At 43.8% G+C, this 118,578-nt stretch overlaps 2 protein-coding genes across 3 annotated transcripts; both read right to left on the reverse strand.

The window, feature by feature from the left end:
- Positions 1-10,794: 10,794 nt before the first annotated feature.
- Positions 10,795-34,796, reverse strand: LOC132394471 (uncharacterized). The gene is made up of 3 exons (XM_059970670.1): positions 34,760-34,796; positions 21,525-21,652; positions 10,795-15,450 (listed from the first exon to the last, which is right to left on the reverse strand). Exons 2-3 carry the CDS (start codon positions 21,613-21,615, stop codon positions 11,759-11,761), a joined length of 3,783 nt encoding a protein of 1,260 aa, XP_059826653.1. The 5' UTR covers positions 21,616-21,652; positions 34,760-34,796; the 3' UTR covers positions 10,795-11,758.
- A 25,284-nt stretch (positions 34,797-60,080) lies between these two features.
- Positions 60,081-96,781, reverse strand: LOC132394470 (uncharacterized). 2 transcript variants are annotated; one of them, XM_059970668.1, is made up of 4 exons: positions 95,742-96,781; positions 89,652-92,969; positions 72,429-72,556; positions 60,081-66,815 (listed from the first exon to the last, which is right to left on the reverse strand). In XM_059970668.1, the coding sequence occupies exons 3-4, from the start codon at positions 72,514-72,516 to the stop codon at positions 63,049-63,051; spliced, it is 3,855 nt and encodes a 1,284-aa protein (XP_059826651.1). In that variant the 5' UTR covers positions 72,517-72,556; positions 89,652-92,969; positions 95,742-96,781; the 3' UTR covers positions 60,081-63,048. The 2 variants fall into 2 exon arrangements, with proteins under 2 accessions (XP_059826651.1, XP_059826652.1); XM_059970669.1 differs by lacking the exon at positions 95,742-96,781 and having other exon boundaries at positions 89,652-93,133.
- Positions 96,782-118,578: the final 21,797 nt, after the last annotated feature.

Consider the following 118,578-nt stretch of genomic DNA (forward strand, 5'->3'; position numbering starts at 1 on the left):
AAGTGGGTGGCAACGGAAGATCCTGTCTGTTATGGAGGACGAAGCAGAGGTGCTCGATGAAGCGATTCCCCAATCTGTGTCAGGTCTTGCCGATGTAGAGGAGGCCGCACCGGGAGCACTGGATGCAATAGATGACCCCAACAGACTCACAAGTGAAGTGTTGCCTCACTTGGAAGTACTGTTTGGGGGCCTGAATGGTGGTAAGAGAGGAGATGTAGGGACAGGTGTAGCTCTTACGCTTCCTAATAAAATGGCAGCCTGAATTAATTCTTTTTTATTAGAATATGGCCTGGTCGATATCTGGAGATATAAACACCCCAATGATAAAGATTTCTCTTTTCTCTCGCTCGTTCATCATAAGTATTCTCGAATTGATTATTTTTTTTTAGATACACATTTGATAGACTCCGTTGTTGAGTGTGCATATGACATCATTGAGCTTTCAGATCACGCACCTTTAAAGTTAACCCTGAAGCTTTCGGATAACTTTTTGAAAATGTCACGGTGGAGACTGAATCCCAAACTATTACATAATCCAGCTTTTGTTAGTTTTATGAAGGAGAACATTTCTATATTTTTTGAATTTAATGCAACTGAAGGAATGTCAGATCTGGTTATATGGGACATGTTGAAATAATTTCTTACGGGACAGATAATCTCATATTCAGCAGCTTTGAGAAAGAAAACTAAAGCAGAATTGTCAGTGCTTATTAATAAAATTAAAGAGATAGATAAAGCTTATTAGGTTAAACCTACTGAGGACCTTTATAAAGAAAGGGTCAAACTTCAGTCACAGTATGATTTGCTTCTGACCGTTCCCACTGAACAGCAAATTTATAAATCCAAAAGTTTATTTTATATACATGGGGAAAAATCTGCTAAGCTTTTGGCAGGTCAGTTAAAGGCTGGGATGGTCAGAAAACAGATTTTAAAAATTCATAGACCAGATGAAATTGAAACTTTACATCCTTATGAAATTAATAAGATATTTATGGACTTTTATTCTAATCTTTATAAATCTGAATCCTCAGTACTATTATTATGAATAGATTTTTGCAAAGGTTAAATATACCTCAAATTTTGACTCAAGATGTTGCACCTATTAAACAAGAGGAGATAGCCAAGGCTATATCCTCTATGCAATTAGGGAAAGCTCCAGGACCTGATGGTTACACAGTAGAATTTTACAAGACTTTTCATGAAATGCTTACACCACATCTTCATCAAACATTTACTGATTCTATATCTTCCAGGGACCTCCCAGAAACTTTTTATGAGGCCTTAATTTCATTGATTCTTAAAAAGGGAAAAGATCCACTTGCGTGTGCATCTTTTAGACCTATTTCCTTATTGAATGCAGATTTTAAAATTCTCTCCAAGATTCGAGCTAATAGACTTGAAAATATTTTGCCTAATGTTATCTCAAATGACCAAACAGGATTTATTAAAAATAGGTACTCACATTTTAATATTCAGAGACTGTTAAATATCATTTACTCCCCTTCAGTCAAAGAATCTGAATGTATTTTATCTCTGGATGCAGAGAAAGCCTTTGATAGGGTGGAGTGGCCTTATTTATTTCAGGTTTTGAAGAGGTTTAATTTTGGTCTGGGATTTATTTCCTGGATTAAATTGATTTACCATACCCCGGTGGCTGCGGTTATAACTAATAATTTAAAATCTCCCTATTTTAGATTATATACAGGAACCCATCGGGGATGTCCTCTTAGTACTATATTATTTAATTTGGTTTTAGAACCACTTGCTATTGACCTTAGGGATTCTAATTCTGTGCAGGGATAATTTACATAAGGGTTTGTTGTATGCGGATGATTTATTAGTTTACATTTCAAACCCTAGGAAATCTATTCCTTTTATGCTATCTATATTTACGGAATTTAGTAGTTTCTCTGGATATAAACTTAATTTACATAAATGTGAATTGTTTCCTATTAATAATTATTCTGATTATTATGATCAAACACCTTTTAATATTGCTAATAATTATTTCACCTACCTTGGTATCAAAATTACTAAAAATTTTAAAGACTTATATAAGTATAATTTCTCCCCTCTAATTGAATATACTCAACAAGCGCTTTCTAAATGGTTGCCTATGTCGATGTCATTGATAGGCCGAATTAATGCTATAAAAATGGTTATTTTACCAAAAGTTTTATATATATTTCAAGCAGTTCCCTTTTTTGTTCCAAAAACTTTTTTTTGATAAAATAGATTCTATGATTTTGTCTTATGTTTGGAATAATAAAAGCTCTAGAGTGAATAAACTTTTATTGCAAAAATCAAAAAAAAGATGGAGGACTGGCCCTACCAAACTTTAGATTTTTTTATTGGGCAATCAATATTTGTTATATTACCTTTTGGATTTATAATACAGATAACCAGGATTGCCCTCCATGGTTACAGTTGGAGGAAAATTTGGTAATGGGGTTTTCTTTAGCTTCTCTATTAGGAGCTCCACTTCCTTTTTCATTCTCCAGAATAGGTAGACAAGCCCTCAACCCTATTGTTAAAACAAACTTTAAATATCTGGTTTCAGTTCCATATATTTTTTGAATTAAATAATTTTTTACTTTCTAGTAATATATATTCTAATTTTTTTTAAACCATCAATTCTGGATAAGGCTTTTTTATTATGGAAAACTAAGGGAATAAAAACTTTTTTAGATCTGTTCTTACAGGATTGTTTAATGTCTTTTTCGCAGTTAATGGATAAATATGACATCTCTAACACATTTTTTTTAGATACTTACAGGTTAGGAATTTTTTACGTGATTTTTTTACCAAATTATCCTTTGGCCTATTCTTCAAGTTTGGCCTACGTTATCTTTCAGCTTAAACCATTTCAAAATGATTAATAGCTATCACTTATAAACAGTTAATGAATGCTCGCATGTCGCCTAATGATAAGGTTCAATGCACTTGGGAAACAGAACTTCAGCATTCACTTTCAGATCAATGGAATAAAATTTGTTATCTAGTTAATAATTCATCTACCTGTGCACACCATTCCTTAATTCAGTTTAAGATAGTACATAGGGCCCATATGTCTAAAGACAAATTGGCTCATATATTTCCTAATATAAGCCCTATTTCTGACAGATGTAACATAGAGGTGGCTACTCTAACACATACGTTTTGGTCCTGTGTAAGTTTAAATAATTTTTGGAGAGATGTATTTAGAACACTATCTAAAGACCTGTCAGCCTAACATCAGTAGTGGGGAAGATGCTAGAGTCCATTATTAAAGATGAAATAGTGGCATTTCTAGATAGCAGTGATAGGATTGGGCTGAGCCAACATGGATTTACCAAGGACAAATCATGCTTGACTAATCTATTGGAGTTTTTCGAGGATGTAACCAGGAAGTTAGACAAGGGAAATCCAGTGGGTGTACTGTACCTCGATTTTTCAGAAGTCATTTGATAAGGTCCCACATAGGAGATTGGTGGGTAAAATCAAAGCTCATGGCATTGGGGGGGGGGGGGAAGACATTGACATGGATAGAAAACTGGTTGGCAGATAGAAAGCAAAGGGTAACAGTGAATGGGTGTTTCTCTGAATGGCAGGTGGTGACTAGTGGGGTGCCACATGGCTTGGTATTGGGACCACAGCTGTTTACGATTTACATCAACGATTTAGATGAAGGCATTGAGAATAACATCAGCAAGTTTGCTGATGATACTAAGCTGGGTGGCAGTGTGACATGTAATGAGGATGTTAGGAGAATTCAGGGTGACTTGGATAGGCTGGGTGAGTGGACAGATACTTGGCAGATGACGTTTAATGTGAATAAGTGTTAGGTTATCCACTTTGGGAATAAGAACAGGAAGGCAGATTATTATCTGAATGGTGTAAAGTTTGGTAAGGGAGAAATACAAACTGATCTAGGTGTCCCTGTTCATCAGTCACTGAAGGTGAATGAGCAAGTGCAGCAGGTAGTGAAAAAGGCTAATGGAATGTTGGCCTTTATTACAAAGGGAATTGAGTACAAGAGTAAGGAAACCCTTTTGCATTTGTACAGGGCCCTGGTGAGACCACACCTGGAGTATTGTGTACAGTTTTGGTCTCCAGGGTAAAGGAGGGACATCCTGGCTGTACAGGAAGTGCAGCGTAGATTCACAAGGTTAATTCTTGGGATGTCTGGACTGTCTTACGCAGAGAGGTTAGAGAGACTGGGCTTGCACACACTGGAATTAAGGAGATTGAGAGGGGATCTGATTGCAACATATAAGATTATTAAGGGATTGGACAAGATAGAGACAGGAAATACGTTCCAGATGCTGGGAGAGTCCAGTACCAAAGGGCATAGTTTGAGAATAAGGGAAGGTCATTTAGGACAGAGTTAAGGAAAAATTTCTTCTCCCAGAGAGTTGTGGGGGTCTGGAATGCACTGCTTTGGAAGGCTGTGGAGGCCAATTCTCTGGATGCTTTCAAGAAGGAACTAGATAGGTATCTTATGGATGGGGGAATCAAGGGATATGGGGACAAGGCAGGAACCGGGTATTGATAATAGATTATCAGCCATGATCTCAAAATGGCAGTGCAGGCTCGAAGGGCCAAATGGTCTACTTCTGCACCTATTGTCTATTGTCTAAAGTTATAGATCTGGATGTTCAACCCAATACACTTACGGCATTTTTTGGGATTATTCCAGGGAAGTAGGTAGAGTATCTGTTTCCGCTCAACATGTGACAGCTTTCTCAACTTTACTGGCTAGGAGAGCTCTCTTGTTATACTGGAAAGATTCTAATCTGCCTACTGTTTTTTATTGGCTCTCCTCCATTATCTCATGTTTAAGCTTGGAGAAAATTAGAAGCTGGACCTTTGATACATCTTTTAATTTTGAGCATGTTTGGTGACCCTTTATTCAATATTTTCATATGATTTAACTTATTTTTATTTATTCTCTTTGAGGAAAATCCTTATTCATGAAGGCTCAGAGGTGACTGGAAGGATGTTCTTTCTTTTTCCTTTTTTCAAATTTTTTTCCTCAAATGGACTGCCCAATCTTTCTTTTCTCTTTGTTTGTTCTTATTTAGTTTAGTGGGGTTTTTTTTCTACAAATAGAATTTTCCAATTTTTTTTATGATCTGTTAAGAGGTGACTTTTTTTGATTATACTGTATATATAACAGCGTAACATTATACCTATTTGATTTTGACAATATATACTTTTCTTTATTGCTGTTTATATGTCCTTTGCATTATCTGTTTGCTGAACTTATCCTCTGATTTGTATATTTTTTACTGGAAATCAATAAAAAGATTGAAAAATGAAAATGAAACTTTCAAATGTTGAAAGACCTACACAGAGTAGATGTGGAAAAGATGTTTCCCATGGTGGGGAGTCGAGGACAAGAGGGTACAACCTCAGGATTGAGGGCTGTCTATTTAAAACAGAGATATGCAGAGATGTGTCAGGATCTGTAAAAAACAAATCTCCTCTTGGGTAAGTGGAGGCAAAATGATCTGCAAAAAATCTCAGAGAAATGAAATGAAGTGATCAATGGAACAAGCATGAGTTACACTTCAGTAGAAAACAACAACCAGATTTGAACAACTAATGACGAGGCAGTTATGGAAAAAGAATATCACCCACCCCAGAATGTTTCCTGAGCGGTCAGCAACTCATGGCATTTCAGAAGTGCTATATGGGGCACAGGCCTTCTCTGTGTTTGATTGCTTGCTCTTTTCAGCAGAGAACTTGTATGTTATCTAAGATAATATCGAGGCAAAGATTAAACATCTGTGTAAGATCACAATTCAAGGAGAAACCTTCCTAAAGATGATAGAAAAACAAAAAATCTGGTGCAGAGAAATTCAGTTGCACATGTTATAGTGATTTAGACCAGAAAACTATAAGACCGTAAGCTGTAGGAGCAGAATGAGGCCATTTGGCCCATCAAGTCTGCTGTGCCATTTCGTCATCTCTGATCCACCTTTTCCTCTGAGTCCAATTCTCCTGCTTTCACCTGTATCCCTTCTGCCTTGATCAATCAAGAATCTATCTCACTGAATTTCCTCACTGAAGAACAATCCCACCAAACTCCAAGATGCCATCAGTACCTATCCAACCTTTCAAAGCTTAATGGAACCATATGGGGAGCATTCAGTGGCTCTACCCTCTCACTAAACTTGGCTCAAATATGCTTGAGTGGTAAGGGAGAGAAAGCATGGGATTAGTTAATTGATGCCAGCATGTTCTAAATTTTCTGATGTGTCTGTTGATAAATAACTGGCAAAAATTTCAGTTGTTCGAATATGGTGGGGCGGGCAATGTTTCACCCAGCAAATAAACAAACTGCTGATTATACTTCGCTGCTATTACTCTCCTCTATCTGGCCACAGTGTTTAACTCCATGTTCTCCATCTTCAATGCTGATCTCCCTCAACCAAATAGGTGGGGAACCTGGGTTCATTCACTGTTGGAGTGCCATCTTCAATGGCTCCTAATCCCAATCCTAGCCCAAAGAACCCATCATCATCATGACCTGTTTCCCAACTGTGCTCCCTCCATTCGAGGCAAATCTGAAGCACAGTGGTGATTCCCTTGTTGCAGGGTGACCCCAATCCATGGCACGGCCTCCTTCCTCAGTCCCCACTGTACCTGTGTCCTGAAGGACAACTCATTTCTCCATCTGCATGGGATGACTGAAAACCTCATCTCAAGCTGCTGGGACTGTACAGCAGGTCAGACACCAACTAGTGAGAGAAAAACAGTTAACATTTCAGATCAGTGGCATTTATTGGAACCTTCAGAGGCACTTGTATGGAATGTCTCAACATTGGAGCAACTGTAACACAGATGGTGATTAAGATGAACTGTCTGGACCCAAGATGTTAACTGTTTCTCTCTCCATAGATGCTGCCTGACCTGAGCAGAGCTCCCAGCAACTCCCGTATTTAGATTAGTTCTCCAATCACTCACCTACATGAAGTGAGGGTTACCTCACTGCCGATAACTGTGCTTCTGTGACACCTGCCCTACCTGCAGATCCTGCCTATTGAAATGGAGGGCATTGTTTGCCTTGAGGGGCTTTCTCCCTCCCCCCCCCCCCCCCATGTAGATCACAACTCTGATTCTGCACTTACCCTCAAAACCTTACAAAGACCTACAGGTCATTAGGAAAGCTATTCTTTATCACATACAATCAACCAGTAAAGAATCAGGCTCGTCTCTATGTTCATTCTAGTCAATCTCATTAGACAACATTCAGCCTGAAGCCTTTTCTACTTTGCCCTTTGAATATTTGAAGTTCTCATCTAAAGTGTAAGATTCTCTGCCTGCAGCTCTCCCTCAGGCAGTGCGTTCCAAATTCCAATCACCCTCAGTGTTGAAATGTTCTTCCTCAGATCCTCGGGTGACCTTGTCAAAGATACAAATATCACATCAAGACATTTGTTACTGCTTTAGAACAGTCAAACTGAATCTCCTCTCAAGAGCTCTTTGACAATCTGTGAAGAATTACTGACTTTGCAAATGCAAATGAAATCTGTCCATTGCTACTTGCCCCCAGAGCTTCCCTACTACTGATATATGACTGGAATCCTTGCACTTATTTTTCTGTACCATCCTTCTTGAACAAAGCTATCAGATTTGCTGTCCTTCTGGTTCCTGACAATCTTCTTCACTTTTAAACAACCCTCAAGATCTCTTGACATTCAAGTTCCCTTTTATTTGATGTCTTTACTTCTCACCTTTCTGGGAAAACATTGTCCCTAAACTCCAGATATATGCAGTTTTGCAGGACTGCATCATGTCAGATGTTAGATTCAGCAATCTTGATGATCTGCAGTGAAAAAAGCTCAATAACCTTGGCATCCATCTCTGTGGTAGTTGCATAATTGTATTTGTTATTGTTAATGGGGAGTGAGGGGGTTGTTAACAGCCATGACAGCTCATATACAAGCTGCTAAATATACAGAGGAGCTGAGCATGAGTCGGCAGGAAACAGCAGCTCGGCCCGTTACATGTCTGTGTTAAAAGAGAATTTCACACTGTAATCTGCAAGCACTGGGATGTTGAGATGGAGGGAGTGGGAAGGTGTTGGCATAGTGACATGAACAACACAGGATTTGTCCAGTTTGGGAGACGTTCCAATCTAATCTTTGAAGAGCACACTGGAATGTGAGGGGAGATGGAATGAGGAGCTGTGACTGTTCATTAAATGAATGTGATGCCTTTATAATGCTGTATATGGTAGTGGTGCAGACACGTCTCTACCACAGGGGTTGTAACGTGCTCCTTCCCTCTACTAGACTGGCTTTCACCCTTGAGCAAGGTGTAACACATGTTTAGTCCCTCCCCCCCCATGCTGATTGGGGTCACATGAAAGTGTGTGTTCCTAAGCATTGGTCGCAAGGTGGTCCAGGGTTCGATGGTGGGGCGGTGGGGGGGGGGGGGTGGGAAAAGGTCGGGACATTGAAATGGGAAAAAGTTGCGTTAAAAAGTGAAAAAGTCACACACCTGATCACAGAAGCTTCTTGGCTTGAGGGCTGGCTTGTGGCATACAGCTCAGCAGGTTAGTGATTGGTGAGTGCTTTGTCAATGTTTCTGCTCATTGGAGAATAGTTTTAAGGTGGAGTGAGTGTTGGGACGAGAAGAGTTCCAGGTTGAAGGTATTATTTCCTTAAATCTGATCTCATTATTTATAGAATAGGCATGTCCAAGCAGGTGGTATGTTGTCCAGGCAACATAATGGAACTGCTGGAGACTGGGCCACATCAGGGATGAGATGGTGTTTGGAGAATGTGTTCTAGGAGACAGACACATCCCTCTGATTCATTTCCACAAACCTGTTTTTCTTTAACAAACTTTTGGTATACCTGGAGAAGAACTGTGACTTGAAAACCAATTATACCCATAATACTCGCGTCTTTAAACATTGGAGGTGTAACGAAAATGGTGAGATGTGTCATTGTCTGGCAGTACCAGGACAAAGGACAAAGTCAGGACCAGGACAAAGTAGGGTCAATGTGACCTTCTTAGTGGAATGTGGGCTACCATACCTCTGCAACTACTGATGGCTGTCCAGGGAAACCGGAGTTAATGTTGTTTCTGATTTGATACTCTATTTTCATCAGATTCAGTAAATTTGAGATCGGTTTAGAGCTAGACAAAACCATAGTGGGTTTAGAGAGTTGTGCTGAAAAATGTCTCGATTTGTTAACAGCTGTTGTTCATTTTTGGTTGTTAGTAGACAGGGTGTTTATAGGATGCCAGTGCTTCCTCAGATGATGGAGGAATTTCACAGTATTGAGTGTAGTTTATACGTGTATATTAAGAACTTCCATTAAGCATGAATGTGGGATGGGATCAAATGCTTTTTGGTTGTCAATATAACAACATGAAAGATTTCTGCTTTTCCACCGGGCTTAATTTAGAATTACAGAATCTATTATCAGTTGTTCCTTACATCCCTTCATCTCCTTATGGCATCCTTTCTGCTCTTCTGTAAGTATATTGTGTTTATCCAAGTGAGCGGTGATTAGTTGTGAGACACATGATGTGACAATTTTATGTTTAGTTTGTAATGAGTACTGGGATGACATTTTTATGTATCATTTGTGATTTCTCCTTTAGGCAAGAAATGTGTTTTACCTTCTGTCAAAAATATGGGCACTTTTTCTGTATTTTTAAGAAAATTGTTGAATTGTGAGCATTTTTGTAACTACTTTTCGTATATCCATTGTAACTTCAGGTATTTGCATTTCTTCAATTCTGTGACTGAGTTATTTTTCCTCTGTAATCTAGCTTGCTTCTTGATTGTCCGTCACCCTGTCTAACCAAATATCAGACCAGAAGTTCATTATTTCTCTATTTGTCCACAGCAGGTATTCATTGTTACAAGAACTTCAGCCAAGATTAGTGAGCAGGAGTCAAGGTCAGAGACTGTGCCACTCAGGGATAAGGTACAAGGGTACTGTTCCAGCAGACCACCGTACCTCTTTGATTCATTTCCTCATATATGGATGGTAGGACAAGGATAAAAGGGTGCGACAGGAGATGAGGGAGAAGGATCCAAATCGTCACCCTCAGGGGGCCTGAACACCTACTCTTGTCTGACAGATACAAGGTCCTTTCCTCAGATTTGAATGAGGGTGGGAACTTTGGGCGGGATGTGCAAACAGTCCATGACACCATCTCACAGGTGGCCATTTAATCAATGGGAGAAATGAGTAATGAAGTGGTGATAGAGGACAGCACAACGAAGGGGACAGACACTGTTTGCTGCAGCAAAGATACAGAACACCAAAGGCTATGTTGCCCACCTGATGCTAGGGTAAGGATCTTCCCTTCTGTGCTGGAGGGAAACTTGGTAATGGAAGGGAATGATCCAGCTGTTGTGGTCCAAGTGGGCACTAATCCCACCGACAGGCTGAGGTAAGGTTTGCTGAGGGAATATGAGCAATCTCAGATATAATTTAAAAGAAAAAAATATCAGTGATAATTAACGCAAGAGAAACAAAAGACTGGAGAAACTCTGCAGGGAAGGCAGCATCCATGAAAAGAGTAAACACCGAACTTTATTGGGCCAAGACCCTACATCAGGACGGGAAAGAAAGGGGATGTCAGAATAAGAATTCCCCTTTTCCATTGCTCCACCCCCCCACCCCCTCCCCACTCTTGCCAGACTCTGGACTTCTCCCGCTCCCTCTGCCGGGCCCTGTACCTGGCTGTGAGCTGTCGTTACTGGAACTTGTGACGATTGTCCTCATGTTCCATTACACTGACATAAATTTACATTCTTGTTCCTTGTATTCTTACCGAATGGAATCTCTTTCTGCTTCTTTGTATCAAACCATCCTGGTTATTATATGTCTATTTTACAAAGCCGTGTTTCTTCTGGAGATTGTAAGAAGTGGCCGCAGTTTTCACAGCTGTATTGTGTTCACTTTTAATCATTTGCATTTATGGTATGAATTCAGAGAAATAACCACATTATTAGTTTTCTCTGTGTGGAAGCAAGAACCACAGAGGTTGTACTGACGTTAGTAAACATTTTATTACGTGATTGAACAACTACAACCTAAAGTTCACACTGCAGGGGAAAATTTCACCTTGTTCCAGAAGGGATATGGAAGAAGTTGATTGACATTTTCATCATGTTTCCCATTCTCCATGTCTTCACTTCCTCTCCCCAACTCTTCAATGTATGCCACTTTCCCACATTTTCCATTACTTTGCCCTTTTCCCTGTTGCTTCTCTTCCACTCTACACCCCATCTCTTGCACTCGCTGTTCCCACTGTTCCTCTTCTTTGCTCCCTCTGATTCACCACATTCTCTTTCTCACCTTACCTGTTACACAGCTCTCTGCTCCTCCTCTCTCACCTCATCACCATTCCCATTCCCTTTTGGACACACTCACCTCATTTTGCATACCCTGATCAGTATTTGCCAGGTATGTTCAATTTCCTTGAATTTTAGTCTCTGGTGATCCAAAATATTTCTCCTGGATCGAGATGCTCTCTTCCCAGCAAATAGGTCTGAGCTTGCACAGACAGTCCATTAATCAATCTTACTACATCTACAATTTTTAATATAAGATGTGGTCTTAAACACACTGGGCAGATGGTGGAGAAGATGGAGGGTGAATTAGAATCAGCAGATTGTTTATCAGCTGGGTGAAATATTTGCTTCCCATTTGGAAATGCCTGCAATATCTTCCAGTTATTTATCGTCAGAGAGCCAAATTAAGAATGAGAAAAATGCTTTTTTTAATCCAGTTTCCAATTATTTTTTTGACTCTGTTGGATTTTGCTTCTGTTCCTCTGATGACATATTCACATTGGTAACTTTCTCTATTAACTCTGCCCGCTCCTTGACCTCCCTCCATGCCTGAATTCTGTCCAGAAACCCAGGCTTGGCCTCTTCTTTCTCAGACTGAATTAGGAGCTCAATGTCAGCTGGGGTGGATAATGGATTTGGTCTCAGAGCTATCTCTTCAAGTCTTTTAATGCTCAGTGATAATTGTTCAATACATTCCAGCACTGGATTCTGAACCACAACAAACTCTTGCTCAAGACTCTCCATGATTTTTTGCTGAGTCATCTTCTCACCATAGGCTGTCTCATATTTATTTTTCAGCTCATCGTATGTTCTCTTCTCCTTGGTTACAAACCTGTATTTCTGGTTGAAATGAACACTCCAGACACATTTTTTGGGACAGACGGTGCAGTTCCCATTCCTGTCCAGTGCTGCACACCCAGATTTTCCATCATCATTTAGAATCGGACAGGGATAGTGACAGGTGAAGTGACATTTCTGACAGTTGAGCGCAAAGTGACCAGTCCCGCTGATATCTTCCTGAACAGGAACTGTAATTTCAATCTCATTCTCAAAGTCTTTATTTGCTTCCAGCTTCCAGAGTTGGTTCAGAGCCTGTTGTGTTTTCCTGAGTTCCTCCAGTTTTGCCAGGCCTAGTTGGATCATACTTTTCAACTCCTCCACTGCAGTCTCCAACTGTTTACGTTCCTTCAAAACCTCTCTGGTCAAAGATAAACTTTTTGTTTCCATTTTGTTCAGAGCATTAAAGAATTTCTTCATACTGTTTTCTCCCATCTTCCAGAACACCTTTTCAAAATTATCATCGTGCTCTTCTTTGCTGTCATCAGAAGTACACTTATCAGCAGCTTTTCCAGAGGCCGGACACTGGGCAAATACAACTGAATTGTTAAACTTGAAATAAACTGGCATACCATTTTTATCTTTGGGACATGGTACCCCAGCTACCTTCAAAGCCTCCAGAACAGGGGAACTCTGTCCATCTGCAAATGTCACCAATATCTGAATGTTCTCTGCAATATCTTTGCCAAAAACAGAAAGAATTGAATCAAAAATATATTTCTGTGTGTGAGTCAGGTGAGCCAAAGAGGCTTGAACAACAAAACACACAGCATCAATTTGATCAACACCCTGTGGGGAGCTGAAAAACTCTCTGATGTGTTTGGTGATTAATTGATCTCGGCTTATTCCCCTGGAGTCTCCAAATCCTGGTGTATCAATGATAGTCAGAGAGTAATCAATTTTAAATCCTACTTGATGGTGGAGTTCATAGGCAGTGATGGAGGATGTCTGACTTTCAGCCTGGGATTTTCCTGTCTCTTCATGTATTAACTTGTATCTGAAGTCGTCTTCCCATTTCACGCCCAAGATGTAGTTGATCATCCCATTGATGAGGGTCGTCTTTCCTGACCCTGTTGCTCCCAGAACCATAATGGTCGTCATTTTGTGTTTTGTATTGGGTTTTCCAAAGGAGAATTTCACAAGATGTTTCGTACCATCAAATATCTTCGCCTTTAGGTTGAGCTTGTAAATGGAAGGGTTTCCTTTGGATATCAATGGAGATTCTCTCAAAAGTCTCTGGGCTATTCTGTTTGATGCATTTACTGTTTCTATTAAAAGCTCATCACTTGCTGCACTGCAACCTGATTCCCCACAGTCAGCAGACACTCGGACTCTGTATTTTTTCTTTGGTTTCAATCCCTTCAGCTGATAGTGACATTGTGTATCATTTGTCTTCACTTCCTTCCATAATCCACACTCCGTTTTGGACCCAACTGCTGTCTCTTCATTGTATTCAATTTTGTACTGAACTATTTTAACACCATCTCCAATCTGTTTTGGAATGTCCCAAGTCAGAGTGGCAATTGGTGAACAATATTGGAAGGCCAGTTGACCAGGTGAACTTGTAGGACGAGTGATGTACCGACAGCTGTCACTGGCCTTGCTGACACCTACCTTAGACACAGCTCTGTATTGGAAATGATACTCCTTGTGTGGCTGCAACCCAGATATTGTGAAGGACTGGGATTTATCAGGTGTAACCACAGATGTCCATCCCTCCTGCTGGGGGCCTTGGTACTCTACCTTGTAACCCACAATCTCACCGGCACCATATCTGGGTGGATGTAACTGCAGTGTCACACTGTCATGTGATGTTTGACGAACTATTGGTCTCTTTGGCTGTGATAGGGGTTGAAAGCATGGGTTCTCCAAAGACCCTCCCCGATACAGGTAAATAGCTGCTCCGGTTTGGCTGTCATCCTTCACAGATGCAAGAAGAAATTTTATTTTCCCATCTGCTTTGTTGGCTGTGGAAAAGTCCATAAATAATTGAGAAATTTCCTCCATTTTTCGGGAAACAGACCGATGGCAAAACCACTGCTTGCTGTGTTGTGTCGCACAGGCTCCAGTTCCAGGAGTTGGTGACTGCATTTCCTGAGCTGTGAGGGATTGGAGGTAGTTCTTTGCCTCTGACAGATAGAGATCATCCTGATGCACTGATGTAAATGTGAAGCAGACCACATAGTCTATTGTTGGATCCATCAGTTCATCATCCAACTCTCTCTTTGATTTCACCGAAGGTATATCTTCAAACATCCTGAGGTAATGTCCCACGGCCTTCATCTCCTGTTTCTTGTCATCCAACCATGTGGCCAGTGACTGCTGACTGAATGGTGACAGTTCCCTGTTCTTCAGTATATCTGCCAGTAAACCTTGCTTCTCTTTACCTCTCCGGATAGATGGCAAAACTCTTGCTAAAGTCCCCTGGAAAACCCGTTTGTATTCCAAGCACATCTCTCGGAATTGTTTTGTCCCATCTCCAATCTCGGGAAACTGAATGGAGACTCTGTCTTTCAGCATATCATTGCATCTCATCACTGCCTCACTGAGCTGTTCCAGGACACGCTGGCAGTGACTGATCAAACCCACACTTATCTCCCTCACCACCTGAGCAGCTTTTGAGTTTAGTTTACTGAGAGGATAAAGTGTGACTCTCACAGGCACTGAGTTCTCCCCACCTGATCCCAGTAAGCTTGGGAGGGTTGCATAGGTACTGATGGCATCTTGGAATGTGGTGGGATTGTTCTTCAGTGAGAAATCCCCATAAAAGGTGCAGCTAAATTTCTCAGCATTAGACTTCTGTCCCTCCGTCATTTTCAGTGAGTCTTCCCCCTGAACTGCAAACTCAGGGAGTTGTTCAATCATTGCTCCCATATTACGCTGGACATCCTGCAGTTTCTCTGCTGGAGAGACCATTTGATCAAACACAAAGAAAGCCTGGGCCCCATACAGCACTGCTGTAACCACATGGGTTGCCGACCCCTCGTCAAACACACTCGGGTCACTGATGTTCAGCTTCCCCAAGTGACTCATTGTCAGTTTTTCAAATCTGGTCGTTGTTTTGTACTGAAGGGTAACTCGTGCCTGTCGTTTTGATCCCTTTGTGTCAGTGAGATATTTTGCTGATCCTTTCACCTCCACTGCCCCACTCAGCAGACCTGCTTTCAGTGATTCCGACACATTGAGTGCGGCAGCTTTCTTCTCCATGGAGTCCGACGTGATGATGTGAAACTCAGTGCTGGGCCGATCCCGACTACTGAGGTTGTTCTGGAGTGTCTGTGAATCCCACAAGGTGATGCCTGTGGAATAAAGCAACAGGAAACAGTCAAAGTAAGTTCAAATGTGTAAATTACCATGGAGTGATTTCCTGTAAAAGCTGTATTTTGGCCATAAGACATAGGAGAACAATTAGGAAATTCATCAACTCTGCTCCTCTATTTGATCATGGCTGATTTATTATCCAAACCAACCCCATGCATTCTTTCCATAATCTTTCACAGCCTGACTAATCAAAATCCTATCAATCTCTGTTTCTAATATACCCAGCGTGGCCTCCACTGCTATCTGTGGCAATGAGTTCCACAGATTCACCAAACTGTGGCTTAAAAAAGTCCTCCTCACCATTGTTCAAAAGGAACATGCTTATATTCTGAGACTTGGCCTCTGGTCGCTGTGTCTCCCACTATTGGAAATATCCTCACCAAGTTCATTTCATCTCAGCATTAAGTGTTGTTATGAGATTGATCCTCATCCATGTAACCTCCAGCAAATAGGCATATAGCCATGAAATGCTCCTCAGACATTAACCCTTTCATTCAGAATAATTCTAGTTAAATTTCTCGGGACACTTTTCTGGTACCAGTGCATCCTTTCCCAGAAGGCAGCCAAAACTGCTCATAATATTCCAAGTACAGTTTGACTAATGCCTTCTAAACCTCAGAATTACACCCTTGCTTTTATATCGTTCTCTCGAAATGAGTTAATTTTGCATTTGCCTTCCTTACTATTGACTTCACCTGAAAGTTAACCTTTAGAGAACCGTGCAGTAGGATACCCATTTTTCTTTTTTACCTCTGATTTCTGAATTTGCCCCACAATTAGAAACCAGTCTATGCCTTTATTCCTTCCACTCAAATGCATGAACATACACTTCCTTACACTATATTGCATACGCCACTTCTTTGTTCATTGTCTTCGGCTGTCCATGTCCTGCTGCAGACTCCTGCTTTCTGAACTCCACTGATTAGCAAACTTGGCCAGAAAGTAATCAATTCCACCATCTAGATCATTGACATACAGAATAACCTGAAAAGAGATTGACCCAACACTGGTCACTGAGAGCACCACGAGTCACCGGAAACCCCTTTATTCCCATTCTTTTCCTTTTGCCTGCCAGTCAGTCTTATGTCCATGCTATTACCTTTCCAATAATACCATGGGCTCTCTCGTTATTTAACAGCCTCTTGTGCAGCAACTTATCAAGGGAGTTCTGAAATTCCAAGTAAACAACATCCACTGATTCTAATCACAAACAAAAGAAAATCTGCAGATGCTGGAGATTCAAGCTGCACACATAAAATACTGGAGAAACTCAGCAGGCCAGGCAGCATCTACTGAAAAGAGTACAGTCTACGTTCTGGGCTGAGACCCTTCAGCAGGACCTACAGTTGATATTTCGGGTCTGCTGAAGGGTCTTAGCCCGAAACGTCGACTGTACTCTTTTCCATAGCTGCTGCCTAGCTTGCTGAGTTCCTCTGGCATTTTGTGTGTGTTTCACTGACTCTCAATTGTCTACCCTTCCTGTTATTTCCTCAAATAATTCCAATGGATTTTTTGCTGTTGATGATATTCCATTAAGAAAACCATGCTGTCTTTGACTATTTTATCATGTGCCTTCAAGTTCCTTGAAACCTCATCCTTATAGATGGACTCCAACATCTTGCCAACCACGGTAGTCTGTAGTCAGTCTAACTGGCCAATAATTTTCAGTCTTTTGCTTCCCTCCCTTCTTAAAGAGTGGAGTTGTTTGCAATTTTTCAGACCTCCCAATGCATTCCAGAATCTAGTGAATCCCGGTGACTTATCTACCTTCAGACCTTTCACATTCCCAAGCACCTATTCCTTACAGTAGCGACTAAAGTCACTTCTGTCACATGACACTCTCAAATTGCTGGCAGACTGCTGGTGTCTTCCACAGTGAAGAACTGACCAAGATACTGACCAAAATTTCTCCACCATTTGTTCGTCCCCCATTACTCCCTGACCAGCATAATTTTCCAATAGTCCCATACCACTCTTGCCTCTATTTTCTGTTGATATATCTGTAAAACAACTTCTGGTGTCCTCTTTTGTATTGTTGGCTATCTTACCTTCGTATTTTATCTTCTCTCCTTATTGCTCTTTTAGGTGACTTCTATTGGTTTTTAGAAGCTTCCCACTGTATATTGTATCATCTCTTCTATGCTGTCTCTGACTTCCCTTCTCAGCCTTGCTTCTTTTTGAGGATGATCCTATCCTGCACCTTCCGAGTTACTTCAAGAAACTCGAGCAATTTCTGCTCTGGTGTCGTTTTTGCTCAAGTGCCCTTTCAATCAACTTTGACTAGCTCCTCTCCTATACCACTCTACTCCCCTTTAATATTGATATATTTGATTTTAGCTTCTCCCTCTCAAACTGAGGGTCTATTCTATCGTATTATGATCACCACCTCCTAACCTTCCCATTAAGTTCCCCAATCAAATTTGTTTCATTACACAATCTCTAATCCAGAATTATCTTTTCCCTTCTGGGCTTGGAAGCTGTCTCATATGCATTCTAAATGTCTTTCTCTTGGTCCAGCACCAACCTGATTTTCCCCATCTCTCTGCATATTGAAAATCACATTATCATCATAATGGCCTTTTTACATGTCTTTTCCAACTCCCATGGTCATTTGTTCCCCACATCCTGGCTACAGTTCAGAGGCCAGTATATAACACCCATCAGGGTCTTTTTATGCTCACAGTTTCTTTTCTCTACTCGCCAGGGTTTCCACATCTTCTGATCATTTCTTTCTCAGGATTAAATTTGATTTTTGACCAACAGAGACACTCACCACTTCTGCCCACATAGAGTGCCAATAAAAAGTATCGACCACACAACCCTTCCCACACCCTGACGGAAGTTTTCATGTTTCTTTGTTTTACAACATTGAATCAGAGTGGATTCAATTTTGCTCATTTGATACTGATCAACAGAAACAGACTCTTTCATGTCAAAGTAAAAAAGGATTTTTACAAATATAAAACCCCAAATAATTGATTGCATAGGTATTCACCCCATTCAGGTCAGTATTTAATAGATGTGCTTTCATCGATGTGGATAGGACCCTATTGAGCTTTGCGCATATGGACACTGCAACGTTTCCCCATTCTTCTTTATAAAACTGCCCAAGCTCAGTCAGATTGCATGGGGATTGTGAGTGAACAGCCTTTTTCAAGTCCAGCCACAAATTCTTAATTGGGTTGAGGTCTGGACTCTGATTTGACCACTCCAGGACATTAACGTTGTTGTTTTGAAGCCATCCCTGTGTAACTTTGGCTTTATGCTCGGGGTCATTATCTTCTTTCAAGTCGCAGTTCTCTTATAGACTGCATCAGGCTTTCCTCCAGCATTTCCCTGTATTTTGCTGCACTCATTTTACTCTGTACCTTCACAAGCCTTTCAGTGCCTCTGCAATGAAGCATCCCCACGGCACGATGCAGCCAATACCATGCTTCATGTTAGGGATGGTGTGTTTTTGATTACGTGCAGTCTTTGTCTTATGCTAAACATAGTTTCAGACTGATGTCCAAAAAGCTCAACCTTGCTTTCATCTGACCATAGAATCTTCTTCCAGCTGACTTCAGAGTCTCCCACATGCCTTCTGGCAAACTCCAGCCAATATTTCATGCGTTATTTTCAACAGAGGCTTCCTCCCCGTAAGGATGCTGCAACTGGTGTAGCACCCGTACAACAGTTGTTGTATGCACAATCTCTCCCATCTCAGCCACTGAAACTTGTAGCTCCTCCAGAGTTGTCATTGGTGTCTTGGTAGTTTCCTCTCTCATCCCCTTCTTGTGTGGTTAGTCAGTTTTTGAAGATGGCCTGCTCTAGGCAGATTTACAACTGGGCCATTTTCTTTCCATATTTTGTTGATTTCCATGGGAAATTCAGTGACTTAAAAATGTTCTTGTATCCATCTCCTGACTGGTGCTTTTCATTAACCTTTTTGCAGAGATGCGTGGCGTGTTCTTTTGTCATCATGGTTTAGTTTTTGCTAGGATACTGATTCAACAGCAGTTGGACCTTCCAGATACAGGTATATTTCTACTACAATCAATTGAAACACCTTGACTGCACAGAGGTTCATATATAGCTAGGACTCCTTAAGTAATTTTGTGATTTCCAAAACCAGTTGGCTGCCCCAGTGATGATTTGGTGTGCCATGTTAAAGGCAGTGAGTAGTTATGCAATCAATTATTTTGTGTTTTATAATTTGTAAATAATTTAGGTCACTTTGTAGAGATCTGTTTTCACTTTGACATGAAAGACTCTTTTTTTGTTGACCAGTGTCAAAAAAGCCAAATTATATCCATTGTGATTCAGTGTTGTAAAACAATAAAACATGAAAACTTCCAAGGTGGGTAAATACTTCTCATAGACACTGTATCTGTCCTTTCAATATCCCATGGATTCTCGGATGTTAAATTCCCAGCTATGATCTTCCAGCCTCGAATCAGTGATGTCTACAACATAATAACAGCCAATTTCTAATTCTGGAGACTTCTGTAACTTCCCCTGGTCTTTTCCAAGCTGTTAATTATTTATTTTACAGACCTTTCCACAGCCCGAGTTATGTGATTTGCTAGGACCCAGCATAATTTAGGTGGAGCCCAGCCCACCAGAACACCTCCTTGTTTTCCCAAGATGGGGCCAATGTTCCACAAATTCAAGCCCATTCCTCCCTTATCAATCTTTGAGCTGATCTATTTACCCTGTGTCAAATTGCATGTGGCACAGTAAACCATCCAGAGATCATTACCTTGTTGGTTCTACCTTTTAATTTCGTCACTAGCTGCTTAAATTCCTTCAACAGAACATCTTACTTTGTTTCCACAAGGACCACAACAACTGGATCTTTCCTCTTCCATTTCAAGTTCCTCTGCAGGTCAGATGAGATGTTCTGAACCAGGGCACCAGGCAGACAACACAACCTTTGAGACTCACAATCATTTTGTGACAGAGAATTGTATCCATTTAGAATGAATGTATAACATTCTGGACCAACAGAACTAGTTAATTTACTGGTTTAGATCAGTTACCTACCAGAACATCCCTAATTGCCCCTCAGCCAACTGAGACCACAACTGCTCACCAGCCTGATCCCAAACAAGATCCCCGTTACAAACCTCTGTGGTGTGAATGTCACTTATCATCGTGTTGCAAATAGAATCCAAATTGTAGAAATATTGGTGAACATTCACACTTCTGACCTCATGATGAAAGGAAGGTCATTCAAGCAGCAGTTGATAGGTCATGGGAATCTGCCCTGGAGGTTGTATCGGTGTTTGAACTTGAACTGCATGGAGCACAGGAGACAGACCCTTCCAGTGTCATATGCATCTAACAGCCACATTTGTTCATTATTTCTCACCCCATTGGAAATCTTCCCCTTCTGCGTTCCATAATTTCCCCACCTTCCCTGCTACTGAAATATTTTCTCTCTTTAATTTTTGACAAATGATCTCTAGTTGAAACATTCCCTGTTTCAAATTCCCCAGGTGTTGCCTGACCTGTCTGGACTCACACCTCACCCATGGCCAGCAAATAGTTAACAATCTCTGTCTGGATTCCAGCAATCTCCTTCCTGCCTGCCTATGGGATACCTTCCCAGACTCTGGGCATTTAGGCATACTAATAGAATAGAATAGAATTTCACCATCACAGTATCTAATATATTGGAAATATGTGCTTCTTCTTGGTGAATTCAGATGAGGAATAAATTTAAGACTATGTGCTCTGGCTTCATGGACAGACCCTAACATCCAAGATTCCTTGGACTTACCTTTCCTCCTTTGAGAACACATTGGCCCTGAGTTCTGATATTTCCCTTTAGAATGACTCCCACTTGTCTAATGGAGCCTTTGCTGCAGGTAGCTGCTCCCAATTGACCTTGCCAGGTGTTACCTTATGACATTGAGATCAGTCTTATTCCCAGAGCATCCATAGCCATTTGCATAACTACATAACTACTTTGAAACTTGCAGAGTTCTTATCATCATCTTGTGCTTTGTAAACTGGATCTACCACACTGTATTGACCATGTCTGTTTCATATGATGACCTTCCAATACCTGGGATGAGAGTGTCCGACCGGCAGTCGTACAGCGTTCCTAGCTGGAAAGGACGGCCCAGAGCAGTCATTTTCATGACTTCACACATCATTGCACTGAGAGCTGGAAACTCGGTAATCACCTGTGACCTGAAACAGAAGATGTAACAAAATTTAAAAAGCTGAATTCAGTTGACACACATAATGCAATGTATTGAATATGCTCCTGTTTACAGGTGAATTATGAGGACAATTTCAGGACCTCATACGCTAAGGAAAGGTACGTCGCATCCGGAATTTTTCCGGTTAGCAGACGACTTCCTCCCACGCCGCTCTGACATAGTGGGAAATCGCGTACGAGGCAAGTCACAGCAGTGCTTTGCCGTTACTTTCTGCCGAGAGGTCACCCAGCACAGAAAGCGTGCAGGGGAGCCGGCTGGATTCAAACTCGGGAAACTCTCGCCCCGCAGTCCAACGCTGATGCCACTACGCCACCAGCTGGGTCCTCATACGCTAAAACTCTGATACTGCTGTGTTTAAAATACAAGTTGGGTGACATCTGACTGGCTCATTACTTTGCAAAATCTTTGCTATCTACAAGGTGTCTACTTGTGAGGCTGTCCTAATTTTACTGTGGTTGCACACGGGGTACATGGGCAGACGCCAGGTCTGGAGTGTGGACCAAAAATGAGGACAGAGTGTACATTAGGAGCCCAGCCCGGAGTGTGTACCGGTGGTCCTGTGTGTGGACAGAGCTGGGATCTGGGGGTTGGAGCCACAATGCTGAAGCTAGGAACTGTAAAGTGGATGTCTTGTGGATCGTGACATTACAGTATAGGAGATGCTGAATACCTTACACGGTACGAGTTTTGAGATACAGTGCCTTGTAAAAGTATTCAGCCCCCAAAAATATTTTCCCCTTTTACTGTTTAATTTTCTCAAATTAAAATATGTTGAAGTAGGATTTTTGAGTTAATCTACAAAGCATTGTGCATCATGTCCAGGACTGAAAAGGTTACTGTATGAGGAATGTCTGGTAGCTCTTGGGCTGTATTCCTTGGAGTTCAGGAGAATGAGGGGGGATCTCATAGAAATATTGTGAATGTTAAAAAGCCTAAACAGACTAGATATGTCGAAGTTATTTGCCATGGTAGGGGAGACTAGCAGAAGAGGACACGACTTTTGGATTACAGGATTCCATTTATAGACAATAGACAATAGACAATAGGTGCAGAAGTAGACCATTCGGCCCCTCGAGTCTGCACCGCCATTCTGAGATCATGGCTGATCATTCACTATCAATACCCAGTCCCTGCCTTGTCCCCATATCCCTTGATTCCCCTATCCATCAGATATCTATCCAGCTCCTTCTTGAAAGCATCCAGAGAATTGGCCTCCACCGTCTTCCGAGGCAGTGCATTCCACTGAAGAGAGATGCTCAGAAATTACTTTAGTCAGACAGTGGTAAATCTGTGGAATTTATAGCCACGAGCAGCTGTGGAGGACAATTCATTGGGTGTATTTAGCGCAGAGATAGATAGGCTCTTGATTAGTCAGGGCATCAAAGGGAATGGGGTGAAGGCAGGGGAGAGGGGATGGCAGGAAAAATTGGAACAGCCCTTGATTGAATAGTAGAGCTGATTCGATAGGCCAAATAACCAACTTCTGCTCCTATATCTTATGGTCTTAAAAGAAACTTGTGAACAATTTACGAAGAACTAAAATCCAAAATTTTGAGGCTGAAGAAGTATTAATTCTCTTTGTACTATAATTAGTATGCTAACTTTCTTCAGGTCCAATACTGTGTATTACCTTACCAACTCAGCCAATCTGTTGATGTAAAAAATTGGAGGATGTGCTATTTTCATTAATTCATAACAGTAAATACCCTCTCTCTCTGTAAGGTCCACTCCAAAAGTAAGGTAGATTTTCGGCAGACTAAACCAAATTGATGACAAAAGAATACTCAAGACAAGTCAGGGAAATGATAATAGAGAAGCTCCAACATGGGGAATGGTACAAGTCCATCTCAAAGACACTGAACATAGTCAGAGCTCAGTGCAGTTCATTGTGGAAAAGTGGAAGAATATGAAACCATAGCCACACTGCCCAGGTCAGGCCACCCTTCTAAACCTCGTCACCAGAGAAAAATGGCACTTGTAAGAGAGGCCACCGTGATCCCAACAGTCATTCTGAGTGAGCTGCAGAAGTCAGTGGCTGCAAATGGAGATAAAGTTCATGGTTCCACTATCTCTAAGGCCTTGCACAAAAAGGGTATTTATGGAAGGGGGCAGGGAAGCAACCCTGGCTAATGCAAAAAGCATAATCTTACCCGGTAAAAATTTGTGTCACTTAGAAAGTACTGTACAGATGTGAAAGAAGGTCTTGTGGTCAGCTGAGACTAAAGTGGAAGATTTTCACCTCAACACTACATGGTATGAGTGGAGTAAATTGTGCAACATGCTATGGCCATGTTTTTCAGCAGCAGAGACTGGAAATCTGGCCAAGATTGATAGAATGCTGAATGCTGCTAAGTACACAGAGATCCTGGAATCAAAACCTGTTAGCCTCTGCAGAAAGCTTAAACCGGGGAGGAAATTTGTTTTTCAGCAGGGCAATGACCAAAAGCAAACTGCCAGAGCATCCATGGAATGGCTTTAAATAAGATAATTGATGTCCTTGAGTGGCCCAGTCAGAGTCTGGACCTTAGCCTGATTAATAATCTCTGGCAAGACCGCGAGACCACTGCACACTGCCACTGATCAACTAACCTGGCTCAGCTTCAGCAAATTGGCCAGGAGGAATGGAGAAATTTTGCTCCATTACATTTTGCAAAAAGCAAAAAGAGACTTTTCCAAACAGATTGCTGCTGTAATAGTGAATTTAAAGAGCAAACACGAGGAAATCTGCAGATGCTGGAAATTCAACACACACAAAATGCTGGTGGAACACAGCAGGCCAGGCAGCATCAATAAGGAGAAGGGTCTCGGCCCGAAACGTCGACAGTGCTTCTCCTTATAGATGCTGCCTGGCCTGCTGTGTTCCACCAGCATTTTGTGTGTGTTGTTGCTGGAACAGCTGTGAGAGGTGGTCCAACTGAGTACTGAGCAAAGGGGGATGAATACTTCTGAACTGCTGACATTTCAGTTTTTGATTTTTTGTTTTATGTGTTTAAATATTTTTCTGTTTTGGGGGCTGTACTATGAAAAAAGGAGCATGTGATCTAGAAATAAAAATTTTCAGTTAAGTTGATTAAAATCCTCATTCTTGTGAACAAAGGGTTGGGGGGTCGGGGCTGAATAATTTTACACAGGATTTCAGTTCCTTGGCCTGACCAGGTTTAGCCAGGAACACTGCAGGAGGATGATGAATATTCTGCTTATTTAACAAGAGTGGCAAAGAAAACCTTGTGAATTCTAGTCCAGAACATTGAAATCTGTGAAAGGGAATTTACTGCAGAGGATACTGAGAAATGAGACATCTGTAAAGACAGGGGATGAGTAGGCATTGTCAGCGTGGCTTAGTGCACGGGAGGTCATGTCTGACAAGTGCATTTTCCGATGATGTGACCAAGAAAGTTAATGTGAGAGGGGAAGTAGATGTTGGTTTTATGGAACTCAGTAAGTTTTTGTGGCCACGTTTGCAGACAATAAAACTATGAGTGAAGGGGCAGGTAGGGTTGAGGAAACAGAGGACTTGAGCAGATTATGTGAATGGACAAAGAACTGGCAGATGGAATACAGTACAGGGAAGTGTATGGTCAAGCAGTTTTGTAGAAGGAATGAAGGCATAGTGAACTTGAATCTGGCATTCGAGCTGTGCTTAGCCATGCAGTCATAAGTGTAAAGTAAGGGAAGCAAGGGGCTAAAACAGGTGCTCCTGTGCTGATGGAGACAGTGGAGGAGATGCTGTTGCCAACCTGAACTGACCAGGATCTGCAAATGAGGAAATCAACAATCCAATTGCACGAGGTACTATTCAGGCCAAGGTCTTGGAGCTTCTTGATTAGCTTCAAGGGGATGATGTTATTGAATGCTGAACTGTAGTTGAGAAAAAACATCATGATGTATGCATCTTTGGTGTCCAGATGTTCTAGGGATGCGTGAGGAGCCAATGAGATAGCATCTACTGTGAACCTGTTACACTGGTAGGCAAATCAGAGAACTTCTCAGGCAGGAGTTGGTATGTTTCATCACTAACCTCTCAAAACACTTCATCACCGTGGATGAAAGTGCGACTGGGTGATCATCATCCTTGCAAACTGCCACCCTTTCTCCACACTCACTTTCTTCCCTTGTCCTTGAACATGTTGCCCCATATTTGTGCACATTTCCTCCAGAAAGCAGGTCTGAACTCAGTGACCAGTTTTGTAATTTGTGACAGAAATAAAGCTTCCCAAAAACACTTTGATTTGATGTTGTGGTGATGATGTAGAACATACTGTATGACAGTATACCACAGGAACAGCACATCTGTGCTGAATATAAAACAAAGTTATAAAAATCCAATCAGTCTGCACATTGTCCACATCCCGCTGTTCCCTACACTGATGTCCTCCAGTATTTGACACTCCGGAAAAAGACTCTGACTATCTGTACCACCCATAGCACAACACACTGCTATCAGGTCACCCATCAGCCTCTGAGACTCGACACAGAGAAAAACTGAAGGGCCACAAAGGTATAGTCAAGGGAGGCAGAGAACACTGAGAGGACTGCTTTGAACCGATCGACTCAACCATATTCCCGGATTCAACTTTGGATCTGAATAACAGCCACAGCTTTCACTGACTTCATCAAGACTTGTGTGGATGAGTGTGTATTTTTGAGAACATAATGAGTCTTGCCAAACTAGAAGCCATTGATGAACCAGGAGATTCAGAGTTTACCCTGCAGCAGATCTGTGGTGTCCAAGACCGATGGGCCAGACATCATGAAGAAGTCCACACATGATGTATGGAAGGCCACCATGAGAGTGAAACGCAATTTCATGTGATTAGATACACAATCGGACACACAACAGCTGCAGCAGGGTCTGAATGCCGTTACTTCTTATAAGACAAAGCCTGTCATCACAAGTGTCAGCTTCAAACCCTGATCTGATCAAGGCCTTTTATGATTGCTTTGAAAAGGAGAATATATCTTTAACCGTGCAAATCCCCAAGCATTTGGCAAAACTATGATCTCTGATCAGAGGACAACATGGGGACATCCTTCAAGAGGATGAATCCTCAGAAGGGTGAACACAACAGTGTACCTGACAGGATACTGGAAAGCTGTGCCGACCAACTGGCTGGAGTGATCAAGAACATCTTCAACCTGTCCCTGTTGCAGTCGGATGTTCTCACTTGGCTCAAATGGCATCGATCATACTTGTGCCCAATAAGAGTCGGGTGAGCTGCCTCAAAGACTACTGCTGTAATGAAGTGCTTTGAGAGGTTGGTCATGGCTAGAATATCTCCTGCCTGAGCAAGGACCTGGACCTGCTGCGGTTTGCTACTGCCAGTATTGCTGCTCCGATTGAACTGTACTGCTGTGCAAAACAACAAATTTCACAACATGCCAGTGAAATAAACCTGATTCTGATTCTAATACAGGTCTACAGCCGATACAATCTCACTGACTCTCCACTCACATGGGAGAGGATTTATCCTGTGCCTAATACATTGATGAAATACCAGGGGCTCCACTTCACTAGGAGTTGAAGGAGATTTGGTCCATCACCAAAGACTTGCAAATTTCTACAGATGGAGGGCATTCTGCCTGGTTCCATCACCATTTGGTGTGGAGGCCCCAGTGCTCAGGATCGTGAGAGGCTATCATGGACAGAATATGCCACACCATCGAGAACATGCTGTCAACCTGAAATGTTGGTTCTTCCTTCCTCTCTGTAGATGTTCTGACTGGCACAGTTCCTCCAGAATTTTGTGTGTATTAAGTTGGTGTCTCAAGGCAGTGACATCCAACATTAAGGACCGTCAACAACGGTTTCGTACCCTCTTCTCATTGCTACTAGTGGAGAGGAAGTACAGAGCCTGAGGAACCACATTCAATGTTTCAGGAATAGATTCTTCCACTCTTCCTTCAGATTTCTGAACAATCCATCAATCCATGAACACAATCCACTATTCCTTTTTGCATTAATTAGTTACTATCATTTATTATCATTCTAATGCTGAAAAACAATGAATTTCATTACCAATGTCAGTGATAATAAAACTGATTATTGATTCATTTTGTGTGTTGCTTCAGATTCCAGCATCTGCAGTCTCTTGTCTATCCTGTAGAGGGCGACTGAATTATCAAGCAAGCGGTGGAAAACAGCAAAGACAGGGAGACTATATTCCTCCTGGTAACAAGTGATGAGGAAATGTAATACATCATGATTGGCTGTTTGGAGAGAGCGTTCTTCTTTTGTCTCTTGATTCCATTGGATATAAACAATATTCCGCTGCTTCTTGAATATATTGAATGATTTATCTTTAATTACTTTCACACAATAGAACTGAACATGTTCACTATGACCTTAGAGAAGAAATTTCTCTTAATCAACGTATATTGATTATAAAAATGATTACAATAGTGAAGACTATATAAAAAAATTAAGAATATTCTGGAGGGTATCAGGAAAGCAAAGAGAAGTTATGAAATGCATCTGGTTAGGAAGGCTGAGGAAAGTCCCAAGAAGTTCAATAGCCATAAGAATCCGTCAAAAAGCGTCGTCCATCATCAGAGATCCTCACCACCCAGGCCATGCGCTTTCCTCACTGCTGTCATCAGGCAGAAGGGACAGGTGCCTCAGGACTCACACCACCAGGTTCAACAACAGTTACTACCCCTCAACCATCGGGACCTTGAACAAAAGGGGATCACTACACTCATTTCAAGACTCTTCTAACTTGTTACTTCATGCTCATTATTTAAAATGGTGACTAGGGAGGGAGCCGCAGGTGGGAGTTTTAATATACCTCCTCATTGTTCACCGAGGAAATTGTCATGGTTTCGTAAGAGTTAAGGGAAACAATGGAGATGTATTGGAGAAAATTCATATTATCAGGAGGAGGTATTGGCAGCCCTACAGTGCTTTAAGGTGGATAAATCCCCAGAGTCTGACAAAGAGAATCTCCGATGTTGTAGGAGGCCGGATAAAGACACTGAAGGGGGCCGTATGGTAATGTTTTCTTTATCAGTAGCCATAGGTGAAGTTCCCAAAGACTGGTACTCACTGTTGTCCCATCATTTAAGTTGGCAAAGACAAGCGAGGGAACTACAGACCTGTCAGTCCGATATGAGTAGAGGGGATGTTATGGAGGGAATTCTGAAGGACAGGATCTGACAACATTTGGATTGACAGTCTCATTAGGAGGAGTCTCCCTGGCTTTGTGCATGGGAAGTTATGCTTGACTGGGGAGAAATGGTCAATTGGCTTAGAGTTAGGAAGATGGTTATTTCTCAGAATGAAGGCCTGCATCAAATTTCATGTCACAGGGGTCAGTGCTGGGGCCTTTCTAGTTTGTTTATGTATTTTTGGATGAAAGTTTACAAGTCATGGTTAATCTGTAATGAGACTAAGGTAGGTTGTGTAGAAGCCTATGTAAAATTACAAGGAATCTTGATCAGTTCAAGACTGAAGGGTTGAGGTTTGGCAAATGGATATCAATCCAGTTTAATGTGAAGTATTGTGTTTTGGGAGTGCACACCAGGAAAGGACTTACACTATGACTGATTACGCTGTTCGTAGTGGTAGTGTTATGGATCAGTGGGTCGGTGGAGTACAAGTGTATCAGTGACTGAAATCAGTGTCACAGGTCATTTGGGTGGTGAAGAATGTATTTTGCCTACTGGCCTCTGTGGTGAACTACATATACCTGTCTGGACATGCACCCCCCCCCCCCCACCGCTGACTGCTCCTGTGGCTCCTCCCACAGACCCCTGTATAAAGGCGATTGGAGGCACTGCTCCTCCCTCAGTCTCCAGGATGTCGTATGGTGATTTCTTGCTGCTGACTGCTCTTTTCCAGCGAATAAAAGCCTATATCTCACCTCACGTCTCCGAGTTATTGATGGTGCATCAGCCTCATCAGACAGGGCACCAGGTACAGGACTTGGGAAGTTATTTTGCAGTTACAGAATAATTTGCTAAGTCTGCACTGGGCTACTGTGTACAGTTTTGGTTGTCCTTCTATGGGAAAAAAGTTATTAACCTTGTAAGGGTACAGAACTGATTTAGCAGTATGTTGGCTGGACTTGGAGGTGTAAGTTACAAGGAAAACCTGTGTAGACTAGGAATTTATTGCCTGTAACTTAATAGACTGAGAGCCAATAAGACCATAAGATACAGGAGCAGCGGATTGACAGAAGCTACAGAAATTTGTAAAATTTGTCTGCTCCATCTTAGGTAATAGCTTCCATAATATCCAAGACATCTTCATGGAGTGATGCCTCAGAACGGTGGCATCCATCATTAAGGACCCCCATCACCCAGAACATGCCCACTTTTCATTGTTACCACAAGGAAGCAGGTAGAGAATCCTGAAGCACACATTCAATGATTCAGTAACAGCTTCTTTCCCTGAGCTATCTGATTCCTTAATGAACATTGAACCCACGAACAATACCTCATCTTTTCCCCCATAGTACTTCTGTTTTGCACTATTTTTACTCTAATTATTTAATATACACATATCTTACTGTAATTCATTTACATTTCTTTCTTTCCATATTATCATGTATTGCATAGTACTGCTGCTGCTGAGCTAACAAATGTAATGACACATGCTGGTGATAATAAACCTGATTCTGACTCTGATTATGATCTTCTACCTTCTCCCTGTATCCCTTTATGACCTGGACAATAGAAACACAGAAACACAGAAAACCTGCAGCACAATACAGGCCCTTTGGCCCACAAAGCTGCGCTGAACATGCCCCTACCTTACAAATTCCTAGGCTTTACCCATAGCCCTCTATTTCTCTCAGCTCCATGTAGCGATCCAGAGTCTCTTGAAAGACCGTATCGTTTCCCCCTCCACCACCATCATTGGCAGCCCATTCCTCGCACTCGCCACTCTCTGCGTAAAAAAACACCCCCGAAATCTCCTCTGTACCTACTTCCAAGCACCTTAAAACTATGCCCTCTCGTGCTAGCCATTTCAGCCCTGTGGAAAAGCCTCTGACTACTCTCACAATCAATGCCTCTCATTATCTTGTGCACCTCTATCAGGTCGCCTCTCATCCTCTGTCACTCCAAGGAGAAACGGCCTAGTTCGCTCAACCTATTCTCATAAGGCATGCTCCCCAATCCAAAATCTATCAACCTCTGCCTTCAATGTACATACAGATGGCCTCCACAGCTGCCTGTAGCAAAGAATTCCACATATTCACCACTTTCTGGCTAAAGAAATTTCTCATCTCCATTGTAAAAGGACACTGCTTAATTCTGACGCCATGTCCTCTGATCTTAGACTCTCCCTTCATAGGAAATATTCTCTCCACATCCACTCTATCAAGGCCTTTCACCATTCAATAGATTTCAATAAGTTCACCCCCCATTCTAGTAAATAAAAGCTAGTAAAATTCAATCCTGGAATCATTTTCATGAACCTTCTTTGAACCTTCTCAGGTTTCTGCACATCCTTTCTCAGATAAGGGGCCCAACACAGCTCAGAATACTTCCAGGCCTCTCAAGTGCTTTATAACGTATCAACTTTACATCCTTGCCTTTATATTCTAGTCCTCTTGAAGTGAATGGTTAACATCAGATTTGCCTTCCTCACCACAGAATCAACCTGCAGATTACCCTTTAGGGAATCCGGAACAGGGACTACCAAGTCCATTTGCAACTCAGTTTCTTTGTATTTTCTCTCCATTTAGAAAATAGTCAACCCTTTTATTTCTTCTACCAAAGTGCATGACCATACACTCTCCAGCACTGTCTTCCATCTGCCATTTCTTTGCCCATTTTCTGAGACTGCATGTCCTCCTATAGCCTCTCTACTTCCTCAAAACAACCTGCCCCTCCACCTCTCTTCATATTGTTTGTTAACTTTGCAATAGAGCCATCAATTCCATCATGCAAATCGTTGACATATAACATTAAAAGAATCAGTCCTAACACAGACCCCTGTGGAAAACCACCAGTCATTGGCAGCCAAACAGAAAAAAGCTCCCTTTATTCCCAGGCATTGCCTCCTGCAAATCAGCCTCTGCTTTACCCATGCTAGAATCTTTTGGTAATCTCATGGGCTCATATCTTGATAAGCATCCTCATGTGTGGCAGCTTGTCAAAGATCTTCTGAAAATCCAAGTACACAACATCCACTGATCCTTCTTTGTTCATCCTGCTTGTTATTTCTTCAAAGAATTCAGTCAGATATGTCCGGCAAGATTTTCCCTTAAGGAAACCATGCTGACTATTGCCTATTTTATCATGTGCCTCCAAGTCTCCTGACACCTCATTCTTAATATTTGACTCCAACATCTTCCCAACCACTGAGGTCATACTAACTGGCCGATAGTTTACTTTCATCACACAAAATGCTGGACAACTCAGCAGCCCAGGAAGCATCTACGGAAAATAGTAGTCGATGTTTTGGGCACTGATCCTTTGTCAACTGTACATTTTTCCATAAAAAGTTCCTCCAGCATTCTGTGTGTGTTGTTTGGATTTCCAGCATCTGCAGATTTTCTCTTATTTAGTTTATGTTCTCTGCCTCTCTCCTTTCTTGAAGAGTGGAATGACATTTGCAATTTGCCAGTCTTCTGGAATGAAGATCATTGATTCTTGAAAGATCATTAATAGTGCCTCCACCATTTCTTCAGTCATCTCTTTCAGGACCCTGGGGTGTACCCCATCTGGTCCAGGTGACCTATCTACCTTCAGACATTCCAGTTTCTCAAGAACCTTCTTTCTTCTAATAGTAAATTCACACACTTCATGACACCTGGACCTTTCACCATACTGCTAATGTCTTCCATAGTGAAAACTGTAACGAAATACTTATTCAGCTTGTCCATTACTTATTCAGTAATGGTTACCCATTACTACCTCTCTAGTATCATTTTTCAGTACTCCGATATCCAACCTCGCCTCTGTTTTACACTATGTATCTGAAATAAAAGACAAACTGACTTTGGCCTATTTTATCATTTGACTCCAAGTACCCAAAAACCTCATCTTTAATGATAGACCAACATCTTTCCAATCACTGAATTCAGGCTATTTGGCATACGATTTCCTTACTCAGCTACCCTCCCTTCTTAAAGAGTGGAGTGACATTTGCAATTTTCCTGTCTTCAGCAACCTTTTGAGAATCTAGACACAATCTCATCAGTTTTCTCTTTCAGAACACTGGGGTGTAGTCCATCTGGTCCAGGTAATGTATCTACCTTCAGACCTTTCAGCTTCCCAAGCATCTCCTTCATAGTTAATAGCAATGACACTCACTTCTGCCCCCAGACACTTCTGCATTTCTAGCATTCTGCTGGTGTCTTCTACTGTAAAGACTGATACAAAATACCATTTAAATTCTGCAGCCAATTTTTAATCCTCCATTCCCAGCTCACCAGCGCAACCGCACAGTGTCCGATATGCACTCCGATCTCAGTTTTACTCGTTATATATTTGAAAAAACTTTTTCTATTCTCTTTGATATTATTGGCTAGCTTACCTTCATATTTAATCTTTTTCTCAAGTTTGAATTTCAAAACACATTTATTATCAAAGTCTATGTAAATAGCACAACCATGAGATTTGTCTGCTTACAGGCAGCCAGAAAACAAAAAAAAACGAGAAGAACTCATTAGACAAGACCAACATCCAATTCCTCAATGTCATGGTTGTCATTATTAGTTGGTAAAGTGATAGAAATTAATACCACAGCAAGATTCAAAATGCCTCTACACTGGCACAGGAACAATTAGGAAAAGGAAGGGAGGGGCGTACAGTGCACCAAATATCACAGTCAAAATCAAGTTTGTCACACACACAAGAACATGCATGAACAGGTTCAATTAAAACTTTATTGCTTCAGCATCACAGGCACATATCATTTAAGTCGCGTTCAGAAAGAAATTGTACACTTCGTAATACACGAAATGTTTAGTTTAGATGTGATTAGCTTCCATTGGCATCCTGGTCGGCACATACACCCGATCTGAATGGGTTGTTCCTGCGCTGTACCGCTCTGTGGTCTGATCTAACATTACTGACTACAATAAAATAGCGCAAAGCAGATTGTTATTGAGCGTTTAGTCGTTTCGTGAACAAGGGGCGGTTTGGTTTCTTCAACTGACACACAATTGGAAATATCAATTTAAACCAAAAAGTAGAGACTTACAGAAACACTCAACACTACTGTGCACGCGCGCACACATACACACACCCCAATACTTCACTCAGAAGCAATAGGCTTCACTCGGGTGTCCGTCTGTAACCGATGAGGCTGGGTCTTCCCTAACGTCTTGTAATTTTGGTTGCTCCCGATTAATCCTATCTCCTAAGGTCCATACTTAACTGTGTCCATGGCTTTATTATACCTTGAGAAGTTAGGTTCAATTTAGTTTAAATATTACGCAACCATGCATGAATATAGCCAAAAGAAAGAGAATTCCTCCAGAGCCAAAATTGAAAGCACGTTACCAAAAGCACACTGCACATAGCACAAAAAGCACACACGGTAACAGCGCCAGAAAAAAAATACAGTCACAAAGGAAATGAAGATAGCCAAAGATCCAGAGAGGCAAGAGTGCAGATTGTCCTGGTCCAGCTTGTCCTTCCAGACAGCGAACACCAGATGGCAGCACTGCTGGGAGGGACCAGCACCCACCCCAGCTTGATTCCAACGGATTCAGTAGAGGCTTCTGCTTTTTCCTACAATGTCTCAGCTCTCCACGCCTGGGCAAAGGCAACAGGCCACGGCATCTGAGGGGACCCTGCAGCCTATCCCTATTCCTCACCAGAATTGAGGAAATGCAGCTCCCCCGCCGTCAGTCTTCCCAATGAATGGAGTTGCAGTATTCTATGTGAATAAGTCCAACAAGGGCTCGCAAGCCCAATAAAAATGTCCAAGGTGATCACTCCTCCATTTCCTGGATTGTCCGACGTCTCGGCACAACAGCACGCAACCAGTCCAAGCGACAACACAACAATAATACACAATAATCCAGCTCCATCGCTATCGAGTAACTTGCTGATGGCACTGATGCAATCGTCCTTCAGTACTTGAAGTACTTGCCTGACTAACAAACTTTTTACTCACCTGTAGAGAGACTGTCCGTCTGCAGCTGACCAGGGGTTGCAGCGATGGTTCGAGTGGCCTCGCCGGGAGACGCCAGCTGCACCGTCTGTCCGTGGGTCAGACTCCGGACCTCACTGTACTGATTAGAAACCCCCGTGCTGGGAGCTCTGATGCGCCGAGGTGTTTTCAAACCCCTCCTAGAGTTGTTATTAATGTAAGTGGCGATGTTTACAGGCGAAAAACAGCCTGAACTGTTCAAGTACAGCCCTGGGTTCCTTCTCCGCATTCCGGGGCGGAGTCGTGCACATATACTTTCTGATTCGCACATCATAGTTCCGTTTTCCAGTGCAAAGACTTTCCGGGAAACACTGAATGCGTCTTGTGTAGTAGCGAACAACAAATACGACAAAGAGCAGGAGTTTTCGCTGACGTGCTGCAAAGTTGCAGGACCGCACTCTCTCCGCGTTGTCAGTCGAGTAAAAGAGAGTTGGGGGGTGGGGGGCATTACCGAAGTTGGAGAAACCGATGTTCAGGCCTCCAGGTGTCCACTCAGTACAATTCAGCATTCTGTTCCCACACCCACATCATGTGTCTGTGGCCCCCGCTACTGCCACTGAGGCCAAACTCGCAACACTTCATATTGTCCCTGGATAGCGTGGTGTGAGATGGATTTCACTATCGTCCCGTAATTTCTACCCTCCCCCCCATATTCCCTTCCCTGTTGTCTTTTTCTCTCCCTCCCCCCATTCCCCAGCCCCCGTGAACAGCTCATTGCCTCCATCTGGTTCCCCTCCTCCTGTCTTTAACCTTGGGGCGCTGTGGTCTCCCATTTCATTTATTTTTCTTCGATCCTTTACCTCCTCCATCTCCTGGGTTCTTACATCACTTCCCAACCCCCTCATGTGGCCTCACCTATCACCCGCAGTCTGTCATTTGCATCTTCCCCCTCGCACGACCATTTGATTCTGTTGTTCCCAATTTACTCTCCCTTGTTCTTGCCTGAAAGTTTGGGTTACCCCAACTAAATACTCTTCCATAACTCAATACTTACAATAATTATCCTTATCTATAACTATATTAAAGACCTCAAGACAAAGGAGCAGAAGTAGGCCATTCGGCCCATTGAGTCTGCTCCCCCACTCCACCATGAGCTAAACTATTCTCCCATATAGGTCCAACTTTTGGCTTTTTCCCCATATCCCTTGATACACTGATTAATTAGAGACCTATTAATCTCCTCCTTAAACACCCTCAATCATCAGGCCTCCACACCTGTATGTGGCAATGAATTCCATAAATCCAGGACTCTCTGGCTAAAAAAAATTCTCCTAATCTCTGTTTTAAATGGGTCCCCTCTAATTCTAAGACTGCGGCCTCTTGTCCTGGACTCACTCACCAAGGGAAACAGCCTTTCCACATCTACTCTGTCCAACCCTTTCAACATACGAAATGTTTCAATCAGATTCCCTCTCATTCTTCTAAACTCTAATGAATACAGTCCAAGAGCCGACAAACACTCCTCATATGTTAGTCCCTGCATTCCAGGAATCATCCTCGTAAATCTTCTCTGAACTCTCTCCAACATCATTACATCCCTTCTAAGATAGGAGGCCCAAAACACCACACAGTATTCCAAATGTGGTCTCACCAGTGCCCCATAGAGCCTTATCAACACCTCCTTACTCTTATACACTATTCTTCTTGAAATGAATGCCAACATAGCATTTGCCTTCCTTACTGCTGATCCAACCTGGTGATTAACCTTTAGGGTATCTTGCACAAGTCCCTTTGCACTTCCGATTTTTGAATTTTCTCTCCATCTAAATAATAATCTGCCTGATTATTTCTTCTTCCAAAATGTACAACCGTACGTTTCTCAACATTGTATCTTATCTGCCATTTCTTTGCCCGTTCTCCTAAACTGACCAAGTCTCTCTGCAACCTTTCTGTTTCTTCAACACTTCTTCACCTATCTTGGTGTCATCTGCAAACTTAGCCACAAAACCATTTATTCCATAATCTAAATCATCTATATACAGTGTAAAAAGATGCAGCCCCAACACCGACCCCTGCAGAATATTACTAGTAAACGGCAACCAAACCAGAATATGATCCCTTTACTCCCACCCTTAGCTTTCTGCCTAACAGCCAAAGCTCCACCCATTCCAATATCTTTCCTGTAATTCCATGGGCTCTCATCTTACTAAGCAGCCTCTTACGCAGCACCTTATCAAAGGCCTTTTGAAAATCCAAATACACAACATCCACAGCCTCTCCCTTGTCAATTTTATTTAAGCTTACCTCAAAAAATTCCAATAGGTTGGTGATGCAGGATCTTCCCTTCATGATACCATGCTGGCTTGGGCCTATCTTGTCTTGCATCTCGAAGTATTTCATGACCTCATCCTTGAGAATCAATTCCAATAACTTTCCAACTATCGATGTCAGACTAATAGGTCGGTAATTTTCTTTTTGCTGCCTCCCTCCTTTCTTAAACAGCGGAACTACATTTGCGACCTTGCAGTGTTCCGGAACCATACCACAGTCTATTGATTCCTGGAAAATCATTTCCAATGCCTCCACAATCTCCAAAGCCACCTCCTTCAGAACTCATGTGTGCACCTCATCCAGTCCAGTAGACTTATCTATCCTTAGTCCGTTTAGCTTCCCAAGCACTTTCTCTCTAGAATCTTGACTGTACCCAATTCCATTCCCTGAGACCTCTGGCTATCAGGTATGTTGCTAATCTCTTCCACTGTGAAGACTGATGCAAAATACTCATTTAGTTCCTCTGCCATCTCTTTGCTACCCATTATAATTTCTCCAGCATCATTTTCAATCAGTCCTATGTCACTCTTTTACTCTTCATATATTTAAAAAAACTCTTGGTATCCTTTTTTATGTTAATTGCCATCTTCCTTTCATAATTCAACTTTTCTTTCCTAATGACTTTCTTAGTTTCCTTCTGTAAGTTTTTAAAAGTCGTCCAGTCCTCAGTTTTCCCACTAATTTTGCTTCCTTGTATGCCGTCTCTTTTTCTTTTATTTTAGCCTTAACCTCCCTTGTTAGCCACATTTGTGCCATTTTCCATTCATGATTTTCTTTCTTCTTGGAATATATTTTTCCTGCACTTTCCTGGAGATGGTAAGTTAAATTTTGAATGTTAAGTTTAAATAACACACATGAATACAGCCAGAAGAAAGTGTGTTCCTCCGGGGCCAAAATGCAAAACACATTATCAACAGCACACAGCACATTAGCACATAAAGCACCTATGGTAACAATTTTGGGGGAAAAAAATACAGTCACAAAGGAGACGAAGATAGCCAAAGATCCGGAGAGGCATGAGTGTAGATTGTCCTGGTCCTGCTTGTCCTTCCACCCAGTGAACACCGGATGGCAGCACTGATAGGAGGGACCAACACCCACCCCAGTTTTGTTCCAGTATACTCAGCAGAGGCCTCTGCTCTGTCCTACACCTCCTCTGCTCTCCTCCACGCTCCTCCGCTCCTGGGCAACCGTAACAGGCCACAGCCTCTGAGGTGATCCCAGGCGTCGGCCTAGTCCTCACCACAACTGAGGGGATGCAACTCCCCTCTGTCGGTCTTGCCAATGAACAGAGCTGCAGTATTCTACATTACAATGTCCAACAAGGGCTTGCAATCCCCAAAAAAATTCCATTCATTTGTTGATAAAAACACAAAATGCTGGCAGAACTCAGCAGGCCAGACAGCATATGTGGGAGGAGGTAGTGATGACGTTTCGGGCCGAAACCCTTCATCAGGAGTGAAGTAACATGGGATGGTCGGGGGGGGGGGGGGGGGGGGGGGATAAGAACTGGGGGGAGGGATGAAGTAGAGAGCTGGGAAGTGATAGGCTGGATGGAAATGGGCTAGGGGAGAATTATGGGAAATAAAAGAGAAAGATAGGTAGGGCTGGGGGGAGATTATAGTGAGGGGGGAAAAGAGAGAGAAAGAGAACCAGACTAATGTTATAGATAGGGACGGGGTAAGGGGGGGGGCCAGGGGTATCAATGGAGGTCAGTGAGTTGGATGTTCATGCCGGCAGGTAGGAGGCTACCAAGGCGGGAGATAAGGTATTGCTCCATCGACCTGCGTGTGGCCTCATCTTGACGGTAGAGGAGACCATGGACAGACATATTGGAGTGGGAGTGGTCTGTGGAATTGAAGTGTGTGGCCACAGGGAAAATGCTGTCCCTTTCTCTCAATTCCTCCGCCACATCTGCTCTCAGGATGAAGCCTTTCATCCTAGGACAAAGGAGATGTCTTCCTTTTTTAAAGAAAGGGGCTTCCCTTCGTCCACTATCAACTCTGCCCTCCATCACGTCTCCCGTATTTCACGCACCTCTGCCCTCACCCCATCCCCCCGCCAGCCCACGAGGGATAGAGTCCCCCTGGTCCTCACCTATCACCATACCAGCCTACAGATCCAACATATCTCTTACGTATCCAACAATCCTCTGTAACTTCCGCCACCTCCTACGGGATCCTACCACCAGCCACATCTTCCCCTCCCCCCCATGCTCAGCCTTCCGCAGGGATTGCTTCCTACTCGACTCCCTTGTCCATTCATCCCCCCCCATTCCTCCCCACCGACCTCCCTCCAGGCACTTGTCCCTGACAATTGAAGAAGTGCTACACCTGCCCCCACACTTCTTTCCTCACCACCATCCCAGGCCCCAGACAGTCCTTTCAGGTGAGGTATCACTTCACCTGTGAGTCAACTGGAGTGATATACTGTATTCGGTGCTCCCGATGTGGCCATTTATACATTGGGGAGACCCGCCGCAGACTGGGAGACCTTTTCGCCGAACACCGGCGCTCAGTCCTCCAGCAGTGGCGGGATCTCCCTGTGGCCACACACTTCAATTCCACAGAGCACTCCCACTCCGACATGTCTGTCCATGGCCTCCTCTACCGTCAAGATGAGGCCACACTCAGGTCGATGGAGCAAGACCTTATCTCCCGCCTGGGTAGCCTCCTACCTGTCGGCATGAACATTCACCTCACAGACCTCTGTTGATACCCCTGCCCCCTCTTACCCCATCCCTATCTATAATTTTGGTCTGGTTCTCTTTCTCTTTTCCCCCTACTACAATCTCCCTCCGGCTCTACCTTTCTTTCTCTTTTATTTCCCATAATTCTCCCCTAGCCCATTTCCCTCCAGCCTATCACAACCCAGCTCTCTACTTCATCCCTCCCCCCACTTCTTATCCCCCTTTGACCATCCCATGTTACTTCACTCCTGATGAAGGGTTTTGGCCCGAAACATCGTCACTACCTCCTCCTATAGATGCTGTCTGGCCTGCTGAGTTCTTCCAGCATTTTGTGTTTTTATTTATTTCCAGCATCTGCAGATTCACTCGTGTTGCCTTTCATTTGTTGGATCGTTCACTGGTTATATGCAATAAGTCCAGCTCCATCGCTATAGAGAAACCCACTGATGGCATTAATGAATCATCTGATGCTGTTCATAGACTTCAGTTCAGCATTCAACACAATCATCCCTCAGAAACTGATTGGAAAGCTGAGCCGACTGGGCCTGAACACCTCCCTCTGCAACTGGATCCTAGACTTCCTGGCTGGGAGACCTCAGTTGGTCCGGATCGGAAGCAGCATCTCCAACACAATCACACTGAGCACGGGGGCTCCCCAGGGTTGCGTGCTCAGTCCACTGCTGTTCACTGTGCTGACCCACGACTATGCAGCAATACACAGCTCGAACCATATTGTCAAGTTCGCCGATGACAGGACCGTGGTGGGTCTCATCAGCAAGTACGACGAGTCAGCTTACAGAGAGGAGGTGTAGCAGCTAACGGACTGGTGCAGAACCAACAACCTGTCTCTTAATGTGAACAAAACAAAAGAGATGGTTGTTGACTTCAGGAGGGCACAGAGTGACCACTCCCCACTGAACATTGACGGCTCCTCGGTAGAGATTGTAAAGAGTACCAAGTTTCTTGGTGTTCACCTGGCGGAGAATCTCACCTGGTCCCTCAACACCAGCTCCATAGCAAAGAAAGCCCAGCAACGTCTCTACTTTCTGCAAAGGCTGAGGAAAGTCCATCTCCCACCCCCATCCTCATCACATTCTACAGGGGTTGTATTGAGAGCATCCTGAGCAGCTGCATCACTGCCTGGTTCGGAATTTGCACCATCTTGGATCGCAAGACCCTGCAGTGGATAGTGAGGTCAGCTGAGAAGATCATCGGGGTCTCTCTTCCCACCATCAGGGACACTTACACTACACACTGCATCCACAAAGGAAACAGCATTATGAAGGACCCCATGCACCCCTCATACAATCTCTTCTCCCTCCTGCCATCTGGGAAAATGCTCTGAAGCATTCGGGCTCTCACGACCAGGCTATGTAACAGTTTCTTCCCCCAAGCTATCAGACTCCTCAATACCCGAAGCCTGGACTGACACCTTGCCCTACTGTCCTGTTTATTATTTATTGTAATGCCTGCACTGTTTTTGTGTAGGTCTGTAGTCCAGTGTAGCTTTCTCTGTGTTTTTTACGTAGTTCAGTCTAGTTTTTGTACTGTGTTATGTAACACCATGGTCCTGAAAAACATTGTCTCATTTTTACTATGTACTGTACCAGCAGTTACAGCCGAAATGACAATAAAGCGACTTGACTTGACTCCAGTACTTGAAGTACTGAGTATCCAGCAGTGACTTGTGATCATAAAAAAAAGACTTACAAAATAAACAAATACAGTTTTATTTAGACCCAAAGTGGCTGCTGCATCCGAGCGTACCACTATTCCATGGGCAGTATTCCCTAAATGATCTGAAAGGGGATTACCCAATACCCGGTCCATGACAGCCCTCAACCAGTTGACTCATAACACCATTACACATAGGAGCAGAATTAGGTCATTTGGCCCATCGAGTCTGCTCTGCCATTCCATCATGGTTGATTTATTGTCCCTCCCAAAGCCATTTCCTGCCTTTCCCCCATGATGCCCTAATTAGTAATGAACCCATCAACCTACACTTTAAATATACCCAAGGAGTTTCCCTGAACAGCTTACTGTGGCAATGAATTCCTCAGATTCACAACTCTCTACATGAAGAATATCTGTTTTGAATGGATGTTCCACAATTCTAAGGCTGTACCCTCTGTTCCCAGACACCCCAGCCATAGAAAACGTCCTCTCCAAACCCACTCTATCGAGGCCTTTCAATATTTGATAGGTTTCAATGAGACTACACCACCCCCCACATCCTTCTGAACTACAGTGAGTACAGGCCCAGAGCCATTAAGTGCTCCTCAGTGATTTGGAGAATGGAATTGATGGCTTTGTGGTGAAGTTTATGGATGATACAAAGATAGGTGGAGGGGTAGGTAGTGCTGAGGAAGCACTGCAATTGCAGCAGGCCTTAGACAATTTGGAAGAATGAGCAAAAAATTGGCTGATGGAATACAGTGTTTGGAAATGAATAATAATGCATTTTGGTAAAAGGAACAATAGTGTGGATTATTATCCAAATGGGAGAAGCTTCAAAAACCAGAGTTGCGGGTGGACTTGGGAGTCCTCGTGCAATACTCCCAGAAGTTTAATTCACAGGTTGAGTCTGTGGTAAAGAAGGCAAATGCAATGTTGGCATTTATTACAAGGGGAATAGAATATAAAAGCAAGGAGATAATGCTGAGTCTATATAAGACACTGGTCAGGCTGCACTTAATTGTCAACAGTTTTGGGCCCCATATCTCAGAAAGGATGAGTTGTCTTTGGAGAGAGTCCGGAGGAGGTTGATGAGGATGATTTCAGGAATGAAGGAGTTATCATATGAGAAGAATATGGCTATTTTGGGCCTGTACTTACTGGAATTTAGAAGAATACATGGAGATCTTGTTGAAACCTACCAAATGTTGTAAGGACTAGATAGGGTGGATGTGAAGAGGTTGTTTCCTGTGGTGGAGTTGTCCAGAAATAGAGGGCACAACCACAAAATTGAGGGCCTACCTTTAGAAGAGAGGTAAAGAAGATTTTTTTTCCAGAGGGTAGTGAATCTATGGAATGCTTTGCCACAGAGTGCGGTGGAGGCCAAGTCCGTGGGTATATTTAAGGTGGATGTTGATAGTTTACTGATTGGCAAGAGCATCAAAGGATATGGAGAGGAGGCCAGTGTATGGGTTTGACTGAGATCCGGGATCAGCTGTGATGGAATGGCAGAGTAGACTGCTCTGACAGCTTATGGTCTCCACCTCCACAAAATTTTACTATATTCTATAGCATCCCTTTTGTATTTTGGCTGTTGTTGACTTCCCTTGTCAGCCACAGTTGCCTGATCCTCCTTTTAGAATACTTCTTCATTTTTGGGATGTATTTTTCTTGCACCTTCCCAATTTCCCCCAGAAACCTCAGCCATCCCTGTTCTGCCATCATCCTTGCTGCTGTCCCTTTCCAAGCAACTTTGGCCAGCTCCTCTCTACCTGCATATTGAATTCCCCCACTACTATAGTAACATTGCCATTTATATCTTCTGTTGTAATCTGTAGCCCACATCCTGGCTACAGTTCGGAGGCCAGTCTATAACTCCCATCAGGGTCATTTTCCCCTTGTAGTTTCTTATCTCTGCTCACAAGGATTTTACATCTTCCAATCATATGTGACCTCTTTCAAAGGATTTAATTTCATTTTCCCAACAGAGCCACCCCACCCACTTTGCCTGCCCACCTGTTCTTTTGATGCAATGTGTGACCTTGGATGTTAAACTCTGAAGTATGATCTTCTTTCAGCCACAACTCAGAGATGCCCACATAAAACCTACCAATCTCTAAATGTGCGACAAGATCATCCACATTATTCCATATACTGCGTGCATTCAAATATCACATCTTCAGTCCTGTATTCATCACCCTTGTTGATTTTGGCCCCCTGTTGTTTAGCTCGTCCCACTGACTGTCCTTCATCCCAATCTTGCTGCCCACTGTATCTAGTTGTATATCAACTTCCCCAGCTCAACCCCATCACTTCAGTTCCCATTCCTCTGCCAAATTAGTTTAAACCCTTCCCCAGAGATATTGTAATGTGCCCGCAGGGATATTGGTCCCCCTTGGGTTCAGGTGTAACCCGTCCTTTTTCAGTAGGTTATACCTTCCCCAGAAGAGATCCCAATGATCCAAAAATCTGAAACCCTGCCCTATGCAACAATTACTCACACACACATTCATCTGCCACCTCATCCTATTCTTACCCTCAGAACAGGCAGAAATACATAAGAACATAAGGTATAGGAACAGAACTGGGCCATTTGGCCCATCAAGTACGCTCCACTATTACAATCATGGCTGATCCATTTTCCCTGTCAGCACCAATCTCCTGCCTTAACTCCATATTCTCACTAATCAAGAATCTATCACCTCTGCCTTAAATATGCCCAATGATAGCCTCCACAGCCACCATTCACAATGAATTCCACAGCAATCCAGAGATTCCTGCTGTGGAGGTCCTGCTGTTTTGCTTTCTGCCTAACTCCCTATATTCTCCTTTCTGGACCTTCTCCCTTTTCCTACCTCTGTCGTTTGTCAATACTTTCGGTTCTTCATCCTCCCCATTTAGAATCCCATGGATTCAAAGCAATACATCCCTGACCCTGGCACCTGGGAGGCACCAGGTCACATCCACACCATCTGCTTTCTGCTCCTCTAATTATGGACCCCCTTATCACTACAGCACTCCACTTCTTCTTTCCTTTCTAAGCCAGATTCAGTGCCAGAGACCTGGTTGCTGTGGATTCCGCCTGGTAGATTGTCCTCCTAAACAGCACCCGAAGTGAATGGCCACAGGGGTACTCTATACTGGCTGCCTATTCCCTTTCCCTCTCCTGACAGTCATCCTGGTACCTGCCGCCTGCAACTTAGGTGTGACTACCTCCATGTAGCTCCTATCTAGCACCTCTTAAATTTCATATAATAACTGAAGCTCGTCGACCTGCAGCTCCAGTGCTTTTCATATCTTCCAACTGCATCTCCATGATGTCTTTGTTCACGTATCAGTCAAAATCAACAATTAAAACTTGGTTTCCTCTGCAGCACAGGCACAAAACTTCATATAAGTAATGTTCACAAGTAAGACAAATAACAAATAGCAAACCTTTAAACAAGAAATGTCCATTTTAGATATGATTAGCTTCCATTGGCGTCCTGGTCAGCACAGACACCAGGTCTGAATGGCTTGTTCCTGTGCTGATCTACTCTGTGGTCTGATCTAATGTTATTGACCGCAATAAAATAGTGCAAAGCAGATTGTTATTGGACATTTTGTCCTTTAGTAAATAAGGGGTGATTTGGTTTCTTCAACTTACTCACGTCAAAATATCAATTTAAACCAATGGTTGGTGTGTTACAGAAATACCCACTAATGCAGTCCCCACACTACAGCACACACACACACACACACACACACACACACACACACACACACACACACACACACACACACACACACACACACACACACACACACACACACACACACCACCACCACCACCACCACCACCCTGGCTGTTCTCATTTTCCCATTCCCCAGTCCATCACTTTCATCTGGTTCTCCTCTTCCTTCTCTCTATCCCTTGGATTACATTCATCACCTGTTACATTTCCTCTTCTTCAGTCCTTTACCTCTTCCTGCTCCCAGCTGTTTACATCATGCCCCTCCCCCACCCACCTAAGCTCCCCTTCATCTGGTCTCACCCGTCACCTGCTATTTCGCATTCCCTCCTTCTCCTGCTCACCACCTTCTGATTCTGATTTCTATCCCCTTCCTTTCCAGTCCTAATGAAAGGGTCTTGACATGGAACATTGCCCTCCATGGATGCTGTTGGACCTGCTGAGATCCTCCAGCATGGTGCAAGTGCTGTTCTCTAATTTTTGATTCTCCAACCCTGGTGATAAAGACTGTATGCAATAGCCTTGTCCATGCCCCGGTTAACATTTTGTGCACCTCTCCAATATCTCCCGTGCTCCAATGAATAAACGTCCTAACCTGCTCAACCTCTCTCCATCACTCAGTCCCTCAAGCCCAGCAACATCTCTTAAGTCTCCTTCCTGATTAATGACATCATTGTTATTAACAGGGTGACCAACACTGAACTCAAAATTCCAAATGTAGCCTCACCAATGTCTCGTACAATTGCAACATAACATCCCAACTATTTTATTCTGTAACAGGAGAAAGCTTGGTAGATCCTGGAAATCCATAGCAACAAACACAAAATGCTGGAGAAACTCAGCAGATCAGGCAGCGTCTATGGAAACGAGTACACAGGCAACATTTTGGGCTGAGACCCTTCTTCAACACTGAGAAAGAAGTGGGGATATGTCTCAATAAAAAGATGGTGGATGGAGAAAGAGGCTAGTTGGAAGGTGGTAGGTGAAGCCAGGTTGGTGGGAGAGGTCAAGGGCTGGAGAGAAAGAATCTCTCAGGAGGCGATAGTTGACAATAGGAGAAAGAGAAGGAGGAGGGAACCCGGGGGAAGTGACAAGCAGGTGAGAAGTAGTGAAAGGTCAGAGTGGGTAATAGAGAATGTGTGTGGGGGGGGGGGGGGAGGGTAGGGAAGTGAATTTGTTCACCAGAAGGAGAAAGCAATATTCATACCATCAGGTTGGTGGGCACCCAGATGAAATATGAGGTGTTGCTCTTCCATTTTGAGGGTGGCCTTATCTTGGCACAAGAGGAGGTCATGGATTGACATGTTGGAACGGGAATGGGAATGGGAATTAAAATGATTGGCCACTGGGAACATTCCACTTGTGGCTGATGGTGCAGAGGTGCTTGATGAAGCACCTCAATTTATGACGGGTCTCACCAATGCAGAGGAACCTGCATCAGGAGCACCGGACATGACAGATGACCCAGATTCACAGGTGAAAAGCTACCTTACCTGGAAGGACTGTTTGGGGCCCGAATGGAGGTGAGGGAGGAGGTATATGGGAAGGTGTAGCACTTAGGCTGCTATTTTGTGCCCTGACTGAAGAAAGCCAGCAAGCCAGCAAGCCAAAAGCCTCATTCACCACCCTATCTACCTGCGATGCCACATTCAGTGAATCACGCACTTGTACTCTAAGATTTCTCTGTTATGCAACACTCCGCAGGGTCTTAACATTGACTGCAATTATCCTACCCCAATCTGTCTGCTGAAAGTGAAAAGCCATGTGTTTATACATATTAACTTCATTTTCCAATTCTCTCCTTACTTATCCAGCTGATAAAGATCCCTCTATAAATTCTAATAACCACCTTCACTCTGAATGAAACCATCGGCATTGTGTCACTTCCAAAGGTACTAACCAATCTCATCAAAATCAGCTCCAACCACGGCGGAACACCACCAGTCACAGGGCTCCAATCTGATAAACAACATTCCTGCATAACCTTCTGCTGCCTGCCCTAGGGCCAATCCATTATCCAGTTGGTTAGCTCTCTCTGGGTGCCATGCCATCTAACTCTCCATAGTTGGCCAAAGTAAATTGGAAAGAGTTGCTGGCAGGGAAAACAGCAGAGCTGCAATGGCTTGGGTTTCTGGGGAAAATGAGGAAAGTGCCGGATAAATGCATTCCAAAAACAAAGAAATAATCAAAAGTCAAAATAATACAATTATCGTTGACAAGGGAAGTCAAAGCTAATGTAAAAGCAAAAGAGAAGGCAGACAACAAAGCAAAAATTAGCAGGAAGATAGAGGATTAGGAAGCTTTTAAAAACCTACAGAAAGCAGCTAAGAGTGTCATTTGGAGGGAAAAGATGAAATCTAAAAGCAAGCTAACAAAGAATATGAAGGTGGATAGAAACTGCTTTTACAAGAACATAAAAAATAAAAGAGAGATGAGCATGGATATAGGGCAGTAAGAAAATGATGTATGAGAAGTTATAGTGGGGGACAAAGACATGGCAGATGCACTAAATGAGTAATTTGCATCAGTCTTCACTGTTAAAGACACTAGTAATGTACGATTGAGGGAAGAGGTGTCACAACCATGGATTCAGCAGTGCAGCAGATATGGCAATTGTGCTTGTAAATATGCATGTGTCCCCTAATGATTATTTCATTGTGATAGTATTTAACTCCATTCACTCCGTCGTAGTATTTGTTGGGACTTCAACACAGCACAGCAATGCTTCACTGCCTGCTTGCATTCAGCCTTGCCTGAGAAATTGGACTGTCAAGTCAACGGTCTCTGAGGACTAACAGTATTCATTTTATTCTTAGTTGTTCTTTTCAGCTGCAGTGTATGCTTCTTTGTCCATTTGAGAGTTTTATTTGGCGACCCTGTTTGGCCTAGTGTTTGTTGTTTTCCTTTCCCTTTGGCACTGTTTACATTGAAGTCTGTGAACTGTCGGCCCGTGTCAGTGTCACTCACTCCACACTTGGTCCATATCTGCACCTCGTGACAAGAGGAGTGAGTGCAGTTACTATTACAAGGGAGATGGTGCTCAAGAAGCTGAAAGACTGAACATACGTAAGTCAACCGGACCAGATGAACTGCATGAAAGGGTTCTTAAAGTGGTGGTGGTAGAGATTGTAGATGCATCAGTAATGATCTTGCAAGAATCATTGGACTTGGTCTTGGTTGCAGAGGACTGGAAAATTGCAAATGTCACTCCACTCTTTAAGAAAGGGGGAAGGCAGCAGCAAGGAAATTATAGACCTCAGTGGTTGGGAAAATGTTGGAGTCAATTGTTAAGGATGAGGTTATGGAGTACTTAGAGACACAGGACAAGATAGAACAAAGTCAGCATGGCTTCCTAAAGGAAAAAGCTTGCCTGACAAACCTGTTGGAATACTTTGAGGGGAAGTAGTATCGATAAAGGGGATGCAATAGATTTTGTATTTTTAGATTTTCAGAAGGCCTTTGACAAGATGCCACACATGAGACTGCTTACGAAGCTAAGAGCCCATTGATGTTACAGGAATTTACTAGCATGGTTAGAGCATTGGCTGATTGGTAGGAGACAGTGAGTGGGAATACAATGATCCTTTCCTGGTTGGCTGCCAGTGACTAGTGGTGTTCTGCAGCAGTCAATGCTTGGACATCTTTTTATGCTGTTATTCAAGGATTTGGATGATAGAATAGATGGCTTTATTTGCAAGTTAGCAGATGCTACGAAGATTGGTGGAGGGTCAGGTAGTGTTGAAAAAGCAGGAAGGCTGAAGAAGGACTTCTGAGGAAGTCAGAACTCTGAGGAAGAATATCACCCACCCGAGTGTGTTTGACGAGGGTACAGCAACTCATGGCATTATGGAAGTGCTTTATGGGGCACAGGCATTCTCTGTGTCTGATCACTTGCTCTCTTCAGCAGGGAACATGCAGGATATCCAAGGTAATATGGAGGCAAAATTAAACATCTGCCCAAGGTCACAATTCAGGATGAAACATTCGTAAAAATGACAGAAAAACAAAAATCCAGGAAAACAAAAATCCAATGCTGATAAATTCAGCTGCATATTTGATGCGGGTTTCTCACTGAAGGACAATCCCTCTACCTTTCAAGATGCCATCAGTATCTATGCAACCTGTCCAAGTTCACTAGGACCATGTGGGGAGCATTCAGTAGCCCTAACAGTCTGCCTCGATCCTCTGCCTGAACTCGAATCAAATCTGCTCTGCCAGTAATGGAGATAAGCATCGGGTTAGTTACTCATTGCCTGTATGTTCTGGAACAGCTTAGTGAGGCAGTGATGAGATGCCATGACATAATGAAAGACAGGGTTCCAATTCAGTTTTCACAGTTCAGAGAGAGTTCATAGCCAGATCCGCCATAGTGAATGGTGGAGCAAGCTCGACAGGCCAGATGACCGACTCCTGCTCCTATTTCTTATGTTCTTATGAGAGGATACTGCAATTTTCAGAAATTGGGAAGGGGGTACGGTCACTTGTGGATATACTGAAGAACAGGAAGCAATTAGACACCAGCCACTGATCTCATGGCTGGTTGACCAGGAACGACAGGTGAAGGCAGTAGGACATTATCTGAGGATGTTCAAAAATATTCCCACTGGCAAATCAGTAAGTGGGTTGGGTGCTGAATTGATGGATTGTACAATGGACTATGTGTTCTGCTTTATATTTACAGCACTGCATCAGGAGGATCTCTATTTAACATAGACAATCACCAATCTCCAGTCTCACGCAGCTCAGAAAATGCAGATACCAAGTCTCAGTGGCAGAGCATGTGCAAAACGACAGGGTGAGCAGAGGTTTAAATCACAGGCTGTACAACGTAAGATGAAGGAACAATCTCAATCATTCGTGGATTTTCCCGCAGCCAGCAGAACAACTGGAAAATAAAATTACTTGTTGCTTCTGTGAAGATTGACCACCAAATAAGAGCATCAATTGATCTGTATGGGGCTTTGTGTAGAAAAACCTGGTGCTTTGGATTACTGTATCAGGCTCTGAGACCTTAAACAAGAGGAACAACACATGACAGTGTAACATTGCATTTATAGCCACCCAGATATGGTGCAGGTGAGATTGGGGGTTACATTTCACTGAACAAAGGTTCCCAGCAGGACTGACGGTCCACTCTGGATAAATTTAATAAATCTCACTCCTACAGAACTGACCACGTTACAGGTATGAGTGTCATTTCTGATACAGAGCAATGACCCAGGTTGGTATCAGCAAGGTGAGGGGCACTGCAGGGTCATCACATGACCCTCAAGTCCACGGCTAACCTGGTGTTCCAGGATTGTTCACCAGTCACAAAACTACCCTGGGACAGCCCAAGTCAAATTGTAACTGATGTTTGTTAAGTACAGCAGAGATCTTTTTTGCACCATGGACTGGTTTAATATTGACAATATTCTTCTGGGAGGGGGTGGGGGTCGGTGAGGGTGTTAATATCGACCAGAATATTGGTGATAAGACAACTATAAGTCTCTTATAAATAGCTAATTAACTCAAATTCATTTCTAAAAGGGTTATCTAACGAATTTAATATTAAACACACAGTGCATATTTTCCTTTCATGAATATAGTGATAAGTCAATTATAACTCAATTAAGTCAATAGCATCATAACATTTTAAGTAACATTTGGATATTAAACACACAGTGCATATTTTCCTTGTATGAACATATAAAATCATTGCAACACACTAGTGAGAGGACAAAGCAAAGGCTGGAGGTCGCCGTACCGGGGCCTCGGCCATCGCAGTCCAGAGAGAGCAAACAACTGAGCGAGGAGTGTGACAGGGCACATGCCCGCCCCCCTTGTAGGTAGGTAGGATCTATCGGCCCACAAAAGTTTGGCTCAAGGGTTGACTTTCAGTAGTTCACAGCGAGGTAGCTGCTCTGCTACTTACAAAGCCCTCAGCCTGAATTAGGACGTCTGCGAATATTTTAGCACCGGGTTCCCCACGAACACTCGGTGTGCTAAACAGGTTTAGAGGTGGCGCCCACCTCTCCGCCGTCCAGGCCAGTAGCAACGGCACTACTCATTGACTGTGCGAGGTGATTGGTTACCCGAGGCCAACCAGTGATCCCTGGCGCGAGGGTATCGCTGCGTTTAGACAACTGATGACCTTGTGTGTGTTCAAGTTCAACAGTGGGCATGACAGGGAATGAGGAAAGGTGCAGCTGACTCATATCGTTTCACATCTCCAAATCATATCGTTTCCTCGCGGCTCAGTAGCACGTGCTTTGCGGCCCGGTTGTTGGGGATCACTGAAGTACAGGATTGAATGTGAAGAAGCAGCAACAGTCAAGTCCAAAACAGGAAATGAAGACAACAGACAGAGGAATTAAAACCTCAGGCAGTTTGAATGCCTTCTGACTCTGGAGAAAATTGTGCTACCATACGAAGTGAAGAGGTTTTAATAAATATAGAACTAAGAACGAGAATACCCGAGGACCTTTCCATTGAATGTCAATTAATTTCTGAGGGTACTCCTTCCGTTTAAAACAGACTCTGCAGAAGGAGATGTTTGATGAGTCCAACCATCTTGCAAATTACCACTTTGTGAAATATAGCAATGATTACAAAATAAAGATGATCATAGTTCTGGGAGCAACAGGGTCAGGATAGACATCCTTTGTCAATGGGATGATCAACTGCATCTTGGAAGTGGAATGGGGTGACAACTTCAAATTCAAGTAACTACATGAAGAGACAGGAAAATCCCAAGTTCAAAGTCAGACATCCTTCATCAGTGCCTATAAACTAGATAATCAGGTGGGATTTAAAATTGATTATTCACTGACTATCATTCATACACCAGGGTTCAGAGAAACCAGGGGGGATATGCCAAGATAAACTGATTATTGACAACATTTGAGAGTTTTTCACTTCCCCACAGAGGTTTGATAAGATTGATGTGTGTTTTGTTGTTCAATCGTCTTTGGCTAGTTGGGCTCAGACAAAGAAATATCTCTTTTATTCAGTTCTTTCTTTGTTTAGCAAAGATATTGCAGAGTTCCGAAACTGGTGACATTCACAAGTGGAAAGCATCCCCCTGCCTGGAGGCTCTGAAAGTAACTGAAATACCATGTCCCAAAGATAAAACTGGTGTGCCAGTTCACTTCAAGTTTAACAATTCAGTCATTTTTGCCCAGTGTCCAGCCTCTGAAAATGCTGCCAACGAGGGGATCTCTGATGATAGTGGGGAAGAGGAAGAGAATGATGATAACTTGTGTAGTCAGGATCCATGAGTAACGGTGGAAGATCCAATAGGTGAGGTACTTGGGTTCGTTCATTCATTTTGTGTTGTGTTGTATGATGTGGGCTATCATGGTCCCTGAGGAAAATGCTTCACCGCAACAAGTCAGCACTGTGGCACCGTTCAAACAGGCATTGCATTAAAAAGGGAAAGGGTCACAGCAGCTTCTAGTCTTCAGGACATCACAGCTCAGCGAGTCAGTGATTGGTGAGTGTTTTGTCAACATCTCTGCTCATTGGTGAATAGTTTTAAGGTGGAGCAAATGTTGGGGCAAGGAGAGTTCCAGGTTGAAGGTATTATTTCCCAAAATCTGATCTTGTCAATTAACTAGAATAGGCATGTCCAAGCAGGTGGAATCTTGTCCAGGCAACATAATGGAACTGCTGGAGATTGGGCCACATCATGGATGAGATGGTGTTTGGGGAATGTGTTCCAGGAGACAGACACGTCCCTCTGATTCACTTCCTCAAACATGTTTTCCTTTAACAATCTCTATGCATAATAAGAAGCTATTTACTAGAATAAACTGTTCACTGCATTTTTATTCTTTACATGCGTAGTCAATACTTTCTGTACTGTTCAATCTCATTCTTTGAAGTCAATGGCTCTGCTGCCATTCATGTTATATACTGAAGTGATATACTTCCACAAAAGAAATTAAGGGGCTTCCTCCCATAACCTGGCCCCTTCATCTCCAGTAGAAGAACCCTGCATTGTGGCCCTTCCTCACTGAGATCTTGCAGTGGCTGCACCAATCTGTAGTGTGTCTCTCAGGAAGTAACCTGTAGCCCAGAGTGTGCCAGTTGTCAGGATTCATCCATTGGCATCTCACTGTGCTGGTAGACCAATAAGTTTTGGGTGTACCTGGAGAAGAACTGTGACTTGTAGACCAATTTCAGCCATAACACTGGCATCTTTAAACATTGGAGGTGTAAAGAAAATGGTGAGATGTGTCAATGTCTGACCGTACCAGGCCAAGTCAAAGTCAATGTGACTTTCTTAGAGGAATGTGGGCTACCATACATCTGCAACTACTGGAGGCTGTCTAGGGAAACTGGAGTTAATGTGTGTCATCACCAGCCTCTTGAAACTCTTCCTAATGTTGAACATTGGAACCACCAGGCAGCTTCATTTATATTTTTTCATGAATGTTTCATCTGATGCCAGGTCTGTGTGATTCTGCTGTAATTAAGCTTTTCTTTGCAACCGTGCATACATGTACTTGTGTCTATGACTATTAACTCAACTTTCTTGGTCATGGTCAGGAGGATATGTGAGTAAAGTGGCAGCCAGAGGCAACCAGAGTGTCATTCTGGAGATCTTACATTTGTCTAAAGATGAATTTTATTTGCCCCATGGATGTATATTGAAACATAGAGTGAAATGTATTGGTTGAGTGAAATTAAATCAACGAGAATTATACTGCACAGCCCGACAGTGTCAGCACCCTTTTGGTGCAATATAGCATGTCCTGAGATCACTAACCCTAACCAGAGGAACCCAAAACACCAGGGATGAGACCTGTGTGGTGTTGGGGAGGAGATAAAAACTTCCTAAGGACAGTGGCAGGAATTGAACCCTGATCTTACAGCCAGAGTCATAATGGTGTTATGCTAACCACTGTGCTACCTTGCCATCTCTCCACTACATGTTTAAAACAACTACTAGGTTATTGCTCATGTTTGGACAAGTGTAGGGATTGTAAGGACGATTAGTTGAATGCCTAAAAAGAACTTATACCATCTATAAAGCTTACTAGTTACATAGACCAGCTGGTTGAGTGGTGTCTTAGCAACAACCTTGTAATCAGTGTCAGTGAGTCCAAAGAGCTGATTGTGGACTTCAGAAAGGGTAAGGTGAGGTATCACAAACCAATCCTCATAGAAGAATCAGAAATGGAGAGTGGGACCAATTTCAAGTTCCTGAGTGTCAATATCTCTGAGGACCCAACCTGGTCCCAACATATTGATGCAGCTATAAAGAAAGCAAGACAGTGGCTATATTTCTTTGGAAGTTCGAGGAGATTTACTTTGTCCCCTAAAACACTCAAAAACTTCTACAGATGTACAGTGGAGAGCATTCTGTCTGGCTGTAACACTGCCTGGTATGTGGGGGAGGTACAGCATCATATTAAGCTGCAGAAAATTGTAAAATTAGCTTGATTATTGGTACTAGCCTCCATAGTTTCCAAAATATCTTCAATGAGTGATGACGCAGAAAGATGACATCCATCATTAAGGACCCCCAACAGCCAGGACATGCCCCCTTCTCATTGTTACCATCAGGAAGGAGGTACAGAAGCCTAAAGACACACACTCAGCAATTTAGGAACAGCTTTTCCCCTCTGCCATCCGATTTCTAAATGGATATTGAACCCATGAACATTACATCACCACCTTTTTATTTCTGTTTTTGCACCACTTATTTATCTATTTAATATATATACTTCCTGGAATTCACAGTTTTTCCTATATTTATCATGTATTGCATTGTACTGCTGCTGCAAAGTTAACAATTCTTTATGCCATTTGCTGATGATAGTAAACCTGATTCTGATTCTGAGAAAGTAAATTCCATCAACAAACTTGATTTACCACATCAAACAGTGTTATGTACTGACCTTGATGTCACATGGTATATTGGATTGGTTGGAAGGCCACAGGGCACAACACCTTCTTGAATGCTCACGCTTACAGTATGAAGGAACTCATCAGCTAGATTGAATTCTTATATCCAATTTGCCAGTTTGTCTTGGATCCCAGAACTGTAATGTGTTGGAACAATCATCCCAACTGGGATGTAAGAAGGGAGAGCAATTGCTCTTTTTTCACCTCAAGCTGGTAAAACCTGAGAAAGGTATAGCCAAGCACACACATTTGTCAATTGTTGGGAACTTTCAAATTATTCCGGTGGTGTTTATTATTGTGGCTTTCTGAAGATGTTACTCTGTAGGCCAAATGGTTTAAAGCTATTGTGAGTGCCTTTGGGATGACACCAGATGTAGAGAATGCTATCAGGGCAATATATACCTTGTACATGTTCCAAAACCTTTCAATTTCCTCTTTTAATTCAGCATATTTCTGCCTTGTTTTCACTTACTGATTTCTGTAAGTTATGTGTGTTTGGCATTGCTACATCTATTGAATAAGTTGTTCTTGCTCGTTTATCCTGTATTATTATATCTGGACGGAGATTATGGATTGTCCTATCTGTAATAATTGATCAGTAATAAGATAGTTTGTGATATTCTGATTCTAAACTGGATCAGGCTTGTATTTATAGTAAGGTTTGATTTCATTTATGAGTTTGTATTTGAAAGTAAGATTTTGATTAATAATGTTTGCCACTTGATTGTGCAGGTATAAGACATCAGATTGTAATAAACTGCTACAGGATTCTGTAATGTTTCTGTTTCTTTTCTCTGCATTTTCTAAATTTATCATTGAAATTTTATGATGTGTTTATAATAATTTTTCTATTAACCACCTGGTATTGTATTGCTAGAAGGAACCCTTCTGTTTCTGGGAAGACAGTTTCAAATCTGAGCCAGGTGTTTGATGGGTCCTTGTCAACATCCATCCTGCTTAGATCATGCGGATGTCATCCATGGAGGGTCATGCCCTACCACTGGTTAATTTTTTTCTCTTTACTGGTAATATCTTCATTTTTCTGGGTTGTCTATTCATTTAAGTTCAATGGGGTGTACTTCATATCAGAATTGCATGTACTAGCATAGAGCACTGAAACCTGTTTTAATTGATGAAAATATATCCTTAGAAATTTTACCTGACTGTAAATTTTGTATATCAGTCATTCCTCATCCTCATTCTGTCCTAGATACTGTTAATCTCAGCACATTTTAGTGTATGTAGTATTTACAAAAATTTGGCATTTTAGTTCTTATTTTTCTCTGTAAATTTTCCAGATCAGTTTCAGACCAAGACATAATATGAAAAGAATACATTAATATGGGCATAGTGAAAGTGTTTATTGCCTTTGTGATATTTATGCTGTTGAGCTCTATTTGCAGATCCTCTTCAGCCTTGGAAGTTTTCTCTTTATTGCACTATGATCTATTTTCTTTGCTTGTTGATATCCCAGCTATTTATATGTTTCATATTCATCCATCGGTTGTATTGGATCCTGCTGCTCTGTTTTGTATTCTATTAGATCTAATACATCTTTCTTTATGTTTAATGTTCTGCACTTATCGAATCCAAAGTTCATGTTTATATCTTTCTCAAATTCTATTTGAATTAATTGCTATAGCTTTAATGATGAAGATGCATATAATTTCAAATCGTCCATGTATCAAAGGTATCTCAACGTATAAATTGTTCAGTTGTTTCTGATTTGATACCGTATTTTCAACTGATTTGGTAAATTAGAGATTGGTTTAAAGCAAGTCAAAACCATAGTGGGTTTTCAGAGTTGCACTGAAAAATGTCTCGATTTGTTAACAGCTGTTGTTCATTTTTGGTTGTTAGTAGACAGGGTGTTTATAGGATGCCAGTGCTTCCTCAGATGATGGACGAATTTCACAAGTACTGAATATAGTTTATACTTGTATATTAAGAAATTCTATTAACCTTGACTGTGGGACAGTATCAAATGCTTTTTGGTTGTCAATATAACATGAAAGATTTCTGCTTTTCCAGTGGGCTTGATTTAGAATTACGGTTTCTGTTATCAGTTGTTCTTTACATCCCCTCATATCCTTATGGCATCATTTCTGCTCTTCTGTAAGTATATTGTGGTTGTCCAAGTGAGTGGTGATTAGTTGTGAGAAGCATGATGTGACAATTTTATGTACAGTTTGTAACAAGTACTGGGATGATATTTTGATGTATCATTTGTGATTTCTCCTTTAGGCAAGGTATGTGTTTTACCTTCCATCAAAAATTTGTGTACTTGTTCTGGATTTTTAAGAAAATTGTTGATGTGTGTTAATAGGTACAGATGAAGCTAAATAATTTTTATACCAAAAACTATGAATATTATCACTGCCAGTACTTTTCCAATTGTGCATATTTTTTTATAACTACTTTTTGTATATCCATTGTAGCTTCAGGTATTTGCATTTCTTCAATTCTATGAGTGAGTTATTTTTCCTCTGTAATCTAGCTTGTTTCTTGATTGCCCAACACCCTGTCTAACCAAATTCATTATCTCTCATTATCTCTCTATTTGTCCACAGCAGTATTCATTGTTACAAGAACTTCAGCCAGGATTAATAAGCAGGAGTCTGAGATTCAGAGACTGTGCCACTCAGGGATAAGGTACCAGGGTACTGTTCCAGGAGACCGTCATACCTCTTTGATTCATTTCCTCATATATGGATGGTAGGACAAGGATAGGAGGGTGCGAAAGGAGACGAGGGAGAAGGATTCAAATGGTCACCCTCAGGGGGCCTGAACACCTACTCTTGTCTGACAGATACAAGGTCCTTTCCTCAGATTTGAATGAGGGTGGGAACTTTGGGTGGGATGTGCAAACAGTCCATGACACCATCTCACAGTTGGCCATTTAATCAGTGGGAGAAATGAGTAATGAAGTGGTGATAGAGGACAGCACAACGAAGGGGACAGACACTGTTTGCTGCAGCAAAGATACAGAACACCAAAGGCTATGTTGCCCACCTGATGCTAGGGTAAGGATCTTCCCTTCTGTGCTGGAGGGAAACTTGGTAATGGAAGGGAATGATCCAGTCGGTGTGGTCCAAGTGGGCACTAATCTCACCAACAGGTCTAGGTAAGTTCTGCTGAGGGAATATGAGCAATCTGAGGTACAATTTAAAAGAAAAAATAAGTGATAATTAATGCAAAAACACACAAACCTGGCTGTCAGCTGTCATTGCTGGAACTTGTGACGATTGTCCTTATGTTCCATTACACCAATGTTCTTATTCCTTGTGCTCTTACCAAATGGAATCACTTTACTCTTCTTTGAATTAAGCCATTATTGTTGTTATCTGCCTGTTTTACAATCCTGTATGTCTTCTGGAGATTGTAATAAGTGTTCACAGTTTTCACAGCTGTATTGTGTTCACTTCTCATCATTTTCATTTATGGTATGAATTCAGAGAAATAACCACATTATTTGTTTTCTCTGAGTAGAAGCAAGAACTACAGAGACTGTTACTGATGTTAGTAAACATGTTATTACTTGATTGAAGGACGATAAGCTAAAACTCACACTGCAGGGGAAAATTTCACCTTGCTCCAGAAGGGATATGGAAATAGTTGTTAAACTTTTTAATCATGTTTCCAATTTTTCCATGGCTTCACTTCCTCTCCCCAACTCTCCGATGTGTGCCACCCTTCCACATTTCCCATAACTTCACTCCTCTCCCTATTGCTTCTCTTCTCCTCCACACCCCAGCTCTTGCACTCTCTGTCCCCACTGTTCCTCTCCTTCGCTCCATCTGTTTCTCCACATTCTCTTTCTCACCCTACCTGTTACACTGCTCTCTGCTTCTTCTCCCTCGCCTCATCACCATTCCCGTTTGGACACACTCACCTCATTCTGCATATCCAGTTTTAAGACAGCCCAGCAGGTGTGTTCATTTCCTTCAATTTCAGTCGCTGGTGACCCAACATATTTCTCCTGGAACAAGATGCTTTCTTCCCAGCAAGTAAGTCTGAACTTGCACAGACGATCCATTAATCAATCTTACTACATCTACAAACGTTTGTATAATTTTTAATGTGATTATCAACAGCTATCAGAGTAAGCAATATTTTTATGGCAATGCAAGATTTATCAGGCTTGCATGCTTTAAGATGTAATAGCAAAAGGTTATTTATCCAGAAGAATGTTCATTGGAAAATCAGAGAATACTTCAAAATGAATTAATGGTTGGTTCAGGTGATGTATCACTGTCTTCATGTTGTTGTGATGAGATAGCGACAAATAATAAGCACATGAAAGTTGAAGAGTTGGAGTTGATGCACAATGTGTTCCACATGAGTGAACAGTAAGAACAACAAATCCAAAAGAACTTAGATGGCAAGTGATCTGGAGGGTTAGATTAAAAGGAAGGATTTGGCAGAAAGACATTAAAAATGAAGGTACCCTTAAAATGTGGAGAGGGTCAGTAACTTTAAATGCCTGAGTCAGAATCTGAGAGGACTTGTCCTGGGCTCATCATATAAATATAATTGCAAAGAAAGCACGACAGTGCCTCAACTTCCTTAGAAGGCTGCAGAGATTCAGCATGACAAACTTTGAGAGGTGTGTAGTGGAAGTGTATTGGCTGGCTGCATTACAGTCTGGTATGGGAACACCAATGCCTTTGAACAGAAAATCATACAAAAGGTAGTGGATTCGGCCCAGTATCTAATGTGTAAAACTCTCTGAGCCATTGAACACATCTACATTAAATGCTGTTGCAGGAAGCAGCATCTATAATGTTATCTTGTTATTCCATGCTCTTGTTATTTATCAGTATTTTATTTATAGTTGCATTTCAACAGTTTGTTGTCTTCTGTGGTCTTGATCTTTCATTGATCCTGTTTACAGTTACTATTCTATAGATTTGCTGAGTATGCCTTCAGGAAAAAGAATCTCAGGTTCTTTTATGTATGTACTGTAGCGATGTGATACACACAGCGCTGAAATAATGACACGCAGTCAGTAAGTCGTTTCGAGACTAGTTTATTCAAACTTCACGGCGTTGGCATTTAAATCCCTCGCATCCGCCCTCTCTGGGTGGAACTGACGTCAGAGGTGCGTTACCAAAGTCTCCCCCCGCGCGCTGGCTATTTGTGAGCCGGATCACCTGCGCAGAAAGTGGGTCGCCACAGTACTCCAATAATAAACTTTACTTTGAACAAATGGTATAGAGGAGAACATGAAAATGAAAAAGAAAGAAAAGCTGATGGACAAACCCAAAGCATTTAATGAGCGTAGTAAAGGTAACCAGGAGACAAGTCGATTTCAATGGGAACACCCTATTCATGGAGCATGTTATCATTGAAAAAGGCATATTTGGTATCATATAAAGTTTGAGGATCTATCTCCCCCAGGAACTAAGATGTATCCCAGTCTGTTTTGTGGGGTATGTGAGAGACTGCTCTGGCCCCAGCAGAAACTTTTATTGTTAAACTAACCACAAGTGAAGAGAAAGGTGACCAAAGAGCAGTTAATGTGATAGTTGTATTTCAAAATGGCAGACCAGATCAAGCGGGGAAGAACAAGGATGTGAGGTTGTGCAGAAACAAAATCTGAATGACATGAATCATAGATGTTTGCTCAGTTAGTGATTACTCATAGATTATCAAAAAAGTATTGTTGAGAAAAGACATTTGACCAATTGAGCAACATTTTGAAGAGGCAACAAAATGTATTGCAAAGGACAGTCTGCTTGTTGTCTGCCCATGTCTGATATTGTCATAGACAACAAACCCAAAGGGTTAGAGCTCAGAGGATCCAGACCCATTTGCATAGATGTATGTCTCAAAGCGGCTGTAAAAGAATATCAAGAGAGGGTGGAATGCCAGAGGTCGAGGTGCACAGTGGAACCAATGACAGGGAGAAAGGGGTGGGGAAGAGATCCTGCAACAGGGAGTCAGGGAAAAAGCTGAAGAACAGGACTTCCAAGGTAGTAATCTCTGTCTTACTCCCAGTGCCACATGCTCGTCAGGGCAGCAATAGGATGATGGCACAGACAAATGAATGGGCAGGGTTTCAGATTCCTGGATCATTAGGATCTCTTCTGGGAAAGAAATGAAACGTAACTTGTACAAAAATGACGAGTTACACCTAAACCCAAGGGGGACCAATATCCTCATGGGCAGGTTTACTAGAGCTGTTGGGGAGGGTAGTAACTAAACTGGCAAGGGGATGCAAATTGAGTGATAGGGCTGATGATGGGGCATTTAGTATACATATCAATGTAGGGTGTAGTTAGACCTTGAGGGAGTCTGTGGAAGGATTTGGACAGATTGAGAGACTGGGCAAATAAGAGTCATGTGGAAATGCAGTGAAGGGAAGTGAGTTGGTAGTAAAGAGGGTCCAGAGGAGAGTCACAAGAATGATTCTGGGAATGAAAGGGTTAATGTACAGAGTGTGTTTGATGGCTCTGGGCCTATACATGCTGAAGTTTAGAAGAATGAGGGGGATCTCACTGAAACTTATCAAATATTGAAAGGTCTAGATAGAGTGGATGTGGAGAGGATGTTTCTTATGGTGGGGAAGTCTAGGACCAGATGGCACAGCATCAGAACAGGGATGAGAAGGAATTTCTTTAGCTAGAGGGTGGTTAATCTGTGCAATTAATTGTCACGGTTGGCTGTGCAGGTCTCATCATTGAGTATATTTAAAGAAAATGTTTATAGGTGCTTGATTAGTCAGGGCATCAAAGGGTATGGGGGAGAAGGCAGGAGAAGGGACTGAGAGGGTAATAATTAGTAGTGATGGAATGGAGGTACAGAATTGATGGCCCAAGTGGCATAATTTTGCTTCTATGTCTTATGGTCTAAAATTGCCTTGGCAATGAAAGGCAGCTAGTGATGTTGGAGGATTGTGTTTGTGAGTGAAAGCCTGTGACCAATAGACAGTGAGCTGGCTAGTTTTTAGTAATATTGATATTGTAACGTTGGTGAAATGGCAAGATGGATGGCAGGAAGAAACAGTGATGATGTATGTTGGGAGGATAAATAAGGAGATAGTGTACACAATGAATATAGGACCCCAAGGAATTTTAAGGAACTGGATAATCTTGTTCTTTCTGTCTAAGCATAATCACTAAAAGAACACGCAAATATGCTGGAGAGAGAAACAGTTAATATTTTGATTGCACAAGCTGAATTTGATCCAATGTTCAGACATTCCAAAGAAGAGCATCTGAAAGTCTATTGTAGATTGGGGATATGAAACATTAACTGTTTTGTCCTCAGCAGATACTGCTTGACCTGCTGAGCAGTTCCAGCATTTCCTGTTTTTTTTAAATTACAGATTTTCATCACATTTTTTTTAAACTATGAGCAAATGAGTGCATTTGTTAGCAAATGATGGTGAGTAGGTTATGGGGAAAGTGGGAGAATCTCACAGATGCTGCTGATTTGTAAGTTAGCATTCATTCAGTGAGCTTAATGGTTTCCTATATCATTTGATAATTTACATCTTATTTTATTTCTCCTACTTTATATTTTTCTGTGCTGAATTTTATGGAACACATCCATGCTTCATCCATCCAATGGGCGAGACTCTGACAGTAGTCATAGAGAAGCATAGAGCTGGGAGAAAGTTTACTATCATTTGGCACAAGATCAGGGAATGTGCAATCTGTCAACATGGAGAGAATAGGGATTGAGGGAGGAGTTGGTGGAGGTGGAGCAGTGAGTAGACTGTGTAGAGGGGTCTACACAGACTGCGATTCCAATGTTGTTTTCTAGGGATGGGACATAGATGGGAAAGAGGAAGGAATATGGATGGATTCTCTGTCCACAGCTCCCATCATGTCTGAGGGATGGCAGCATTGCGGAAAAACAATGTGGTCTTAAACACTCCGGGCAGATGTTGGAGAAGATGGAGAGTAACTTACAATCAGCAGATTATTTATCAGCTGGGTGAAACATCTGCTTCCCATTTTGGATATGGTTGCAATGTATTCTGGTTATTTATTGGCAGTGAGAATATTAAAAATGTAAATCACACCCTTTTTCATCTTCTTTAGCAAGCCTATTTTTGACTCTGTTGGATTTTGCTTCAGTTCGTCTGATGACATATTCACATTGGTAACTTTCTCTATTAACTCTGCCCGCTCCTTGACCTCCCTCAGTGTCTGAATTCTGTCCAGAAACCCAGGCTTGGCCTCTTCTTTCTCAGACTGAATCAGGAGCTCAATATAAGCTGGGGTGGATAATGGATTTGGTCTCAGAGCTATCTCTTCAAGTCTTCCAATGCTCTGGGATAATTGTTCAATAAACACCAGCACTGTATCCTGAACCACATCAAACTCTTGCTGAAGCCTCGCCATGATTTTCTGCTGAGTCATCGTCTCACCATAGGCTGTCTCATATTTATTTTTCAGCTCATCGTATGTTCTCTTTTCTGTTTGCACTACATAGTTAAACTTGTATCTCTGGTTGAAGTGAACACTCCAGACACAATTTTGGGGACAGACTTTGCAGTTCCCATTTCCGTCCATTGCTGCACACCGTGATTTTCCATCATCATTTGGAATCTTACAGGGATAGTGACAGGTGAAGTGACATTTCTGACAGTTGGTTATGTAATTGCCAGTCCCGCTGATATCTTCCTGTACTGGAACTGTAATTTCAATCTCATACTCAAAGTTTTTATTTGCTTCCAGCATGGTCTGGTGTTGGTTCAGAACCTGTTGTGTTTTTCTGAGTTCCTCCTGTTTGCTCAGGCCAGCTTGGATCTGAACCTGTAACCCCTCCACTGTAGTCTCCAGCTGCTCACGTTCCCTCAAAACCTCTCTGGTCAAAGATAAACTTTTTGCTTCCATCTTGTTCAGAGCTCTAAAGAATTTCTTCATACTGTTTTCTCCCATCTTCCAGAACATTGTTTCAAAATTATCATCGTGCTCTTCTTCGCTGTCATCAGAAGTATCCTTACCAGCAGCTTTTCCAGCGGCCGGACACTGGGCAAATACAACTGAATTGTTAAACTTAAAGTGAATTGGCATACCATTTTTATCTTTGAGACATGGTACCTCAGCTACTTTTAAACCTTCCAGAACAGGGGAACTCTGTCCATCTGCAAATGTCACCAATATCTGAATGTTCTCTGCAATATCTTTGCCAAAAACAGAAAGAATTGAATCAAAAATATATTTCTGTGTGTGAGTCAGGCGAGCCAAAGAGGCTTGAACAACAAAACACACAGCATCAATTTGATCAACACCCTGTGGGGAGCTGAAAAACTCTCTGATGTGTTCGGTGATTAATTGATCTCGGCTTATTCCCCTGGTGTCTCCAAATCCTGGTGTATCAATGATAGTCAGAGAGTAATCAATTTTAAATCCTACTTGATGGTGGAGTTCATAGGCAGTGATGGAGGATGTCTGACTTTCAGCCTGGGATTTTCCTGTCTCTTCATGTATTAACTTGTATCTGAAGTCGTCTTCCCATTTCACGCCCAAGATGTAGTTGATCATCCCATTGATGAGGGTCGTCTTTCCCGACCCTGTTGCTCCCAGAACCATAATGGTCTTCATTTTGTGTTTTGTATTGGGTTTTCCAAAGGAGCATTTCACAAGATGTTTCCTATGATCAAATACCTTCTCCCTTAGGTTCAGCTTGTAAATGGAAGGGTTTCCTTTGGATATCAATGGAGATTCTCTCAGAAGTCTCTGGGCTATTCTGTTTGGTGCATTTACTGTTTCTATTAAAACCTCATCACTTGCTGCACTGCAACCTGTTTCCCCACAGTCAGCAGACACTCGGACTCTGTATTTTTTCTTTGGTTTCAATCCCTTTAGCTGATAGTGACATTGTGTATCATTTGTCTTCACTTCCTTCCATAATCCACACTCCGTTTTGGATCCAACTGCTGTCTCTTCTTTGTATTCAATTTTGTACTGAACTATTTTAACACCATCTCCAATCTGTTTTGGAATGTCCCAATTCAGAGTGGCAATTGGTGAACAATATTGGAAGGCCAGTTGACCAGGTGAACTTGTAGGACGAGTGATGTACCGACAGCTGTCACTGGCCTTGCTGACACCTACCTTAGACACAGCTCTGTATTGGAAATGATACTCCTTGTGTGGTTGCAACCCAGATATTGTGAAGCACTGGGATTTATCAGGTGTAACTACAGATGTCCATCCCTCCTGCTGGGGGCATTTGTACTCTACCTTGTAACCCACAATCTCACCGGCACCATATCTGGGTGGATGTAACTGCAGTGTCACACTGTCATGTGATGTTTGACGAACTATTGGTCTGTCTGGCTGAGATGGTAGTTCAAAGCATGGGTTCTCCAGAGACCCTCCCCGATACAGGTAAATAGATGCTCCTATTTGGCTGTCATCCTTCACAGACGCAACAAGAAATTTTATTTTCCCATCTGCTTTGTTGGCTGTGGCAAAGTCCAGGAATAATTGAGAATTTTGCTCCATTTTGTGGGAAACAGACTGATGGCAAAACCACTGCTTGCTGTGTTGTGTTGCACAGGCTCCAGCAGAAGGAGTTGGTGACTGCATTTCCTGAGCTGTGAGAGATTGGAGGTAGTTCTTTGCCTCTGACAGATACAGATCATCCTGGTGCAGTGATGTAAATGTGAAGCAGACCACATAGTCTATTGCTGGATCCATCAGTTCATCATCCAACTCTCTCTTTGATTTCACCAAAGGTATATCTTCAAACATCCTGAGGTAATGTCCCACGGCCTTCATCTCCTGTTCCTTGTCATCCAACCATGTGGCCAGTGACTGCTGACTGAGTGGTGACAGTTCCCTGTTCTTCAGTACATCCACCAGTAAACCTTCCTTCTCTTTACCTCTCCGGATAGATGGCAAAACTCCTCCTAAAATCCCCTGGAAAACCCGTTTGTATTCCAAGCACATCTCTCGGAATTGTTTTGTCCCATCTCCAATCTCGGGAAACTGAATGGAGACTCTGTCTTTCAGCATATCATTGCATCTCATCACTGCCTCACTGAGCTGTTCCAGGACACGCTGGCAGTGACTGATCAAACCCACACTTATCTCCCTCACCACCTGAGCAGCTTTTGAGTTTAGTTTACTGAGAGGATAAAGTGTGACTCTCACAGGCACTGAGTTCTCCCCACCTGATCCCAGTAAGCTTGGGAGGGTCGCATAGGTACTGATGGCATCTTGGAATGTGGTGGGATTGTTCTTCAGTGAGAAATCCCCATAAAAGGTGCAGCTAAATTTCTCAGCATTAGACTTCTGTCCCTCCGTCATTTTCAGTGAGTCTTCCCCCTGAACTGCAAACTCAGGAAGTTGTTCAATCATTGCTCCCATATTACGCTGGACATCCTGCAGTTTCTCTGCTGGAGAGACCATTTGATCAAACACAAAGAAAGCCTGGGCCCCATACAGCACTGCTGTAACCACATGGGTTGCCGACCCCTCGTCAAACACACTCGGGTCACTGATGTTCAGCTTCCCCAAGTGACTCATTGTTAGTTTTACAAATCTGGTCGTTGTTTTGTACTGAAGGGTAACTCGTGCCTGTCGTTTTGATCCCTTTGTGTCAGTGAGATATTTTGCTGATCCTTTCACCTCCACTGCCCCACTCAGCAGACCTGCTTTCAGTGATTCCGACACATTGAGTGCGGCAGCTTTCTTCTCCATGGAGTCCGACGTGATGATGTGAAACTCAGTGCTGGGCCGATCCCGACTACTGAGGTTGTTCTGGAGTGTCTGTGAATCCCACAAGGTGATGTCTGTGGAATAAAACAACAGGAAACAGTCAAATTAAGTTCAAATGTGTAAATTCCCAAGGACTGATTTCCTGTAAAAGCTGTATTTTGGCCATAAGACCTAGGAGAAAAATTAGGAAATTCATCAGCTCTGTTCTTCCATTTGATCATGGCTGATTTATTATCCCCATCAGCCCCATCTCCTGCCTTCTTCCCTCATCTTTGATGCCATTACCTATCTATCTCCAATTTAAATATACCGAACACGGCCTCCACAGCTATCTCTCTGAAATTCACAGATTCACCGACCTCTGGCAAAAAGAAAACTCATTCTAAAATGATGTCCTTGTATTCCTAGACTTGCCTCTGCTCCCCACCTCTCCCATTATTAGAAATATCCTCAGCACGTTCACTCCATTCAGCATGAAGTACTTCATATGCTTCCAAGAGATTATCCCTCATCCATCTAATCTCCAGCAGTTACAGGCACATTGTCATCAAATGCTATTCACATGTTAACCCTTTGATTCCCAGAATCATTCTTGTGAGCCTCCTCTAGACATTTCCAGCACCAGTACATCCTGACTTGGATAAGGAGCCAAAACCATTTACAATACTCCAAGTACAGATTGGCTAATGCCTTATAAAGCCTCAATATTGTTATGTTTATGTTTTAGACTCTTGAAATGAATGCTAATTTTGCATTTGCCTTCCTCACAACCAACTTAACCTGAAAGTTAATCTTTAGGGAATCCTGCACTAAGATTCCCAGCTCTCTTTGTACCCCTGATTTCTGAATTTGCTCCATATTTAGAAACTAGTCTATCCCTTAGTTCCTTCTGGCCAAATGCATGAACATACACTTCCTTGCTCTGTATTCCATATGCCACTTCTTTGTTCATTTTCCTCATCTATCCACATTCTTCTTCAGACCTTCTGCTTCCTGAACATCAATCTTTGTATCATCTGCAAACATTGCTACAAGGTTATCAATTCCACCATCCAGATCATTGACATACAGTATAGTATGAAAACAAATGGTCCCAATACTCACCCCAGAGAGCACCACTTGTCACAGGAAACCCCTTTATTCCCACTCTTTTCCTCTTGCCTGTGAGCCACTCATCAGCCATTGACACAGTATACCATGGGCTCTTGTTTAGCAGCCTCATGTGCAGTACCTTATCAATGGACTGCTGAAATTCCAAATAAACAGCATCCACTGACTCTCCTTTGTCTATCCTTCCTATTATTTTCTCAAAGAACTAAAACAGGAAGATATTCCATTCAGGAATAGGTCTTTGACTATTTTATCATGTGCCTTCAAGTTCCTTGAAACCTCATGCTTATTGATGGACTCCAACATCTTGCCAACCACAGTAATTAGTAGTCAGTCTAACTGGCCAATAATTTTCTGTCTTTTGCCTCTTTCCCTTCTCAAAGAGTGGAGTGTCATTTGCAATTTTTCAGATCTCCCAATCCATTCCAGAATCTAGTGAATCTAGGTGACGTCTACTTTCAGACCTTTCACCTTCCCAAGAAGCTATTCCTTACAGTAGAGACTGCTGTCACTTCTGCCACTTGACACTCTCAAACTTCTGGGAGACTGCTAGTGTCTTCCACCGTGAAGAACTGACCAAAATACTCATTGAGTTTGTCCACCCTTTGTTCCCCTTTACTACCCTACCAGCATTATTTTCCAGTGGTCCCATATCCACACTTGCCTCTAATTTACGGTTTATAAATCTGTAAAAAAGAACCTTTTTGGTGTCCTCTTTTGCATTATTGGCTAGCTTACCTTCATATTTCATCTTCTCTCCTTATTGGTCTTTCAGATGACCTATTGGTTTTTAAAAGCTTCCCACTCTATATTATATCCTCTCTTTTGTGCTGTCTTTGACTTCCCTTCTCAGCCTTGCTTCTTTCTGAGGATGAGCCAATCCTGCACCTTCTGAATTACCTCTAGAAACTCCAGCCATTGCTGCTCTGGTGTCATTCTTGCTCATGTCCCCTTCCAAGCAACTTTGACTAGTTCCTCTGCTGTACCACTCTAGTTCCCTTTACTCCACTCCAATATTGATATCTTTGATATCAGCTTCTCCTTCTCAAACTGAGGGTGTATTCTGTCATATTATGATCACCACCTCCTAAATATTCCATTACATTGAGTTCCCTAACCAAATCCATTCCATTACACAATTTCTAATCCAGAATTACCTTTTCCCTTGTGGGTTTGACCACAAGCTGCTCTGAAAGCCTTCTCGTATGCATTATAAAATGTTTTTCTCTTGGTCCAGCACAAACCTAAATTTCCCAATTTCTGCATATTAAAAATCTCATTACCATCATAGCATTGTCCTTTTTCGCATGCCTTTCTATCTCCCCATTTGTACCCCGTACGCTGGCTACAGTTCCGAGGCCAGTATACAACTCCCATCAGGGTCTTTTTACACTTGCAGTGTTTTAAATTTACTCAGCAAAATTTCTACATCTTCTGATTGTAAGTCAATTCTTTCTAAGAATTTTACTTGATCTTTTTTAAACCAACAGAGACACCCCACGACTTCTCCCCCACCTACCTGTCCTTTCAATACGATACGTATTCTCGGATGTTAAGCTCCCAGCTATGATATTCTTCCAGCTTCGAATCAGTGATGCCCACAACGTAATAACAACCAATTTCTAACTTCACTACAAGATCATCCAACTTATTACATATACTGAGCTGGGTACATTCAAATATAAAATGTTCAGTCCTGTAGACACCACCCTGTTCACTTTTTCATGTTAACTTCTTATCCTTAATAAACTTTTTGTGACTTGCTAGGACCCCGCATAACCTAGAGGAACCCCAGTCCATCAGAACACCTCCGTTTCCCCAATATGGGCCAATGTTCCACAAATTCAAACCCATTTCTCCCTTATCGATCTTTGAGACATGCATTAGTTCTCTGATCTATTTACCTGTGTCAAATTGCATATAGAACATAGAATAGTACAGCACATTACAGGCCCTTCTGCCCACAATGTTGTGCCGACCCGCAAACACTGCCTCTCATATAACCCCCACCTTAAATTCCTCCATATACCTGTCTATTAGTCTCTTAAACTTCACTAGTATATCTGCCTCCACCACCGACTCAGGCAGTGTATTCCATGCACCAACCACTCTCTGAGTAAAAAACCTTCCTTTAATATACCCCTTGCAATTCCCTCCCCTTACCTTAAAGCCATGTTCTCTTGTACTGAGCAGTGGTGCCCTGGGGAAGAGGCGTTGGCTGTCCACTCTGTCTATTCCTCTTAATATCTTGTACACCTCTATCATGTCTCCTCTCATCCTCCTTCTCTCCAAAGAGTAAAGCCCTAGCTCCCTTAATCTCTGATCATAATCCATACTCGCTAAACCAGGCAGCATCCTGTTAAATCTCCATTGTACCCTTTCCAAAGCTTCCACATCCTTCCTATAGTGAGGCGACCAGAACTGGACACAGTTCTCCGTGAGGCCTAACCAGAGTTTTATAGAGCTGCATCATTACATCACGACTCTTAAAACTCTATCCCTCGATTTATGAAAGCTAACACCCCATATGCTTTCTTAACTACCTTATCTACCCATGAGGCAACTTTCAGGGATCCATGGACATGTACCCCTGGATCCCTCTGCTCCACCACGCTACCAAGTATCCTGCAATTTACTTTGTACTCTGCCTTGGACTTTGTCCTTCCGAAGTGTACCACCTCACACTTCTCCGGGTTGTAATGCCTGCACTGTTTTTGTGCACTTTACGCAGTCCTGTGTAGGCCTGTAGTCTAGTGTAGCTTTATGCGTGTTTTTTTTTTGTGTAGTTCAGTCTAGTTTTTATACTGCGTCATGTAACACAATGTCCTGAAAAATGTTGTCTCATTTTTACTATGTACTATACCAGCAGTTATGGTCGAAATGACAATAAAAGTGACTTGACGACTTGAACTCCATCTGCCACTTCTCAGCCCACTTCTGTATCCTATCAATGTCTCTCTACAATCTTCAACAAACCTCCACCAACCTTTGTGTCATCTGCAAACTTGCCAACCCACCCTTCTACCCCCTCATCCAGGTCATTAATAAAAATCACAAAAAGGAGACGTCCCAGAACAGATCCTTGTGGGACACCACTAGTCACAAACCTACAATCTGAATGTACTCCCTCCATCATGACCCTCTGCCTTCTGCAGGCAAGCCAATTCTGAATACACCTGGCCAAACTTCCCTGGATCCCATGCCTTCTGACTTTCTGAATAAGCCTCAGGAAACAATCCGGAGATCATTACCTTTTCGATTATGCCTTTTATTTTGTCACTAGCTGCTTAAATTTCCACAACAGAACATCTTCCTTTGTTTCCACAAGGACCACAACAACTGGATCTTTCCTCTTCCATTCCAAATTCCTCTGCAGGTCAGATGAGATGTACTGAACCAGGGCACCAGGCAGACAACACAACCTTTGAAACTGGCAATAATTTTTTGACATAGAATTGTGTCCATTTTGAATGAATGTACAACATTCTGGACTAACAGAACCAATTAATTTACTGGTTTAGATCAGTTACTTTACCTGCCAGAACATTCCTAATTGCCCCTCAGCCAACTGAGACCACAACTGCTCACCAGCCTGATCCCAAACAAGATCCCCGTTACAAACCTCTGTGGTGTGAATGTCACTTATCATCTTTTTGCAAATAGAATCCAAATTGTGAAAATATTGGAACATTCACACTTATGACCTCATGATGAAAGGAAGGTCATTCAAGCAGCAGTTGATAGGTCATGGGAATCTGCTCTGGAGGTTGTATCAGTGTTTGAACTTGAACTGCATGGAGCACAGGAGACAGACCCTTTCAGCACCCTAAGCATCCAACAGCCACATTTGTTTGTTATATCTCACCCAATTGGAAATCTTCCGCTTCTGCATTCCATCTTTTTCCCAGCTTCTCTGCTACTGAATTATTGTCTCTCTTTAATTTCTGACAAATGATCTCTGGTCTAACACTTTCACTGCTTCAAATTCCCCAGGTGTTGCCTGACCTGTCTGGGTTAAAACCTCACCTGTGCCCAGCGTATAGTTAACAATCTCTGTCTGGATCCCAGCAATCTCCTCCCTGCTTGCCTATGGGATACCTGACCGGACTCTGGGCATTTAGGCACACTAATAAAATAGAATGGAATTTCACCGTCAGAATATCTAATATATTGGAAATATGTGCTTCTCCTTGGTGAATTCAGATGAGGATTAACTTTACGTGTTCTGGCTCCATGGGCGGTCCTTGACATCCAGGTTTTCTTGGATTTACTGAACTTGCCTTTCATCCTTTGGGAACACACTTGCCCTGAATTCTGATATTTCCCTTTACAATGACTCCCACTTGTCTGATGGAGCCTTTGCTGCAGGTAGCTGCTCCCAGTTGACTTTGTCAGGTGTTACCTTATGATATTGAAATTGACCTTATTGAAATTCAACAATCTTAATCCTAGAGCGTCCTTATTTACTAGCATAACTGCTTTTAAATTTAGAGTTCTTGTCACAACCTTGTGGTTTGTAAACTGGATCTACCACACTGTATTGACCATGACTGTTTCATATGATGACCTTCCAATACCTGGGATCAGAGTGTCCGACCGGCAGTCGTACAGCGTTCCTAGCTGGAAAGGACGGCCCAGAGTAGCCAGTTCCACGACTTCACACATCTTTGCACTGAGAGCTGGAAACTCAGTATTCACCTGTGACCTGAAATGGAAGATGTAACAAATATAAAAAGCAAATTCAATTGACACACATAAGGCACTGTATTGAATATGCTCAGTCTACAGATGAAATATATGGGCAGCTTGGTAGCTTAGTACCAGCAACCTGGGTTCATTTCCCACCACTGTCTGTAAGGAGTTTGTACATTCTCCCTGTGACTGTCTGGGTTTCCTCCGGGTGCTCTGGTTTCCTCCCACATTCCAAAGACATACATGTTTGTAGGGTCATTGGTCATTGTAAATTGTCCCATGATTAAGCCAGGAATAAATCAGGGGATTACAGGGCAGCGCAGCCACAAAGGACCAGAAGGGCCTGTTTGGCAATGTATGTTGTATGTCAGAATCAGATTTATTATCAACGGTGTGTGTCATGAAGTTTGTTAATTTAGCAGCAGCAGTTCAATGCAATACATAATATAGAAGGAAAAGAAAAAAAATAATTACAGTATGTGCATATTGAACACATTAAAACTGTGCAAAAAATGGGAAAAATATATATTTTAAAAGTAAGAAGTAAACATGAGGACAATCTTAGAACCTCATACACTAAAACTCTGATAATACTGTGTTCAAAATACCAGTCGGGTGACATCTGACTCACCCATTACTTCACCAAATCTTTGCTATCTGCAAGGCGTCTACTTGTGAGGCTGCCCTAATTTTACTGTGGTTGCACACAGGGTACGTGGGCAGAGGACAGGTCTGGAGTGTGGACCGGTGGTCCTGTGTGTGGACAGAGCTGGGATCTGGAGCTGGAGCCAGGATGTCGAATATGGGCTGTGCGTGTATACAGAGCCAGGGTCTGGAGAGTGGACCTGAAACATACCGGCTGAAACTCACCAGGTTCTGCTTCCCAAATTCCCTAAAATTCATTGAGTTTAAATACCTTTATTTGCATAATACATGAATTCACTCAGCTTAAAGCATTGTTATTCTTCATATTCCATGGAAAAGAGTGAAATGGAAGTGGTGAGCTATTAATAGGAGTAGCATCCAACAGTTGGCACCCCTAGCATGCCTTGTGCTGGATTGTCTGTTTGCAAGTGTATTAATTGCTGAAAATTGATAGGAAATTGCTGATTTATTTCATCACAGATTTAGGGAAATTGTGACTGACAATCCCTGAGTAACACTTTTATTCTGACCAGTTTGATTCAGGGGCTTTCTAGCAATAGGGTACATCCCTTGGACAGTGTTTGGGCATGTTTAAAGGCACAGACTGTTTTCTAAATGAGGAGTGAATTCAGAAATCAATCAGCGGTGGAAAAAGACCTGGGAGTCATAATGTGGGGTTTAGTACAGAATTCCCTAAAGGTTAACTTGCAGGTTCAGTTGATAGTAATGAAGGCAAATGTAATGTTAGCATTCATTTCAAAGAGGAATAGAATACAAAAGCAAGTATATAATGCTGAGCTTAAGAGGGCATTGATAAGATCACAAGTGTACATTGTGAGTGGTTCTGGGCCCCATAAGGAAGGATATGTGGCATTGGAGCAGGTCCACAGGAGGTTTATGAGAATGATTTTGGGAATGAAATAGTTAATGTATGATGTGCAGTTGATGGGTCTGGGCCTGTACTCACTGGAGTTTAGAAGAATTGGGGGATCTCATTGAAACTTACTGAATATTTAAGGGAGCAGATAGAATGCACGTGAAGAGGATGTTTCAGTTAGTGTGAGAGTCTAGCAGCAGAGGGCACAATGTCAGAATGCAAGGACATCCTCTTAGAACAGTGATGCGGAGGAATTTCTTCAGCCAGTGGGTGGTGAATCTGTGGAATCCATGGACTCAGATGGCTTTGGGGGCCAAAGCATTGGGTATATTTATAGGTTCTTGATTAGTAAGGGTGTCAAGGTTATAGGAAGCAAGCAGAGGAATCGGAGTTGAAAGGGAAAATAAATCACCCATGATCAGACTGTGGACCAGACTCAACGAGCTGAATGACTTGATTCAGTTCTTGTGTCCTGTGAACTTTGAGAAGATTCCAGGTTGTTGGCTGCTCAGAAAGGATAGATCACATGGAATACAGGAAGAGCTGGCTTACTGGATACACCATTTATTTGATAGCAAGAAGCAGAGAGGGATTGTGAAAAGTGGTTTCTCACACCAAATGCCTGTAAGTTGTGGTATACCTTGGTGGTTGATAGTCGGCATTGCTGTTTTTAACTTGCACGGGACACTTATAACTTGTTTTTAACTGATATGTGGCTGTTGTGTTTTACTATTTATTGTTGTGTTTACTATTCAGTGTTATGATTGCACAATGCTCCTGGGAAACGCTGTCTCATTCTGCCCTGCAGCGCTGATGTACGGTTAGAATGACAATAAAGTTTGAATCTTGAAATCTTGAATCTTGATATCAACAGCTTAGACACGTATAAGACATTGTTGGTAAGGTTGATCATGACACAGAGCTTTCACACAGAGAGTGCTGGGTGCGTGGGATACACTGCCAGCAAAGGTGGTAGAGGCTAAAACAATAGGATCTGTTAAGAGACTCATAGATAGGTACATTGAGCTTAAAAAAATGAAGGCCTGTAATGTGCTGCTGATTTCTATGTTCTAGGACAACAAAATCGATGGCAGACTGGACGATTAAGAATTTTAATTCAGGTATGTGTGAAATGTGTTATGTGAAGTCTAATCCAAGTAGGAATTTCACAGTAGATAATATCAGGGCCCTGGAGAGTTTTGTAGAGCAGAGGGGCCTTGACTACAAATACATGGTTCATTGAAAATAGAGGCACCAGTTGATAGGGTGGAGATGGAGGCTTCTAGCATGCTGGGTTTGATAAATCAGGGCACCGGGTTTAAAAGTAGGGAGGGCATGATACATTTGCACAAGGTGCTGGTGAGCACACATCTGGTGTATTGTGTTCAGTTTTAGTCGGCCTGCTATCGGAAAAATGTTATTAAACTGGAAAGAGTGCAGAGAAAAGATTCTGCTAGGATTCGGGGGACTGAATTATAGGGGGAGATTGGACTAATTAGGACTTTATTCCTTAGAGTGTAAGAGACAAGAGGTGAATAAAATCATGAGGGGAATAGATGAGGCAAATGCACTGATTTTTATTCACCAGAGTTGTGATATCAAGAACTGAGGGCATAAGTTTAATGTTAGACCGGAAAACTTTGAGAGGAACTTGAGGGGCAACATTTTTACACAGATGATGGTATTATTTTGGAAACAATGCCAGAGGACATTCTTTACCTCTGTCTACAGCACAGTCTGATCTCTAGACCTTCTTTCTGGTTCCCCCACAATAGTTGGCATTGTATCTCCTCAGATCTAGTCCCATCTGTAATTGACCATTATGGTGTTTCACCCCTAAAGCAACTCACTCAAAGTAAAGTTATAATTAGATACATACATGCCACCATATACAATGCAACAATTAATTTTCTATAATTTTCCTAAAGATTAATAAAGCTATAGAATAATGACCATAATACAAGACTGGCCAACTTGGGCATTCAGCTAGAGTTCTTGATACCACAACTCTGCTGCAATTACAAAAAGAAATTAAAAATAATAATGAATAAATAGGAAGCAAGTATTGAGAACATGAGATGAAGAGTCCTTGAAAGGGAGTCCATTGCTGGTGGGAACATTTCGATGATGGGGCAAATGAAGTTGCATGAAGTTATCCCCTTTGGTTCAAGAGGTTAATGGTTGAGGAAGTTACTATTCCTGAACTTGGTAGTGTGAACCCTGAGACTCGGTAGCGGCATGAAGAGAGTATGTCCCGTGTGGTGGGGGTCCCTAATGATGGATGCTGATTTCCTGCAACAGCATATCTGTGCTGAATATAGAACAATGTTAAAATAATCCCATCAGCCTGCACATCATCCACATCCCTCTGTTCCCTAAACTGATACCCTCCAGTAGTTGACATTCCCAGAAAAAGACTATCTGTACCGCCCATAACACAACACACTCCTATCACGTCACCCATCAGCCACTAAGACTCAACACAAAGAAACACTGAAGGACAACAAAGGTGCAGTCAAGGGAAGGACACTTACAGGAATGCATTGAATTAATCAACTAGACCATATTCAGAGATTCATCTTTAGATCTGAATGACTGCCACAGCCTTCATTGAGACTTGTGTGGATGAACGTGTATTTTTGAGAACATACTGAGTCTTTCCAAGCTAGAAGCCATTGATTTTCTTTTTCATTTCCATCTTTTTTTTATTGATTTAAAAGAATAAGGATAAATATAAGCCAGAGGAGAAGTCATCTCAAATACATATTTCAATAATAGTACAAAGAAAGGAATATACACTGACAAAATCATGTATAGTATTAAGCTGATATAAAAAAAACCACAACTCCTCTTAACAATTCAAAGAGAAAAATAACTCAAAAATTTCTATTATTGAGAGAGAGAGAGAAAAAAAACCCAACTAAACTAACCTAAAACAAAAAAGGGACTGGGCAGTCCATTTTGAGGATACACTTTAAAAAAAGTTAAAATCCTTCTGGTCAAATCTAAAACATCACACAGAAGTAAAAAAGATTAACTGAAAAAGTTTTTAAAAATCACATGGAAATATTGAATAAAAGGTCGCCAAGTTTGCTCAAATTTAAAAGATGTATCAAACGTCCGACTTCTAATTTTCTCCAAACTTAAACATGACATAATGGAGGACAGCCAGAAAAAAAATCAGTAGGTGGATTGGGATCCTTCCAATACAATTGAATAGCTCTCCGAGACAATAAAGTTACAAAAGCTATCATGCATTGAGTGGAAGCAAGGACATTTCCTGCTACCTTCGGAATAATCCCAAAGGTTGTCGTTAAGTGAATTAGGTTGTAGGTCCAAACCTATGACTTTTGATAACGTTCTTAAAACATCTGTCCAGAAATTACTTAACTTTATACAGGACCAAAACATATGAGTTAAGACAGACAGACAGACAGACATACTTTATTGATCCCGAAGGAAATAGGGGTTCATTACAGTCGCACCAACCAAGAATAGTTTAGAAATATAGCAATATAAAACCCATAAATAATTAAATAATAATAAGTTAATCATGCCAAGTGGAAATAAGTCCAGGACCAGCCTATTGGCTCAGGGTGTCTGACACTCCGAGGGAGGAGTTGTAAAGTTTGATGGCCGCAGGCAGGAATGACTTCCTATGACGCTCAGTGTTACATCTCGGTGGAATGAGTCTCTGGCTGAATGTACTCCTGTGCCTAACCAGTACATCATGGAGTGGATGGGAGTCATTGTCCAAGATGGCATGCAACTTGGACAGCATCCTCTTTTCAGACACCACCATCAGAGAGTTCAGTTCCACCCCCACAACATCACTGGCCTTACGAATGAGTTTGTTGACTCTGTTGGTGTCTGCTACCCTCAGCCTGCTGCCCCAGCACACAACAGCAAACACGATAGCACTGGCCACCACAGCCTCATAGAACTTCCTCAGCATCATCTGGCAGATGTTAAAGGACCTCAGTGTCCTCAGGAAATAGAGACAGCTCTGACCCTTCTTGTAGACAGTTTTCTTTGACCAGGTAGCCACCTCAGTGTTGCATCTATCACAGGTGGGATTTATACTAGAAAAAATATGCACTAGTTTATCTTTTGACATATGCACCCTGTGCACTACCTTGAACTGAATCATGGAGTGACAGGTGCAGATAGATAAATTGTTAACTAAATGATAAATTTTATTCCACTGATCATCTGAAAGTGACTCTTGAAGTTCCAATTCCCAACATGTTTAACCTTATCATTAGAGATCATTCATAAATGTAATAGCTGTTTATATATAATGGCTATCAATCCTTTTTGAAATGCTTTAAGCTGAAAGGTAATATCTATCATATTTGGTAAATTAGCAAATGGGTAATTTGGTAACAAATCGCGTAAAAAATTCCACTTGTAAATATCTAAAAAAATGTACATTAGATATATCATCTTTATCCACTAGCGGCAAAAAGATATTAAGCAATCCTCAAAACAAATCTAGAAAAGTTGTTATTCCTTTAGTTTTCCATGTTAAAAAAGCTTTATCCAAAATTGATGGTTTAAAAAATAGTTAAGGTGGATATTACTAGAAAGAACAAAATTATTTAAGTTAAAAAAATTTGCAAAACTGAAACCAAATTTTTTATGTATGTTTAACAATGGCACTAAGACCTAGCCTACCAATCCTAGAAAACAAAAAAGTAAGAGGAGCTCCCAGTAAAGAAGCCAAAGAAAATCTCCTTACCGAACTCTCCTCCAACCATGAAAGACAGTCATGGTTTTCATCGTGTATAAAAATTTCGATAAAATTGTCATCTTTATAGCAGTTATTTGACCAATTAATGACATCATCATGGCGACCATTTGGAAAGCGTTTGTTGTGTATGTTGTGTTTGTTGTGAAGAAAATTATATTTATATAAATCTTTAAAATTTTTAGTAATTTTAATACCAAGATAGGTAAAATAAATTTTAGCAATATTAAAAGGTATTTGATCATAATGATCAGAATAGTTAATAGGAAATAATTCACTTTTATGTAAATTTAACATATCCAGAGAAAACACTAAATTCAATAAATATAGATAACATAGAGGGAATAGCTTTCCTAGGGTCTGAAATGTAAATTAATAAATCATCTGCATATAAAGAAACCTTATGTACTTTATCCCCCCCTCTCTTAATACTCTGAACAGAATTGGAATCCCTAAGAGTGATAGCAAGTGCTTCTAAAACCAAATTAAATAATAAAAGGCAAAGAGGACAACCCTGATGGATTCCTCTATATAGTCTAAAATAAGGAGATTTTTGATTGTTAGTTATAACTGCAGCCATCGGGGCTTGATAGGTCAGTTTATATCCAGGATATAAATCCTGGAATGAAATTAACCCTCTCCAAAACCTGAAATAAATAAGGCCATTCCATCCTGTCAAAAGCTTTCTCTGCATCGAGAGAAACCATACATTCAGATTCTTTAACGGAGGGAGAATAAATACTATTTAACAAACTCCGAATATTAAAATGAGTATACCTATTTTTAATAAATCCAGTTTGATCATTTGAAATAACAGTAGGCAAAATAGTCTCAAGCCTATTAGCCAGAATCTTAGAGAAAATTTTAAAATCCACATTCAATAAGGAAATTGGTCTATAGGAGGCACAGTCAGATACATCTTTTTCTTTTTTAGGAATCTATGAGATTGATGCCTCTTAAAATGTTTTTGGAAGATTCCCAGAGGATATAGAACCAGTGAAAGTTTGATGTGATGTAAGCATTTCATTAAAGGTCTTAAAAAATTTCACTGTATATTCATCTGGTCCTGGAGCTTTCCTTAGTTGCATAGAGCATATAGCCGTAGCTATTTCCTCTTGTTTAATAGGTTCATCTAGTGTTTAATATCTTGAATAGAAATTTTAGGTATATTTAATTATTGCAAACATCTATTCATAATAGTATTATCAGAGAATTCAGACTGATAAAGATCAGAATAGAAATCCATAAGTATCTTATTAATTTCATGAGGTCTAATCTTTCAGTTCTATCTGGTCTACGTATTTTCAAAATCTGTCTTCTGACCATATTTTCCTTCAACTGACCATCCAGCAATTTATCTGGTTTAATCACTATTTAAACAAAATTCACTTTTAGATTTAAAAATTTGCAGCTCAATGGGGAAGGTCAAAAGCTCATCATATTGTGTTTGGAATTCAACTCTTTCCTTATATAGATCTTCACTAGGTCTTACTGAATATGCTTGAACTATCTCTCTAATTTTATTAATAATCACTAAAAGTTCCGCTTTGGTTTTCCTTCTTTAACCTGCTGAATATGAAATTATCTGTCCCCAAGAAAGGATTTCATTGTATCCCATATAACCAAATTTGACCTACCTTAAGTTATATTAAGTTCAAAAAATAAAGAAATCTGCTCCTTGATAAAACTAACAAAAGCTGGATCCTGTAACAATAAGGGAATCAATCTCCATTGAGACATTTTCAAAATATTATCCGAGACCCTCAAAGTTAATTTCATAGGTGCGTGATTCAACAGAGCAATGACATCATATGCACAATCGGTAATGGAATACAACAATTTCTTACCTAGAAAATAATAATCAATTCTTGAATATTTATGATGGAAGTGTGGAAAAAAGAGAAAAATCTTTGTCATTAAGGTGCTTGTATCTCCAGATATCCACCAAGCCATATTCTAATAGAAAAGAATTAATACAGTTCGCCGTTTTATTAGGAAGCAACGGATTGGTTGATAACCTGTCAATCACTGGATTGAGACAACAGTTAAAGCCACCGCCCATAATCAACATATTCATTTAGATTTGAGAGCTCGGAAAAAAGCTTCTTAAAAAATTCAGGATTGTCTGAATTAGGTGCATAAACACACACCAAAGCTACCTTTTGACCACATAATAGACCAGTGACAATTAAATATCTTCCAATCAAATCAAATCAAATGAAATGGAGAATAGATCTATATTGTGTGAATCCCCCCCCCCCCAACATCTGGTAACCCTATGACCTCTGATCAGAGGTCAACATTGTAACATCCTTCTAAAGGATGAACCCTCGCAAAGCATCAGAACACAGCAGTGTACCAGACATGATACTGGAAAACTGTGCCGACTGGCTGGCTGGAGTGATCAAGAACTTCTTCAACCTGTCACTGTTGCAGTCGGAGGTTCCCACTTGCTTCAAAATGGCATCAAACATACTTGTGCCCAATAAGAGTCGGATGAGCTGCCTCAAAGACTACTGCTGTAATGAAGTGCTTTGAGAGGTTGGTCATGGCTAGAATATCTCCTGCCTGAGCAAGGACCTGGACCTGCTGCAGTTTGCTACTGCCAGTATTGCTGCTCCGATTGAACTGTACTGCTGTGCAAAACAACAAATTTCACAACATGCCAGTGAAATAAACCTGATTCTGATTCTAATACAGGTCTACAGCCGATACAATCTCACTGACTCCACTCACATCGATACTGTGCCTAATACATTGATGAAATACCAGGGGCTCCACTTCACTAGGAGCTGAAGGAGATTTGGTCCATCACCAAAGACTTGCAAATTTCTACAGATGGAGGGCATTCTGCCTGGTTCCATCACCATTTGGTGTGGAGGCCCCAGTGCTCAGGATCGTGAGAGGCTATCATGGACAGAATATGCCACGCCATCGAAAACATGCTGTCAACCTGAAACGTTGGTTCGTCTTTCCTCTCTGTAGATACTCTGACCTGCACAGTTCCTCCAGTATCTTGTGTGTATTACTTGTCTTAAACGATGGTGTCTCAAGGCAGTGACGTCCAACATTAAGGACCCTCAACAACGGTTTCGTAACCTCTTCTCATTGCTACTAGTGGAGAGGAAGTACCGAGTCTGATGAACCACATTCAATGTTTCAGGAATAGCTTCTTCCACTCTTCCTTCAGATTTCTGAACAATCCATCAATCCATGGACACAATCTCACTATTCCTCTTTTGCATTCATTAGTTATTATAATTTATCATCATTTTTACATGTTCTGCACTGATGCTGAAAAACAATGGATTTCATGACCTATGTCAGTGATAGTAAAGCTGTTTGATTCATTTTGTGTGTTGCTTCAGATTCCAGCATCTGCAGCTTCTTGTCTATCCTGTAGAGGACGACTGAATTCTCAGGCAAGCAGTGGAAAACAGCGAAGACAGGAAGACTATATTCCTCCTGGTAACACCATGATTGGCTGATTGGAGAGCGCTTTCCTCCTCCGTCTCTTGATTCCATTGGATAGAAACAATATTCAGCTGCTTCTTAAATATATTGAATGATTTGTCTTTAATTACTTTCACACAATAGAACTGAACATGTTCACTATGACCTCAGAGAAGAAATTTCTCTTAATCAATGTAAAATGATTATAAAAATGATTAAAATAGTAAAGACTATATAAGAATGTTCTAGAGGGATATAGGAAGGCAAAGAGAAGGTATGAAATGTATCAGGCTGGAAAGGTTGAGGAAAATCCGAAGTAGTCTCCAGCCATATAAACAACACAAGCGTTGCTTGGGAGAAAGTTGAGGTGGGGGGGAATGTGTCTGGTGTGGGGCGTGAGTGTCTGGTTGGGGTTAGTGTGGAGGGGGGGTAGTGGAGGAGGGGGGAATGGGAAGGATGTCAGTGGAGAGGGAGGGAGAGGTGTTAGGGAAGAAGGAAAAGTATGGGATAGGGGAGAAGGAGGAGAGGAGAGGAGGCAGTGGGGAAGGGGGGAGTGTGGTGAGGGAGAGGGGGAGGGGCGAGTGTGGTGAGGGACGGGTTCAGGGGCGTGTTGGGAAGCATGGGGGGTAGGCTGAGGGGGAGGTGGGTTAGTGGAGGATGTCGGAGGAGGGGGAGAGGGAATGGGGAGAAGGATGGGAGGGAGTGGGGAGTGGTGACAGCGAGGAGGGATGTGGTGTGGGGTGTGAGGAGGAGGGGAGGGAGTGTGGAGTGAGGAGGAGGGGAGGGAGTGGGGAGGAGGGGAGGGAGTGTGGAGTGGGGAGGAGGGGAGGGAGGGAGTGGGAGTGGGGAGGAGGGGAGGGAGTGGTTTGTGGGGAGGAAGTGGGTTGCAGGGAGGATGGGAGGGAGTGGGTTCTGGGGATGAGGGGAGGGAGTCGGGAGGAGGGGAGGGAATGTGGAGTGGGGAGTGAGGAGGTGGGGAGGGAGTGGGTTGTGGGGAGGAGGGGAGGGAATGTGGAGTGGGGAGTGGGGTGGATGTGAGGGAGTGGGGAGGAGGGGAAGGTATTGGGAGTGGTGACGTCGAGGAGGGCAGGGAGTGAGGTGTGGGGAGGAGGAGAGGCAGTGTGGAGTGGGGAGGAGGGGAGGGAGGGGAGGGAGTGGGTTGTGGGGTGGATGTGAGGGAGTGGGGAGGAGGGGAAGGTGTTGGGAGTGGTGACGTCGAGGAGGGCAGGGAGTGAGGTGTGGGGAGGAGGAGAGGCAGTGTGGAGTGGGGAGGAGGGGAGGGAGGGGAGGGAGTGGGTTGTGGGGTGGATGTGAGGGAGTGGGGAGGAGGGGAAGGTGTTGGGAGTGGTGACGTCGAGGAGGGCAGGGAGTGAGGTGTGGGGAGGAGGAGAGGCAGTGTGGAGTGGGGAGGATGTGTGGGGGTGGGACTGGCGACGAGAGGAGGATGTGGTGTGGGGTCGAGGGGAGGGAATGGGTACGGGGTTGAGGGGTGGAGTTGTGTACGGGCTGGAAGGGAGGGGGTGGAGGGGAGGGAGTGGTGAGGAGGGGAGGGAGGGAGTGGGGAGAAGAGCGGGGCAGCAGTGTGGAGTGGGGAATGAGGAGGATGAGAGGGAGTGTGGAGTGCGGTGGATGTGAGGGAGTGGGGAGGAGGGGAAGGAGTTGGGAGTGGTGACCGAGGAGGGCTGGGAGTGCAGTGTGGGGAGGAGGAGTGGGAGTGTGTACGGGCTGGGTTGGAGTGGAGGGAGTGGGAAGGAGGGGGACAGGATTGTGGAGTGGGGTGGATGGGAGGGAGTTGGGAGTGAGGAGGAGGAGGGGAGGGAGTGTGGAGTGGGGAGGAGGGGACAGGAGTGTGGAGTGGGGAGATGGGAGGAGAGGGAGGGAGTGTGGAGGGGAGGGAGTGGGGAGGAGAGGGGGCAGCAGTGTGGAGTGGGGAATGACGAGGAGGAGAGGGTGTGTAGTGGGGAGGGGGTGGATGTGAGGGAGTGGGGTGGAGAAGAAGGAGTTGGGAGTGGTGACGTCGAGGAGGGCAGGGAGTGCGGAGTGGGGAGGAGGGGAGGGAGTGTTGTGTGGGGAGTGTGGAGGGGAGGGAGTGGGGTGTGGGGTCGAGAAGAGGGCGTGGGGTGTGGGGATGAGGGGAGGGACTGTGTACGGGGTTGGGTGAGGGTTGGACGGGAGGAAAGGTGTGGAGAGTGGGGAGGAGGGGATGGAGGGAGTGGGGTGTGGGGAGTGTCGAGGGGAGGGAGCGGGGTGTGGGGTTGAGCGGAGGGCGTGGGGTGTGGGGATGAGGGGAGGGACTGTGTATGGGGTTGAGTGAGGGGTGGACGGGAGAGGGGGAGTGGGGAGGAGGGGATGGAGGGAGTGGGGTGTGGGGAGTGTCGAGGGGAGGGAGTGGGGTTTGGGGACGAGGGGAGGGCATGGGGTGTGGGTACGAGGGGAGCGAGTGTGTACAGGGTTGGGTGGGGTGTGTACAGGCTGGAAGGGAGTGGGTGGAGGGGAGGGAGTGGGGTGTGGTGATGAGGGTTGGGAGTGTGTATGTGGTTGAGGGGTGGGGGTGTGTACAGGCTGGAAGAGAGGGGGTGGAGGGGAGGGAGGTTGTGGGGAGTGGGGAGGAGTGGAGGGAGGGAGTGTGGAGGGGAGGGAGTGGGGAGAAGAGCGGGGCAGCAGTGTGGAGTGGGGAATGAGGAAGATGAGAGGGGATGTGGAGTGGGGAGTGGGGTGGATGTGAGGGAGTGTGGAGTGAGTGGGGAGGAAGGGAGGACGTGTTTTGGGGAGGAGGGGAGGGAGTGGGAGCGAAAGGAGGTGCGAGTGGGGATGAGGCGAGGGAGTGTGGCGTGGGAGTGGGGACGAGAGGAGGATATGTGGTGGAGACGAGGGAAGGGAGTGGGGTGTGGGGAAGAGGGAAGGAGGTGTGTACGGGCTGGAAGGGAGTGGGTGAGTGGAGGGAGGGAGTGGGGAGGAGAGCGGGGCAGGTGTGGAGTGGAGAATGAGGAGGAGGAGAGGGAGTGGGGAGTGAGGAGGAGGAGGAGGAGTGGGGTGGATGTGAGGGAGTCAGGAGGAGGGGAAGGAGTTGGGATTGGTGACACCGAGGAGGGCAGGGAGTGGGGATTGAGGAGTAGGGGAGGCAGTGTGGAGTGGGGAGGAGGGGAGGATGTGAGGTGTGGGGAGGATGGGAGCGAGTGGGGTGTGGGGAGGAGGGGAGGGAGTGGGGTGTGGGGAGGAGGAGGGAGTCAGGTGTGGGGAGGAGGAGGGAGTCGGGTGTGGGGAGGAAGGGTGGGAGTGGATACGGGAGTGGGGAGTGGGGATGAGGGGAGGGAGTAGGGAGGAGGGCAGGAACTGGGGAGGAGGAGAGGGAGTGTGGTGTGGGGAGAACGGGATGGAGGGTGAAGTGGGGAGTGAGGAGGAGGGGAGGCAGTGGGGAGGAGGGGAGTGGGTGTGGTGTGGGGAGGAGGGGGAGGAGTGAGTGGGGTGTGTGGAGGAAGGGTGGGAGTGGGTACGGGAGTACGGAGTGGCGAGGAGGGGAGGGAGTGTGGAGTCGGGAGTGGGGAGGAGGGGAGGGAGTGGGGAGTGTGGACGAGGGGATGGAGTGAGGAGTAGGGAGTGGTGAGGAGTGGAGTGAGTGTGGTGTGTGGAGGATGGCTGGGAGTGTGGAGGGGGAGGGAGTGGGTACGGGCTGGAGGGGAGGGCGTGGAGGGGAGGGAGGTAGTGTGGAGTGGGGAATGAGGAGGAAGGGAGTGTGGAGTGGGGACGGGAGGGAGTGGGGAATGAGGAGGGGAAGGCTGTGGGGAGTGGGTACGGGGTTAATGGGGGCAGTGTGTACCTGGGGGAGTGGGTACGGGGTGGAGGGGAGGGCGTGTGTATGGGCCGGAGGGGATGGAGGTAGTGTGGAGTGGGGAATGAGGAGGAGGAGAGGGAGTGTGGAGTGGGGAGAAGGGGAGGGAGTGGGGAATGAGGAGTGGGAGGCTGTGGGGAGTGGGGAGGCGTGGAGTGAGTGTGGTGTGGGGAGGAGTGGAGGATGTGTGGTGTGGGGAGGAGTGGAGGATGTGTGGTGTGGGGAGGAGTGGAGGATGTGTGGTGTGGGGAGGAGTGGAGGATGTGTGGTGTGGGGAGGAGTGGAGGATGTGTGGTGTGGGGAGGAGGGGAGGATGTGTGGTGGGAGGAGGGGAGGATGTGTGGTGGGAGGAGGGGAGGATGTGTGGGGAGGGGAGGATGTGTGGTGTGGGGAGGAGGGGAGGGAGTGTGGAGGGGGTACGAGGAGATGTGTGGAGGGGGACGAGGGGAGGATGTCTGGAAGTGTGAGTGGGGAGGAGAGTGAGTGTGGAGGTGTGAGTGGGTAGGAGGAGAGGGAGTGTGGAGGGGGTACGAGGAGAAGATGTGTGGTGTGGGGAGGAGGGGAGGATGTGTGGTGTGGGGAGGAGGGGAGGATGTGTGGTGTGGGGAGGAGAGGAGGATGTGTGGTGTGGGGAGGAGAGGAGGATGTGTGGTGTGGGGGGGAGAGGAGGATGTGTGGTGTGGGGGGGAGAGGAGGATGTGTGGTGTGGGGGGGAGAGGAGGATGTGTGGTGTGGGGGGGAGAGGAGGATGTGTGGTGTGGGGAGGAAAGGAGGATGTGTGGTGTGGGGAGGAGAGGAGGATGTGTGGTGTGGGGAGGAGAGGAGGATGTGTGGTGTGGGGAGGGGGGGAGGGAGTGTGGAGGGGGTACGAGGAGATGAGAAGATGTGTGGAGGGGGACGAGGGGAGGATGTCTGGAGGTGTGAGTGGGGATGTGGAGAGGGAATGTGTAGGTGTGAGTGGGGAGGAGAGGGAGTGTGGAGGTGTGAGTTGGTAGGAGGAGAGGGAGTGTGGAGGTGTGAGTGGGGAGGAGGGGAGGGAGTGGAGACGTGGAGGAGGAGAGTGAGTGTCGAGTGGGGAGTGAGAAGGAGGGGAGGGAGTGTGGAGTGGGGTAGTGAGGAGGAGTGGAGGGAGTGGGGACGAAGGGAGGGAGTGGGGAGGAAGGCCGATGGGTGGTATTGGAGAGTGAGGACAAGTGGAGGGAGTGGAGAGTGTGTTGAGTGAAGACGAGGGGATTGAGTTGGGAGTGGGGCTGAGGGGAGGGAGTGTGGAGCGGGGAGGAGGGGAGGGAGTGCGATGTGTGGAGGGGGGAAATGGTGAAGGGGTGTATGGTGGTGGTGGTTGTATGGTGGAGGGGGATGGGTGTATGGTGTGGGTGGGTGTGTTGTGGGGGTTTAATGCTAGAGGGGTGTATGTGGAGTGGGGGTAGTGGAGGAGGTGAGGAGGAGGGGGATGCGGGGAGTGGGGAGGATGTCAGAAGCGGGAGGGGGAGTTGTTAGGGATGAAGGAAAAGTAGGGGATGGGGAGAAGGAGGGGAGGAGAGGAGGCAGTGGGGAGGAGGGGAGGTTGTGGGGAAGGGGGGTGTGGTTAGGGATGGGTTCAGGGGCGAATGTGGTGGGGGAGTGTGGGGAGGCAGGGGGTGAGGACGTAGGGTGGGATTTAGTGGAGGGTGCGAGGTAGAGGATGTCAGAGCAGGGGGAGAGGGAGGTTGTCGTGGAAGGAGGAGAGTGAGGGGAATGAGGGGGAAAAGGAGGAGAGGGAGTGGGGAGGAGGGGAGGGAGTTGTGTGTGGGGAGTGAGGAGGAGGGGAGGGTGTGTGGAGTGGGGAGTGAGGAGGACGGGAGGGTGTGTGGTGTGGGGAGGGAGTTTGGAGTGGGTGTGGGGAGGAGGGAAGGGAGTGCGGAGTGAGGTGTGGGGTGGAGGGGAGGGTGTGGGGATTAGTGGCGGGCAGGAAGGGATGGAGTAGGGATTGGGGACGGGGAGGGAGCGAGTGAGGCGGCGGGTGATGGGGGCATCACCGGAAGTTCGAGAAATCGATGTTCATGCCATTCAGGTTGGAGGCTACGGAAGCGGGATATAAGATATTGTTCCTCCAGTCTAAATGTGGTCTCATCACGACAGTGGAGGAGTCCATGGATAGACACATCGGAATGGGAAGTGGAGTTAACATGGGTGGCCACTGGAAGATGCCGCGATTTCTGGTGGACTCGGTGAAGCGGAATTCCAATCCGCGTCGGCTCTCTCCGATGTACTGGAGGCCCCTCCGCAAGCACCGAGCACAGTGTCTGACCCCAACAGACTCAAGGGGAAGAGTCGTCTGATCCTGAAGGATTGTTCGGGCACTGAATGGTAGTGAGGGAGGAGGTCTAGGGACACCTTCGCCGAGAACCTATGCACTGTCAGATATGTCTATCCATGGCCCCCTCCACTGTCGTGATGAGGCCACACTTAGGTTGGAGGAACACCATCTTATATTCCTTTTGGGTAGCCTCCAATCTGACGGCATGAACATCGATTTCTCGAATTACAGGTAATCCGCCCCCCCCCCCCCCATCACCAATTCCCATCCCCTTTTTCCCTTCTCACCTTATTGACCTGCCCGTTGATCGACTCCCTCCGGTGCTCAACGCCACCCCCACCCCCCGCCCGCCCGCTTTCTTCCATGGCCTGTCTCTTTCATCTATCAACTTCCAAACTCTTTTCTTCATCTCTCCCCCTCCAGGCTCACCAATCACCTTGTGTTTCTCTCTCCCCTCACCCTTTTAAATCTACTCCTCAGCTTTTCTTCTCCAGTCCTGCCCAAGAGTCTCGGCCGGAAATGTCGACTGTACTCTTTTTCCATAGATGCTGTCTGGCCTCCTGAGTTCCTCCAGTACTTTGGAGTTCCAGTTGCTTGGATTTCCAGCATCTACATCTTTTTCTCTTGGTTGTCAATGCGGATTTAAATTCATCACTTGTTGAATGTGGGTGTCTGTAATACAGGTGCGAACAGGGCGGTCTGATGATGGGAGGATTTGTAACCATTACATGTAGCTCGAAGAAATTGTCTCTCCCTCGACTCCAGGTGACTGACACCTTATTTGTGACAACTTTTCAAATCTATCAACTGCGTCTCTTTGGTGACTTTGCTCATGGGACAGTCTAAAATCAAGTTTATTGTCATATGCACCAGTATGTCCAGGTACAATTAAAACTTAATTTACGTTAGCACTGCAGGCATTCCCAATGAAAACAAATTACACTTAAAAACAAGATGCGATTAGCTTCCACTGGCATCCTGGTCGGCACAGGTTCCAGGTCCGACTGGGTTGTTCCTGCGCTGTACTGCTCTGTGGTCTGATCTAACATTACTGACTACAATAAAATAGCGCAAAGTGATTGTTATTGTTGTTTCGTGAACAAGGAGCGGTTTGGTTTCTTCAATTTACAAACAAGTGGGAAAAAATAAATTTCAACCAATGAATGGCGTCTCACAGAAACAGTCCACGTAAGCAGCCCCCCACCCCCACCCCCACAACTACACACTACTTCCCTCACGGGCAACCTGTTTCACTCACCTGTAGATCGGGCGTCTATCTGCCTGAAGCTGACGAGGGATTGCAGCGATGGTCCGAGTGGTCTCAGTGGTCCCCACTGCACTGTCTGCACCTGGGTCAGACTCACTGGGATGACTAAAGTACCCGTGCTCGGAGCTCTGTTGTGCTTTCAAACAACTGCTAGAGTTGACATTAATGTTAAGTCGGGATATATGCAGAGCAAAGCCGTCCTGGAGCGGTTCAAGTACTGCACTGTATCCTTTCTCCACTGACTGGGCGAAGTCCTGCAGATATACTTTCTGATTTACTCATCAGTTTCGATTCCAGAGATTATCAAAGCAACACTGGTTTTATGTTGATGAGGAACAAACAGAGGGCGGAGCTCGACTTCCACAGCAGAACCTGCTGTCAGTTTGCTCTCCACCTTGGCAGCAGAGAAAGGAGGGGGCGGGGCTGAAATTCCTGGCGGTTGGATAAATCGGTGTTCAGACGATCAGGTGTCCTTTCATTATAATTCAGCATCCGATTCCCACACCGACATATCTGTGCGTGACCTTCGCAGCTGCCACTGAGGCCAAACTCGCAACACTTCATATTCCACCTGGGCAATCTTCAACCTCGTGCTTTCACTAATTTCCGTGATGTCTACCCTCCACGATATTCCCTTTCCCTGTTCTTTTTTTCCCCATTCCCCAGCCCTGATGAGCTTCCCAACACTTCCCCTCCTCCTTTTCTTTATTACTTGGATCACTTTCAACTCCTGTTACATTTCTTCTTCTTCTTCAGTCCTTTACGTCTTCCATCTCCCAGCTTCTTACATCATGCCCTAACCTCGCCCACTTGTTCCCCCTCATCGGGTCTCATTTATCACCCACCATTTTCTATTCCCTCCTTCTCCCTCTCACCATCTTTTGATTGTGGGTTCTACCCCTTCCTTTCCAGTTCTAATGAAGGGTCTTGACCGGAAACATTTCCCTCCATGGATTCTGTCAGACCAGCTGAGTTCCCCCAGTATGGTGATGCACTGTCCTCTAATTCTTGATTCCCCAAACCTGGTGATAAAGTCTTTATGCAGCATCCATGTCCACGCCCCCATATAATTTTGTACACCTCTCTAAAATCTCCTCTGCTCCAATAAATAAATGTCCTAACCTGCTTAACCTCTCTCCAGAACTCAGTCTCTCAAGTCCGCAAAACATCTCTTAATCTCCTCTGCTCTCTTTCCTGATTAATCACATCATTCAAATAGAAGGTCGACCAACAATAAAGACAAAACTTCTAAAACTGCAACATAACATCCCAACTATGATATTCAGTGCCCTGACTGAAAAAGGCCAGCATGCCAAAAGCCTAATTCACCACCCTCTCTACCTGTGATGCCACATTCAGTGAACCATGCACTTGTTCTCTGAGATCCCTCTGTTGTGCAACACGCCCCAGGGTCTTAACATTGACTGCGATTATCCTATCCCAATCTGTCTACCCAAAGTGAAAAACCATGTGTTTATACAAACTAAGTTCCATTTGCCGATTCTCAGCCCATCTATCCAGCTGATAAAGATACCTCTATAAATCCTAATAGTTATCTTCACTCTGAATGAAAGCATCCACTGTATTTTAGTGTCCTTTGCAAAGGTACTAACCAACTGTCTAGTCAGTGGAACTTGTCCTCACTCTTAATAATTTCTCCTTTGGCTCCTCCAAGACCTTGAAACAAAATGAGTAGCCGTGGGCACTCACATGGGTCCCAGCTGTGCCTTCCTTTTTGTTGGCGACATAGAACAGTCTAAGTTCCAAGCCTACTCTGGTGTCTGTCGCCCACTTTTTCTACGCTACATTGTTGAGTGCTTTGCAGCTGCTTCCTGCAGCCACATCAGCTTTGCCTCCAACTTCCACCCTATCCTCAAATTTACCTGGTCCATTTCTGACACCTCCCCTTCACTTTCTCAGTCTCTCTGTCTCCATCTCCGGAAACAGTTATCTACTAATATCTTTTATAAACCCACTGATTCTCACAGCTACCTGGACTCTAACTCATCCCACCTTGGCACTTGTAAAATTGCTATCCCCTTCTCTCAGTTCCACTGTCTTCATTGCATCTACTCTCAGTATGAGGCTTTTCATTCCAGTACTACTGAGATGTCCTCCGCATTCAAAGAAAAGGGCTTCCCTTCCTCCAGCAGTAATACTGCCTTCACCTGCATCCCTTTCCTTTTGTGTACCATCTCACACCATCCACCCACCACCACAGTAGGGATAGGGTTCTCACTGGCCTCCACATCCAGCATATAATTCAACGTAACTTCCACCATCTCCAAAGGGATCCTCCCACCAAGCAGATCTTTCCCTCCCTCCTATTTTCCACTTTCTGCAGGGATTGCTCCCTTGGAAATTCATCCTTCCTCACTAATCTCTGTCCTGGTACTTTTCCTTGCAAGCGGAACAAGTGCCATACCTGCCCCTACACCTCCTCCCTCACCACCATTCAGGGCCCTAACAGTCCTTCCAGGTGAGATGACACTTCACCTGTGAGTCTTTTGTGGTCATCTATTGTATCATGTCTCCTCATGTGGCCGCCTGTATATTGGTGAGATCTGACGTAGATTGTGAGACCACCTCACTGAGCACCTGTGCTCCATCTGCCAGAAAAAGTGGAATCTCCCAGTAGCCACTCTTTTCAATTCTATTTCCCAATCCCATCCCAACATGTCTGCCTGTGGCCTCATCTACAGCCACGGTGAAGGCACACTCAGTTTGGAGGAGCAATACCTTACAGTCCATCTGGTAGCCACCAACCTGATGGCATTAACATCAGTTTCTCAAACTTCTGGTAATGCCCCATTCTCCTTCACTATTCCCCGTTCCTGTTTCCCTCTCTCACCTTATCTCCTTACCTGCCCATCACCTCCCTCTGGTGCTCCTCCTCATCCCCTTTCTTCCATGGTTTTCTGTCCTCTCCTATCAGATTCTCCTTTCTCCAGCATTGTATCTCTTTCACCAAACAACTTCCCAGCTCTTTACTTCACCCCTTCCACCTCTCCTGGTTTCACATGTGACCTAACACCTTGTATTTCTTCCTTCCCCTCCCCCTCCTTTTTACTCTAACATCCTCTTTCTTTCCAGTCCGGATCAAGGGTTTTGGCCCGAACTTCAACTGTTTCCTCTTTTCCGTAGATGCTGCCTGGCCTGCTGAGTTCCAGCCAGCATTTTTGAGTGTCGTTTTGGGTTTCCAGCATCTGCAGAGTTTCTCATGTTTGTGACACTGATATAGATGACAGATAGCAATGTGCCCAGTACCAATCTCTGGGGAAAACCACGAGGTGTTTTTTCACCTCTAATCTGAAAAAAAAAATTCCTGCATAAGCTGCTGCTGTCTGCCATAAGGCCAATTCATTATCCAGTTGGTTAGCTCTCTCTGGATGCCATGCAATCTAACTTTCCATAGCAACCTATCATGCAGAACCCTATCAAAGGTGTTACTGAATTCCATATCGTCAACTTCCTTGATTACATTTGCAAAAAACTTAACCAAATTCGTGAGACATGATCTTCCATGCAGAAAAGTACGCTGATTATTCCTAATCATTTCCATCCTTTCCAAACTAGTAAATATTTTCCCTCAAAATCTGCACCATTGTATATGCACGACAGATGCTAAAATGTGTAACTCAAAATGGTGTCAGCTTGTAATGTGGTAATAGCCAGAAGGTGTGTGTGGATGGACATACTTGAGATTAGATACTGGGAAAAAATATTTTCCTCCTGACAGACCTGCTGCCATTGTTTGTCCGGTGTGTGCCGAGGGCAAAGTTGCTGGAGATAAGAAAGTATATACAGGTATTAATAGGGAAGGGATGGTAAAATACTAGGATAAAAGTTTATTTATTTTACTTTTTTTCAGAGATACAGTGCAGAATAGGCCCTTCTGTCTCAACGATGTTGTAAGAGTGGGAACAGTATGAGGGGTTCACACTGAGCTCCTGTCAAAGAGATTATTGAAGTATCTTGGTTAGCTAGATAAGTGGGCCAAGGAATGTCAAAAATGAAGATTGGCTCAGATAAGCGTGTGGTGTTGCACCTTCGGGAGACAAAATCATTTACAGGTGAAAGGAGTGTCGTAAAACAGAGGGTTCTAGGAGGACAAATCCAAGGTTCCCTGAAAGTGGTGTTTTTAGGTAGACAGAATGGGGAATAAGCCTTTTGGCACACTAGCCTTTGTCAGTCAGGACATTGAGTACAAAATTTGGAAAGCCATGTAAAAGTTTTACAAGACTTTGGTGAGGGTACACTTCTAGATTGTCAGGTATGATGGTTGTAACTGGGAGCTAATGTCCAAGGTTACACATTGTATTGGAGGGATGGGAAGGTGGGCAGAGGGGGTGGTGTGGCTCTGCTGGTAAAGGATGTCATCAAATAAGTAGAAAGATGTGACATAGGATCGGAAGATGTTGAATCATTTTGGGTTGATTTAAGAAACTGCAAAGGTAAAAGGACCCTGATGGCAGCTATATATAGGCCTCCCAACAGTTGCTGGGATGTGGACCACAGTTTACAATGGGAAGTAGAAACGGTGTGTCAAAAAGGCAATGTTATGATAGTCAAGGGGGATTTTAACCTGCAGGTGGATTGGGAAAATCAGGTTGGTAATGGATCTTAAGAGAGTGAGTTCATTGAATGTCTATGAGATGGCTTATTAGAGCAGTTTGTTGTTGAGCCTACTGGGGATCAGTTATGCTGGATTGGGTGTTATATAATGAATCAGAAGCGATTATGGAGCTTAATGTGAAATAACACTCTGGAGGCAGTGATCACAATACAACTGAGTTTAACCTGAAATTTGATAGGGAGAAATTACAGTGGTATGAGAGAGGAGATGTCCAAAGTAACTAAGAAAGAGATGCTGGCAGGGGTGACAATAGAGCAGCAATGGCATCAGTTTCTGGGGAAAATGATAGATGTATTGCTGGGTAGATGTATTGCAAACCAATGAAATACTCAAATGGCAAAATAGTGCAACCATGGCTGAAAAGGGAAGTCATAGCTAATGGGGCAAGAGAGAGGGCACAATGAAGCAAAAATTAATGGGAAGATGGAGGATTGGGAAGATTTCAAAACGCTAGAGAGAGCAACTAAAAGAATCATTAGGAGGGAAAAGATGAAATATGAAAGCACGCTAGCAAACAATACCAAAGTGGATGGTAAAAGCTTATTCAAGTATGTAAGAAATAAAAGACATGAAAATGGATATAGGACTGCTAGAGAATGAGGCCAGAGAAATAATAACAGGGGACAAGGAGATAACAGATATTAAATAAGTGTTTTGCATCAGTCTTCACTGGGGAAGACACTAGCAGTGTGCCAGGTGTTGAAGGGTGTGAGGGAAGAGAACTAAGTGCATTTACTATTTCAAGAAAGAAGGTGCACAAAAAGCTGAAAGACTTAAGGGTACATAGAGTAGTGCTAGAAAGTTTGTGAACAAACTTACAGGTTTTGGAGATGGAGGAAATTCAACACCATTATTACTCTCCCCAGGAGTGGTCAATGAACAAAAATCACTCCAAGGCGTGTAATACTCCAGGTCACAAGGAACCTCAGGGTAACATCTAAGGAGCTACAGGCCTCTCTTACATTGGCTAATGTCAGTACTCATGAGACTACTATCAGGCAAGCACTGAACAAAAATAACAGGGTTGCAAAGAGAAAGGCACTACTCTCCAATAAGAACATTGCTGCCCATCTAAAGTTTGATAACGACCACATGGATAAGCTAGAAGGCTATTGGAAGAATGTTCTGAGGACAGATGAGTCCAAAATAGAGCTTTTTAAGAATTTCATCCCATCTAGAAACATGGTGGTGGCAGTGTCATGGTTTGGGCTTCTTTTGCTGCCTTGGGACTAGGAAAGCTGGGCACCATTGATGGAACTATGAATTCTGAATTTTACCAGCAGATTCTACAGGAAAATGTCAGGATACCCATCTGTGAACTGAAGCACAAAAGGAAGTGGGCCATGCAGCAAGACAATGACGCTAATCACACAAGTCAGTCTAGCAAAGAATGGTTAAAGCAGAAGAAATTTCACATTTTGGAATGGCTGAGTCAAAGTCCTGACCTTAATCCTATAGAAATGCTGTGGAAGTTCATCCAAGGAAGCTCACTAACATCCCAGAGCTGCAGCAGCTTGGTAAGGAGGAATGACCTAAAATTCCACTGATCCGATGTGCAGGACTGAACAACAGTACCAGCTGGTCAGAAGGGGCCCCAGTACCGGTCGGACCAGTTGCCGAAGAGCCCCGCGAACCAATAAACAAAGAAGCTTGAATCCCGACTGATGACTGTGACATGGAGAGTGAGCTCTGCTCTTCCTCCTCTGCTGTTTACTTCATGAACCACCCTTTTGTGTTTCAATACGGCGGGAGATCTATATCAGTATTTCCTGTAAAATCGCTATTTGTGGAAATCGAAACTGATGAACGACACGGACAAACTGCACGCCGTACGAAACTTGCGGAGGAGGAACCAGCGGCAGTCTGGGCCGTCCTTTCCCTGCAGATTGCGCCGCTCCGGGATTTGCAGGTCGGCACATTCGGGCATTCGGTGCGGGTTTTCAGACAGTTCGGAGTCCGAACTACATGCTGATAGTGCAGGAGGGCTGCCGGCTCGTCAACGCTGCGGCCCACTTCAGCTGCACAGGACAGTTTATCCCTCCGTGAGTGAGACAGGTTCATGGGCAAGTGAATCTGTCTGTTGAGTTCAGCGTGGGTCTGTTTGTGTGTATGAGAGAGTGTTGGGGTAGATGTGCGTTAGAGTGGGTGCTCAGTGTAGTAGTCGGTGCTTGCATGAAGGCATAGGAGCGGAGTTTGGCCATTCAGCAATTCGAGTATGCTTAATCATGGCAGATTTATTTCCCCTCTCAACCACATAACATTCTCCACATAACAATGAAAGCCTTACTAATAAAGCATCTATCAAACTTCCCTTTAAATCTACCCAATGACTTGACCTCAACTTGGCAAAGAATTCTAGACATTTACAATGATCAAATATTTGCTCCACATCTCTGTTTCTGGAAGACAGTAAAATTGCAAAAGAGAGAGGCAGAAGAAAGGAAATTTTAGACCATTTAGTCTGACCCCAGTGGTTGGGAAGGTGTCAGAGTTGATTGTTAAGGATGTGGTTTTGGGGTACTTGGAGGCACATGATAATATAGGCTGTAATCAGCCTGGTTTCCTCAAGGGAAAATCTTGCCTGACAAATCTTCTGGAATTCTTTGAAGAAATAGCAAGCAGGATAGACAAAGGGGTATTGGTGGATTTTGTGATCTTGGATTTTCATAAGACCTTTGTCAAAGTTCCACACATGAAGTTGCTTAACATGTTCAGAGCCTAGGGTATTACAGGTAAAATAATAGCATGGACTAAGCAGCGGCTGATTGGCAGGAGGCAGAGAGTGGGAATAAAGGGAACTTTTTTTGTTGGCTGCCAGTGACTAGTGACCACAGTGGACTGTGTTAGGACCTATTCCTTTTTATATGTCAGTGACTTGAAAGATGGAATTGAAGCTTTGCTTCAAAGTTTGCAGATGATGCAAAGATAGGTGCACGAGCAGATAGTTTTGAGGAAGTAAATAGGCTGCAGAGGACTTTGATAGCTTGGGAGAATAGGCAAAGAATTGGCAGATAGAATACAGTGTTGTGAAGTGTATGATCATGCACTTTGGTAGAAGAAGTAAAAGGGCAGACTATTTTCTAAATGAGGAAAATTCAAAAATCTGAGCTACAAAGGGACTTGGGAGTCATTGTGCAGGTTTCCCGAAAGGTTAATTTGCAGGGTGAGTCTGTGGTGAAGAAGGCAAATGCGATGTCAGCATTCATTTCAAGAGGACTAGAATATAAAAACAAGGATGTAATAGAAACATAGAAAACCTGAACATGTCCCTACCTTAGAATATACTAGGCTTAACTATAGCCCAAACACGAGGAAATCTGCAGATGCTGGAAATTCAAACAACACACACAAAATGCTGGTGGAACACAGCAGGCCAGGCAGCATCTATAGGGAGAAGCACTGTCGACGTTTCGGGCCGAGACCCTTCGTCAGGACTAACTGAAAGGAAAGATACTAAGAGATTTGAAAGTAGTGGGGAGGAGGGGGAAATGCGAAATGATAGGAGAAGACCGGAAGGGGAGGGATGAAGCTAAGAGCTGGAAAGGTGATTAGCAAAAGTGATACAGAGCTGGAGAAGGGAATTGCCTCCATCTCTGTATCCCTTTTGCCAATCACCTTTCTAGCTCTTAGCTTCATCCCACCCCCTCCGGTCTTCACTTATCATTTCACATTTCCCCCACCCCTCCTACTTTCAAATCTCTTAGTATCATTCCATTCTGTTAGTCCTGATGAAGGGTCTCGGCCCGAAACGTCGACAGTGCTTCTCCCTGTAGATGCTGCCTGGCTTGCTGTGTTCCACCAGCATTTTGTGTGTGTTGTTTTAACTATAGCCCTCTATTTTTCTAAGTCTCATTACCTATTCAAAAGTCTCTTAAAAGACCCATGGTATCTGCCCCTACCACCGTTTCCAGCAGCCCATTCCACGCACTCACCACTCTCTGAGTAAAAAAACTTAACCCTGACATCTCCACGGTACCTACTTCCCAGCACCTTATACCTGTGTCCTCTTGTGACAACCATTTCAGCCCTAGGAAAAAGCCTCTGACTATCCACATGATCAATGTCTCTCATCATCTTATACACTTCTATCGGGTGACCTCTCATCTTCCGTCACTCCAAGGAGAAAAGGCAGAGTTCACTCAACTTATTCTCATAAGGCATTCTCCCCAATCCAGGTAACATCCTTGTAAACCTCCTTTGCACCCTTTCTATGGCTTCCACATCCTTACTGTAGTGAGGCGCCCAGAACTGTGCACAGTACTCCCAGGTGGGATCTGACCAGGGTCCTATATAGCTGCAACGTTACCTCTCGGCTCCTAAATCCAATTCCATGATTGATGAAGGCCAATACACCGTACACCTTCTTAACCACAGAGTCAACCTGCACAGCTGCTTTGAGCGTTCTATGGACTCGGACCCCAAGATCCCTCTAATCCTCCACACTGCCAAGAGTCTTACCATTAAACTATATTCTGCCATCATATTTGACCACTTCACACTTATCTCGGTTGAAATCCATCTGCCACTTCTCAACCCAGTTTTGCATCCTATCAATATCCTGCTGTAACCTCTGACAGCCCTCCACACTATCCACAACACCTCCAACCTTTGTGTCATCAGCAAACTTACAAACCCATCCCTCCACTTCCTCGACCAGGTCATTTATAAAAATCATGAAGAGTAAGGGTCCCAGAACTGATCCCTGAAGCACTCCACTAGTGACCGACCTCCATGCAGAATATGACCCGTTTACAACCAGTCTCTGCCTTCTGTGGGCAAGCCAGTTCTGGATCCACAAAGCACTGTCCCCTTGGATCCCATGTCTCTTTACTTTTAAGCCTTCCATGGGGTACCTTATCAAATGCTTTGCTGAAATCCATATACACTACATCTACTGCTCTTCCTTCATCAATGTGTTCAGTCACATCCTCAAAAAATTCAATCAGGCTTGTAAGGCATGACCTGCCCTTGACAAAGCCATGCTAACACTCCTAATCATATTATACCTCTCCAAATATTCATAAATCCTGCCTCTCAGGATCTTCTCCATCAACTTACCAACACTGAAGTAAGACTCACTGGTCTATAATTTCCTGGGCTATCTCTACTCCCTTTCTTGAATAAAGGAACATCTGCAACCCTCCAATCCTCCGGAACTTCTCCCATCCCCATTGATGATTCAAAGATCATCGCCAGAGGCTCAGCAATCTCCTCCTTCACCTCCCACTGTAGCCTAGGGTATATCTCATCTGGTCCCGGCGACTTAACCGACTTGATGCTTTCTAAAAGCTCCAGCACATCCTCTTTCTTAATATCTACATGCTTAAGTGTTTCATGTCTGCTGCAAGTCATCACTCCAATTACCAAGATCCTTTTCCATAGTGAACATTGAAGTATTCATTAAGTACCTCTGCTATTTCCTCCGGTTCCATACACACTTTCCCACTGTCACATTTATTCTTTCACGTCTTATCCTCTTGTTCTTCACACACTTGTAAAATGCCTTGGGGTTTTCCTTAAACCTGCCCGCCAAGACCTTCTCATGGCCTCTTCTGGCTCTCCTAATTTCCTTCTTAAGCTCCTTCCTATTAGCCTTATAATCTTCTAGACCTCTAACATTACCTAGATCTCTGAACCTTTTGTAAGCTTTTCTTTTCTTCTTGACTAGATTTATTACAGCCTTTGTACATCACGGTTCCTGTACCCTACCATAACTTCCCTGCCTCATTGGAACGTGCCTGTGCAGAACTCCACACAAATATCCCCTGAACGTTTGCCACATTTCTTCCATACTTTTCGCTGAGAACATCTGTTCCCGATTTAAGCTTCCGATTTCCTGCCTGATAGCGTCATAATTCCCCTTAATCCAGTTAAACGCTTTCTGTCTGTTCCTATCTCTCTCCAATGCTATTCTAAAGGAGATAAAATTATGAACACTATCTCCAAAATGCTCTCCCACTGACAGATCTGACACCTGACCAGGTTCATTTCCCAATACCAAATCAAGTATAACCTCTCCTCTTTTAGGATTATCTACATATTTGTGTCAATAAACCTTCCTGAACACACCTAACCAATTGCACCCCATCTAAACCCCTTGCTCTAGGGAAATGCCAATCAATATTTGGGATTTTAAAATCTCCCATCATGACTGTTATTATTACACCTTTCCAGGATTTGTTTCCCTACCTGCTCCTCGATATCCCTGTTACTATTGGGCGACCTATAAAAAATACCCAGTAAAGTTACTGACCCCTTCTTGTTCACAGCCTCCACCCACAGAGACTTCATAGACAATCCCTCCATGGCGTCCACATTTTCTGTAGCTGTGACGCTATCTCTGGTAAATAGTGCCATGCCCCCACCTCTTTTGCCTCTCTCCCTGTCCTTTCTGAAACATCTAAAACTCGACACTTTAAGTAACCAATCCTGTCCCTGAGCCATCCAAGTCTCTGTAATGGCCACCACATCATTTCTCCAAATACTGATCCACGCTCTAAGCTCATCCACTTAGTTCACAACACTCCTTGTGTTAAAATAGATGCATCTCAAACTTCTGACCGCGTCTTTTCTCTATCACCTGCCTATCCTCCCTCTCGCACCATCTACAAGCTTTCTGTATTTGTGAGCCAACCTCTTCTTCCCTAGACTCTTCACTTCTGCCCCATCCCCCAACAATTGTAGTTTAAACTCTCCCCAGTGGCCTTAGCAAAGCTCCCCACCAGGATATTGGTGCCCCTGTGATTCAATTGCAACCTTTTTGTACAGGTCACTCCTGCCCCAAAGGAGGTCCCAGTGATCCAGAAATCTGAATCTCAGCCTCCTGCACCAATCCCTCAGCCACACATTTATGCTCCACCTCATTCTATTCCTATTCTCTCTGTCGCGTGGCACTGGCAGTGATCCCGAGATTACTACCTTTGCAGTCCTGCTTCTCAACTTCCTTCCCAACTCCCTGCACTCTGTTTTCAGGACCTCTTCCCTTTTCCTACCTATGTCGTTGGTACCAATATGTACCATGACCTCTGGCTGTTCTGCCTCCCACTGCAGGATATCATGGAAATGGCAAAGGTCATCGAGCTACAGCTCCAGTTCCCTAACTTGGTCCCTTAGGAGCTGCAGCTCTACACACCGGGTGCAGATATGGCCGTCCGGGAAGCTGGGAGACTCCAGGACCTCCCACATCTGACACTGAGCACAGAAAACTGGCCTCACACACATACTTCCTCCTTTCCACAAATATCACCGGTAAACCTACCTCGCTTCGTCCCATTACCACCTAAGGCCAGTGAGCCAAAGCCCCATCACTCTGCTCAGAACGCTTCCTGCTGGAGTAGGAGGGGAGGGAGTAGGGAGGAGGGCAGGAACTGGGGAGGACGGGATGGAGTGTGAAGTGGGGAGTGAGGAGGAAGGGAGCTGAATTTGAGAGGAAGTGCAGCCATGGAAAAATTGGAAACAAGATGAAAATGTCGAACAACTACTTCCATATCCCTTCTGGTACAAGGTGAAATTTTTCCTTGCAGTGTGAGCTTTAGCTTATTGTTGTTCAATCAAGTAATAAAATAATTACTTTTGTCAGTAACAGTTTCTGTGGTTCTTGTTTCCATTCAGAGAAAACAAATAATGCTGTTATCTCCCTGAATTCATACCATAAATGCAAATGATGAAAACTGAACACAATACAGCTGTAAAAACTGCGAACATCTATTACAATCTCCAGTAGAAACACGGCTTTGTAAAATAAAAATATAATAACAATGATGGTTTAATTCAAAGAAGGGTAAAGTGATTCTGTTCAGTAAGAATACATGGAATGAGAACATAAATTTATGTCAGTGTAATGGAACGTAAGGACAATCATCGCAACTTCCAGCAATGACAACTCACAGCCAGGTACAGGGCCCGGAAGAGGGAGCGGGAGAAGTCCAGAGTCTGGCAGGGGTGGGGGGTGGGGGTGGGATGGAGCAATGGGAAAGGGGAATTCTTATTCTGACTTACCCCTTCCTTTCCAGTCCTGATGGAAGGTCTCGGCCCAAAAAAGTTAAACTGTTTACTCTTTTCCAGAGATGCTGCCTCCCCTGCTGAGTTTGGCCAGCATTTTGCGTGTTTTGCTTTACTTATCACTAATTTTTTGCTTTTAAGTTGTACCTCAGATTGCTCATATTCCCTCACCAAACCTGTCGGTGGGATTAGTGCCCACTTGGACCACGACAAGTGGATCATTCCCTTCCATTACCAATTTTCCCTCCAGCACAGAAGGGAAGATCCTTACCCTAGCATCAGGTGGGCAACTTAGCCTTTGGTGTTCTATATCTTTGCTGCAGCAAACAGTGTCTGTCCCCTTCGTTGTGCTGTCCTCTATCACCACTTCATTACTCATTTCTCCCACTGATTAAATGGCTGCCTATGAGATGGTGTCATGGACTGTTTGCACATCCCACCCAAAGTTCCCATCCTCCTTCAAATCTGAGGAAAGGACCTTGTACCTGTCAGACAAGAGTAGGTGTTCAGGCCTCCTGAGGGTGACCATTTGAATCCTTCTCCCTCGTCTCCTTTCGCACCCTCCTATCCTTGTCCTATCATCCATATATGAGGAAATGAATCAAAGAGGTATGATGGTCTCCTGGAACAGTACCTTGGTATCTTCTCCCTGAGTGGCACAGTCTCTGAATCTCAGTCTCCTTCTTATTAATCCTGGCTGAAGTTCTTCTAACAGTGAATACCTGCTGTGGACTAACACACAGATTATGAACTTTTGGTCTGATATCTGGCTATTGTTTTCAATTCTGGTCACCTCATTATAGGAAGGATGTGGAAGCTATGGAGGGGTGCAGAGGAGAATTACCAGGATGTTGCCTGGTTTGGAGAACAAGTCATATGAAGCAAGGTTAGCAGAGCTGGGACTTTTCTCTTTGGAGTGTAGAGGGGACTTGATAGAGCTCTACAAGATTATGAGAGGCATAGATAGGTTGGATAGTCAGTACCTGTTTCCCAGGGCACCAATAGCAAACACCAGAGAGCATATGTACAAAATTAAGGGAGGGAAGTTTAGGACAGACATCAGGGGTAAGTTTTTTTACACAGAGGGTCGTGAGTGCCTGGAATGACTTGCCAGGGATGGTGGTGGAGGCTAAAACACTAGGGTTATTTAAGAGCCTCTTGGACATGGAGGGTTATGGATTAGTGTGGGTTTAGTACTTTTTTATAAGGATTATATGGGTCGGCACAACATGGAGGGCTGAAGGGCCTGTACTGTGCTGTAGTGTTCTATGGTTCTATGGTACAGGATGATGTACAATCAAGAAGCAAGCTGGATTACAGAGGAAAAAGAATGGACTCACAGAATTGAAGAAATGCAAATACCTGGTTACAATGGAAATGCTAAAAGTAGTTATAAAAAAATACCCACAATTGGAAAAGTACTGGCAGTGATAATATTCATAGTTTTTGGTATAAAATTATTTGTCTTCATCTGCACCTGTTAATACACTTCTACAATTTTCTTAAAAATTCAGAAAAGGTGCCCAAATTTTTGACAGTAAGTAAAACACAGATCTTGCCTAAAGGAGAAATCACAAATGATACATCAAAATATCATCCCAGAACTCGTTACAAACTATCCATAAAATTGTCACATCATGCATCTCACAACTAATCACCGCTCACATGGATCACCACAACATACATACAAAAGAGTAGAAAGGATGCCATAAGGATATGACGGGACGTAAAGAACAACTGATAATACAAACTGTAATTCTAAAACAAGCCCAGTGGAAAAGCAGAAATCTATCATGTTGTTATATTGACAACCAAAAAGCATTTGATACCGTCCCACAGTCATGGTTAATAGAAGTTCTTAATATATGAGTATAAACTACAGTCAATACTTGTGAAATCCCTCCATCATCTGAGGAAGTACTGGCATTCTATAATCATCCTATCCAGTAACAACCAAAGATGAGCAACCACTGTTAACAAATCGAGACATTTTTCAGTGCAGCTCTCAAAGCCCGCTATGCTTTTGTCTAGGTTTAAACCAATCTCTGATTTAACAAATCAGATGAAAATTGGATATCAAATCAGAAACAACTGAACAAATTATACACTGAGATACCTTTGATACATAGATGATTTGAAATTATATGCATCTTCATCAGTAAAGCTATAGCAATTAAGTCAAATAGTAAAACTATTTTTGAAAGATATAAATATGTATTTTATGTATGGGTAACCCTAGGTACTTTCTAAAATAAGTATATGTTTGGCACAGCATTGTGAGCCAAAGGGTCTGTATTGTGCTGCAGGTTTTCTATGTTTCTATAGTAATTAGTTCAAATAGTAGAACTATTTTTGAAAGATAAAAAATATGAACTTTGGACTTGATAAATGCAGAACATTAACATAAAGGAAGGTGCAATAGAGCTAATAGAATACAAAACAGAGCAGCAGGATACAACACAACCGATGAATGAATATGAAACATGTGAATACCTGGGATATCAACAAGCAAAGTAAATAGATCATAGTGCAATAAAGAGAAAACTTTCAAGGCTTAAGAAGATCTGTCAAACAGAGCTCAATGGGAAAAATATCACAAAGGCAATAAAAACTCTACCCATATTAATATATTCTTTTCATATATCTTAATTTGAAACTGATATGGAAAAATTACAAAGAAAAGTAACTGAAATGACAAATTTTTGTAAACACTCCATACACAGAAATGTGCTGAGATTAACAGTATCTAGGACAGAACAAGGAAGAGAAATAGCAAACATACAAAATTTACACAACAGTCAGATAAAATTTCCAAGGATATATTTTCATCAATGTAACAGGTTTCAGCACTCCATGCTGGTACATCCAATTCTGATAAGAAGTACACATCATTAAACTTAAATGAAAGGACAACCCAGAAAAATTAAGAAATTATCATTATAGAGGAAAAAAGTTAACCAATGGAAGAGCATGACTTTCCATGGATGACATCCCCATGATCTGAGCAGGATGGATATTGTCAAGGACCCATCAAATATCTGGCTCAGATATGGAGACATCTTCACAGAAACAGAAAGGCTCCTTATGCCAATACAGGACCAGGTGGTTAACACAAAAATGATCATAAATGCATTATAAAATACCAATAAATTCAAGATGATAAATTTTTGAAAATGCAAAGAAAAAAATAGAAACATTACAGAATCCTGTAGCAGTTTATCACAATCTTTTCTTTTCCAATATTTTTATTAGTTTCTATGTAGAAGAATACAGAGTAGAAGAAAGTGTATATAAAGGTCAAAAAAGATTTTTAAAAACTACCAATTACATTATATCAGTTCATAATAACAATCACATTCCCCCATATTCATATAGTTAATCAATAGTTATATTAAACTACACTAATTTATTATAAATAAGAGTCTAACACCTACCAAGACTGAAGCTGTTCATTAAGGAGAAAAGAAGTTAAAATACTTTCTCATATAATAAAAATTAATAATAGCCAACATCTGAGTTTAAACAACAAATTGAGGGGTTTGAAAATAATACAGAGGTCTCCACAATGTTTGAAAGTCTTGATGAGATTCCGAAATTGAACAACGAATCTTCCCTAAATCAAAACATGACATAATATCGATTGAGCATGAGTAGGAGGAAAAACATCTTTCCATTTAAACAAAAGCTTCCTCCTAGCTATAAGAGAGCTAAAGGCCAAAATACATGAATCAGATGCCTTCAGGTTGATATCTTCTCCTGCAACAATACCAAATAGGGCTGTCAGAGGGTTAGGCTTAAAATTGACTTTAAAAAGTAAGGAAAAGTTTGAAAAATTTCCTTCCAATATATTTCAAGGCTCAGACAAGTCCAAAACTTATGAATTAATGGAGCTTCTCTATTATTACATCTGTCACAGTAGAGAGATACATCGGAATAATAACGACATAGCTTATCCTTAGTCATATGAGCTCTATGTACCACCTTAATTTGTAGGAGGGAATGACGAGCACATAGCAATGAAGTATTAACCAGTTTAAAAATTTCATCTTAAAAAGATGAAAAGATTAGAAAGATTTTAAAAAGTCTCTGAGTTGTAAATATCTAAAAAAGTGAGTTTTGGGTAAGTTATATTTAGCTGGCAATTGCTCAAATGAAAAAAGATTTCCTCCAACAAACAGATCCCAGAAACCTTTAATACCCAACCTGTCCCATTCCTTAAAAACTAAATCAGTCATGGATGAATTAAAAAAATTAGAATAAATGGGACTTGAAAGGAAAAATCTCAATAAACCGTGTTTTCTAAATTGTATCCAGATCCTCAGAGTATGTTTCACTATTAAACTATCAGTTAGTTTACTTACAGATAAAGTAAGGGAGGATCCAAGAAGAGAAATAATAGAAAATTTATTAACAGAGTTAGCTTCTAAAGAAACCCATACCAGACAATCTACGTGATTAATATAATATAGCCAAAATGTAAGATATCATATATTAACTGCCCAGTAATAAAACTGAAAATTAGGCAAGGCTAAACCTCCAGACTTTTTAGATTTTTGAAGGTGAACTTTACTTAAATGAGGACGCTTATTTTTCTGTTTAAAAGAGGATAAAATAGAATAAAGAGAGTCAAAAAAGGATTTATGAATAAAAATGGTAAAGCCTGAAAAGATATATAAATTTAGGTAGAATATTCATTTTAATAGAATTAATTCATCCAATCAATGATATTGAAAGAGGTGATCAATTTAATGATATCCTTTTTACATGATTCAATTAAGTAAGGAAGTTTTCTTTAAACAGGTGTTTGTAATTCTTATTAACTATTACACCCAAATATGTAAATTGATTCATTACAACTTTAAAAGGGAGATTAGTATTAATTCATACCAAATTATTTAAAGGAAATAATTCACCCTTGTGTAGGTTCAATTTATATCCTGAAAACTAGCTAAAATGGGAGAGTAAAGAAAGCACGCAAGGTAATGAGGTCTCAACATTAGAGATAAACAGAAATATATCATCAGTGTAAAGTGAAATTTTGTGAGTAATACCTCTCCTTAAAATAGCACAGATATCATTAGATTCTCGAAAAGCAATGGGAAGGGTTTCTAAAGCTAGATCAAAGAGCAAAGGGCTCAATGGACAGCCTTGTCTAGTTCCACAGTTAAGTTAAATTGGTTTGGAATTTTGAAAATTATTAACAACCCAGGCAGAAGAAGATAGATAAAGTAATTTAATCCATTGAATAAAATCTGGTCCAAATACACGGCGTATATTAAAATGGAAATGTTGGTTTTTAATAAATCCAGTCTGCTCATCAGAAATAATAGAAGGTATTATATTTTCAATCCTCGAGCCAGAACTTTAGAAAGGATTTTAGTATCGGCATTGAGTAATGAAATTGGCCTATATATAGAGCATTCAGTTGGGTCCTTGTTCTTCTTTAGGATAAGAGAAATAGAGGCTTCTTAGATTGCGGCCAGCTACCCAATTTGAAAGATTCCAAAAAGACTAAGTGTAACTGTGGTATAATTAAAGAAGAAAAAGCCTTATAAAATTCTCCAGAACACCCATCTGGACCCGGAGCCTTCCACGAGTGTAATGAATGTACAGCCTCGGCAATTTCCTCATAAGAAATGGGTTGATCCATCCGTTTACAATTATCTGCAGAAAGTGCAGGAGTATTTAATTGATCTAGAGAATTATTCATTACAGTATTATCTTTAGGGGACTCCGAACTATTAAGTTTAGAATAGAATTCTGTAAAGGTATCAGTTATTTCAGAGTGATCAGTTGTCCTATCACCATTAGTTTTGCAAATTTCTTTAATTTGTCGTTTAACTACATAAGTTTTTAATTAGTTGGCCAATACTTTGCCTGATTTATCTCTGTCAATGTAGAATTGAGTTTTATCTTTAAGAAGTTGAGCTTCAATTGGATATGTTAACAGAAAATCATATTTAGTTTTAACTTCAACACGTCTTTTATATAATACTGTTACAAGGATATGGTGGTGGAATGAACCCACATGCTGAACACGGGCACGAAAGCCGAGTAGCGAGGTGTTACGGTCATAGTGAGCGTGGAATTGGTGCCAAAGGAGACTTTACCCAGAGTCTTGATTTTACTAGAGAATTCAGGAATGATGCTAGACTAGAACTGATAGTCCAAAGAAACATGGAATGAGGTTACTTGTACACAAGTCAACCAATGAACTGGCAGCTCCTAGTAATGGTAACAGGGATTTTATATTGCATTTGCTGAAGAAAAGCAGGTGTTTGCTGTTAGTGGAACCTGGGAATGATTGGGAATTAAACGAGGTGATTGAGGCCCAATTCCTGCAGAACATAGCCTATTGCCAGGAGGGACTGTGACAGTACCCCTCCCTCAACGGGAGCCTCCCAGCTATCATCCAGGCCTGTCGGTGTGGTCCTGATGAAAATCCTGGATGAGGGAAGGGTCAAGGATAAAGGATCGGGGAACCCAGGAATGCTATTCTGGACCATACCCTTCCCAGTCTATCAGGTATTGGAGACCCCTGCCCCTACGGCGCACATCCAGTGGTCTTCGGACGGTGTATGCCGGATGGTCGTCGATGATACGGGCAGGTGGGGGAGTCCCAGCCAGGGGACAGAAGGGGATGACGGAGACTGGCTTTAACCGAGACACATGAAAAGTTGGGTCGATGCACATGGACCTTGGCAGCTTTAGGCTGTGGGATTGATAACCCTTTCAACCCTGAATGGTCCCAGGAAGCGAGGGGCGAGTTTCCTATGCTCGTTTTTGAGCAGTATGTCCCTGGAGGAAAGCCACGCCATCTGCCCAGGTTAGTACTCCAGTGCTGGAGTCCGGTGTCGGTTGGCTGTCTTCTTATTCGATCTGTTGATTTGAGTAGGGCTGTGCATGTCTCCTCCCAAATCTTAAGGCACCGATCAATATGGTCCCAAACCGATGGTACCACAATCTCCTCTTCTTGCACGAGGAACTGCGGAGGTGGTTGGCTCCAGGTCGACGAGTTGTTTGTCGTTACAGAACATAGTGTCACCTCCAGGTCTTGGTTGACCTGTTCCATCTGCCCGTTCATCCAGTGGTGGAAGCCAGACGACGGGCTAACTGACGCACCTAAGGTGGGAGGATAGTCTCGGGACTGGAGGTGAAATCCTTGGAGTCATGCTGGTGAGACAGCATGTCCGGCTTCCTGTTCTTGGATCCTGGACGGTAATGAGGGTAAACTTGAACTGCCCAAGAAACAATGCCCAACGGGCCTGGCGGGAGTTAAATTGCTTGGCAGTCTGAATATACCCCAGGTTCATATGATAAGTACACACCACAAACGGGTGTTCTGCCCCCTCCAACCAGTGTCTCCATTCTTCCAGTCCTAGTTTGACCGCCAGCAGTTCCCGATTCCCCACATCGTAATTCCGCTCGGCGGGGGATAGTCGGCGAGAGTAGAAGGTGCAGGGGTGAAGCTTTTCATCCAGACTTGCCCGTTGGGATAGGACCACTCCTACCCCAGAGTCAGAGGCATCCACCTCTATGATGAATTGATAGGATATGTCCGTATGGACCAGGATGGGGGCGGTAGTGAAACACCTCTTCAGGTCGGTGAATGCTGAGTCCACTTCGGAGTCCCAGCAGAACGGTGTGGTAGGCAAGGTAAGCCGGGTAAGGGGGGCCGCCACTCAACTGTAGTCTCTGATTAATCTGCGGTAGAAGTTTGCACTCCCCAGGAATCGTTGAAGTAGTTTGCGAGTCGTGTGTCTAGGCCATTCCTCCACTGCCCGGATCTTCTCGGGGTCTGCTTTTACCTGCCCGCTTTCAATGATATAGCCTTGGAAGCTGACTGAAGGGACGTGGAACTCGCATTTTTCCACCTTTGCAAATAACTGTTTTTTCCACAGACCGAGACTATATAAAGAGTAAATGAGAGATTAGAGTGGATGTTTGGATTGCTGCAAAATTACAGAGGAGTGGTAGTCATGGGGGACAAAGAAATGGTGGATAAACTTAATACATATTTTTCATCAGTCTTTACAGTAGAAGACACTGGCAGAATGCCAGAAATGCCACAGTGTCTGGAGGCAGAAGTGAGTGTCGTTGCTATTACAAAGGAGAAGGTGCGGCAGCTGGAAGTTCTGGTATGTGGGGACCACACAGTACCAGATGAAGCTGCTGGAGGTTGTAAATCTAGTCAGCTCCATCTTGGGTACTAGCCTACAAAGTACCCAAGACATCTTCAGGGAGCAGTGTCTCAGAAAGGCAGTGTCCATTATTAACAACTTCCAGCACCCAGGGCATGCACTTTTCTCACTGTTACCATCAAGTAAGAGATACAGAAACCTGAAGGCACACACTCAGTGATTCAGGAACAGCTTCTTCCCTTCTACCATCTGATTCCTAAATGGACATTGAACCCTTGAACACTACTTCACTTTCTAAAATGTACAGTATTTTTGTTTTTGTGTGTTTTTTAAAATCTATTCGATATATGTATATTGTAATTGATTTATGTATTGTTATTTTCTTTATTATTTTTTCTCTTCTTTATTATGAACTGCTGCTGCTAAGTTAACTAATTGCCAGAGATAATAAACCTGATTCTGAGAAAGGGTCCTGAGGACAGAAAAATTGCAAATGTCTCTCCTCTTTAAGAAGCGAGGGAGGCAGAGCAAGGAAATTAGAGGCCAGTTAACCTGCTTCAGTGTGGGAAAGATGTTGGAGTCTGTTATGCAGGATGAGAATTGTGGGTGCTTGGAGGCAAAAGATAAAATGGCCCAAAGTAAGCATGATTTTCTAAAGGGAAGTCTTGCCAGACAAATCTGTTGGAATTCTTTGAGGAAATAACAGCCAGGATGGACAAAGGGAATCACTGTAAATTATTTGTTTGGAAACTTTATTCAAAAAACTTTATTGGAAAAACTTTATTCGAAAACTTCAGCCTCACTTTTAAGCCTCCCTCAACCGGCCCCCCATGGCGCAAAGCTCTGTGCTCGCAAAACCCCGTAGGCTATCTAATTGTGAGTCGGTTCGGATGCGCCAGGAAATGGGTCGCCACATAACCCCCCCCCCCCCAGAACCGGCGATACACCCCCCAATGTCCACAGTCTGCACAGTCTGGGCCAGAACCTGCTTGGGAGGTCGGCCTCTGCGCCGAGGCGTCGGAAACTCGGCCGGTTGCGCCAGGTCCACATGGGCCGGTTTGAGGCGGTCCACCGTGAAAACCTCCTCTTTCCCCCCAACGTCCAGCACGAACGTGGACCCGTTGTTCCGGAGAACCATAAACGGCCCCTCGTATGGCCGCTGCAGCGGCGGCCGATGTCCGCCCCTTCGTACAAACACAAACTTACAGTTCTGCAGGTCTTTCGGTACGCAGGTCGGGTTCCGCCCGTGCTGTGAAGTGGGTATGGGGGCCAGGTTACCGAGCTTCTCGCGTGGTCTGCCCAGGACTGCTGCGGGATCTTCCTCTTGCCCCCTTGGGGCTGGTAGGAACTCCCCGGGGACGACCAGGGGCGCGCCGTATACCAACTCGGCCGACGAGGCGTGCAGGTCGTCCTTGGGCGCTGTGCGGATGCCGAGTAGGACCCAGGGAAGCTCGTCCGCCCAGTTGGCTCCTCGCAGGCGGGCCATGAGGGCCGACTTCAGGTGTCGGTGGAAACGCTCCTCTAGCCCGTTCGACTGTGGGTGGTAGGCAGTTGTGTGGTGCAGCTGAGTCCCCAAAAGGCTGGCCATAGCTGACCACAGGCTGGAGGTGAACTGGGCGCCTCTGTCGGAGGTAATGTGGGCTGGTACACCAAAGGGAGATATCCAGGTGGCGATCAGGGCTCGGGCGCAAGATTCGGAGGTGGTGTCGGTGAGCGGGACCGCCTCTGGCCATCTTGTGAACCGGTCCACGATAGTCAGGAGGTGCCGCGCTCCGCCCGACACTGGCAGGGGGCCCACGATATCCACATGAATGTGGTCGAAACGCCGGTGGGCGGGATGGAACTGCTGCGGTGGGGCTTTGGTGTGCCGCTGCACCTTGGCCGTCTGGCAGTGCATGCACGTTTTGGCCCATTCACTGACCTGTTTGCGGAGTCCGTGCCAAACGAACCTGCTGGAAACCATCCGGACAGTTGTCCGGATGGAGGGATGCGCCAAGTTATGAATGGAGTCGAAAACGCGGCGCCGCCAGGCTGTCGGGACGACTGGACGGGGCTGGCCGGTGGCGACGTCACAGAGTAGGGTCCTCTCACCCGGGCCCACGGGGAGGTCCTGGAGCTGCAAACCGGAGACTGCAGTTCTGTAACTCGGAATCTCCTCATCCGCCTGCTGCGCCTCTGCCAGTGCCTCAAAGTCTACCCCTTGGGAAAGGGCATGAACGGTAGGGCGAGAGAGCGCATCCGCCACGACATTGTCCTTACCCGAGACGTGCCGGACCGTGTATTCAGAGATGTAGGACAGGTGGCGTTGCTGGCGGGATGACCAGGGGTCGGACGCTTTCGTAAACGCAAAGGTAAGCGGTTTGTGGTCCGTGAACGCGGTGAAGGGCCGACCTTCTAGGAAGTACCTGAAATGCCGGATTGCCAGGTAGAGCGCCAACAGTTCCCGGTCGAAAGCACTGTACTTAAGCTCGGGTGGTCGCAGGTGTTTGCTGAAAAACGCCAGGGGTTGCCAGCGACCTGCGATGAGCTGCTCCAGCACCCCACCGACTGCCGTGTTTGATGCGTCCACTGTGAGGGCGGTAGGGGCGTCCATTCTGGGATGTACTAGCATTGCGGCGTCCGCCAAAGCTTCCTTCGTTTGAACGAAAGCGGCGGCGGACTCCTCGTCCCAGGTAATGTCCTTGCTCGGACTCGACATCAGGGCGAACAGGGGGCGCATGATCCGGGCAGCTGAAGGGAGGAAGCGGCGGTAGAAATTGACCATACCTACTAATTCCTGAAGGCCTTTGATCGTGGTGGGTCGGGGAAAGAGGCGGACCGCATCTACCTTAGCGGGCAGAGGGGTTGCCCCGTCTTTAGTAATCCTGTGGCCCAGGAAGTCAATGGTATCGAGTCCGAACTGGCATTTGGCGGGGTTGATTGTAAGACCGTACTCACTCAGTCGGGCGCAGAGTTGACGGAGGTGGGACAGATGCTCCTGACGACTGCCGCTGGCTATGAGGATGTCATCCAAATAGATGAACGCGAAGTCCAGGTCCCGTCCCACCGCGTCCATTAGCCGCTGGAACGTCTGTGCGGCATTCTTCAGGCCGAACGGCATGCGGAGGAACTCGAAAAGGTCGAAAGGGGTGATGAGAGCCGTTTTGGGGACGTTGTCAGGATGCATCGGGATTTGATGGTATCCCCGGACGAGGTCTACCTTGGAGAAGATCCGTGCGCCGTGCAGGTTTGCTGCAAAGTCCTGAATGTGCGGCAAAAGGGAAGCGGTCCGGTGTGGTAGCCTCGTTCAGCCTGCGGTAGTCGCCGCACGGTCTCCAGCCCCCCGTCGCTTTGGGCACCATGTGTAGGGGGGAGGCCCATGGGCTGTCGGACCGCCGGATGATCCCCAATTCCTCCATCCTCTGGAACTCCTCCTTCGCCAGTCGGAGCTTGTCCGGGGGAAGCCGCCGAGCGCGGGCGTGGAGGGGTGGTCCCTGGGTCGGGATGTGGTGCTGTACGCCGTGCCTGGGCATGGCCGCCGTGAACTGCGGTGCCAGAACCGATGGGAACTCCGCCAGGACCCTGGTGAAGTCGTTGTCGGACAGCGTGATGGAGCCGAGGTGAGGGGCTGGCAACTGGGCTGCACCCAGGGAGAACGTCTGAAAGGTCTCGGCGTGTACCAGTCTCTTCCTGGGCAGGTCGACCAGTAGGCTGTGAGCCCGCAAAAAATCCGCACCCAGAAGCGGTTGGGCTACGGCGGCCAGTGTGAAGTCCCACGTGAACTGGCTGGAGCCGAACTGTAGCTGCACCTGACGGGTGCCATAGGTCCTTACTGTGCTGCCATTCACGGCCCTCAGGGGGGGACCCGGTGCCCTGCTGCGGGTGTCGTAACTGGTCGGAGGTAAAACGCTGATCTCAGCCCCAGTATCGACCAAAAACCGGCGCCCGACCTTCTATCCCACACATACAGGAGGCTATCCCGATGGCCAGCCGCCGTAGCCATCAGCGGCGGCTGGCCCTGGCGTTTCCCGGGAACTTGCAGGGCGGGCGACAACGGCGGGCTTCTGCGCCCCACCGCTGGTGGTAGAAGCACCAGTGTTCACTGGGCCGGGGGTTGGCGGGCTCTGCGGCCGGGCCTGGACTGGTTTGCTGCCGGGAGCGTGGCTGGGAGATCTGTGCGATGGACGCCCCGCTCACCTTTTTGGCGTTCCACAGCAAGTCCGCCCGGGCTGCCACCTTCCGGGGGTCACTGAAATCCGCGTCGGACAGCAGCAGGCGTATGTCCTCGGGCAGCTGCTCCAGGAATGCCTGCTCAAACATGAGGCAGGGTGTGTGTTCGTCGGCCAGAGACAACATCTCATTCATTAAAGCCGATGGAGGTCTGTCGCCCAAGCCATCCAGGTGCTGTAAACGGGCAGCCCGCTCGCGCCGTGAGAGTCCGAAAGTCCTGAGGAGCAGGGCTTTGAATTCCGTGTACTTGCCGTCTGCCGGGGGCGACTGTACGAACTCCGCGACCTGGGCCACTGTGTCCTGGTCGAGGGAGCTCACCACGTAGTAGTAGCGGGTGTATTCTGAGGTGATCTGGCGAACGTGGAATTGGGCTTCGGCTTGCTGGAACCATAGGTCCGGGCGCTGTGTCCAGAAACCCGGCAGTTTCAACGAAACCGCATGAACAGAGGCGTCGTCGGTCATTTCTGGTCCAAAAATCGTTTGGACGGTCGGGGTCACCAATTGTAGCGGTGTGCTACACGCAGCGCTAAAATTACGACACGGAGTCGGTAACTGCAGTCGAAGGAAAAAACTTTATTCGAAAACTTCAGCCTCACTTTTAAGCCTCCCTCAACCGGCCCCCCATGGCGCAGAGGCTCCAAAGCTCTGTGCTCGCAAACCCCCGTAGGCTATCTAATTGTGATTCGGTTCGGATGCGCCAGGAAATGGGTCGCCACAGTCTCATTTTTACTATGCACTGTACCAGCAGTTATGGTCGAAATGACAATAAAAGTTAACTTGACTTGACTTGACTTGATCTGGTCTCACCTATCACTTGCTATTTCGCATTCCCTCCTTCGGCCTCTCGCCACCATTTGATTCTGCTTTCTATCCCATTCCTTTCCAGTCCTAATGAAGGGTCTTGACATGGAACATTGTCCTTCATGGATGCTGTTGGACCTGCTGAACTCCCCCAGCATTGTGCAAGTGTTCTCTAATTTTTGATTCTCCAACCCCGGTGATAAAGACTGTATGCATTATCCTTGTCCATGCCCCGGTTAACATTTTGTACACTTCTCCAATATCTCCCATGCTCCAATGAATAAACGTCCTAACCTGCTCAACCTCTCTCCATCACTCAGTCCCTCAAGCCCAGCAACATCTCTTAAATCTCCTTCCTGATTAATGACATCATTGCTATTAACAGGGTGACCAACACTGAACTCAGAATTCCAAATGTAGCATCAACAGTGTCTTGTAGAATTGCAACATAACATCCCAACTATTTTATTCAGTAACAGGAGAAAGTTTGCAGATGCTGGAAATCCAAAGCAACAATCACAAAATGCTGGAGAAATGCAGCAGGTCAGGCAACATGTATGGAAAAGAATACACAGATAATATTTCAGGCTGGGAACATTCTTCAGGACTCAGCAAGAAGTGGGGAGATTCTGAATACAAAGATGGCAGGTGGGAAAAGAGGCCAGTTGGAAGGTGGTAGGTGGGTTTGGAAAGGTCAAGGGCTGGAGAGAAAGAATCCCTCAGGAGATGATAGTAGCCAACAGGAGAAATGGAAGGAGAAAGGAACCCAGTGAGAAGTAACAAGCAGGTGAGAAGTAGTGAAAGGTCAGAGTGGGGAATAGAGAATGTGTGTGTGGGGGGGGGGGAAACAAATTTGTTCACCAGAGGAGAAAGCAATACTCATACCATCAGGTTGTAGGGTACCCAGATGAAATATGAGGTGTTGTTCTTCCACCTTCAGGGTGCCTTATTTTGGCACAAGAGGAGGTCATAGATTGACATGTTGGAATGGGAATAGGAATGGGAATTAAAATATTTGGCCACTGGGAACATGCCGCTTGCGGCTGATGGTGCAGAGGTGCTTGATGAAGCAGTCCCTCAGTTTATGACGGGTCTCACCAATGCAGAGGAACCTGCATCAGGAGCACCGGACATGACAGATGACCCAGATTCACAGGTGAAAAGCTACCTTACCTGGAAGGACTGTTTGGGGCCCGAATGGAGGTGAGGGAGGAGGTATATGGGCAGGTGTAGCACTTGGGCTGCTATTTTGTGCCCCGACTAAAGAAAGCCAGCATGCCAAAATCCTCATTCACCACTCTATCTACCCGCGATGTCACATTCAGTGAACTTTGCACTTGTACTCCGAGATTCCTCTGTTATGCAACACTCCGCAGAGTCTTAACTTTAACTGATTATCCTACCCCAATCTGTCTGCTGAAAGTGAAAAGCCATGTGTTTATGTATATTACCTTCATTTGCCATTTCTCACCTTAGTTATCCAGCTGATAAAAGATCCCTCTGAAAATTCTAATAACCAATGTCATTCTGAATGAAACCATCGATGTTCGTGTCACTTCAAAAGGTTCTAACCAATCTCATCAAAATCAGATCCAGCCACTGGGGAACACCAGCAGTCACAGGGCTCCAATCTGATGAACAACATTCCTGCATAACCTTCCGCTGCTTGCCCTAGGGCCAATCCATTATCCAGTTGGTTGGTTTTCTCTGGATGCCATACAATCTAACTTTCGATAATTGGTGAAAGTAAATTGTAAGGTGATGGGGCAGGGATGACAAACGAGCAGCAATGGCTCAATTTTCTGGGAAAAATGAGGAAAGTGCAGAATAGATGTCTTCCAAAAACAAAGAAATACTCAAAAGGCAAATTAATACAGCCATGGCTGACAAGGGGATTCAAAGTTAATGTAAATGCAAATGAGAAGGCAGGCAACAAAACAAAAATTAGCAGGAAGATAGAGGATTAGGAAGCTTTTAAAAACCTACGGAAAGCAGCTCAAAGAATCATTAGGAGGGTATGATGAAATATGAAAGCAAGCTAGCAAACAATGTGAAGGTGGATAGAAAATGCTTTTTCAAGTACGTAAAAAAAAAGAGGTGAGAGTGGATATAGGACTGCTTGAAAATGTAAGATCAATAATAATGGGGGACAAAGAGATGGCATGTGAGCTAAGTGAATAATCTGCAACAAACTTCACTGTAGAAGACACAAGCAGTGTACCAGTGAGGGAAGAGGATTGAGTGTGGTTACTATGACAAGGGAGAAGTTCCTCAAGTAGCTGAGAGACCTCAACATACATAAGTCACTTGGACCAGATGAACTGCACCTTACGGTTCTGAAAAGGTGGCAGAAGAGATCGTAAATGCATTAGTTATGATCTTTCAAGAATCACTGGACTCTGTCATGGTTCCAGAAAACTGGAAAATTGATGATGAGGTTATGGAGTACTTAGGCATACAGGACAAGATGGGACAATGTCAACATGATTTCCTAAAGTGAAGGTCTTGCCTGACACACCTGTTGGAAATCATTGAGGAGATTACAAGTAGGATAGATAAAAAGGATGCAGTGGATTTTGTATATTTGGATTTTCAGAAGGCCTTTGACAAGGCACCACACATGAGACAGTTTATGAAGTTAAGAGCCCATGGTGTTACAGGGAATTTACTAGCATGGTTAGAGCATTGGCTGAATGGTAGGAGACAGCGAGTGGAATTAAAAGGATCCTGTTCTGGCTGGCTGCCAGTGACTAGTGGTGCTCCGCACCAGTCGATGTTGGGATGGCTTCATTTTAAGGTGTAAATCAATTATTTGGATGATGGAATAAATGCCAAGTTAGCAGATGCTACAAAGATTGGTGGAGGGGCAGGTAGTGTTGAGGAAACAGGAAGGCTGCAGAAGGAATAAAACGGATTAGGAGAATGAAATACCATGTTGGAAAATACATGGTCATGCTCTTTGGTAGAAGAAATAACTGTGCAGATTATTTTCTAAACGGGGAGAAAATCCAAACTCAGAGATACAAAGGGACTTGGCTTGGGAGTCCTTGTTCAGAACACCCTTAAGGTTAACTTGCACGTTGAGTCAGTGATTAGGAAGGCAAATACAATGTTAGTCTTCATTTCAAGA

This window comes from Hypanus sabinus, chromosome 5 (assembly GCF_030144855.1).
Source record: "Hypanus sabinus isolate sHypSab1 chromosome 5, sHypSab1.hap1, whole genome shotgun sequence".
Classification (NCBI taxonomy): Eukaryota; Metazoa; Chordata; class Chondrichthyes; order Myliobatiformes; family Dasyatidae; genus Hypanus; species Hypanus sabinus.

Coding starts and splice junctions, on each gene's coding strand:
- LOC132394471 (XM_059970670.1), bottom strand. CDS start 21,615: ATGATGTGTGAAGTCATGAAAATGACTGCTCTGGGCCGTCCTTTCCAG. Junction 15,451..21,524: donor GTCGGACACTCTCATCCCAG/GTATTGGAAGGT, acceptor TTTATTCCACAG/GCATCACCTTGTGGGATTCA.
- LOC132394470 (XM_059970668.1), bottom strand. CDS start 72,516: ATGTGTGAAGTCGTGGAACTGGCTACTCTGGGCCGTCCTTTCCAGCTA. Junction 66,816..72,428: donor GTCGGACACTCTGATCCCAG/GTATTGGAAGGT, acceptor TTTATTCCACAG/ACATCACCTTGTGGGATTCA.